The sequence below is a fragment of the Rana temporaria genome, chromosome 6 (assembly GCF_905171775.1).
Source record: "Rana temporaria chromosome 6, aRanTem1.1, whole genome shotgun sequence".
In the NCBI taxonomy this organism is placed as follows: domain Eukaryota; kingdom Metazoa; phylum Chordata; class Amphibia; order Anura; family Ranidae; genus Rana; species Rana temporaria.
Window position 1 is genome coordinate 5,867,264 of NC_053494.1, and position 142,983 is coordinate 6,010,246.

Consider the following 142,983-nt stretch of genomic DNA (forward strand, 5'->3'; position numbering starts at 1 on the left):
ACGCCGGCCTCAATGGCCTCGCCACCTAGCGGCCGGCCTAGAATTGCATCCTTAAGATCCGACAGTGTAATTCAATTACACATGTCGGATCTTCGTCCTAACTATGGGAAACTGAGTCTGTGGATCAGTTCCATAGTTAGGACCAGGGATACGACGGCGTAACAGCAGTTACGCCGCCGTATCTCTTTTGAGGATCTGGCCCAATGTTCCTTACATTAGTGGTCAGTGGGATAAACATTGTGTACATTGGTGGTCAGTGGGATAAATATCCTGTACATTGGTGGGCAGTGGGATAAACATCCTGTACATTGGTGGGCAGTGGGATAAACATCCTGTACATTGGTGGGCAGTGGGATAAACATCCTGTACATTGGTGGGCAGTGGGATAAACATCCTGTACATTGGTGGGCAGTGGGAAGAATTACCCTTGCATTGGTGGTCAGGTTGTCACCCTAACAGACAGCTAAATAGATAATTGGTGCCACACTCCTGGATCTTACAAGTGGCATTGACTCCAGAACTATGCAGACACTTTCAAATGGTGGATAAAAAAGACACAGCTCAAGGAACGCCTAGCAAGCTCTGGAGGAACCCAAGTGTTCCACAGAACCCTGGTTAAGATTGGCTGCTGTAGAGAAGAGAAATAATAAACATCCAGGACTGAAAATTCTGTGCTACTTATTTTTCTATGGAGAACAGTTTGCTTTTAACCACCGGTGCACAAGATGGCCAAGAAATGGAGCCTGATTGTTGAAGGACTCTTTTGAGAAAATGTTACCACAGGAGAGGAAAATGTCTCACCATAACAGATCCTCCATTTCTACAGCTTCCCTATGGAAGGAAACCTGTCTACCTATAAATGCTTAAAGCGGAGGACCCCCAATTTTTTTTCTTTTTAAAAGCCAGCTGCTGTGAATACTGCAGCTGCTGACTGTTAAATAATGAACACTTACCTGTCCAGCGCGCCCACAAAGTCGGCAGACGAGGCTTGCAGACGCTCGGTCCTTGGATACTGCCGCCGCCATGCTCCGTTCCCTACTGTGCATGCGCAAGTAGCGCGGTGTGCCATCACTGGTGCCCGCTCTCTCCTGGGAACATTGTGTTTCCCAGAACACAGCGGGGGTGACGTGAAGGGGCGTGACTCCCGCAGGAGTCAATACCCGGAAGTGGTGCAAATACATGTTTTATACAGGAATCTGCACCTCCCTCCCCCTGAAAGGTGCCAAATGTGACACCGGAGGGGAGGGGGGTTCCGAAAAGAGGAAGTTCCAGTTTTCAGTTAAGCGCTTTTCAAAAATGAGACTGGTGTCTGCAGATTATGGAGGGTTCTACTACATGAGACACAATTGTGGTGTGAGCCATGAATTCGGATCGTGTATACTCACCTCACACTGCATTCTTGTTGTAGATCTGCACAGAGCCAGGACTGTATTAATAGCATCATGGGCCCCTGGGCAAAGTAATGCTCTGGGGCCCCTACAATGATGACAGTGCAGGTAAACAGACATCAAGTAGGTAAGAGGCAGACTGCCTCCCCTGTGTATCTATCACTCTCAGTGCCATCATGGGGCCCCCAATTTCGGGGCAGCGTGGGCTCAAGGACCAGCTGCTTTGGAGAAAGTGCAGGGGCCCTCCATGCATCTGGGGCCCCTGGGCAGTGCTTATGTGTGCCCTCTCATTAAGACAGCCCTGCACAGAGCATGGACACTGAACCAAGAAGCCTTTATTAAAATGAATGTATCTAACAGCCATCAGTGTGTGGTCCTCTGTGTGCAATCTCAGATGGAGTTATTTGTAATCATGTTATATGTACAGAATGTTAGAAGCCATGAGAAATAAGAAGTATGAACACAATAATACAAATTTCTATCATCCTCATATTTCTCTGGGTTACATTACCTTACGGTACTTTTTCATATTGAAAGTCCATTCCCAGGTCAATTCCCATGAGGATAATTGTATCCTAAAATGATATTGGTCTGGGTGTCAGGTGTCCATAAAGCTTTACAACCAGCTGATGTCTCAGCATTATCAGAGTTCTTCTGACATTACAGTCATTAATGCTTTGCCTTCCACTTCCAGTTCATTATTTTTATTTGCTCCATTCTGTAAAGCTGTTTCTTTTTTATCATTTGAGTTGTTCTCTCCTTTAGATTTTTTTGCGTCATTATCTCCATCAGGATTCTCTTTATCATCCACTCTGACTGACTTCTTTGCGTTATTCTCTCCTATTAAATTCTTTCCATCCTCCTCTTTGACTGATGTTGTTGCGTCCTTCTCTACGACTGATGTTGTTGCATCCCTTTCTTCGACCAATGTCATTGCGTCCTTCTCTCTGACTGATGTCATTGCGTCCTTCTCTACGACTGATGTTGTTGCGTCCTTCTCTACAACTGATGTTTTTGCGTCCTTCTCTCTGGCTGATGTCGGTGTGTCCTTCTCTACGATGGATGTTGTTGTGTCCTTCTCTACGACTGATGTTTTTGCGTCCTTCTCTACGACTGATGTCGTTGAGTCCTTCTCTACGACTGATGTTTTTGCGTCCTTCTCTCTGGCTGATGTCGGTGTGTCCTTCTCTACGATGGATGTTTTTGCGTCCTTCTCTACGACTGATGTTTTTGTGTCCTTCTCTATGACTGATGTTTTTGCGTCCTTCTCTACGACTGATGTGGTTGCATCCTTCTCTACGACTGATGTGGTTGCGTCCTTCTCTACGACTGATGTTTTTGTGTCCTTCTCTACGACTGATGTTTTTGCGTCCTTCTCTACGACTGATGTGGTTGCGTCCTTCTCTACGACTGATGTGGTTGCGTCCTTCTCTACGACTGATGTTTTTGTGTCCTCTACGACTGATGTTTTTGCGTCCTTCTCTATGACTGATGTCGTTGCATCCTTTTCTATGACTGATGTTGTTGCGTCCTTCTGTACAACTGATGTTGTTGCGTCCTTCTCTACAACTGATGTGGTTGCGTCCTTCTCTACGACTGATGTTTTTGCGTCCTTCTCTACAACTGATGTTTTTGCGTCCTTCTCTACAACTGATGTCGTTGCGTCTTTCTCTACGACTGATGTTTTTGCGTCCTTCTCTATGACTGATGTCGTTGCGGCCTTCTCTACGACTGATGTTGTGTCTCCCTGCTCTCCAACTAATGCTTCTTTGTATGCTCCTTTTAGTATTTCTGTATCGGATAGGAAAAAACATAATTTATTGTCTATATTGATAAAAACACACATTAATATATACAGTATAAAACAATATGAAGAGTATATTATAGAATGTTCCTTCCCTCTTTATTCAAAATAAGACCCCTTACTTTTTTTACAGTTATTCCTTCTCAGATAACACGTTGGTTACGTTGGTCAATTATATTCCTAAATCTACTTACTGCATATATTCGAGTATAAGCCGACCATTTTACCATAAAAAAATGGGAAAACTTATTGACTCAAGTATAAGCCTAGGGTGTCCATCTGCATGCCTCACTGTGCCTCACTGTGCCTCACTTTGCCTCACTGTGTCCATGTGCATGCCTCATGGTGTGCATGCCTCACTGTGTCCATACCTCACTGTGTCCATGCCTCACTGTGTCCATGTGCATGCCTCACTGTGTCCATGCTTCACTGTGTCCATGACTCACTGTGTCCATGACTCACTGTGCCCATGACTCACTGTGCCCATAACTCACTGTGTCCATGCCTCACTGTGCTCACTGTGCTCATGCCTCACTGTGCCCATGACTCACTGTGCCCATGACTCACTGTGCTCACTGTGCTCATGCCTTACTGTGTCCATGCCTCACTGTGCTCACTGTGCCCATGACTCACTGTGCCCATGACTCACTGTGCCCATGACTCACTGTGCTCATGCCTCACTGTGTCCATGCCTCACTGTGCCCATGCCTCACTGTGCCCATGCTTCACTATGCCTCACTATGCCCATGCCTCACTGTGTCCATGACTAGACTGACGTTTAACATGGGAGTCTATGGAATGAGTCTGGAATGGGGCTACATGTCTGCCAATTTCCGGGTCCAGGGGACCTACGACCGGCCGGTATCGGGTCCCCAAATCACCAGAGAGATCACTGTTTAACATGGGAGTCTATGGAAGGGGTGCCCGGGTTTGAAAAATTGGTGCTCTCCGGCCGTAGGTCCCCCGGACAACAAACTTGGCACACTTTTATCGAAAGTTAGGGGCTACATGTGTGCCAAGTTGGGGTCCAAGGAACCTACAGACGGCCGGTACCGGGTCCCCAAAGTCCGGGAGATCAGGCACAAAAAGGTGACAGGGGGGGCATTTTCAGCACAAAAAAAGTGCTGAAAAACTCGGCTTATACTCGAGTATATACGGCAATCTACTTAAAATAAAAAGTACCTGGTTCCTCCATCGCGGGGGACATAAATACTTCCATCAACTTGGACAGGAGCTTTGCTTCATCCTTCTTCTCCTCCGGGGTGACAAGTAGCAGATTGCGGGAGTATTTGTGGATGCTGGGCTGAGTGTACAGAATCCTCTCCTTTTCCTTTAATCCGCTGTCCTTGAGGTCATCTATCACCACTAAAACGTTACACCGTCCTGTGCCAGACAGAAAGACAGCAATGTTCTATTACTGATATTATTATTATTATTATTATTATTATTATTATTATTATTATTAGTATGCTCTATCAATGACAACATTTTATTTAAACCTGTTTTTTGTCTATGCAGCTCAAAGTAACAGTTTCCCCCTAATGTCTCCCTTCCCAGTTGTACTTCTCAGTTCTCGGGAATAGCGAAAATACTCTTCACTTTTCTAGTATGGAGCAGCATGCGACTCGTTCCATGTGACAGAGCTAATGTTCTTGGTGATTGGTCCGGCTCTTTGACAAGGGGGTTGGGTAGGAGGAATTCTATAGATTTCTGTTCGCTCTAACTGGAGCAATATGGAGCTTACAGAAGGCTGTCTTTTTACCTTAATGCATAGGACGCATGGAGCTTCCTGATGACGCATTGCGTACATGCGAAACGCGTAGAGGCTTATGAGTAAAATTTCTTCATAGACGAAACTACGTCACACGGCACTTCCGTGCACTTTCCGCGTGCTGAACCGCATTGCAACCGAAGCGTGGAACGCACGCCAAGGAGAGATCGAGCAGTAACGCTGGACAAACTAGTGCCGTTTGGGCACGTTTACATGTGAGTGCACATTTTAATGTTTATAAATAAACTGCCTTTTTATACATACTACACCATATGAGGTTTTTTCTTTTGGGAGCAAAGAGAGCAACTGGAAGCTGGTGTGGATGAGAAAGGTCCTTTTCCTGCATGTTGGGTCTGATATATATATATTGGAGATCAACCGGGACCATCCTTAAAAGTCTGGGGAGATACATACCTGGATATGATTATATGCTATAATCTTACCCTGATCTGGTGAGCGCATAATATACAAGAGGTGGTGGTGACACTAAATAAGGGTGAAAAGTCACAAAATTTTGGCAAGAACACACGGCACTATTTCTTGGAAGTTTGAGATATTTCTTGGAAGTCTGAGATATTGGACTTTATTTTTGCATGTGCACATTGCACTTATATTTATTGAGACTGCATACTAAGGGTCACTTAATATATATTTTTTAGAAGATCGGTGTTATTTTTATGAACATTATTTTATTATATGCACGTGATTTAAGCAATATATTCATATAGGTAGATTCACAAAGAGTTAGGTCGGCTTATCAGTAGATAAGCCGACCTAACTCTGAATCTACGACGGCGTTTGTTTAAGTGTATTCTCAAACAGAGATACACTTAAACAAAGCTAAGATTGGCCGGCTTGCGCCGTTCTATCTTAGCTTGCAATGTTCCTGATGGCCGCTAGATGGCGCTTCCATTGCGGCCGGCGTAGATTATGTAAATGAGGGGATACGCCGATTCACGAACGTACGCCAGGCCTGCACCGTCGCATTACGTTGTTTCCGTAAGGCCTTAGGCGGCCTAAAGTTATTCCACCTATGAGGTGGAATAACAATGTTAAAGTATGGCCGCCGTTCCCGCCGCGAGGTTCGAAATTTTTGCGTCGTTTGCGTAAGTCGTCCGCGAATCGGGAGTTACGTTGTTTACGTCCGCGTCGAAATCAATAGGCCCGTACGGCCTACTTAGCCGCAATGCGCACTGGGAAATGTAGTCGCCCGGCGCATGCGCAGTGTCAAAAAACTTAAAAAAACGTGAGGTCAAGCCTCATTTCCATACAACACGCCTCCCTCCAAGTCATTTGAATTAGGCGCCCTTACGCCCGCTCGTTTTAGGCTACAGATTGTGAATCACTACTAGCCTAACTAATTTACGGCGGTGTAGCCTAAAAAGGCTAGCCTAGGCCGCCCTAAAGTTAGGCCATTGTGTGTGAATCTACCTAACAGTGTCAATTTTTGTATGGGGTCAGCGCAGTAGTATATGTTCCACATATACGAACGCCCACATTTTTATAGGACGCATTAAGGTGAAAAAACACGACAGTTTACAACCCCTTCAAAGACTTAACCATTGGTTACATGTGACTATTTACCAAGTGCAGATGACATATATTCTATTTCCATGTCATACAAGGAGTCGGTGACGTCGGTGATATTGACTCTCCCTCTGTTCTTGGTGTGATACAGGATCCCAAAGGTGCAATTAGCGACCTCTTTATAAAAATCTTCATATCCTTTGTTAGATATATAAAACGCTCTGACATCATTCACAAAATCCTGGCATTTTGGTGATTTCAGCAATTTCTCCAACCATTCATAGTCATATTTTGCAGATCTGGAGAAGATCACGAAAGTCCTAGGTCTCTACAGAGATACATTTTGGGTTAAACGTCAGATATGGACCTTCAGAACTTGAGAACAATCATAAATTACACTATGGTCTATTGTTGAGTTGAGAGGTATCTTAATATAGCGCGGTCTGACCCCGAAGGGTCCCGACGCGCATGGCGTGGTTGATAGAAGGTATATTGATTTTGGAAAAGTATAAGACGAATAATAATGAATTGGGATGAGCGAAATTTAAAGTCTTTTGTTAACTAAAATTTTGGGGAAAATCTTGACATTTGGACACCATTTTGAAAACAGGTATTGGAGTCAATATGGGAGGTAAAATTTTCTTTTTTTTTCTTTTAATTAAATATATTTTTTTATCAATAATTTAAATCCACAAACAGAACAGGAGGAGACATGCAATGAAGCTACAGTTATATCAGTGGTCATCAACCCTGTCCTCAGGGCCCACTAACAGGCCAGGTTTTATCTATTACCTTGGGGAGATGCAAACTACCAAAAAACCTTTCTGTGTTAAAAAAAAATTCTACTCTGTGGTCAGACCATCCTAAGTGCATAGTTACCCCTTGCTGACCTAATACATCCCCTTTCCTTTGATGACTGGTCGTAATTACCTGTTGTAATCTTTTTGATATGTTGTGTTGTATCTCTTTACCGTTCCCATCACCCTTCCCCCCTCCATATCACTTTCCCCGCTCACCCCTTTCCCTCCCAATTCCTCTTTCTTCCCCTTCCCACTAACTCTTCATTTATATCATTGGAGCAAGTCTCCTCAGGACCGATCCTAGGCAGGGTGCACAGGGTGCTTTGCACCCAGGTGCCTGCAGAGGTGGGGGCGCCGAAGTGCCAGAGTTCTCCCCTCCCTCCTTCTCTCCTTGTTTGTGTCCGTCCAGAACTAGTGTTATGAGCATAGGTGTGTCTCTGACCATCTCCTGTACTATGTCGGCAGTCACTGACCATCTCCTGTACTATGTCGGCAGTCACTGACCATCTCCTGTACTATGTCTGCGGTCTCTGACCGTCTCCTGTATCATGTCTGCAGTCTCTGACCATCTCCTGTACTATGTCTGCACAGGGCCATCTTAATAGCATTATTGGCCCCTGGGCAAAGTAATCCTCTGGGGCCCCTACAATGGAGACAGTGCAGGTAAACAGAAATCGAGTAGGTAGGAGGCAGGGGATATCTGTGGTGTAGAGGGGTCAGAGTGTCGGGGGGATATCTGGGGTGTAGAGGGGTCAGAGTGCTGGGGGGATATCTGAAGTGTAAAGGGGTCAGAGTGCTGGGGGGATATCTGGGGTATAGAGGGGTCAGAGTGCTGGGGGGATATCTGAAGTGTAAAGGGGTCAGAGTGCTGGGGGGATATCTGGGGTATAGAGGGGTCAGAGTGCTGGGGGGGGGGATATCTGGGGTGTATAGGGGTCAGAGTGCTGGGGGATATCTGGGATGTAGAGGGCTCAGAGTTTTGGGGGGATATCTGGGATGTAGAGGGGTCAGAGTGCTGGGGGGATATCTGGGGTGTAAAGGGGTCAGAGTGCTGGGGTTGATATCTGGGGTGTAAAAGGGTCAGAGTGCTGGGGGGGATATCTGGGGTATAGAGGGGTCAAAGTGCTGGGGGGGATATCTGGGGTGTAGAAGGGTCAGAGTGCTGGGGGGATATCTGGGGTGTATAGGGGTCAGAGTGTTGGGGGGATATCTGGTATGTAGAGGGGTCAGAGTGCTGGGGGGATATCTGGGGTGTATAGGGGTCAGAGTGCTGGGGGGATATCTGGGATGTAGAGGGGTCAGAGTGCTGGGGGGATATCTGGGGTGTAGAGGGGTCAGGGTGCTGGGGGGATATCTGGGGTGTAGAGGGGTCAGAGTGCTGGGGGGATATCTGTGGTGTAGAGGGGTCAGAGTGCTGGGGGGATATCTGGGGTGTAGAGGGGTCAGAGTGTTGGGGGGATATCTGGGGTGTAGAGGGGTCAGAGTGCTGGGGGGATAACTGGGATGTAGAGGGGTAGCCCGGGCTCAAGGACCAGCTGCTTTGGGGAAAGGGCAGGGGCCCCCCATGCTGCTGGGGCCCCTGGGCAGTGCCCAGGTGTGCCCTCTCATTAAGAAAGCCCTGTGTCTGCAGTCTCTGACCGTCTCCTGTATTATGTCTGCAGTCTCTGACCGTCTCCTGTATTATGTCTGCAGTCTCTGACCGTCTCCTGTACTATGTCTGCAGTCTCTGACCATCTCCTGTATCATGTCTGTAGTATGTCTGGGGACTCTTCCTAACAGACTCTCTAACAGAAGCCCTCTCTGTGTCCATCAGAGAGGCCCCCCTCCAGGTCCCAATAAAGTTCTCTGCTTCTCTTCCTGTATTTTGTTTATTGTTAAGAGATCATGTAAGGATCCCAGATTAATGAAGACTTCGTGGGGGAGCATCTCTGTGGTTGAGTCATTGCCATAGAAACATGTGTAAAGGGGAGGGGTTAGTAAAATGACCACGCCCATGTGGGGGCCCCAGAAATATTTCTGCACCCAGGCGCCTGTGACCCTAGGATCGGCCCTGAGTCTCCTATGTACTGCTGCAATGTCTTTTGTCTTATAAGGGTTATGTCCAGGCTACTATCATACCCTGTTGACTTCTAGACTATGCTCTACTGTAATTCAGTATTCATCAACCCTTTCCTCAAGGCCCCCTAATGCCGCGTACACACAATGGGATTTTCCATCAAATACCGCCAAAAGAAATCTCTATTTGTGGGAAAAGAAAAGAACGTCAATTTTGTTTGGGAACCACGTCGCACGAAGGCGCAATTGTCAGTTAAAACGACACAGTGGCGAATCGCAAAAAGTGGCCCGGTCATTTGGCAGGCAAATGCCCCGGGCTGAAGTGGTTAAAGGGATACACATAAATGCATTCATGAGCCCTTAAAGCGGAACAGTAATTTTGCCTAGCAGAGTCTTAAACTCATTTCTAAAGTTATAAAAAGGTGAATGGAAAGCAAAGACCCAGCAAACAAAATCCTTACACTGTATCTAAAACAAATAATATTTTAAGACCTTACCGGTGGTGGTGGATCAGTTCCCACTGTGAGATTAAAACAGAATGGAAATACAATTAATAAACCTTATAGTTTAAAGTGGTGTTTATCAATTCTTCTAAAGTCTTTCTGGATTTGTACCACCATCTATTTCTTTAATAAAAGTTTGTAAACAACAAAAAAAAGTTTTTCTAATACAAAACACAAAGCATTCCACCATCAATCATTTCTTCATACCAGTAATACATGAGAAAAATAAGGTAAAAGATCAGCAATAACAGAGGCACACATAACGGATAAAGATTTCAGTATACAGTACTATATACCATAGTTTTGACAAACTATAACTATCACAAAACCCAATCAATATGCACTTATTGGAATTTGTTTAAGACCAAAAGCATGTAGCAGAATACATTTTGGACAAAATGTATGAAAACATTTGATTCTCTTAATTTTTTTATTGGATATGTTTTATAGCGGATATGTTTTATTCTTATTTAGTTTTTTCAAATCTTTTGATCTTTTTTTGTTTATATTGTAAAAAAAAAAAAAAAAACAGCAGTGATTAACCACTTAAGGACCGCCTCCTGCACATATACGTCAGCAGAATGCACGTACCTGTACGTCCTCTTTAAGTGCACAGCCGTGGGTCGCGGGCGTGCGCCCGCGACCCGGTCCGAAGCTTCGTGACCGCGGGACCTGCGGACCCGATCGCCGCTGGAGTCCCGCGATCGGTCCCCGGAGCTGAAGAACGAGGAGAGCCGTGTGTAAACACACCTTCCCCGTTCTTCACTGTGGCGCCGTTATTGATCATGTGTTTCCTGGTATAGGGAAACACGATCAATGATGTCCCACGTCCAGCCCCGCCCAACTTCAGTTAGAAACACATATGAGGTCACACTTAACCCCTTCAGCGCCCCCTAGTGGTTAACTCCCAAACTGCAATTGTCATTTTCACAGTAAACAATGCATTTTTATAGCATTTTTTGCTGTGAAAATTACAATTGTCAAAAAAGTGTGTCAAAATTGTCCGAAGTGTCCGCCATAATGTTGCGGTCACGAAAAAAATCTCTGATTGCCGCCATTAGTAGTAAAAAAAATATTAGTAATAAAAATGCAATAAAACTATCCCCTATTTTGTAAACGCTATAAATTTTGCGCAAACCAACCAATAAATGCTTATTGCAATTTTTTTTACCAAAAATAGGTAGAAGAATACGTATCGGCCTAAACTGAGGGGAAAAAAAACGTTTTTTGATATCTTTTTGGGGGATATTTATTATAGCAAAAAGGAAAAAAATATTGCATTTTTTTCAAAATTGTCGCTCTATTTTTGTTTATAGCGCAAAAAATAAAAACCGCAGAGGTGATCAAATACCACCAAAAGAAAGCTCTATTTGTGGGGAAAAAAAGGACACCAATTTTGTTTGGGAGCCACGTCGCAGGACCGCACAATTGTCAGTTAAAGCGACGCAGTGCCGAATCGCAAAAACTGTCCGGGTCCTTTACCTGCATTTTGGTCCGGGTCTTAAGTAGTTAAGACCAAAAGCATGTGGCAGAATACATTTTGAACAAAATGTATGAAAACATTTGATTCTCTTAATTTTTTTATTGGATATGTTTTATTTTTATTAATTTTTTTTTCAAATCTTTTGATCTTTTTTTGTTTATATTGTAAAAAAAAAAAAAAAAAACAGTAGTGATTAAATAGCACCAAAAGAAAGCTTTATTTGTTTTCAAAAACAAATATGATATAAATTTAGTTTGGGTACGGCGTTGCATGACTGTGCAACCGCCAATTAAAGTAGCTCGGTTGCCCAATAGCAAAAAATGCCTTGGTCAGAAAGGGGGTAACATTTTCAGGAGCTGAAATGGTTAATGTGTGCAATATCCAGCCTACTTCTTTCATTCATTTAAAAATAATTCAACGACTTCTAGACAGAGAAAGACGGCGATGATTCGGAAGCTCTTACGTCTCTGATTTATCAGATTTTGGAACTTTGTCATTTTTTGTGCAGCCTCTTGGGTGACCTGCTGCTTCTTGGTGAGATGTGTCAGATAATCCGTCTCCATCTCCCTCGTCCCGAAAAGAAAGAGGTGTTTGGAAAGGCTGCTGATTGGTAATTCAGCGTAGCGTTTTGTAACTTCTTTCTCTGTGTATTTATTATCCAGATTATCTATCACCACCATTATTTTCTTCTTTTCTGCAAAAATAAAAAGTTACAGCGAGATTATTACATGGAATATTTTCAAAACCATTTATGGACTTATGGGCCCGGATTCAGATACATTTTCGGATCTATCGGCGGGCGTAACGTATCTCAGATACATTACGCCGCCGTAACTTAAGACGCAAGTTCCGTATTCAGAAAGAACTTGCGCCCTAAGTTAAGGCGGCGTAGCGCATGTGGTCCGGCGTAAGCACGCGGAATTCAAATTCTCCATGCAGTGGGCGTGTTGTATGGTAATGAAGGCTGACCCCACGTAAATGACGTTTTTGACTAACGGCGCATGCGCCGTCCGTGAACGTATCCCAGTGCGCATGCTCCAAATTACGCCGCAAATAGGCAATGCTTTCGACGTGAACGTAACTTACGTACAGCCCTATTCGCGAACGACTTACGCAAACGACGTAATCGACGGAAAATTCGACGCTGGCCCGACGTCCATACTTAACATAGGATACGCCTCATATAGCAGGGGTAACTTTGCGCCGGAAAAAGCCTAACGTAAACGACGTAAAAAAATGCGCCGGGCGGACGTACGTTTCTGAATCGGCGTATCTACCTAATTTGCATATTCCTTGCGTAAATCTACGGAAGCGCCACCTAGCGGCCAGCGTAAATATGCAGCCTAAGATACGACGGTGTAAGGCCCCATACACACGAGAGAATTTATCCGCGGATACGGTCCAGCGGACCGTTTCCGCGGATAAATCCTCTTAAAGATTTCTGCAGATTTCTATGTGATGGAGCGTACTCACCATCGCATTGAAATCCGCGCGGAAATCCTCTGGCGATGACGTGTCGCGCCGTCGCCGCGATTATGACGCGGCGACGGGCGCGACGCTGTCATATAAGGAATTCCACGCATGCGTCAAATCATTACGACGCGTGCGGGGAATCCCTTTGGACGGATGGATCCGGTGAGTCTGTACAGACGAGCGGATCCATCCGTTGGGATGGACTTCAGCAGATGGATTTGTTGAGCATGTCAGCAAATATTCATCTGCTGGAAATCCATCCCAGGGGAGATTTATCTGCGGAAAAAGATCCGCTGGAGTGTACACACCATAGGATCTATCCGCTGAAACCCATTTGCTGGGATTTATCTGCGGATGGATTCTATGGTGTGTATGGGGCCTAAGAGACTTACGCCGGTCGGATCTTAGGGAAATCTATGCGTAACTGATTCTAAGAATCAGGCGCATAGATACGACCCCGCACACTCAGAGTTTCGACGGCGTATCCGGAGATACGCCGTCGTAACTCGTATCTGAATCCGGGCCAAAATCTTCTGTTCTTTGTTCCTATTCAATCGTTATGCTGATACACAACAAAGAACAAAAGCTCCATTGATATCCAGATGATGAGGCTGCCGCCATGCACATCAACACAGCCGGCAATGTGATAAAGGGGAAACACATACACCGCACTGTCTAGAAAGCAAAATAGCAGCACAGCAATGGATCAGTTGCAATATGTGACAAAAAGGTAGAAAAGTGCAGCGCTAACAAATAAGTGAATGGTCTTAGAACAACCTAAGATTAAATATTGCATCTATAAAATAAGTTAACTAATAACATAAACTCAATATACAAGCCCAAAGCAAATAAGTGTCCTTGAAAGTGAAAAAATTGAAAATGTTCCAATATAAAAAAGTATCCAAAATATTTAGTGACAACCAATTGGATCATAGGTGTAAATCAAATGTTACAAAAATGTGACAAGATGGCGCACGATTATTAGGGTGTACACAATAATGGTCAGTGAAATAATGGTATATGGTCCATAAAAGCCAGCCAATGGGATGACACGTTTCACAGCCTCCGCTGTTTCTTCAGCTCCATAATGTCCATAGAGAAAGGACGTACTTACTGTCCTACATCCATGATTTAAAACGTATCTATTGCTTCTGTCCTACTTCCTTAGAGACTGTAGGTCATGACACAGGAAGGAGATGACCAGCTGATCTCATTGGCACACACCCTGCCTCATCCCCTACGTCAGTAAGTACGTCCTTTCTCTATGGACATTATGGATCTGAAGAAACAGCGGAGGTTGTGAAACGCGTCATCCCATTGGCTGGCTCCGTGTTCTACGTCACTTCCGGTGCAAGGACGGAGCGGTGCGCCCCACGCTGACACGCACGCCGTCTTGATCAGCGCTTCCTGTTTCCTGCTTCCCCGTGGCTCTTGGTGACACTGGATCTCCTTCAAACCCCGCTCTCCTGCCTGCCGAGGATTTCTGTTCAGGACCAGGGACCGTGGAGCACCTTCAGTGACACCGGACCTGCTTTTACCATTACCATGCCTTGTACCTCTCCAGTTTTGTGAGTAGCCATTTGGCTGTATGTGATACATATTCCTATTACATTTTCTATTTTTACTGCACTTAGATTGGCGCATCTTCTTCTTCTTTACATGTAAATCAAATGTTGTGTCAAACAAATTGATAGAAGATCCACCACCAGAAACACCAAAAGCTTACCGGAGGGATTGAACTCAAATAGGTGTACACCTAGTGAGTCAATCAGACTTTGTGATGTAATGTACCCAAGTAGAAATCAGGCTCACTATATGAACACAGGTCCAGATTCAGGTAGAATCGCCTATCTTTAGGCGGGCGTAGCGTAGCTCAGATACACTACGCCGCCGTAAGTTTGAGCAGCAAGTTGTGTATTCACATAGAACTTGCGCTTAAACTTACGGCGGCGCAGTGTAACTGGGCCGGCGTAAGCCCCGCCTAATTCAAAATAGGCTGGTTGGGGGCGTGTACTATGTAAAATAGTAGTGACCCTACGTTTTTGACGTTTTTAACGCACGGCGCATGCGCCATCCGTGGACATATGACATTGTGCATGCTCCAAATGACGTCGGCAAATCGTCATGCTTTGGACGTGAACGTAAATTATTTCCAGCCCTATTCGCGAACGACTTACACAAACGACGTAAAAAATTCAAATTTCATTGCGGGAACGACGGCCATACTTAACATTGGCTGCGCCTCATAGACCCAGGGGTAACTCTACGCCGGAAAAAGCCGAATGTAAACGACGTAAAAAATGCGCCGGGTGGACGTAAGTTTGTGAATCGGCGTATCTTCCTAATTTGCATATTCCTTGCTGAAATCGACGGAAGCGCCACCTAGCGGCCAGCGTAAATATGCAGCCTAAGATACGACGGTGTAATAGACTTACGCCGGTCGGATCTTAGGGAAATCTATGCGTAACTGATTCTATGAATCAGGCGCATAGATACGACGGCGCACAATCGGACTTACAACGGTGTATCTGGAGATACGCCATCGTAAGTCTCTGTGAATCTGGCCCACAGCCTCCAGATAGATGGTCAGACTGGTGGATGTCAGTTGGTTTAATTGAAACAGGCATACAGCCCAAACATTCAAATGAATGTGGAGAGCTTTTGCGAGGAGGAGCCGAGACAGCCGCCGAGGGACCCCAGAAGACAGGATTTGAGGCCACTCTGTGCAAAACAAGCTGCACAGCGGAGGTAAGTATAACATGTTTGTTATTTAAAAAAAAAAAACATTGTTTGCCTTTAGTGTTCCTTTAAGTGGTTATCCGTGTCTGAGCAACATGCGGATTAAGGTGGTTATGCTGCTGTAGTGGCAGCCACTCATTTTGGTGAGTTTGCATTTCGTACATGGGTAATGGGAGATCTATGAAGCACTCTTGAGAAGAATGTGTGTTATTCATTTTGGTGAGTTTGTATTTCGTACATGGGTGATGGGAGATCACTGAAGCACTCTTGAGACGATCTGTGTCACTAATTTTGGTGTCATAAGGCTCCATTCACACCTAGGCGTTTTTACGCCCGACGCTATTGCTGCCTGAAATACGCTGGAGGGGTGATTTAACATTGTCGGCTATGGAGATGGTTCACATCTCCACGCCGAACGCCGTACGCCTGAAGCTCAAAACATGTCCCGGACCCTTTTTTTCAGGCGGCTTCGGCGTATTTTAGGCTACAAAACGACGCGTTTTGTCACGTCAAATCACGGGACAAAACGCCCCAATTTGTCGCGGCAAATCGCAGTACAATACGCCGCGTTCAGGTGTGAATGCAGCCTAATTATGCACTTTATTTTCCCTTTTGACTTTTTTTCCTCTCTCTTTTTTTTGCAATAACATTTTGGACTTCAATGTAATATACTGTATATGTGTTTCTGTATATGCTTTTGAGGCGCTGGACATTTTACACATTTTTACTAAAGCACTGATATACTGCTCTTCAGTGCCAGCAGCCAGAGGCGGCTCTTTAATTAGGCAAATTAGGCGGTCGCCTAAGGCATCGCACTCACAGGGGCCTGGCGGCCGCCTATCTTGCCCAATGCATTACCCCAGTTTTTAGGGACAGGGGACCTTAACGCTGCTGTGCTCCGGCAGCGTTATGAGCCAAAGCGTCCCTAAAAAACAGTGAATATCGGTGACACCACCCCTTGTGACGTCAATGACCCAGCATGCCCTCAGTCAATGTCGTCACAAGGGGCGGGATCACCAGGTGAAATCATCGGGTGGCCCCCGCCCCTTAGTTATTAAAGAGCAGGATCTGGGGGCCGCCTTGTTAAAGGGGGCTTCCAGATTCCGAAAAGCCCATTGCCCACAAACCCCCACAACCACCGGCCAGGGTTGTGGGGAAGAGGCTCTTGTCCTTGGATTATTTTTCCCCATCAATGGCGTTAGTGGGGCCCCCATGTCAAGTTTTGCCTAAGGCCTCACAAAGCCTAGAGCCGCCAGCCGCCAGCAGCCCACATAGGTATCATTTTTTCACGGTGTGGATGTCACTGTTGGACTTACCAAAAGTAGACAGAAGCTTCACACTGTTGTGTAGCTGAGAACCAAACAATTCCAGGCTTTCCTTGCTAAAATATAAAATGTAAGTGGTGACAGATGAGGTCTGTTCTGTCATCTTCTCAAGTTCACCTCCGATCACATTGACGGTCTCCACATCCTTCACTGCGTCCCTGAAATACGGAGACCGGAGAAGGGCCACCAGCCAACGACTGTCGGTCTTTGACCAGGACACAATGCGGACGGCCTGCCTCATTTCTTCCCTTTTCTTTTCGTGCCTTTCTAGTTGTGTTTTAATCTTTGATGGAGTTTCTTTCTGTGTTTTTGGCATTTTCGCCTTGTTGTCCTTGTTCTGCTTATTTGTTTCTTGTTTTTTCATCTTAACTTGTTTGGCCGGTTGAATTTTCTCGGTTATTTGTGGCACTTGCTTCACTTCCTAAAGTAAAAGTACAGAAATAAATAATACTTAAAGAGGAACTGCAGTCTGCTGACATAGGGGCAGATCCACGTACATCGGCGCATATTTGCGTCGGGCGTAGCGTATCTCTGATACACTACGCCGCCGTAACTTACATATTTTTTTTTCGAATCCTCAAAGAATTTGCGCCGTAAGTTACGGCGACGTAGTGTAAATTTGGCGGCGTAAGGGCGCGCAATTCAAATGGATTTGATGGGGGCGTCTGTGGGGGTATTCCAGTGCGCATGCTCGAAAATAAACCGAAACAAGCCAATCCTTACGACGGTGATGTCATTCTACGCAAAGCCCTATTCGCGAACGACTTACGCAAACGACGTAAAAAATTCAAAATTCGACGCGGGAACGACGACCATACTTAACATAGGATACGCCTCATATACGCCAAAAAAAGCCTTACGGAAACGACGTAAAAAAATGCGCCGGCCGGACGTACGTTCGTGGATCGCCCTATCTAGCTAATTTGCATACTCGCCGCGGAATTCGACGCCTAGCGACACCTAGCGGCCGGCGGAAAAGTGCACCTACGATCCGACGGCGTACTAAGACGAACACCAGTCGGATCGAGCCCAGATGCAGTCGTATCTTGTTTTGTAGATACAAAACAAAGATACGACGCGGGAACTTTGAAATTACGCGCCGTATCAATAGATACGCCGGCGTAATTCTTCTGTGGATCTGGCCCATAATTTGTAAAAAAAAATAAAAATTCTTGCCATTTTGAAGCTTTCCTCCAACCACTTTGCATATTATTTTATATATACTGTGATTCTGTATTTGCCAAATATGCTGCAGAAATCTCCCTCCACTGAGTCTGGCTGCGGCCATTTTAACTGTGGGCAGCTGAAGGTCACTTCCTGGATTTACACAGACACACAGAGGCACGCCTCCAGCTCGGCAGCTCTCATTGGCCCTCTTATGACTCCTTCACCCCCTCCCTTCCTTTGCAAACTCTCACGAGAGTGAGAGAGAGAGCTGTGCATGATGTCATAAGCCTAGGCCAGTGAGGGAGAACCTTGGCACCCCAAATGTATTGGAACTACATTTCCCATGATGCTCATGCACTCTGCAGTGTAGTTGAGCATCATGGGAAATGTAGTTCCAAAAGTTCTGGGGTGCCGAGGTTCTCCATCACTGGCCTAGGCTAATGACCAGACAAGAAACAGGAAGTGGGCTGTATAAGGGATTTACTGGTAAGTTAAAGTTAAAACAACAACAAGGAAAGAAGATTTAAAAAATTACTGAATTTCCACTTTAATAATAATTATTTGCATATCTCTCTTCAGTGAAGAACTTACTGCTATGGAGGAATCTCTTACCTCATTTCCACTTGGTTTCTCTTGAAGACCTGTCAGTAAGAGAAGATCAGTGTAAGAGAAAGTTCCTGCATCTGCCAATGCCTTGGTGACTTGACCAGGCCCTCCGAAAATCACATCCCTTTCCTCATACACCCTTGGAAACATGCTTGTAATCCAAAGCACTTGTATATCAAAGCGAATTTCCCCATAAGAAATAATGGAAACTCAAGTGATTCGTTCCACAACCATTTATTCATAGGTCCTTCAGTTTATAGTCCATATAAAAAGATTATAGCGATGTGATTGGTTGTGTGACCATAAAATGTCCCTCCACAAATGGAAGACTCCACAAGGGGATCAGAAGCAAAATCTAGCAGGAGAGTATAAGGCCCCTTTCACACTGGGGCGTTTTTCGAGCGTTATTCGAGCGAAGCCTCATCTGCAATCCCAATGTGCTGGTAAAGTACCGCTAAGACCCTAAGGCCCCTTTCACACTGGGGCGGGAGGCGCAGTGGCGGTATAGCGGCGCTAAAAATAGCGGCGCTATACCGTCGGAATTGCCGCGGGATTCGGCCACTAGCGGTGCGGTATTAACCCCCGCTAGCGGCTTCTTATTGTTTTAAATGGGAAGGAGCGGTATACACCCCGCTCTTCTCACCGCCCCAAAGATGCTGCTTGCAGGAGATTTTTTTTCTCTCCCGCCAGCGCATCGCAGTGCAGGGATGGACTGGCCATTGGGACTACAGGGAGTTTCCCGGTGGGCCGATGGCTCAGTGGGCCAGCTTCAGTGACAGCGGACTGCCGCCCCCCTCCGCTCCTCTGTCTCTCCCTTCCCGCAGCACTCACCTCCTCTCCCTCACCGCAGAGCTCACCTGGGGGGAGCAAAGAAGCCAGGGGGGAGGACCAGAGGAGCAGGGGGGAGGGGACAGACAGCTGACTCAACAGCTATAGCCTGGGGGTTTCTCACTTCTGCCTAATCTTGTCCCATAAGGGGGGCACCAAACTGATTCTTTGCCCCGGGTGAAATAATGTCTAGCTTCCCCACTGGTACCGCCTATAAGAGTACGAGTACCAGCCATTCAACTCTAATAAAGTAGAACGGCTAGTGGCTAGTGAAGGGGGAGAGGGGGCTTGGGTGGCCGGGGGGGTGTGCGGGTTGTCAGGCGGCCGTGGGAGAGACCTGTCAAAGTGGGCCCCAGTCTGGATGAAGTCCAGGGCAAAATTCTTGTCCCAGTCCAGCCCTGCCTCAGTGTGAAAGCCCTCGGGCTTTCACATTGAGATTGCTGGGCAGGAGTTTTTCTTTAGGCGCTATTTTTAGCGTTGTACTGCCTGAAAAACTCCTCAGTGTGAAAGGGGCCTAACGTTTTAGTGCCTTTTTGCAGTGCCTCAGTGTGAAAGGGTAAGGCGCTTTTACAGCGCTTTCAAATCATTTCAATGGAGAGGGGCTATTTTGGAGCGTTTTTTTCAGCGCCCAAAAGCTGCTCCAAAGAGGCTGCTTGCAGGACTCAGTGTGAAAGGGTCCATTGAGATGCATGGAGAGCGTTTTATGAGCGTTTTATGAGCGCTATTTTTAACGCTAAAACGCAGTAAAAATGCTTCAGTGTGAAAGGGGTCTAAAAGAGAAGAGAGGAGCCTCTGATGCCGCATATACACGATCGTTTTTTTCTGTTGGAAAAAGTCTGATGAGAGCTTTTGGTCGGGAATCCCGACCGTGTGTATGCGCTCCATCAGACTTTTTCCAATGGAAAAACTGCTGGAAAAAGATAGAGAGCAGGATCTCTTTTTTCCCTTCAGGAAAAAAATTACTGATCGGAATTTCCTATCGTGTGTGCAAATCCCAATGCGCAAAATTCCTACGCGTGCTCGGAAACAATTCGACGCATGCTCGGGAGCATTGAACTTCATTTTCTCAGGTCGTCATAGTTTTTTACGTCACCGCTTTTTTGGCAGTCAAAAGTCCACCGAACTTTTGTGCGATCGTGTGTATGCAAGGCAGGCTTGAGATGAATTCCGTCGGAAAAACCATCCAACTTTTTTCCAACCAAAAAACCGATCGTGTTTACGGGGCGTGAGTGTAGCAATTGGGGGAGGATATTTTCGGGGATCTCTCCCTTTTCTTTTCTTTTTTTGGAAGGAAAGGGGGAATACTAGATTTCAATGTGAAGTTAATGTGTAATGTGATGTTATGATTATGTATTTAACTTTAACCACTTTTTGCGATTCGGCACTGCGACGCTTTAACTGACAATTGCGCGGTCGTGCGACGTGGCTCCCAAACAAAATTGGCGTCCTTTTTTTCCCACAAATAGAGCTTTCGTTTGGTGGTATTTGATCACCTTTGCGATTTTTATTTTTTGCGCTATAAACAAAAATAGAGCGACAATTTTGAAAAAAAATCAATATTTTTTACTTGTTGCTATAATAAATATCCCCCAAAAAGATATAAAAAAAAATTTTTTCCTCAGTTTAGGCCGATACGTATTCTTCTACCTTTTTTTGGTAAAAAAAATCGCAATAAGCGTTTATCGATTGGTTTGCGCAAAATTTATAGTGTTTACAAAATAGGGGATAGTTTTATTGCATTTTTATTAATATTTTTTTTTTTACTACTAATGGCGGCGATCAGCGATTTTTCTTCATGACCACGACATTACGGCGGACACATCGGACAATTTTGACACATTTTTGGGACCATTGTCATTTTCACAGCAAAAAATGCTATAAAAATGCACTGTTTGCAGTTTGGGAGTTAACCACTAGGGGGCGCTGAAGGGGTTAAGTGTGACCTCATATGTGTTTCTAACTGTAGGGGGGCGGGGCTGGACGTGTGACATCATTGATTCTGTTTCCCTATATCAGGGAACACACGATCAATGACGGCGCCACATTGAAGAACGGGGAAGGTGTGTTTACACAGCTCTCCTCGTTCTTCAGCTCCGGGGACCGATCGCGGGACTCCAGCGGCGATCGGGGCCGCGGGTCCCGCGGCCGCGGTCACGGAGCTTCGGACCGGGTCGCGTGCACGCGGCCCCCATGGCTGGGCTTAAAGGGCCACGTACAGGTACGTGGATGTGCCCAGCCGTGCCATTCTGCCTTTAGTGTACTAGCTATTTACAACTTGACCAACAAATCCTCCTAAAGCAGACACTTACCTGTTGTTGGACTGATCAGGGATTTTCTCAGCTTCTCTATTTTTTCCAGCATCTCTTGTAAAATATCTTCCCTGGTGATCCAGTCCAGCTCTGCCCGAGAAAATCTGAACTGATCAAGAGTTTTGGAAAATTGGTTTTCTTTCCACTTCTCATTCACATCATCATCTTCTTCTTCTCCAATCACCACAATCACTTTTCCTGGCCCTAATCGATGTGACGCAAAAAAAACTAAAATGTCACTTAAAGCCATGATCTTCATCTAGCCATTTTTTTTATGTTTTTTTCAAAGGACACTGAACATTGCTATACAAATACTGATCCTTTCTACAGTGATCTCGTGGTAATGGTGGGTGCCAAATGACATGGTGTTAGCGCTCTGACAAGCATAGATGTGGCTTATCTAGATAAAGGAAGGCCGTAGACGTGGTGTATCTGGATAAAGGAAGGCCCGTAGACGTGGTGTATCTGGATAAAGGAAGGCCCGTAGACGTGGTGTATCTAGATAAAGGAAGGCCCGTAGACGTGGTGTATCTGGATAAAGGAAGGATCGTAGATGTGGTGTATATGGATAAAGGAAGGCCCGTAGACGTGGTGTATCTGGATAAAGGAAGGCCCGTAGACGTGGTGTATCTGGATAAAGGAAGGCCCGTAGACGTGGTGTATCTGGATAAGGAAAGGCCCGTAGACGTGGTGTATCTGGATAAAGGAAGGCCCGTAGACGTGGTGTATCTCGATAAAGGAAGGATCGTAGATGTGGTGTATCTGGATAAAGGAAGGCCCGTAGATGTGGTATATCTAGATAAAGGAAGGCCCGTAGACGTGGTGTATCTAGATAAAGGAAGGCCCGTAGACGTGGTGTATCTAGATAAAGGAAGGCCCGTAGATGTGGTGTATCTAGATAAAGGAAGGCCCGTAGATGTGGTGTATCTGGATAGAGGAAGGCACGTAGACGTGGTGTATCTAGATAAAGGAAGGCCCGTAGACGTGGTGTATCTGGATAAAGGAAGGCCGTAGACGTGGTGTATCTCGATAAAGGAAGACCCGTAGACGTGGTGTATCTGGATAAAGGAAGGCCCGTAGACGTGGTGTATCTGGATAAAGGAAGGCCGGTAGACGTGGTGTATCTGGATTAAGGAAGACCCGTAGACGTGGTGTATCTAGATAAAGGAAGGCCCGTAGATGTGGTGTATCTGGATAAAGGAAGACCCGTAGACGTGGTATATCTGGATAAAGGAAGGCCCGTAGACGTGGTGTATCTAGATAAAGGAAGGCCCGTAGACGTGGTGTATCTAGATAAAGGAAGGTCTGTAGACGTGGTGTATCTGGATAAAGGAAGGCCCGTAGACGTGGTGTATCTAGATAAAGGAAGGCCCGTAGACGTGGTGTATCTAGATAAAGGAAGGCCCATAGATGTGGTGTATCTAGATAAAGAAAGGCCCGTAGACGTGGTGTATCTAGATAAAGGAAGGCTTGTTGATGTGGTGTATCTGGATAAAGGAAGGATCGTAGATGTGGTGTATCTAGATAAAGGAAGGCCCGTAGATGTGGTGTATCTAGATAAAGGAAGGATCGTAGACGTGGTGTATCTGGATAAAGGAAGGCCCATAGATGTGGTGTATCTGGATAAAGGAAGGCCCGTAGACGTGGTGTATATAGATAAAGGAAGGCCCGTAGATGTGGTGTATCTAGATAAAGGAAGGCCCGAAGAAGTGGTGTATCTAGATAAAGGAAGGCCCGTTGATGTGGTGTATCTGGATAAAGGAAGGCCCGTAGATGTAGTGTATCTGGATAAAGTAAAGCCGGTAGACGTGGTGTATCTAGATAAAGGAAAGATCGTAGACGTGGTGTATCTAGATAAAGGAAGGATCATAGACGTGGCGTATCTAGATAAAGGAAGGCCTGTAGACGTGGTGTATCTAGATAAAGGAAGGTCCATAGACGTGGTGTATCTAGATAAAGGAAGGCCCGTAGACGTGGTGTATCTAGATAAAGGAAGGCCCGTAGATGTGGTGTATCTAGATAAAGGAAGTGCCCTAGATGTGGTGTATCTAGATAAAGGAAGGCCTGTAGACGTGGTGTATCTAGATAAAGGAAGGTCCATAGACGTGGTGTATCTGGATAAAGGAAGGCCCGTAGACGTGGTGTATCTGGATAAAGGAAGGCCCGTAGACGTGGTGTATCTGGATAAAGGAAGGCCCGTAGACGTGGTGTATCTGGATAAGGAAAGGCCCGTAGACGTGGTGTATCTGGATAAAGGAAGGCCCGTAGACGTGGTGTATCTGGATTAAGGAAGACCCGTAGACGTGGTGTATCTAGATAAAGGAAGGCCCATAGATGTGGTGTATCTAGATAAAGGAAGGCCCGTAGATGTGGTGTATCTGGATAAATGAAGGCCCGTAGACGTGGTGTATCTGGATAAAGGAAGGCCTGTAGACGTGGTGTATCTAGATAAAGGAAGGCCTGTAGACGTGGTGTATCTAGATAAAGGAAGGCCCGTAGACGTGGTCAATGCATGAATCTACGTTATTTCAGTGGCGGTGCGAGAGCCAGAGGGGATGGCGCTTCAGCGCCCTCTATAGACCCGGCACATTGATCTCCCTGCTGACACAGTGAAAGAGATGAGCATAGGCACTTCTCTTATGGCCGAGCCGGTAAGAGGGAGATCTTTCACATGTTCCTGCTGCTACACAGAGCGATAATACTAATGTGCATGGGGTGATTAGGGTTTGCCTGGGCACCTCCGGCACACCCTGTGTGCATGCCTATGGTTATCAACCTTGGTACTTTCCACCTACAACCAGCTAAAGTTTGCCAGGCCTTCCCAATTTCAGCTTCACCTTTTTTTTCAATTTTAATTCCTCTGTAGGTTCTTTTACATATCACTTATCAGCATAGACAGCATTACCTTTTTTCCTGCTGCAGTAATCCAGGTAGCGTTCCATCTGGTATAGCGGTCTCTCTGATTTGGGGGAAGAGTAGAAGATGACAAGCGAGGATTGGTCCACTGGAGGTGTCCATTCCGAGTCTTTCGTTGGAGGTGAAAGTGCCACATAAGAGAAATCACTGAGCTTATTACCGTTTGTCAAGCGGGCTGCTATACCAAGGAGGTTCCAGTTTACCTCCCAGGACAGAAGCAGTGCCATGTGACTGAAAGACAAACAGAAACAATGGATGTTATTGAAGGCTGAACGTTAGCTATATTTTATAGGTGACCTGAATGGAAAAAGACACAGGAGATGCCAATACTGATCCTATTCTGAAGACATCTGGCAATGTGAAATGGAAATGTGGAACTTACAGATGCCCCCCGCCCCTTAGTTATTAAAGCGCAAGATCTGGGGGCCGCCTTGTTAAAGGGGGCTTCCAGATTCCGATAAGCCCCTTGCCCGCAGACCCCCAAAATCACCAGGCCAGGGTGGTGGAGAAGAGGCTCTTGTCCTTGAATTATTTTTCCCATCACGGGTGTGAGTGGGGCCCCATGTCAAGTTTTGCCTAAGGCCTCACAAAGCCTAGAGCCATCTCTGCAGATGCTACAATATGCAACATTACGTTACAATGAACTTATACTTTTTTCTATTCATGGCAGTGCAGCAGGTTCATTTAATAGTCCTGCCCACCCCTTTCCCACTATCTTGTACACCCACAGGAGGCAAATAAATGCTAAGTAATGTATTGTAAAAAAAGTTCAACGCAATACAACCAGACCCGATAGGAAGGTACACCCATCTGGAGCCACTTATGAACTGTAACAGCGATCTGTGGACTTGAAAGATGCGGACAGTGACTGCAACGAGGAGCGTAATGCAGCTTGGCCGGTCTACACCCAAAGAGAAGGTTTCCTGCAAGTAGATGGCGTAGTCCCTGCATTTTCCCTACTCCTCTGGAACCTCTTCCTGATGCTAAACACTGTCCCTAAAGCCCTGTACACACGCTCGGTTTTCTCGGCGGTAAAAAGTCAGCCGAGAAAACTGCCATGGAGCTTTGGCCCGGAATCCCAGCCGTGTGTATGCTCCATCGGCACTGCCTTGCAGTCTTTCCCATAGGTAAGTAGTAGATCTGGCGGGAAAAAAAACGCTGGGAATCCCGACGGGAAAATAGAGAGAGGTTCTCTATTTTCCCAACGGGATTCCTGGCTGTTTTCCTGATAGGAAAACTGAGGGGAAGCATACACACGTCGGTTTTCCCGACCAAAGGCTCTCCTGGCAGTTTTCCTGCTGGGAAATGACGTGGCTCTTTACCCATGTGATCGGCTGTGTCCAATTACAGCTGATCACATGTAAACATGGAAGTGCCGGTAATCGGCTCTCCTCGCCTTACACTGACAGAGTGTGAGTAGAGGAAAGGCGATTGGTGGCATTTCCTTACAGGGGAGACCTGTACACATAACCAGGGCACTGATTATCAGTGCAGCTCCAAAATTGCCCAGCAGTGATGCCAGTCTGTGCCCATCAGTGATGTCAATTTGTGCCCATCAGTGAGGCCATTCTGTGCCCATCAGTGACACCAATCAGTGCCCATCAGTGATGTCAATTTGTGCCTGTAATGGAATGACCCGTGACACCCAGAGACTTTTGAAGGATGGGGGGTACTCCTGTGCCAGCGTCACTAATGACTCTTGGGTCTAGGGTGACCCTGTGCCCCTTTTGGGCATAGGGTGACTAATAACTGATAATTCATGTTTTGCAGGAGATCTGGACATATTACAGTTTGGTTAATGCTGACCCACAACCGGTCAATAAGAGTGTCTACTTCAATGTTTAACCTAGGCTGTTGAGATGCTAATTAAGTCTGCTACTGTAGTGATGAAAGCTGTGATTGCATTCTGTTGTGCTAATTAGATCTGCTCCTAAGACCTCTCATTATGTATGCTAATACTGTTTTATGTGTGGAATGTACTTGTCAACTGTAGTAATTATGTCAGATCGGTGCCAAAACGTCTGACATAGAAATGTGTATTATGCAGGTGAATCACTTATTGTTGCGGAGACAGGCTGTCTGGGTAATGACTAATAATTAACTCAACTGAATGTCATTGTCTAAGAGAAGGTGTATTGAAGCCCCCCATTGTGTGATGTGTGGGTGGAGAGTTTCATTGTCCCTGTAACATGCCTGTAACTGCATAAAAAGCTGAGAGTGTACCATTAAAGATTCATTCATTTGACTCGGAACACAGATCTTGTCGGTCTCGTTATTTTTGAGGAAATGGAATGGATCGTGTCTGTTGGATGGTTGGAGTGTCAGATAAGCTGTCATGATTGATGGAATGGAAGATCATAAACGGTGGTGACCATTACAGTGCCCATCAGTAAAGCTATTCTGTGCCCATCAGTGCCTGCTCATCAGTTCCATCCATCAGTGTCCATCAGTGCTGCTCATTAGTTCCCATTAGTGCCACCCATTGGTGCTGCTCATCAGTGCCGCCTATCCTTTACTTATTTACATTTTCTGTCAGAAACTAAAAAATAATATGTATATATTTTTTAAATCCCAGTTTATTTATTTTGCAAAAAATAAAAAGCCTAGAAGTGATTAACCACTTGACTATTGGGCACATATACCCCCTTCCTGCCCAGGTGAAATTTCAGTTTTCGGCACTGTCACGCTTTGAATGAAAATTGCGCGGTCGTGCGACGTGGCTCCCATACAAAATTGGCGTCCTTTTCCCCCCACAAATAGAGATTTCTTTTGGTGGTATTTGATCATCTCTGCGGTTTTAATTCTTTGTGCTATAAACAAAAATAGAGCGACAATTTTGAAAAAAACACACTGGGCTAGATTCAAAAAGCAATTGCGTTTGTGTAACCATAGTTACGCAGCGCAATTGCTTACTTGTGCCGGAGTAACGAATGCTCCTGATTCAGGAACCTCGATACGCCGACTGCAGCATAGGATATGACTGGCATAAGCCTCCTTACGCAGGCCGCTAGGTGGCGTTCCGGTAGTGGTCAGCGTAGAGTATGCAAATTGCATACTAACGCCGATTCACAACCGTACGCGCGCCCTGCGTACGCAGTTTGCGCCATTTGTGTACGCCAGGTTTTGCGTAAGGCTGCCCATGCTATTAGCAGGGGCAGCCAATGCTACGTATACCCGTCGTTCCCGCGTCGCGTTTTTGAAAAATTACGTTGTTTGCATAAGTGAATCGTGCATGGCGCTGGACGCCATTCACGTTCACTTTGAAGCAAATGACGTCCTTGCGAAGTCATTTACCGCAATGCACGTCGGGAAAGTTTCCCGACGGAGCATGCGCACTACGCTCGGCACGGGAACGCGCCTAATTTAAATGATCCACGCCCCCTATGGGATCATTTAAATTGCGCGCGCTTACGACGGGCAGTTTTCCGGTGCGCACACGCAATTTACGGAGCTACTGCTCCGTGAATTGAGCGTAGCGCAGGTAATTTACGGAGGCGCAGCGGCAAAACGGTGCGCTGCGCCTCCGTAAAAAATGTGCAAATGTACCTGAATCTACCCCAATATTTTTTACTATAATAAATAGGAAGGGGGTGAAAGTGCCGAGTAGGCAAGAGGTTAAATGTTCTCCTCTTCCTGAATTATTTGCTTTTTATTAAAACAACCTTCAAAGAAAGAAATTCATGTCATTCTGAATTCAGAACAGAGACCTGGGAATTCACCGGTGTTATCGGCGCTCTTTTATGGCCAATAAGACAAATTATTACTTTGGGCGGCATTTGTACTTTACTCCTTGTAAATACCAATCAATTTACCTGTATAAGTTCCTCATACAGAATCCAGCACAGATAAGGACAATTATGGAACAGGAAGAGAAAAAATTGTGCACAGCAATCTAAACGGAATGTGTTTTCCTTATAGAGCAGCGGTCTCCAAATTGTGGCCCTTTGCTTGCCTTTATCTGATCTTTGAGGCACTAGTCCTTCCAATGCTATGACAGTAAAGCCTGGTACACACATTCCATTTTTTTCTTCATTCAACCCAGCGAGCCGGAAAAAAAAACACCTGAAAGATTGCTGTACTAACTAAGAGATGTTAGTCCCTTGATCTGAGATTTAATGGCATCCCAGTCTTAGTCGGGTTCAATATTGAGTTGGCCCACCTTTTGCATCTTTTGCAGCTATAACAGCTTCAGCTCTTCTGGGAAGGCTGTCCACAAGGTTTAGGAGTGTGTCTATGGGAATGTTTGACCATTCTTCCAGAAGTGCATTTTTGAGGTCAGGCACTGATGTTGAATGAGAAGGCCTGGCTCCAGAGCCCGCCCTACCATGGGTCCCGATGGGCCCATGGGAGAGTTCCTTTGTTGACAGATGACAGATCTCCCTTGGAGGTAATGCTGATTGCCAGTCCGTGATGCTGCTGCAGGGAGGCCAGGCGACCATGGATGAGTGCCTTGCAGCCTGGTCATGGGGAGTGAGATGACCTCATATCCCCCACACACATCATCCAATAAGCCACTCAATCCCTTGGGGGCAGGGACCCCTTCTCACCTGGAGACAGGGACCCCATCTCACTTGGGGACAGGGCCCCCTTCTCCCCTGGGGGCAGGGCCCCTTCTCCCCTGAGGACAGGGCCCCATCTCCCCTAGGGACAGGACCCCCTTCTCACCTGAGGACAGGGCCCCATCTCCCCTAGGGACAGGACTCTCTTCTCCCCTAGGGACAGGACCCCCATCTCCCCTGGGGGCAGGGCCCCTTCTCCCCTGAGGACAGGGCCCCTTCTCCCCTAAAGACAGGGCCCCATCTCCCCTAGGAACAGGACTCCCTTCTCACCTGGGGACAGGGCCCCTTCTCCCCTGAGGACAGGGCCCCATCTCCCCTAGGGTCAGGTTCCCCATCTCCCCTTGGGGCAGGGCCCCTTCTCCCCTGAGGACAGTATATACTGTATGTAGTATAGGCTTGTGTGTATAAATGTTATTACAACTTGTATAGGATAGATGTCATTACCTAGACAGAGCTGTACCTGCAGGTGCATTCAAACAACCAATATGGAAAACAAAGAATAAAGAAAGGATATCAGATCACTCACACCTCCTCTGGTCATAAAACATCTTATATTCTTCTCACAGAATACAAGGAGTTCTGTGAATGAATGTGGGGAGGGAGGAATAAACATTACAATCCCCCCTCATAAAATGTATGAAAACACAATGTAAAAAAAAAATATCATCCGTAACAAAAAAAGTTGTAAAATAATTGGTGGCCATAAACTAACAGACCACATCCTACCGTTCTCGTTTTTCCTTTCCTGGTTGATTCTCTTTTACATCCAAGTCTCTGGGTGTCACCATATCTCTCGGGGACACCAGTGTCTTGCTTGCATCTTTGTTTTTTGGTTTTGCTTCTCCTTTTTGTTTTTCCGTTGGCTTTGATTGTGGTTTAAACTGGATCTTAGAGGATTTTGTTTTTTTCTCAACAGTTTCTCGTGACTTCCTATCTCCAGGGCCCGATACACTTTTGACGCTCTGTGGTGTCTTTTTGTCTTCTGTTGGTGGTTCTGGAGTGACCTTGTCATTTTTATTTTCAGCTTCTTTTTCTTGTTTCTCTGAAGCTTTGTCGGAATTCTGAGCGTTGTCCATCGTTTTTAGCCGTCTTGACACATAAGGTCCTAAGATTTCTGATGCTTTATCCGGTTGTGTTGGGCTCCAGCCTGGTTGACAAGGTAGGACGCAATCCGTTGTTTCTTGCTGAGGTTTTTAGTTATCTGCCACACTGCTGGGACTTTCTATGTCCTTCTTCTCCTCCTGATCTTTGTAGGGTTCGTTCATTGGGTGATTGGTTAATAAAGTTTTAGAGGAAGCTTAAATCCTTCATCACCAAATTTGATTTCTCTTTATTTTTGCACCTTTTCTGTGTTGACCGTTAAGTCTGCATTACCATTTTGGTTTTTACTTGGTCAGTAGTCTTTTAGGTGGGTCACTCTTCCCTAGTCCTGGTAAATCCCATGCATTCTATGGCGGATCCTTGGGTCCAGCCACTGTCTCTGTTATTAATTCTGGCCCAACGTTATTACGTAAAGTTCCCTTCCAATGGATGATCGAAAAATGTTGGATTCTTGTCTCTTCCAGTATCACACACAATACACGGCTCCCTCTGAATGCTTCTAGACACAGAGGCATAAACTTTAGAACCTGGTCAAGGTTTACAAGGAAAGGAGGAGCCTAGATACAAAGGTGACGGAGTATAATACAACTGATATCCTTATTGCCCTCATGTAGTGTTATTGTATCCAACACTTCCTGGATTCCAATGTAAGGCAACAGATTTTTGCTTTTAATGTAACAAAATACTTTGTGATTATCAGCATAAAAGAGAAATCAATTGGTATTAATCTAGATCTAAACCTTGGCTAGATGACATTTAGTTTGCTGCAGTGCTGTGTACAGTAATCCTTTTTATTTTATTTTTTTGTTTAGTTTTTTTTTTTTTTTGTTCATGAAATCCAGTTTACACCTGTTTTTGACTCTTGTTACCCGCAGATTTCCTCCATCTTCTTTCAGCCACTTCGTGGCTACATGTACCACAGCATTGGCTGCCCATCGTTATCCAGTCCTGACCATAACTGTGCATAACTCCGCCTTTAGACACTCAAGTATCAGGGCTCAAGTCCTGCGGGCACGCGTGGGAACGGAGTCCCTGCACTTTTTTCACAGCAGGAACGCAGTTCATTTTGCAGGACGAGAGCAGCCGAGCCGCCCGAGCCAATCCTAAATCCCACGAGTTATCGCGGAATTTAGAAAGAACTTGCTTAAAGTTCTTTCTAAATATACGATAACTTGCGGCAGACCTCCGCAATGTCTCCTGGGAACAATGACAAAAGCTCCCAGGAGACATTGCGGCAACGAGGAAGTGACGGAATACCCGCATACTACCTGATTAAACCAATCCACTCCATTTAAAACTCTAATTTATTGACTTGGGAAATGGGTCCATTAGAAACCTTACCTACTAAACATGATGCAAATGTTAGCAATATATCTACCCCGTTTCTCCGATAATAATCCCTCCCCCGAATATAAGATCTAGTGTGAGTTTCTGGGATGGCGGCAATATAAGTCCTACTCCGAAAATAAGACCTCATATACACGTGCAAGAATCTCGTCAGGAAAAAAAAAAATTGTTTTTCCAGACTAGATTCCTGGCTGCCCGAGTGTGCACACAGACCTTTCAAAAGAACCGCGGTTCTCTTGAAAGGCAAGAACGCGGTGACGCCATTGCGAATGACGAGCATGCGCTCGTCACATTCGATGCCATCGCCGCCATCTTGCTGCACCCTTCCTATGCCTAGGAAGCTACCGTGCATGCGTCAAAGTCATTTCGAGCATGCACGGGTTTACACGGCGATCAGGTAAGTATACACACTCTCGGGTTTCTCGGCAGGAAAACTGCCGAAAATTTCACAACGAGAAAATAGAAAACATGTTCTCTATTTTTCTCGTCTAGATTCTGGGCAGTTTTCTTGTCGAGAATCCTGAAAGCCTTGTATACACGCTCGGTTTACTCAGCAAGAAAGGTCTGCCAGCAGTTTTCTTGCGGTTCTTGCCGAGTAAATTGAGCGTGTGTACGAGGCTTGAGCCCTAGTCAAAGTCCTTGTAAAATCGTGTAATGTTAGTGCAGGTCGCTAGGTAAATATAGCTTAGCTCCTCTGTAATCAGTGGAGCAGGGATTGATTGTTCTACGCTAATCAGTGTTTCAAAGGTTGCTGGTCTGATTGTTTCCCCCTGCATTCTGGAGGATTCTAGAATTACAGCAGGAGGAAGAGTGGGAGAGCAGCTTAAATAGTTATGGGAATCCAGCCAATCCCTGGGGAGGTGTGCCCTGTAGGTAGTGGGGGAGTGCATAAATAGTTGGAGGCCTCAGGCAGGGGCAGAGTGTTCCTGGGATCAGTCCTGCTAAAGAAAACCCCTCTACGGTGGCTCTGCCCCTGGGCAGGGGTACTAGAGAAGCCTTTGTGAGGACACCAAGGTCCCATCTAGGCTTAACTGGGGTGAGGGGGGGGGCTATTTGTAAGCTTTGTCCTGGAATCAATCTAGGCCAGGTGGGAGCTCACTGGAGAGAGCCAGGAGGAAGCTGGGGGAAAGAGTGTCCAGCTGTCCTTTGGTGGCGTGAGTCTGTATCTCCCTCACCTGGTGGGTATTGGAAGGAGGCAACCAAAGATCCTGTGGCTGCGTGAGAAGATGGTCCATGTGCTGATCCAGTGACTGTGTGTAGCTTTTGGTCTCTTGGAAAATCCATAGTCACAGTCAGCATTAGAGATATTGTGCAGCAAGATAGTGAAGGAGTCCTCCAAGTGTTTAGTTATTTAGTTCTGGGGTATCCCATGCTCCCTCACTCCATCCAAGTTCTATGTTCCAATAAAAAGGTAAAAAGACACCCCTAGACTGTTTCTTTGAGCCAGTGGAAGAGTGAAGAAAATGCTATGTGCCTGGCTGTGTGTGCTCTAACTGGGGGGAAAAGCTAAGCTCACCAGTGGCCCTCTAGGGGGTGTTCCACATACATTATGTGTGCAATAGGGACATTAGGCAGCCAGCTTGCTACTTAGACCCATTTCTTGTTCTCAGCAAGACACTAGTTTGCTTAATTAGTTTTGCCCCCTAATACACAATCTTCTCTTATTGTTCCCTCCACCCAGGGCTCAAGTCCTGCGGGAACGCGTGGGAACAGAGTTCCTGCACTTTTTTCACAGCAGGAACGCAGTTCCCTTTGCAGGACTAGAGCAGCCGAGCCAGTCCTTCACTAAGTGGCGATGGCCAGCTCGAGTCACTGTCAGGGGCAGGCGAACCTTAGTAATCCTTTGTGTTACTGGCAGCTTCCTGTATATGGATTCATCGCGTAGTGTGCGAGTAGTCCGTCACTTCCTCAATACCGTAATGTCTCCTGGGAGCTTTTGTCATTGTTCCCAGGAGGCATTGCGGAAGTCTGCTGCCAGTTATCGTGTGATTTAGAAAGAACTTGCTTACAGGAACAATGACAAAAGCTCCCAGGAGACATTGCGGCATCAAGGAAGACACTACCCGATGAATCCATATACAGGAAGCGGCCAGTAACAAAAGGATTACTAAGGTACAGTGGATCGGAAAAAAAAACATGCGGTTTAGTAATTATGAATCTGAGCGTATCATTTTTTCTTTTGGTGGGGGAGTGGATCTTGGGTGGGAGTTCCCACACTTTTTCCCCCAGGACTTGACCCCTGCCTCCACCCTTGCCTAAGTATCCAGGTCTATTTCTCTTTAGGTGAACTTCACTTGAGTATTGACTGCTTGAATATTGACCTCACACCTTGACCCCCCCCCCCCCCCTCACACACAAAAAAGTTATTTTATGGCTGAGAGATAGAGAATTAAAGGACACACACAACAAGATGGTCATTTTTAGCATTTTCACTTTAATGAGGGAAATGTGTGAAACGCAACTGCTTCTTAATGGAGATGTTTCAGGTTCAACAGGGCTAGCTTAGTCACGGTACATACTCATCAAATCTGTTAGTTTTATCCTCTACTTTGCATCATGGATTTACAATGATGTCCTTCGATTCACCAAGGGGGGCACCCAACAGTAGATTATTGCACCCTCCCTTGGCTCCTCACAGTGGAGGAACTTTACATTTTTGCTTCAGGTGGCCTTCACAGGAACAGAAGTGGGGGGACCATGCTGCTCATCTCACCTCGTGGCATTGAGAGGTCCATGTCACATCTGTCACCTCAGGTGTCCCTGCCTTTTAAATGAACTCCTGGGATTGGCTGAGAGCAGTGATTTGCTGGCCTTATCCTCCCTTCACATACCATTTACAGGATGGAGATCACAGGATCTTTCGAGAACCGTTGGGCAGACCCCGCCCTTTACAGAAATGTAACCCCCTTCATTTTGTCCCTTATGCCGCGTACACACGCTCGGAATTTCCGACAACAAATGTTCGATGGGAGCTTTTGGTCCGAAATTCCGACCGTGTGTAGGCCCCATCGGACATTTTCTGTAGGAATTTCTGACAACAAAAATTTGAGAGCTGGTTCTCCTATTTTCCGACAGCAAAATCCGTTCTCGTAAATTCTGATCGCGTGTGGACAATTCCGACGCACAAAATTCCATGCATGCTCTGAATCATGTACGAGACGAATGCGCTCGGTCTGGTAAAACTAGCGTTCGTAATGGAGATAGCACATTCGTCATGCTGTAACGCACGAGGCTGAAAAGCACAAGGCTGAACAGCGTAAATCGTCTCTCACTAAACTTCTACTAACAAAACTGGTATTGAACTTCCCTTTTATAGTGCCGTCGTACGTCACCACGTTCTTGGCGATCGGAATTTCCGACAACATTTGTGCGACCGTGTGTGTGCAAGACAAGTTTGAGCCAACATCCGTCGGAAAAAAAAAATCCACGGTTTTGTTGTCAGAATGTCCGACCGTCTGTACGCGGCATAAGTGTTATATGGTGGCAGAGGCGTAGCTTGAAGCTTGTGGGCCCCGGTGCAAAAGTTGAGCTGGGCCCCTGGGCTGTTCTCACCCTGTGCACCTCTCCATTCAGGAAATGGCTTTACAGCTTGTCCCCAGCCATTGACAACAGAGGGGTGTGGATCATGGAAGGCGAAGTGGAAGCCCAGTACTGGAGAATGGCTGTGGGGCCCTTGGCCAGATCAGAACTCGACTTTGTAGAGGATATGATAATATGACAGGAAGGCTGCGGGGGGCCCCCTGGAGCTAGGGGTGGGGTTGTGATTGTGACCCCTGCAACCCCTTATGCTACGCCCATGTATGGGGGGAATCTTTGCAATCTAAGTTGATTCCAAATTCACTCTAATCAATTTGCTTAGCTCCAGTTATGTTATCCTCATTACTGAATTTCCATGGTCCAATCATCTCTCCTTATTCCCATGGATGGGTTTTTTCACAAGAAAGTCAGTCTGTATCTCACAATTTTTTTAGACCATTTTGTGCCTGAAAAGTCCCAAGATTTTCACTGCAATACGGTTTTAGGATTGTCTTCAAACTTTGGTGTTCTTAGATTATTTCTGCTGGTTGATTAACCTCTCCATTGGTCCTTGACCCGGAATTACGTCTGAAGGTCGGTGCCCTAAGATTATTTTCTTTAGTTGGCATTTCAGGATTGTTTCCAGCGAGGATCAAAGCTACCAATCAGTGTGTCAGGATTATACCCTCCAAATGGTGTGCCAGGATCAGATTCACCAGTCGGTGTGTAAGGATAATATTCACTCACGGGTTGGAGGGTCAGGATACATTCTGTCAGTCATTAAATCCTCCAATTTCTGTGTCAGATGTTTTAGGACCATTTCTATTGCTTATTTCTTCAGGATGATTTTTATTGGTCAGTGTTTCTGGATGATTCGTTTCGGGATTATGTCCATCAGTCTCCCAAGGACCTGTGTTGAACCAAACAGATAAACCTTTACTCTTTGTCCTGTTACTTACATTCAGGTTGTTATATATGCAATTAGAAAATGTATACTGTACAACGTTCATATTCCGGCACTTTGATCAGCATTTAACACCTTTTTATTACAGGAAATATTCCTTTATTTTCTCTACAGAAGTCAAAGTACATTGAGAGCTGGCTGCGTTCAACTGGAATAGAATGAAGAATGTGGCGTGTAATGTAGATGAAAATCTATTCGCTTTCCATTATAAATAGGGTGAAATAAATCGCTCATGTACTCTATGGGGGTTGATTTACTAAAACTGGAGGGCCAGATTCACAGAGAATTGCGTTACGCTGCGGCGGCGTAGCGTATCCCATTTACATTACACCGCCGCAAGTTTACAGCGTAAGTGCTTGATTCACAAAGCACTTACCTGTAAACTTGCGGTGGCATATCGTAAATCCGCCCGGCGCAAGCCCGCCTAATTCAAATGGGGCGGGGACCATTTAAATTAGGCGCGTTCCCGCGCCGAACGTACTGCGTATGCGCCGTCCCTAAAATTTCCCGACGTGCATTGCGCTAAATGACGTCGCAAGGACGTCATTGGTTTCGACGTTAACGTAAATGGCGTCCAGCGCCATTCACGCACGACTTACGCAAACGACGTGAAATTTAAAAATTCGATGCGGGAACGACGGCCATACTTAACACCTAGAGGGCATGCTTAGTTTTACGCGACGCATCTCTACGGAAACGACGTCAATTTAGATCGACGGGCAAAGCGGACATTCGTGAATCGCCGTAACTAGTCATTTGCATATTCTACGCCGACCGCAATGGAAACGCCACCTAGCGGCCGGCCTAGAATTGCAGCCTAAGATCCAACGGTGTAACACAAGTTACACCTGTTGGATCTTAGGGCTATCTATGCGTAACTGATTTTATGAATCGGGCGCATAGATACGACAATCGTATCTCAGAGATACGACGGCGTATCAGGAGATATCTCTTTTGTGAATCTGGCCCGGAGAGTGCAAAATTTGGTGCAACTGTGCATGGAAGCCAACAAAATAAATAAATAAAATAGCAAACATGTTCTACATGGCTGCTCTGTGTAGTGTTTTTGCACAAAGCAGCCCTGATCCTCCTTTTCTCGGGGCCCCCCGCCAGGGCACTTGGCCCCTCCCTCCTGCCAAGTGCCCCCAGAGCAAGCAACTTGCAATGTGGCACCCGAGGAGGTTTGCTCTTGAGCAGCAGCTCTGTGTGTGTCCATTCAGACACAGAGCTACAGCCAGGGGGCGGACTGACCATTGGCACTCTCGGGCGCTGCCCGAGGGCACCATGCCACTAGGGGGCCCCATCAGGGTTGCCAGGCTCAATAAAACCAGGGACAGTATGTACAAATCTGTGTTGTTTTTTTTACATCTGTCCCTGATATGTCCAAAACCAACATGCTTTTGATGTGAAAATCCTGAGATTTTAGCTGCCCCGCCTCCTGGTGTGGTGGCCATCTGTAAGCCCGGGGGCCCCATAATATTCTATCGCCCAGGGTCCCCATGAGTTGTCAGTCCACCCCTGGCTACAGCCCTGCCCCGCCCCCTCTCTCTCCACATTGGTTCACTGGCTGTGATTGACAGTAGTGGGAGCCAATGGCTGCCGCTGCTGTCTTAGCCACTAAGGAGGGAGAGTCCTCAGAGAGCCGAGGCTCTCATACACATTGTGTATTTGGGGGGCTGTTAAGCGCTGACATTTGCACGAAATGCATCTACCTCTTTGTCCCCTGCTCTATCTGTCAACCACCAGTCATATGAAGCTTCAATAAAAGGATTTTTGGAAGTGCAGCCGTCCAGAATTATTTCTTCGAGAAGTCTACATTGGTGGCCATTATATAGATCATTTCAAGTTTTGCTTCAAAGACAAGTACCTTCTTCATCCACCGCAGGGGACACAATGATCTCTATCAACTTAGTCAGGAGCTTTCCTTCATTTTCTCCCTTTTTCTTCTCTTCCTCCGAGACAAGAAGCATATTCCGGGCGTACTTTGGGATGCTGTACTGAAACTTCAGAATTCGATTCTTTGTCCTCCAGCTGCTGTCCTGAAGATCATCTATGACCACCAAAACCTTGTACCGTCCTGTACATGACAGAAGGACGACATCCTATAAATATTTATTACACATGCCCTCTATGTGTGCCGTTCTATATGACCTTCTAATAAGTTATGGGCCAGATTCATAGAGAGTTACGCCGGCGTATCAGTAGATACGCCGTCTTAACTCTGAATCTACGCCGTCGTAAATTTAAACGTATTCTGGAAACCAGATACGCTTAAATTAGGCTAAGAAACGAGCGGCGTAAGTCTCCTATGCCGTCGTATCTTAGGGTGCATATTTACGCTGGCCGCTAGGTGGCGCTGCTGTTGATTTCAGCGTAGAATAGGCAAATGAGCTGGATACGCCGATTCAGAAACGTACGTCGTTTGCGTAAGGCTTTTTCCGGCGTAACGTTACTCCTGCTATATGAGGCATAGCCAATGTTAAGTATGGACGTCGGAACAGCGTCGAATTTTGCGTAGTTTATGTCGTTTGCGTAAATCGTTCGCGAGTAGGGCTTTGCGTAAATTACGTTCACCTCGAAAGCATTGACTATTTGCGACGTGATTAGGAGCATGCACACTCGGATGCGTTCACGGCCGGCGCATGCGCCGTTCGTGAGAAACGTCATTTACGTGGGGTCATGTTTTATTTACATAAAACACGCCCACATCTTCCACATTTGAATTAGGCGGGCTTACGCCGGCCTATTTACGCTACGCTGCCGCAACTTATGGAGCAAGTGCTTTGTGAATACTGCACATGCCTCTCTAAATTGTGGCGGCATAGCGTAAATAACATACGCTACGCCCGCACAAATTTACGTCACCGTACCTGAATCTAGCCCTCTATCTGTATAAACAATTGATGCTTTTGCCTAAGGCTAGCCATAGATGAGTCACTTTTGTTTTCTCATTTAACCAGTGGGTTGGACCCACAGTGCTGGCAAGGAGCCATCAGTGCATGTTATACGCCAAAAAAATACGGTACATCCAAATAACACACAGAGCTCATCTCTTTACTCACACACAGCCACAAAGGCAAGAGAATTCTTGTTGGGCCGTGTATTAGACCAAATTGTTATGGTTCAAAGAATGTCAGGCAAAATGGTCGGCCCTCGCGCATGTTCACTTCATCAAATCTGGCCCTCTTTCAAAAAGTTTGGACGCCCCTGATTTAATGTATCAAAATGTATTACCGTATTTATCGGCGTATACCGCACACTTTTTTCCCCTTAAAATAAGGGGAAAATCGTGGGTGCGCGATATACGCCGATCCCCGCTTCCCGCGCTGTGTTTGAACGCCGCCGCCGACATATACCGATCGCAGTACACTCAGGTACACTCGGCCAGGCTCGGCTCCCCTCGCGGTCACGCCCTGTGCCGCCTCCTAGCCTTTATGCGAGAGGAGCTGAGCATGCCCGAGTGTACTGCGCTCGGTATATGTCGGCGGTGGCGTTCAAACACAGCGCGGAAGGCGGGGATCGAATCAGAAACAGCACGGGAGAAGCGGGTAGGACACCACCAGGACCGCAGACGGACGCCGGACGGGACAAGGCCGCCGATAGACACCGACGAAGGGAATTCAAACTGTAAGTATTTTCTTTTTTCAGGAAATTTCCCTTCCAGGTTGGGGGTGCACGCTATACGCCAGGGTGCGCTATACGAAGATAAATACGGTAATCAAGTTTGTCCTGTATCCCATTTCTTTGAAGTCTTCATTGTTCTCACAACACATTGAGGGAGGGTCAATGTAGTAAGAAGGACTGTAGTAAGACATTACACAAGACTACTTACCAAGAGCGGTAGACAGTTCCTCTATTTCCGTGTCATACAGAGAGTCATTGACATTAGTGATATTGACTCTCCCTCTGTTCTTAGTGTGATATAGGATCGCAAAATCACAGAGTGTGAGCTCTTCATAAAACTCTGCATATCCTTTGTTTGATATGTAAACCGGTCTGACTTCCTCCACACCAAGGTCTGCTGATTTTAGCAAGGGCTCCAGCCATTCGTAATCCGTTTTTGAAGATCTGGAGAAGATTCCAACCTTCCCAAGTTTCTGTAACAAATTAAAATATTAGGATGTTAGAGGGAGGAGCTACCAGTGACACGACACTGATCACTGTTCCCAATCACAGGGAACAATAGATCACTGACGTGTCACTAGGCATATCAGAGTAGGGTTGCCACCTGTCCAGGATTCACCCGGACAGTCCGGGTTTGGAATCTTGTGTCCGGGTTTCAGTCTGCCTGAAACCCGGGCACATTATTCATACTGGGCTGTGTCCCCCTAAGTAACTGAGATAGTTACACAAAAATCTGTTGTTGTCTGGGAGAGGTGGAGAGAGAGGAGGGGAGAGAAAGAGGGAAAGAGTGAGGGAGAGAGAGACAGAGGAAGGGAGGGAGATAGGGGGAGAGGGAGGGAGGGGAATGAAGAGAGGGGGGAGGGAGGGAAAGAGAGAGGGGGAGAGGGAGGGAGGGGAAGATAGAGAGAGGGGGAGGGAGAGAGGGGGTAGGTAGAGGGGGGAGAGAGAGGGAGGGAGGGGAGTGAAGAGAGGGGGAAGAGAGAGGGTGAGAGGGAGGGATGGGGAGATAGAGGGAGGGGGAGGGAGAGAGGGAGGGAGGGGGATGATGTCAGCAAGAGCAGTTTTACCACAACCACTGTTCACCGTGGCACGCTGCATTACCACTTTCGGTATCTCAGGTCTTTTATAATCCTATAGTGTGTACTACGGAAAAAAAATGTGCCCTGTGCCACTAAAGTGTTCGGGTTTGGCTTAAAGAAAAGGTGGCAACCCTATATCAGAGGAATGTCTTGTTTACAAAGGCATCCCCTTGTTCTACCTTTGCTGACCGCAATCGCGGGCCGCCCGGGGAAATCAAGTTCCCGGGACCCGCGGGTGCACTCACGAGGCATGCGCGTGCCCGCTGGGAGGCAAATTTAAAGGGACGTACAGGTACGCCCATTTGCCTGCCCATGCCATTGTGTCGTGCGCTGGTTGGCAAGCGGTTAAAGCTGAACTCCAGCAATGATATATGTCGTACTTTTTAAGCGTTCTTTGGGCCAGCTTGGCGCAAGGTGAGTATGCATGAGTAAATAAGTATGCATGAGTATGTGATACCCAATCACCTGTAAATGACTGTAATATCTGAGCTATGATAGTTGCAATCTTCCAGATGCTGTGCTGAGTGGCTGCCCTTCTGTATAGAAAAAATATATATATGCAGGGAAGGGGGAGGGGGTGTGGTTGTGTGATGGTGAAACCCTACATGGATACATCCCAGTTTTCTTTTTTTTATAGACGTAGATTTACCATTAAATAACACATTACTCTTAATTTCCATGAAGGATTCATACTACTTTTTAATGATGTACAATATCTTACCGGTCTTGGAGGATCTGGAAATGTCACTGTAAAATACAAACAGAGAGGAAGCAGAATGAATCCAATTATAATGTATTCCGTATCAATGAATTTTTTGTGATTCTAACACAGAATTCAGAGCAATAATTATTATCATTATTTTTCCTATTTAGTTTTAGGGGAATTTGTTGTGTCCTCTCAATAGGAATTCATTTGAGTTATAGATTAGGATAAAAATAATAATAAGGGTAGCCCTACATTGATGTCAGTGGATGCAATAATAACCCCCAAAATTGGTGTCGGTGATTGCAATAATAATCTCCATCACTGGTGTCAGAAGATGCAATAATAACCTCCAGCATTGGTGTCAGTGGATACAATAATAACCCCCAACATTTATGACAGTGGATGCAATAATAAACCCCCAGCCCTGGTGTCCGTGGATGCAATAATAACCAACAGAAATGGTGTCAGTGCAAGCTACAATAACCCCCAGCATTTGTTGTCAGTGGATACAATAATAACTCACAACATTGAAATCAGTGGATGCAACAATAACCCCCAGCATTGGTGTCAGTGGATGCAACAAGAACCCCCAGCATTGGTGTCAGTGGATGCAATAATAATGCCGCGTACACACGATCAGTCCATCCAATGAGAACGGACCGATGGACCATTTTCATTGGTTAACCGATGAAGCTGACTGATAGTCCGTCGCACCCACACACCATCAGTTGAACGAACGATCGTGTCAGAACGCGGTGACGTAAAACACAACGATGTGCTGAAAAAAAAAATGAAGTTCAATACTTCCAAGCATGCGTCGACTTTATTTCCGAGCATGCGTGGATTTTTAACCGATGGTTGTGCCTACTAACGATCGTTTTTGTTCTACCGGTTAGGAATCCATCGGTTAAATTTAAAACAAGTTGGCTTTTTTTTAACCGATGGTTAAATAACCGATGGGGCCCACACACGATCGGTTTTAACCGATGAAAACGGTCCATCAGACCATTCTCATTGGTTTAACCGATTGTGTGTACGCGGCATAACCCCCAACATTTATGACAGTGGATGCAATAATAAACCCCCAGCCCTGGTATCCGTGGATGGAATAATAACCCCCAGCATTGGTGTCAGTGGATACAATAATAACTGCCAACATTGAAATCAGTGGATGCAACAAGAACCCCCAGCATTGGTGTCAGTGGAAGCAACAATAACCTCCGGCATTAGTGTCAGTGGATACAATTATAACCCCCAACATTTATGTCAGTGGATGCAATAATAAATCCCCAGCCCTGGTGTAAGTGGAAGCAATAATAACCAACAGCATTAGCGTCAGTAGATGCAATAACCCCCAACATTGGTGTCAGTGGAAACAATAATAAAACCCCTATCATTGTTGTCAGTGGGCCGGATTCAGATAGGAAATACGACGGCGTATCTCCTGATACGCCATCGCATCTCTGCGTGCCGGCCGTCGTATCTATGCGGCTGATTCAGAGAATCAGTTACGCATAGATATCCCTAAGATCCGACTGGTGTAAGTGTCTTACACCGTCGTATCTTAGGCTGCATAATCACACTGGCCGCTAGGTGGCGCTTCCGTATAGTTCCGCGTGGAATATGCTAAATAGGTATTTACGCCGATTCAGAAACGTACGTCCCGCTGGCGCATTTTTTTACGTTGTTTGTGTTAGGCTTTTTCTGGCGTAAAGTTACCCCTAACTATGGACGTCGTTCCTGCGCCGAGTTTTTCGAAAATTTTACGTCGTTTGCGTAAGTCGTTCGCGAATAGGGCTTTGCGAAAGTTACGTTCACGTCGAAACCAAAGAGGCTTTGCGGCGTAATTTCGAGCATGCGCACTGGGATTTTTTCACGAACGGCGCATGCGCCGTTCACAAAAAACATCTAATACGCGGGGTCAAGTGAAATTTAAATAAAACACGCCCCCAACATCCCCATTTGAATTAGGCGGGCTTACGCCGCCACACATACGTTACGCCGCCGTAACTAAGGGCGCAAGTTCTTTCTGCATACGGAACTTTCGCCCAAAGTTACGGCGGCGTAACGTATCTGAGATACGTTACGTCAGCAGAAAGATCCGCTGATCTATCTGAATCCAGCCCAGTGGATGCAATAATTATTCCCAGCATTGGTGTCAGCAGTTGCAATAATAATCCCCATCACTGCTGTCAAACGATGCAATAATAACACCCAGCACTGGTGATCAGTAGCAGTGCAATTTAACCCCCCCCCCCCCCCGCCATTGGTGGTCAGTGGCAGTGTATTTTAACCTCCCCATTAGTATTCAGTACAATGTAATTTCACCCGCCTCCATTGGTAGTCAGTGCAGTGGCAGTTAAAGGCAAAATTCACCAATTTTATTCTAAATTCCAGCTCTGTCAAGGGGAAGTCACTCCATCTGACAGTGTTTTCTATAGTAAAGCCCTTTGTCAAAAACACAGCACCCGACCCCCCCAATGCCCCACTACAAAGTGCACAGCTACCCAAAAGGTGAAAGACCTTTCTTAGGATATGGTGGGCCACACACGGAGGGCCATTGGGTCATGTCTTGGGAACCAGGACCTTAGATGTACATTTATCCCACAGGTGATTTATCATTATGTAGAAGTATATTTATAATAATAGATATTTTATATATGAAAAGATAGTACTCCTGTTTTTAGAACATTTATCTCATTACTGCTGAAACACGATTTATGAGAACTGAAATACAGTCAGGACCCGTACACATGACCGAGTTTCTCGGCAGAATTCAGCCAGAAACTCGATGGCAGACGTATTCTGCTGAGAAAACCGGTCGTGTGTACACTTTTCGTCGAGGAAACCGAAGAGGATCTCGTCAGGCCAAAAAGAGAACATGTTCTCTATTTCCTCGTTAGTCAATGGGGAAAGTTGGCTCGCCGAGATCCTCGGCGGCTTCACAAGGAACTCGACGAGCAAAACGATGTGTTTTGCCCGTCGAGTTTCTCGGACGTGTGTACGGGGCCTGATGGATAAATACAGAACTGAGATTTCTTACCACTTCTATTGATGGCATCTCGGAAAAGGTTCAGTTTTGCCCCGGCCTCCTTATTGTCCGGTTCCTCCCCGGTGAGATGGGTCGGGTAGTTCATCTCTTTCTCCTCCTTCCCAAACATGAACAAATCTGAGGACATTCTCTCCATATTAGATTTTTTATAGAGTTCTTTCAATGCCAACTCTGAATTTTTCCCATCCAAGTCATCAATCACCACAATGGTCTTCTCCTTCTTCTCTGCACAAAACATAATTAGACTTCTGTTAAAAATTCATTGGATTAAATCTGAAGTTTACTCAGATTTTGCTTTCCCTGATTCCTCCCTTTCCTCCCCCGTCAATAAAAATATTAAATAAAAACTTTCCATTTTCATTGCATATTTTATTTTAGAACACAACACATGATGCCATCACTGGGGTTTATTTACTAAAGCGTGCAAAATCAGGCTCACTTCTGCATAGAAACCAATCAGCTTCCAGGTTTTATTGCCAAAGCTCATACCCGGTTCTCCACCCTAAAGTGGAACTCGCGCTGATTGGAACCCTCCCCCCCTCCGGTGTCACATTTGACACCTTTCAGGGGGGAGGGGGTGCAGATACCTGTCTAAAGACATGTATTTGCACCCACTTCTGGCCCAGCATTCACGGGCAAAAGACGGGCATTGCATAACATCCCGTCGCCCCCCCCCCCCCCCCCGTTGTGTGCTGGGAACACACAGCTCCCAGCACACAGCGGGAGCCAATCGGCGGGCGCGGCGCGGCGCGACTCGCGCATGTGCCGTAGGGAACCGGGCAGTGAAGCCGGAGCGCTTCACTTCCTGGTTCCCTCACCGTGGATGGCGGGGGGGGGGGGCAGCAGAGTGACGAGCGATCGCTCATCCTCTGCTGCGGACATCGCTGGACTCCAGGACAGGTAAGGGTCCTAATATTAAAAGTCAGCAGCTGCAGTATTTGTAGCTGCTGGCTTTTAATATTTTTTTTTGGCCGAACATCCGCTTTAATTGAACAAGCTGAAGATAAAAGCTGATTGGCTCCCATGCAGAGCTGCACCAGATTCTGAGTGCTCCAGCTTTAGTAAATCTAGTCTAGACATGTTAAATTCGTTTAGTTCCGAATTCGTTTTTTAACGATTTTGAAAAATTCGTTAATTCTGAAATTTCTGAATTTCAAAATTTCCTAAATTTTGAATCTCCGAATTTTCGATTTTTTTAAATTTCCAAAATTTCAGAAATTCGAAAATTCCGAATTTCTAAATTTTCTAATTTACGAATTCCGAATTTTCAAATTTCAGAATTTCAGAATTTTCAAATTCCGAATTTTCCGAATTTCCGAAAAAAGCAAAAAAAAACGAATGAAACGAAAACAAAACAAAAATTTTTCGGCAGTGCACATGTCTAAAATCTACCCCTCTGAGTCTCGTTTTTTTCTATTCAAAGCAGGTAGATCACAGGTGATGGGAGGGGCAGATCACGACTGATGGGAGGGGCAGATCACAGGTGATGGGAGGGGCAGATCACGACTGATGGGAGGGGCAGATCACAGGCTGATGGGAGGGGCAGATCACGACTGATGGGAGGGGCAGATCACAGGCTGATGGGAGGGGCAGATCACGGATGATGGGAGAGGCAGATCACGGCTGATGGGAGGGGCCGGTAGGATGTTGTACATTGCTTCCAGAACACCCCACAGCACCCTGCTTCAGCCATGACCCAAAGAGAAGGCTGGTTCTTGGGAAGGGTTTAAGCAAATATCATAAAAAGAAAATGTCTTGATGAGTAGGTGTCTCGTATGTGTTGGAGACCACTCTGGACTGACTAAATCTGTCACTGGTCCTGGGTTGATGGTTATGTGGGTGGAAGGATTCCTTCCAGCAAGAATGTGGTCGTAAACCCTTTGGGCAGCTGCCTTTTTGGTAAGGCTTGCTGCCGCATATAGGACTGGGACAAAATAAGGAAAGGGGGGAGCACCCAGTATCCAAAAGAATTTTGAGTTTGGAAGTCGATTTAAAAATTTAAGAAATGAAAAGTTGCCCCTGCTATGACAGCTGTCTCTCCTCCAGCCTGCCTTCAAAAATCCTTGTGAACACACATTTGGCCCGGGATTTACTCCTAAGTCACCTAGCATGACGCAACAGCCCTGAAGAAGGGAGAATACTTTTTCCGAAATGCGTTGGTTTGATGTACATGTTGCTACTCTCAATAAAAATTCTTGAATCGACTTCCAAACTTAAAATTATTTTGGATACCGGGCGCTTCCTCCTTTCCTCATTTCTTCCAAGTCCTTGATAGGTTGGTGTTAGACTTGATCAGCGTGTTGTCCTAAGCAGACTGCATTTGTAGTTGCTTTGACCTCAATACTTCAATGCCCCCTTCATTCAGGTTCATAGAGCCTCAACAGCTACTCCTCCAGCCAACCAGTACAGCAACAAACCTTCTTCTCTAACCCTCAGTGCAACACCTTAACTCCCAATACTCTTCAGTATTGCCATACCCCTCACGGGCCTCAAGACCATCCTCTCCAGCCCTTAAAGCGGGGGTTCACCCTAAAAAGAATTTCTAACATTACAGTCAGCTCACTACCGACATTGACAGTATGCAGATCTTCCTTTTTTTTTTAGTACATACCTTGTATAGACATTTTCTTAGCCGGCTTCCGGGTAGTGAATCCCACGAGAGTGGGCGTTCCTATGCAGCAGTTAGTGATTGACGCGATGACAAACTCTACCCACCCCGTCGCATAAGGAGCGTCACGAGTTGCCAAAAGAAGCCGAATGTCGAGTCGGCGCTATACGGCGCCTGCACACCGACATTCAGCTTCTTTCGGCAACTCGTACGACGAGCCGAGATCAATGAAGTTCAATAGGCAGTGTGGCTCTTCTGCTTGAATCTGAGCATGGGTGTTTTTTTCGTGTTGGAATTGCATACAGACGAGCGGATTTTCCGATAGGATTTTTTTCCGGCGGAAAAATAGAGAACCTGCTCTCAATCTTTTGTTGGCGGAAATTCCGACAGCAAAAGTCTGATGGAGCCTACACACGGTCAACATTTCCGACCAAAAGCTCACATCAGACTTTTCTTGTTGGAATGTCCTCTGGAGGAGGATCAGAGGGGGGCTGGAGCTCTCCTGCAGCTGCAGGAGAGGTGTGAGGGCCACATAAAATGGCCTGGAGGGCCGGACTCGGCCCACAGGTCTTGTGTTTGACACCAGTGCCCTAGACAAACATAGCTTTCTTACCACAATAAAGCCGGAGTCTGTCACTGGAATCGGGCTGAGAGGAAAAAGTGCAGAAACTTTCCTGGGTAAAGTGCAGAATTAATGATGGGACATTGAAGATCTGCTCCATGATTTTCTCATCCTCGTTCTTGTCTACATCAACGTATATAATTTCCTCAACCGTGTCCCGAAAGTAGGGAGGCCGTAGGAGTTGTAGAAGCCATTGACTGTCATCCTTTGGTGACCAGGAGAGAAAGCCAATGGTCTGTTTTGGTGTTTGAGGTGTCCCCATTTCATAGGATGATTTGGTTTCTTTATTGTTTAATCCACTCACCATTTGAATTGTTGGTTGTGACATTTGCTGCTATTTGTAAAGAAAAAGTAGATGATGGTGATAATGACACTGAAAAAAGAAATGGGTGGTAAAAAAACATTTTGGTCTTACCTTCCTTCCAGTTGGAGGACCTGTAAGATAGAAAGAAGATCTGGGTGTCATCAGATGTTACTAAATATTCACGAAATATGAAAAGTTCATCATGACATCTCACTGCCCCCTTAGAACAATAAGCAGATGCTCAAGAAAATGTTTCTGTTTTATTAGAACTAGGGATGAGCCAAACACCCCCCAGTTCGATTAGCAGCAGAACATGCGAACAGGCAAAAAATGTATTCGAACACGCGAACACCATTAAAGTCTATGGGACACGAACGTGAAAAATCAAAAGTCCTTGTTTTGAAGGTTAATATGCAAGTTATTGTCATAAAAAGTCTTTGGGGACCCGGGTCCTGCGCTAGGAGACATGTATCAATGCAAAAGAAAGTTTTAAAAATGGCCATTTTTTTTGGGAGCAGTGATTTTAATAATGCTTAAAGTGAAACAATAAAAGTGAAATATTCCTTTAAATTTCGTACCTAGGGGGTGTGTATAGTATGCCTGCAAAGTGGCGCATGTTTCCCATTTTTAGAACAGTCCCTGCACAAAATGGCATTTCTAAAGGAAAAAAAGTAATTTAAAACTACTCGTGGCTATAATGAATTGTCGGGTCTCGGCAATACAGATAGAAGTCATTGAAAAAAACAGCATGGGTTCCCCCCCAGTCCATTACCAGGCCCCTTGGGTCTGGTATAAATATTAAGGGAAACCTCAAACCAAACTTAATTCCATACCAGACCCGTTTTAAATTTGGCGCAGGGTTCCCTTTAATATCCATACCAGACCTGAAGGGCCTGGTATGGAATTTGGGGGGACCCCCACACAATTTTTTTTAAAGTTTGGTTGAGGGTTCCCCTTAATATTCATACCAGACCCAAAGTGCCTGGTAATGGACTTTTATCTGTAATTCCGGCACCCAACAATTCATGAATAGCCGCGAGTAGTTTTAAATTACTTTTTTTTCTTTTAGAAATGTCATTTTGTGCAGGGACAATTCTAAACACGGGAATAATGCGCCACTTTACAGGAATACTATAGACACCCCCCCAGGCACGAAATTTAAAGGAATATTTCACTTTCATTGTTTCACTTTAACTACTTGCCCACCTGCCGCAATCGTTTAACGGCGGCAGGTCGGCTCCCCTGCGCGAGAGCCCATAGCTCTACGTCGGCTCTTGCGCAGGCCACTAGGGGCTGCCCCTGACTCCCGTGCGTGTGCCCGGCGGGCACGATCGCCGCCGGGCACACGTGATCGCTCGTTACAGAGCGGGGACTGGGAGCTGTGTGTGTAAACACACAGTTACCGGTCCTGTCAAGGGGGGAAATGCTGATCTTCTGTTCATACAATGTATGAACAGAAGATCAGTGTTTCCCCTAGTGAGGCCACCCCACCTACAGTTAGAACACATCCAGGGACATACTTAACCCCTTCCCCGCCCCCTAGTGTTAACCCCTTCACTACCAGTGGCATTTTTATAGTAATCCAATGCATTTTTTTAGCACTGATCGCTATAAAAATGCCAATGGTCCCAAAAATGTGTCAAAAGTGCCTGAAGTGTCTGCCATAATGTCGCAGTACCGAAAAAAAATCGCTGATCGCCGCAATTACTAGTAAAAAAAAAATGCCATAAAAATACCCCCTATTTTGTAGATGCTATAACTTTTGCGCAAACCAATCAATAAACGCTTATTGTGATTTTTTTAACGAAAAATATGTAGAAAAATACATATCGGCCTAAACTGAGGAAAAAAAATGTTTTTTTTTATATATTTTTGGGGGATATTTATTATAGCAAAAAGTAAAAAATAGTATTTTTTTCAAAATTGTCGCTCTATTTTTGTTTATAGCGCAAAAACGAAAAAAACGCAGAGGTGATCAAATACCACCAAAAGAAAGCTCTATTTGTGGGAAAAAACAGATGCCAATTTTGTTTGGGAGCCACGTCACACGACCGCGCAATTGTCAGTTAAATCGATGCAGTGCCGAATCGCAAAAAGGGGCAAGTTCCTTTAGCTGCATTTTGGTCCGGGTCTTAAGTGGTTAAAATCACTGCTCCCGAAAAAAAACTTCAGTTTTTAAAACTTTTATTTGCATTGATACATGTCCCCTGGGGCAGGACCCGGTCCCCAAACGCTTTTTATGACAATAACTTGCATATAAGCCTTTAAAATTAGCACTTTTGATTTCTCCCATAGACTTTAACAGGGTGCTCTGCGGCTTTCGAATTTTCAGTGAATTCCCCAAATTGTTCGCTGTTCGGCGAACAGGAGAACACCCAATGTTCGAGTTGAACTTACGCTTGACTTGAACATCGGGCTCATCCCTAATTAGAACCAGTTAGAATACCAGTATAGGGTTACTCTGGCCACACAACACTTTATATATACCAGATTGTCCATACCTGTGTGAAACATCAGGGAGTTTCTAATCTCTTCTATCTTTCTGTGGATCCCTTTTCTGTTGATCCAGTCCAGCTCTGTTTTTGATATTTGGAACTGTTGAAGAATTTTGGAAAATTGGCTTTCTTTCCACTTAGTTTTCCATTCCTCCTCCAGATTATTAGCGTCCCCGATCACCGCAATCACCTTCTCTGCACCTAATACATATAAGTCATGCATAACACAAATATCATTAAAATCCCTGATAACCACCTGGAGAAATCTATAAACTCCTGAGGGGTACATTGGTGGTGTTCAGAACACAACTGTATGATGCTACAACCTGACATTGTTCTCCATCTTATGTTCTTGTGCATGTCATCTGCTCAATTGGTAAAGTACCCTGTCCTAATATCAAATACGTCAAACTACAGAAATTACTGTAAAAGGAGCTTTAATTTTAGATATCTTCTGAGGTGTCCTGGGCCATTAAGACTTGGAGATGTCAATTCTACAATACCTAATCCAGGGAGAAGTGACCAGAAATTTGCTCTACCTCCCTCTCCCTCTAAACAACCATGTCTGTGGGCAACACAGTGACTAAGTGGTTAGCATTACTCCCTAGCAGCACTAGGGTCAAATCCAAGCCACATCACTATGTGCATGGAGTTTGCTTGCTCTTCTTGTGTGAGCATGGAAGTAGCATAAGGGGTTGCATTGGTCACAATCGCAACCCCGCCCCTAGCTCTAGGGGCCCCTGTAGCCTCCCTGTCATAGTATCATAACCTCCACCAAGTCCAGCTTCGAACTGCCCTACGGCCCCACAGTCACGCTCCAGTACTGAGCTTACACTTTGCCTTCCACAGTCCACACCCCTCTGTTCTCATTGGCTGGGGAGTAGCTGTGAGACATTTCCTGAATGGAGAGGAGCACGGGGTGAGGACAGCCCAGGATGGGGAAGTGTCTCTGCTGTGTGCTTGAAACATGGAATGGTAGCCAAGCTCAGTGAGTTAAGAGGAGAGTTGTCCTGTAGCCATGATGGGACCGATGTCACTGGTGAGGTAAGACACCACTCAGTGTCTCCTAGTCACCAGCTGGGATTCTCTGTAACCCCCCCCCCCCCACCGGGGGATGTCCACTTACCCCACTTCCCTGACAACTGGGGAAAAGACACACCCCTCCGGGAGGTAACTTTCCCCCAAAACCTGACAAAACTCACAGAGAAACCTTGAGAATTTGCTAAAACAAATCCCTTAACGCCTCCTGGAACAAATCCCTGGACCTCAAAACTCCTAAGCCACTTTGAGTATCTCCTCCACACCTCTCGGACGAAAGGGCATCCGTGATAGGCGGAACACTAAACACAGTGTCTCCTGGGAAGCTGAGTGTTCCGCCTATCACGGAACAGCAGAAAGAGGAGGCGTGGCTTTTGAAAAATAGACGGCCGCGGTCCGCATGTCACGGATAAGGTAAGCATATTAGGTTATCGGCGTATAAGACGACCCCCGACCTTTAAGAAGAATTTTAGGGGTTAAAAAGTAATCTTATACGCCGGAAAATACAGTATGTATGTTTGTTTTCTTTAAATCTTGTATATTTTGCCTTCCCTGATTCTTCCCAACTCATTCAATTTTAAGACATTGATAGTCATACTGTTCTTGGGTCAAGGACAGCGTCACTGGAAGACGTTCCCTTGAGTTGGAGTTCATCTTTAGATTTGCATAATAGGGGGCTCTGGGACCAGTCTAAAGGAATATACTGGTGTCTACAAATATCTGCTTTACAGTCATATGTACGATTCAATATATTGACATTAACACAGGTTTACTTTCAATTGTGTTCCAAAAAACACACGCGGTGGATCCTTTTTTATTCATGCTATGTACTTATTTATTTGTTTTAGGATTTTATATAAATAGTAAAAGAAAAGATATAAAATAATTAAATATTGGATGTCCCCAAACCATTATGTGTTGTGTTAAAAGTGAAGAAAAAAAAATGACTAAGACTATAGAGATTGAGGTTCTCACCTTTTTTGCGAATGCAGTACTCTAGGTGGCGTCCCATCCTGTGTAACGGTTTCTGAGTTTTGGGTGTGGAGTAGAAAATGACGATCGAAGATTGGTCCACTAGAGATGTCCACTCCGAGTCTTTTTTGACAGGTGAAAGGGAAACACATGGGCAATCATGATTTTGATCACCCATCAAGTAGGAACTTACTTTAGTGGCCTCGTGGCCCAAATCCCAGGACAAAAGCAGAACCCTGAAATGGTGGGACAAAACAGAAAAATAAATATCAAATCAAAAACAAAATAAATATCCAACATCTCTACAGTGTGAGATCACCAAATACACTGCTGCCTCTAATCGCAAATCTCAGCAGATTTTAATTGAGATTTGGTGATGTCACTACTGTGCTGCTCACTGCTTTCCTTACTGGGGGGGAAAGCTGCACCTGAAGACCCACAGTGCAAGGATCTTCCTGCTTCTGCTTTATCCATTCTGTGGATCTGAGCTTCCTCCACTTCTTATCATTACCCCAACAGTCTTCATATTACCACTCATCAGAGGGCAGCAAAGGACTTCCTCTACCAAAATGGCTGCCTCTGTACAGAGACACAGTGCAAAAGAAGACTTGAAAAGTTAGTAATAGAAAAAGATCAGATGCATGGAGGAAGTCCTCCTTCACTTACCTCATCCTTCCATTTTGCTTTTAAATGTCCTTATTTCTTCTGAGAAATCCTCACTTCCTGTTCTTCTGTCTGTAACTCCACACAGTAATGCGAGGCTTTCTCCCTGGTGTGGAGAAAGCCTCTTGAGGGGGGGGGGGCGAGCAGGAGTGTCAGGACACTCTCTACTTTGCAGATAGAGAAAGGAGCTGTGTGTTAGTGAGCGTCCTGACACTACCGTTTGCCCCCTCCCCCCTCAAGAGGCTTTCTCCAAACCAGGGAGAAAGCCTTGCATTACTGTGTGGAGTTACAGACAGAAGAACAGGAAGTGAGGATTTCTCAGAAGAAATACGGACATTTAAAAGCAAAATGGAAGGATGAGGTAAGTGAAGGAGGACTGCACTAAGGTAAAGAAAGATATTTAGGGAAAAATGTTTTCCTTTACAACCCCTTTAATAAAACCAAAGTGCAGGCTTTACATAGAAGTTCATGGTTCACACAAGGAAACAATAAACATGTATTATGTTCTCTTCTTGAGTCTAATGGAGCAACAAGCTTATCTAGCCAAACCTGAGTGGCAAGATTAACACTGGCCAAGAGGGTAAAAATGGCCATAGACAGCCTTGATTAGATGGGTTTTGATATCTTTGCCTGCCAGTCACTACTGTGTCCCCCAAAGCAAGCCAATAGACGATGCCATCTGCACATGCCCCACCCCGCACCCCCCCTACACACACACACACACATCCAAAACCACATCCTTTGGTGCTGGGTCACTTATTTGTATTTTATTTTTATAGATTTTTTTGTCCTAACCCTTTTTAGAATATTCGTAGATAAGCTTTTATAAGACAGCATTTTATCTAGTATAGCGATGGTATAAAATGCATGGCTGATGACTGTAGAGCAGGGGTGTCAAACTCAATTTCATTGTGGGCCACATCAGCATTATGATTGCCCTCAAAAGGGCCAGTTGTATCTGTAGATTAGATGTCCAGAGCATCCCCTTCTCTTACATTAGATGTCAAGAGCCCCCCCACCATCAAGTTGAGTCCCACATTCTCCCTTACATCACAGTGCACCCCCCTTTCCTTATGCTGCTGCTGGGAAGAAGCTGGATGCATTGCTTGAAAGCAGAAAGTAGGGGGCTGGAGTAGGACCAGAGGAGGGCTGGAGCTCTCCTGCATCTGCGGGAGAGGTGCGAGGGCAACATGAAATGGCCTGGAGGGCCGCATTCGGCCCGCGGGCCTTGTGTTTGGCACCTGTGTTGTAGAGGAAAAAAGTGATCCTAAATATACATTTTTTTAGTAGCCTCCCCATGGAAAAAATAGGTAAGACACTCCCTTTAGAACATGGCTTCCTTTGCCTAAGCACCAGTAACAGCCTCGCCATGGGATCCTGGGAAAGGTGAAGACCCCAAATCTGCACTGCACTGCTTTTTGCCATAGGCCTAGTACACAACGAGAGGATCGATCCGCGGAAACGGTCCGGAGGTCCGTTCCTGCGGATAAATCCTCTGGCGGATTTTGATCTCATGGTTGTACTAACCATGAGATCAAAATCCCAGCGGAATTCCCTCCGCGGTGACGTGTCGCACCGTCGCCGCGTCATGATGACGCGGCGACGTGCGCGACGCTGTAATATAAGGACTTCCACGCATGTGTCGAATCATTACGATGCATGCGAGGGATGGATTCGGACGGATTGATCCGGTGAGTCTGTACAGACCATCGGATCAATCCACTGGACTGGATTCCAGCGGATCGATTTCTTAGCATGTTAAGAAATTTTGATCCGCTGGAAATCCATCGCCGGGAAAAATATCCGCGGAAAAATATCCGCTGGATCGTACACACTAGGGGATCTATCCGCTGAAACCGGTCCGCGGATAAATTCCAGCGGATAGATCCTCTCGTGTGTACGGGGCCTTAGTGTTTTTTTTATGGGAGGGCTAATAATAGCAAGACCTGGAAAATCCATGTAAAATCCATTTTCACCTTATATAATACACTAAACTTTGAATATTTAGTAATCATTATGCAAAAGTTGACAAATGGAAATAACTGAAAACTGAATGCTGGGATATCTTACTGTGATGCATCAAACGAAGAAGGCTGTCGGGTGTGTTTAGGGTGACTGTCTTCTGTCCCTCGCCATGTTCCGCCTATGACCATCTGTGTGGCATTCACAGGTTTTCCTGTTGATGTCGTCCCTTTTACTGGGGGTGGTCGTGATGGTCTTGGTGGTTTTGTCTTTCCAAGGTGTTGGGGACTTACTGAAGAAGATTGTAGGGTGGGTTTAGGTCCATGTGAAGAAGATTGTAGGGTGGGTGTAGGTGGACTATCCTCTGTCCTGGAAGTATCACCTTTGCCCATTGGTATGGTGTTCATAGGTTGGTCTTTTGATGCCCCCCTCGCTGGTGGGGGTGGGGGTTGAGCTCTTGGTGGTACCTTAGGTTTTTCCTTCTGGGAGCTTTCCTTAGGTTCATTTGAGTGTGCACCTCCAGTGGTAGATGCATTGTTCACATCCCTTGACTGATGTACTTCCGCCAAAGGAAATTTTATTTTTTTACTATTTTCTAGTTCCTCTGCACAAGACTGCAGGCTCTGTTTAGGCGCAATGTCCTCCATCCCTGTGGATTTGTCATCAATGACAACCTGTGTGGCATTCGTAGATTTATCTCTTGGTGCCACATTCTCCGGTGGGTGTAGGGGTGGAGGTGGCGGTGGGTTTCTCAGTGCTGTCCTAGGTTCTGCCATTTCGGGGAGCTGCTGAGAGCTGTCTTTAGGCTCGTGTGAGTGTGAAGCTTCACTTTTAGTTGCATTATTTGCATCCCTTGACTCCTGGTGTGCCTCTGCCGAAGGAAATTTCCTGGTTGTACTATTTTTCATTTCCTCTAGAAGCGAAGACTGTAGGCTCTGTTTAGGTGTAAAGTCCTCTGTCCCTTTGGATGTGTCACCTACGTCCATCAGTGGGACATTTATAGATTCATCTCTTGATGTCCCCCTCATTGGTGGAGGGGGTGGCGGTGGTCTTGGTGCTACCTTAGGTTTTTCCTTTTCTGGGAGCTGCTCAGGGCTTTCTTTAGGTTCCTGTGAGTGTGAAACTCCACTTGTAGTTGCATTATTTGCATCCCTTGACTCCTGGTGTGCCTCTGCCAAAGGAAATTTTCTGCTCATACTCTTTTTCATTTCCTCTAGAAGCGAAGACTGTAGGCTCTGTTTAGGTGTAATGTCCTCTGTACCTATGAATGGGTCAACTGTTGCCATTTGTGTGGGATTCATATGATTGTCTGGTAATGTCACCCTATCTGAGAGGAGTGGAGGGGGGGGTGCACGTCGTTGTGGTTTTATCTGTACTTGGAGTTGCTGGGAGCTTTCTTTAGGTTCATGTGAGCGTGCAGCTGCAGTTGTAATTGCATTGTTTACATCCATTGGCTTTTGGTATTCCTCCACCAACGGAAATTCTCCGGTTGTACCATTTTCATTTTCTCCCGGAGTTATCCTTTGCCTATTCCTCGGTAAAAATTGGATGTTTTCCGTGTTCTCACAGCTCTCCGGGCTTGCCTGTGTAATATTTGCTATGGGTCTTTGTTCTTTTCTACCTTGTAGTTCAGAACTCGTATCTGGTTGGTGGTCTTTGTTGAGATACCTGATTTTCCCCACAGGCATTGTATTTACAGTTGGATCTTCACTTCCTCCTTTCTTCTTTTTTCCTAATGGATCAAATGAATGCAAATGATTATTGGTCATTAACTTTTGTGTTTTCTTGACAAGTCCTTTAAATCCCTTTGCATTAAATGGTTTTGAAGTAGATGATCCATTGGCTCCATCACTAGAAGACATTCCAGTTGTGGTCTTTGGTGGTTGTGTATCCCTGACATTGACTTGTGACATGGTTTATGATCCTTCCTGAGTTCTAGAAAATCTTTTATAATTCTCTAAAGGATCCTCTGCTCCATTCAGTGTCTCTTTAAATAAATCTGCTGCAGGACCAGTACATAGTATTTATCCAGAGAATTTGGTGAATTTGGGGTCTCTGAGCCTCCTGGGAGATCTGTCCTCGCTCCGAGTGTGCACAGAACTCTGAGCGTTGTCATAAAAATCGGAGAACCTGTACAAAGTTTATCAGGGGGGGTGGAGTTCGGATACAAAGGTTGTGTGAGATTATATCCTTATTGGACTAATACTGAACTACACAAACACTCCGGATTCCTGTACTATTTATGGGCGGTTACAAGGTTTCCTGAGTACTGGACAGTTTTAGATGAGGATGTAGAATAATAATAATAGTAAAGAGGGACACCTTTAAGTACAAAATATGTAGGCTAAGGACACATACACACTATTATTATTATACATTTATATAGCTCTGACATATACCGCAGTTGTCATGGATATGCAGTAGTCTGGCAGCTTACCTGTTTCCATCTGTCCATTAAGAGGCCTGACTCAGTTCTGGTTACCTTCTTATCTCCTCTCCTTCCTGTATGGCCCCACCCAGGCCATCCCAAGAAGTCTGTATTAACTGTTGCACTACAGGCCTGCAGTGCTGTTCAACCGTGTTGTTTGCTTAAGTTCCTGTCTGCAGTGTGCTACGATTACCTTCCTGTGTACCGTTTTTGGCTCGTCCCTGACTTCTCCTGTTTGCCTGTGCCCTTGACCTTTTGCCTGTCCCTCGGTTACCCCTGTCTGCCTGTTGCCCCGACCTCGGCTTACCCATCACTTTCATTTGTCCTGCTTGCTGCTTCCCCTCTCTCTCTGCGGAGCGTGACCTAGGGGATCCCAGGGGTCGCGACCTGGATCCAGCTGTGGCGAAGGCCATCCTCACCACTAGAGGCTCTGGTGAACACAAAGCTGGGTCTTAGACTCCGCGCCCTGGGCGATCTTGGGTTCACGCTTCCTCTCTGATAGCAGCAGTCGGCTATAGGGTTCACTACCCTGAGGTGCTTTCCTGACCCCAACGGGGTGCACTTGTCACCTGGCCACAGGTGACTTAACAGCAGTGCTGTACAGAAAACACTGATCCAGAGGAGCTTACACTCTAATGTCCCCACACAGTCACACACTATTATTATTATTCATTTATATATCTTATATTTATACATTTATATATCTCTGACATATTCTGACATAAAATATCATTATTATTTTTATTATGTAGTGGCCCATGCAGCTACAGTTGTTAAAATTTAGTTTTTGGCCTCCCTGTAGATAGGTACTGTAGGGCGTTAATTGTTTTGTTAGATCTGCACTGGGTTCTGTTGGTATGGGCTCAATTACTTCCCCCTGTCTCCCAGGGGACCCTGGGACATAGTGGGTAGGGAAAATCACGACCAAACAAACAACACCAAAAGGATAAAGCACCTCAAAGGCTACTAATCAATTTATTCTGGACAAACCCAGTGGAGAGGAGGACTGGAGAGGAGGGGTTAAGGGGACAGATTTTGCTCTGGGAGGCTGTAGTGGGGACAGGCCTTGGGGGTGGGGGCGGTTACTGGATGAGATGGCGGTTGACGGCGAGAGGGTTGGTAGGGTTCATGTGACCCCCCTTGAGGAGGATAGCGGGCACACACACTCAATTGTAATTTTATGTCCAGAACCTTTTAGGTGCTTTATCCTTTTGGTGTTGTTTGTTCTGACTTGAATTTTCTGGATGCACTTCGCCAAATTGGGTTTGACATTCTGCAGAATCACCACTCCCACCCAGGATTCCATCTTTTTTTTTTTAGAATAGGGAAAATCATGACCCCAGCCTGCATGTTAATATCTCCACCAGCCAATCCCTGGTCAGTATGGCAGGTGACCAGCAGGGTGCTGAGGGGGGTATAAATAGTCTGGAGCCCAGAGCAGAGGTCTCTTGTTCCTGGAGGAGTAGGACCTAGCCCGAGGGCTGTGGCATCCCTGTGAAATCTTTTTATTGCAATGTCATTTTTGGTAGTGTCATATTTGTTCATGGTTTATTCATATATTCAGGTATGATATATTAATTTTAAAGCCATACATTTATTTTATTTATAAACATTCCATATTAGTTGTATCTGTGTATAATTTGTATGCTCCCACTAGATGGCGCTCTTACAGTTGTGATGTTTTAACATCATCCATTTATCTGTACTACATTGTTTTGTCAATACAATATTTATATAGTTAGGCTGATATTATGCTGATCTATTTCAATGGTATTTAAGATCTACATACAGATACTGTTTATACAATGTACAAAACGTCTGTGTTTATAATGAGATTCGGATGAAATGCTTTATATATTTTTTTAACTTTGTCTCTTTTCGTGTTTATTCTTTTTATTTTTTGCTCTGTCATTTGTGCGCAGTTTTTTCATATCACATTAATTTCATGAGTATTTGTTTATTGCACAGTATTACCTTATACAAATGTAGCGCTGCACTATTATTTTATTTACATATTTCTAACACATAGCATGTACATACTAACAGGCCCGGATTTACTCCCTTTGCCACCCCAAGGCTGGGTTCTTCAATGCTGCCCCCCCCCAAAAAAAAAAAACCTGAAAGTCCCCCAACCCGTGCCCATCATTGCCGCCTTTTTTTTAAGTTAAAGGGACACTAAAGGTTCCAGTTTAAAAAGAAAAAAAATAACAAATATGTTATACTTGCCTCCACTGTGCAGCTCAGAAGACCAATCCTGGTATTCTGAGGTCCCTCGGCGGCTGTCTCGGCTCCTCCCAGCAAGAACCAACCCCCTTCATGGAAAGTTCTCTCCCATGGGGGTTAGTTCTTGCGGGCACGCTGCCGTGATTCAACCAGCGGCTATAGCCATAGACTGTATCACTTGGCCCCGCCCCCGGCGCGCTGCATCATTGGATGTGATTGACAGAAGCGCGAGCCAATGGCTGTGCTGCTCTTAACCACTTAAGACCCGGACCAAAATGCAGCTAAAGGACCTTGCCCCTTTTTGCGATTCAGCACTGCGTCGCTTTAACTGACAATTGCGCGGTCGTGCGACGTGGCTCCCAAACAAAATTGGCGTCCTTCCTTTTTTTCCCACAAATAGAGCTTTCTTTTGGTGGTATTTGATCACCTCTCCGGTTTTTATTTTTTGCGCTATAAACAAAAATAGAGCGACAATTTTGAAAAAAATGCAATATTTTTTACTTTTTGCTATAATATATATCCCCCAAAAATATATAAAAAACATTTTTTTTTATTCAGTTTAGGCCGATACGTATTCTTCTACCTATTTTTGGTAAAAAAAAACGTTTATCGGTTGGTTTGCACAAAAATGATAGCGTTTACAAAATAGAGGATAGTTTTATTGCATTTTTTTAAAAAAAAATATTTTTTTACTACTAATGGCGGCGATCAGCGATTTTTTTCGTGACTGCGACATTATGGCAGACACTTCGGACAATTTTGACACATTTTTGGGACCACTGTCATTTTCAAAGCAAAAAATGCATTTAATATGCATTGTTTATTGTGAAAATGACAGTTGCAGTTTGGGAGTTAACCACAAGGGGGCGCTGATGGGGTTATGTGTTCCCTGAAGTGTGTTTACAACTGTAGGGGGGTGTGGCTGTAGGTGTGACGTCATCGATTGTGTCCCCCTATAAAAGGGATCACACGATCGATGCAGCCGCCACAGTGAAAAACGGGGAAGCCGTGTTTACACACGGCTCTCCCCGTTCTTCAGCTCCGGGGACCGATCGCAGGACTCCAGCGGCGATCGGGTCCTCTGGTCCCGGTCACAGAGCTTTGGACCAGAGCGCGCGGCGCGCCCGCGACCCATGGCTGGGTACTAGTACAGGACGTACCTGTACGTACATGTGCCCAGCCGTGCCATTCTGCCGACGTATATGTGCAGGAGGCGGTCCTTAAGTGGTTAATCCATCCAATCTAGCCAATCAACGGCCAGACTGAGTGGAGAAGAGGACGTCGGGGGCGAGCGCAGCAGGTGAACGGACTCAGGTAAGTAAAACGGGGGGGGGGGGGGGGGGCTGTGGGGGCCGTCATTGCCAGGTGTTTTTTCACCTTAATGCATAGGATGCAAACAAACCTTTACAACCCCTTTTGAGGTTTGGGGTTTGCAGTCGTGTTTGTTGCCATTAAAATATAATTATTTCTGTTAGCTTGGCAGAAATCTTCTTTCTTTACCTGCTGATGTAAGCAAGATTTTTTTTATTTTTTAGTTATTATCAGCTTTTAGTTATTATTTATTTCTTATGTATTTATTAATGAGCTCTATGTTTGCATGATTTTTTTAATAAACAAAATTGACACTCTAATGCCCCCCCCCCACAGTCACACACTATTATTATTATTATACATTTATATAGCTCTGACATATACCGCAGTGTTGTACAGAGGACACTGAGCCAGTCACATCAGTCTCTGTACCAGAGGAGCTCACACTCTAATTTTTAAAGTGATAAAACATTCTTTCACATCACAAATTATTATAATCCAATCTTTAAAGTAATATTTGTGCAGCAATCTTTTTATATACCGGTATATATTGTTTTTAGAGTGTTTTATGACTCTGCTATCCTGTAGATCAGGGATGGTGAGGCTCAGTGCTGATGAAGGGTTAATGGTGGAGGGGAGGGGATGAGAGTCTGGCAGCCTCCACCCTCCTCTGTTGTGTAATGATCCCTCCATTGTAGGACACCGAGTGTCACAGAGAGACCCTCAGAGGGACGGAGTGACACCCCAGGACAGCGCTGGAGATCCGGGGTCACCCCCTGTACAGGTGAGGAGAGTTCACCTTGAATGATGTAACACTGACAGGTAGTGACCTGAAGGGATTAGTTACCAGGTGACGGGCAGGCTGAGCCCCTCTCCGGTCACTGACCGGTCACCGTGTTCTCTGAATGTGATATGGAACCGGAACATCCCAACAGGTGCCCCACACTTGTCCGGAGAAGTCACAAATCCGCAGACCTTAGCTGGGTATAGTGAGTAGAATTATGCTAGAAATGTTACATTTTTACAACATTTGTTTGATTTTCTAATCATTAGTGGGGTAAAATCAATGTGTGTGTGTGTTTTTTTTTTTTTTTTTATTTATTTTTTTCAATAGTTTACAATAGTGAATTTTTTCTTAAACAGATGAATTTCTAACCTTTCGTTACAGTATCCAATCTAAGAAAGTTTTGTCATTGGATACATTGTAAATATTTGTGTCATTATATATTTCGTTATATAAAATGTTAGATACATTGTAAATATTTGTATCATTATACACAATAATATATACATTGTAAATATGTGTTTTTATTATATAGAATATTAGATACATTGGCCCAGATTCTCATAGGACTCACGACGGCGCAGCGCCATGTACGCCGTTGTAAGTCCTAATCTGAGCCGTCGTATCTATGCGACTGATTCTTAGAATCAGTTACGCATAGATATCCATTAGATCCGACAGGCGTAAGTCTCTTACACCGTCGGATCTAAACTGCAATTTTTTTTTGCCCGCTAGGTGGCGCTTCCGTCGAATTCCGCGTCGAGTATGCAAATTAGCTAGATACGCGAATTCCTGAGCGTAGGCGCGGCCGACGCAGTAAAGTTACGACGTTTACGTTAGGCTTTTCCCGGCGTAAAGTTGCCCCTGCTATATGAGGCGCAGCCAATGTTAAGTATGGCTGTCGTTCCCACGTCGAAATTTTAAAAGGTTACGTCGTTTGCGTAAGTCGATCCGTGAATGGGGCTGGACGTTATTTACGTTCACGTCGAAACCAATGATGTCCTTACGACGTCATTTGGAGCAATGCACACTGGGATATTTTACGGACGGCGCATGCGCAGTTCGTTCGGCACGGGGACGCGCTTCATTTAAATGATACACGCCCCCTACCCAGCGAATTTGAATTCCGCCGGGTGATTTACGCTACGCCGCCGCAACTTTACAGGCAAGTGCTTTGTCAATAAAGCACTTGCCTGAAAAACTTGCGGCGGCGTAACGTAAATCGGATACGTTACGCCGTTGCCTTTTCGCAGCCACCCAGCAGGGCTGTTCCTGAAGCCCGCAGTTCACGGCATGGCTGGGGGGCAGAGACCACAGGTCAGCTGACCGGTGAGGAATGTGAAGTGGCAAAGGCTGGAGGAGACCCCATCTCCTGATTTCGGCATAGGTGTCACTGCTACGAGACACCACAAAGCCCGAGACACAGTGAGTAACACTACCTGTGATTATAGTTGCCATTATAAGTCCCCACTACAGTTCTCAGATCAGCAGATGACCTTATACAAGAAAACCTAAGTTGGCTGATCAGAACTCCCCCCCCAGCATTGCCACTCATCCCAACTCTCCCCAGCATTGCCACTCATCCCAACTCTCCCCAGCATTGCCACTCATCCCAACTCTCCCCAGCATTGCCACTCATCCCAACTCTCCCCAGCATTGCCACTCATCCCAACTCTCCCCAGCATTGCCACTCATCCCAACTCTCCCCAGCATTGCCACTCATCCCAACTCTCCCCAGCATTGCCACTCATCCCAACTCTCCCCAGCATTGCCACTTATTCTAACTCCCCACCAGCACTGCCACTCATCCCACCCCCCACCAGCACTGCCACTCATCCCACCCCCCACCAGCACTGCCACTCATCCCACCCCCCACCAGCACTGCCACTCATCCCAACTCTCCCCAGCACTGCCACTCATCCCAACTCTCCCCAGCACTGCCACTCATCCCAACTCTCCCCAGCATTGCCACTCATCCCACCCCCCACCAGCATTGCCACTCATCCCAACTCTCCCCAGAATTGCCACTCATCCCAACTCTCCCCAGCACTGCCACTCATCCCAACTCTCCCCAGCACTGCCACTCATCCCAACTCTCCCCAGCATTGCCACTCATCCCAACTCTCCCCAGCATTGCCACTCATCCCAACTCTCCCCAGCATTGCCACTCATCCCAACTCTCCCCAGCATTGCCACTCATCCCAACTCTCCCCAGCATTGCCACTCATCCCAACTCTCCCCAGCATTGCCACGTATTCCAACTCCCCAACAGAACTGCCACTCATCCCACCCCCCACCAGCACTGCCACTCATCCCACCCCCCACCAGCACTGCCACTCATCCCAACTCTGAGGGTTGTACTTACTTTTGTGAGATTCTATCTATCATTAGTATCTCACAAAAGTGAGTACACTCCTTCACATTTCTGTAAATAATTTATTATATCTTTTCATGTGACAACACTGAAGAAATGACACTTTGCTACAATGTTGTGTAGTGAGTGTACAGCTTGTATAACAGTGTAAATTTGCTGTCCCCTCAAAATAACTCTGGCTGGCAACAAAAGTGAGTACACCTCTAAGTGAAAATGTCCAAATTGGGCCCAAAGTGTCAATATTTTGTGTCGCCACCATCATATATATCCCTTAGGCTACTTTCACACTGAGGTGGTTTTCAGGTGCTTTAGCGCTAGAAATAGCCTCTGAACAGCATCTGAAAACCGCCTCCCATTCATTGCAGGGTGTCTTTTCACACTGGGGCAGTGAGCTTGTGGGACATTATGAAAAGTCCTGCAAGTAGCATCTTTGGGGCAGTTTGGGAGCGCTGTAAATGACGTGCGCAAAATGCCCTGCCCATTGCTAAAAATGGGCAGCACTTCCAAAGTGCCTGAAAAGTGCTTTAAAAGCGCTGCAAAATGGGACTTTTACATTTTTTATTTTTTTTAAAGAGTCCCGCTAGGAGCGTCGCACAAATTAATGTCACTTTAGTGCTAACGGCAAGGCGCTGCCGGTGTGAAAGGGGATCTAAATCTCCCCCATGGTCTTGCTTTTTGGAAGTGAAGGGAAAATTTCCCTAGTTGGGATGCCAAAAGCAAAAAAAAACCCTCACCATGTCATCCAAAATATAAATACATTAGCAATTGTGTCTTTTAGATGTACTTCATACGGTTTTTTTTTATATCGGACTCGTATGGCTCCTTCTCTTGCTCTCCTCCATTGACCCCTCTCATAGGCACTTGCTGTTCTCGCCTACTTGAAGCTGGAGATATTTTTAAGAGCAAAGTCCCATCTGATAATCTTTGTAAATGGACTTTGAGATTATTATGTATATATACTACAAGTCATATAACATACATGGGGGGTCAGCAGTCCACTAGTGTATCAGGATTTTGTGCACTGACCCGGGTAGTGATACATCCATCTTAGCCAATTGGTTTCACTGTTGCTGGTAGACAGGGTTCAAGTCCTGCGGGAACGCGTGGGAACGGAGTTCCTGCACTTTTTTCACAGCAGGAACGCAGTTTCCTTTGCAGGACTAGAGCAGCCGAGAGCAGCCGAGCCAATCCTTCACTAAGCGGCGATGCCCAGCTCGAGTCACTGTCAGGGGCAGGCGAACCTTAGTAATCCTTTATGTTACTGGCCGCTTCCTGTATATGGATTCATCGGGTAGTGTGCGGGTATTCCATCACTTCCTCCATGCCGCAATGTCTCCTGGGAGCTTTTGTCATTGTTCCCAGGAGACATTGAGGAGGTCTGCCGCGAGTTATCGCGGGATTTAGAAAGAACTTGAGGTTTATTTATTATGCATATGAGCGTAACATTTTTTTTTTTTTTGGTGGTGTGGATCCTGGGTGGGAGTTTCCACACTTTTTTCCCCAGAAATTGACCACTGCTGGTAGATCTCTGCAGGCTGGACATGTTGTTTTGCTTTTTTTTCTGTAGAAATTGTAACAGATATAGGGCTAGATTCAGTAACACTTACGACGGGCGTATCAGTAGATACGCCGTCATAAGTCCGAATCCGCGCCGTCGTATCTTTAAGCGTATGCTCAAATTGAGATACGCTTAAATGTTGCTAAGATACGACCGGCGTAAGTCTCCTACGCCGTCGTATCTTAGGGTGCATATTTACGCTGGCCGCTAGGTGGCGCTTTCTGCGTAGAATATGCAAATGAGCTAGATACACCGATTCAGAAACGTACGTGCGCCCGGCGTTTACGTAAGGCTTTTTCCGGCATAAAGTTCCCCCTGCTATATGAGGCATAGCCAATGTTAAGTATGGACGTCGGGACAGCGTCGAATTTTACGTCGTTTGCGTAAGTCGTTCGCGAATAGGGCTTTGCGTAAATTACGTTCACGTCGAAAGCATTGACTATTTGCGACGTGATTAGGAGCATGCGCACTGGGATACGTTCACGGACGGTGCATGCGCCGTTCGTTAGAAACGTCATTGACGTGGGGTCATGTTTTATTTACATAAAACACGCTCACCTCTTCACAATTTGAATTAGGCACGCTTACGCCGGCAGATTTACGCTACGCCGCCGTAACTTAGGGCGCAGGTTCTTTCTGAATACAGAACCTGCCTCAGTAAGTTACGGTGGCGTAGCGTATCTGAGATACGCTACGCCCGCACAAAGTTACGGCGGGCTTTCTGAATCTAGCCCATAATCGCTATTAGTAAAATATCGGTACAGGCCTATGAACCAATGGAAAGTAAAGAAAATTGTTGGCTCCAGCCAAAACTTTTATTTTAGATTTGGATGGCATGGAGAAGGGTCGGGTCTTTCTTCTGGCTTTTTCTGCTCTCCATGGTTCTTTTGAAGAGATTTCTCCTTACTTCCTGTCACTTGGTCACCAGTAGAGGAAATGAGTGAGGCACAAATGACAATAACATTCTGAAGTCAATAAAACCTCTTAGTCCATCCAAAAATAAAACAAAAATTGTCCTCCGATCCACCATGAAGACTCAGTCTTGTATTGTTTGCCATTTGCAGGTCTCGGTATGGCATCTACCTGGGAGGCCGTGAAGGACTTCTATGTGTGGGCTCTGGAGAATGGAGGTAAGATACATATGACCCTGTGGGTTGGCACAAAGGGAAACTGCCTCTCCTACTGTGGGGTGACATTGAGGCCAGCTACCTCTCCTACTGTGGGGTGACACTGGGGACAGCTGTCCTTCCACCACTGTGGGGTGACATTGTGGCCAGCTACCTCTCCTACTGTGGGGTGACACTGGGGACAGCTGTCCTTCCCCCACTGTGGGGTGACATTGAGGCCAGCTACCTCTCCTACTGTGGGGTGACACTGGGGACAGCTGTCCTTCCCCCACTGTGGGGTGACATTGAGGCCAGCTACCTCTCCTACTGTGGGGTGACACTAGGGACAGATGTCCTTCCCCCACTGTAGGATGACACTGGGGACAGCAGACCCTCTTACTTTGGAGTGACACTAGGGACAAATGGCACCCCCCAACTGTGGAGTGACATTAGGGACAGCTGCCCCGGCTGCAGGATGACATCAAGGCCATAGACCCTACTAACCGATCGAGAAGTATTATTTTTCAATAAGCTGTAAGAGGGGGTGAACATGGCCAGTCGGGAAGTACGGTCTGTGGCTATGATAAGAAAAATCAGAGGTGATATCAGGGACATTCTCCCCCCCCCCCCCCTAGGGGATTACACCAGGGACAGTTTTCTTTTTGCTGAGGCATGGTGACGCCAAAGATGGCTGCTCTAACCCCCACTGTGGGGCGACACCGGGTACAGCTGTATCCGACCCCCACCCGTGGGGTGACACTAGTGATAGCTGCCCCCTTTTACTGTGGGTGACAATGGGGACCATGGCCTCTCCCGCTATACAACATTGTAACAATAACTAGGACACCTAAAAAAAAATTTAACCCGCAGGCAGAAAATCCAGTTCAAAACGACTTTATCTATCCAGCAGTAACTGAGCACACCCCCCCATGACTTCCCCTCTAATGTGTCTGAGTGGTGATAATCATAGAATATCGTGCACCAGCAGAGGGTGAACTGCACCAAGGAAGGTCCTGGTGGAGTGCACAGTACTCGGTTGCTGCTGGACGAATAAAGTTTTTTGAAATTAATGGATTTGCAATGTGCTGTTTCATGCAGTGGCGGAACTACCAGGGTCGCAAAGGTCACACTTGTGCCCAGGCCCTGGCATTCCACCACAGTGGAGGGGCCCAGGATGGCAGAAAGGAGGACCGGTGCAGAGCATGTGAGGGTCCTGCTGAGGGACCATAATAAGTGGCCCCGTGCCGGGAGTAAAGGGTATCTGAATCAGTGGAAAGGGCACTGGCCTGGGGTCAGGGGGGCCCTTCATAGTTTCTTGCACCGGGGGCCCCTGAAGGTTCGTGTTAAGCCTCTAGTTTTTACATATTTTCCGGTTTTATGGAAGTGAGGAGGTTACAGACCATGAAGGTTGGGGTGAACAGCACATGGAACCTGTGAGTGGTATTCTAGACTTGAGAATTACAACTAACATAGTTAGTCTGGTTGAAAAAAGACACAAGTCCATCCAGTTCAACCGATAGAAGGAGAAAAAACGAAGATACCTTGTTCAAAACTCTGCTGCTGATTGGTTGTTGGTGGTGATGGCACATTGACTCCTCCCCTGGTTGAGTGATGCAACCCTCTCTTTGTGTTTTGCAGACAGTCGGACGGACCCCTGGCTCCTGGTTTACTCCCCTGTCCCCGTCATCCTCATATTTGCCGTCTACCTCCTGATTGTGGCCCTGGGACCCCGACTGATGGAAGGGCGTGAGCCCTTCACCCTGCGCTTGGTTCTGCTAGTCTATAACCTTTGTCTAGTGGGCCTGTCTGTCTATATGTTCTATGAGGTAAGGTCGCCCATACACACCAGACATGTGCTATCCAAACCTCATCGGTATGCAGGCAGATAATTGTGATGGACAAAGTTAATTTGGTGTCCTGTATTGTTTGGTATTTTTGGTTGGCCCCTTGTACAAGTGACTATTTATCGCATTTAATTAGGAAGCACAAGGTGCACAGTGCAGACAATCGGCCAATCAGATACCAGTTTACAGAAGTCAGCATAGTGAATGATAGATCAATTCTGGTCGGTTCATTGGGCAGTTTGCACCTTGTTCTTTGCCTAATTAACTCTATGTGATGACTTTACCTTTAAAAGTAGGTTGGCGTTGATATTTATTGGTAGGGTTACCGGAATGAAGTCAACTGCGTGTTTGCGAAAATATCTTCCCCTGAGTATGTAAATCTTGCATAACTTTAGTGATGTGTTCTCTTTGTCTTGTTCTCAGTTTCTGGTGACTTCGGCGTTGGCCGGGTACAGCTACTTCTGTCAACCAGTGGACTACAGTAACAGTGAGCTGGGCCTGCGGGTGAGTTCTGGATATATTGGCCATGGTGTCAATATGGTGATATGATTGGCTAGCATACTTACATACAATCCAAACCAACACAACAAGGAGAGAGGCGCCTCTAAAGCCGCGTACACACGATCATTTTTCAGCGTGAAAAAAAAAACATGGTTTTTCAGCATGTCCAAAAAACGAAGTTTTCCCAACTTCATCATTTAAACAACGTTGCCCACACACCATCGTTTTTTAAAAATGATGAAAAAAGCGCGGTGACGTACACCACGAACGACGGCACTCTAAAGGGGAAGTTCTATTCGCCTTGGGGCTGCTTTAGCTGATTCCTTGATAGTAAAAGACGATTTGCGCTTTTCTATCTGTTACAGCGTGATGAATGTGCTTACTTCATTATGAATGGTAGTTTTACCAGATCGAGCACTCCCGTCTCATAACTTGCTTCATGCGCGGGTTTAAAACGTCGTTTTAGCCCACACACGATCATTTTTTACAACCCGAAAAACGTTGTTAAAAAATGCAGCATGTTCGAATTTTTTTTTTTTATGTTTTTCAGAAGCCGAAAAACGATGTGAAGCCCACACACGATCATTTTAAATGGCGTTTTTAAAAACGTCGTTTTTTTTTCATGATGAAAAATGATCGTGTGTACGAGGCATAAGGACTATATACACACAAATGGTGCTGGTATTCTGATGACAAAGGGATCTCCTAAAAAAAAAAAAAAAAAAAAAAAAAAGGTTAGGATGACCTCCTGTCCCCTCTGACGTCTTCTCCTTCTTTCCACTATAGATGGCCAGAGTGTGCTGGTGGTTCTTCTTCTCCAAGGTCATTGAGCTCCTAGACACCGTGAGTAGAACAAGAGGACAATCTACTCCTGAATGTTTTACATACAGCTGTAAATGAAAAATAAGATTAATATTAACCGCTTGCTGTCCGCCCACCGTAGTTTTACGAGCTCGGCTGCGCAAAATAACGTAATATAACATGATTTCGCATTTCAGTCACTAGGGCGCGCCCCCTGCTCGCCCATGGTGCCGACACGCGTGCCCGGCGGGCGCGATCACCATCCGGGCGCACACGATCGCTCCTTACAGAGCGAGAACCGGTAGCTGTGCTCCCGGTCCTGTCAGGGGGGAGAAATGCTGATCTTCTCTTCATACAATGTATGAACAGCGATCTGTCATTTCCCCTAGTCAGTCCCACCCCCCCCCCTTCAGTTATAACACACCCAGGGAACATACTTGACCCCTTCCCCCGCCCCCTAGTGTTAACCCCTTCCCTGCCAGTGACATTTTTACAGTAATTAATGCATTTACGTCGGCTCTCTCGCAGGCCTCCCCCCCCCCCCCCGCTGGCTCCCGTGCGTGTGCCCGGCGGCGATGTAAACACACAGCTCCCGGTCCTGTCAGGGACGGAAATGCTGATCTTCTGTTCATACAATGTATGAACAGCGATCAGTCATTTCCCCTAGTCAGGCCACCCCCCCCTACAGTTAGAACACACCCAGGGAACATACTTAACCCCTTCCCCGCCCCCTAGTGTTAACCCCTTCCCTGCCAGTGGCATTTTTATAGTAAACCAATGCATTTTTATAGCACTGATCGCTATAAAAATGCCAATGGTCCTAAAAATGTGTCAAAAGTGTCCAAAGTGTCAGCCATAATGTCGCAGTACCGAAAAAAAAACGCTGATCGCCGCCATTACTAGTAAAAAAAATGTTTATAAAAAAATACCCCCTATTTTGTAAACGCTATAACTTTTGCGCAAACCAATCAATAAACGCTTATTGCGATTTTTTTTTTACGAAAAATATGTAGAAGAAAACGTATCGGCCTAAACTGAGGAAAAAAAATGTTTTTTTATATATTTTTGGGGGATATTTATTATATCAAAAAGTAAAAAATATTCATTTTTTTCAAAATTGTCGCTCTATTTTTGTTTATAGCGCAAAAACTAAAAACCACAGAGGTGATCAAATACCACCAAAAGAAAGCTCTATTTGTGGGGAAAAAAAGACGCCAATTTTGTTTGGGAGCCACGTCGCACGACCGTGCAATTGTCAGTTAAAGCGACGCAGTGCCGAATCGCAAAAAGTGCTCTGGTCTTTGGGCAGCAATATGGTCCGGGGGTTAATTGGTTAAAGCTGTATTGTATATGTATATAGTGCACACTGGGGCCTCTGACACTCTATACAAGCTGTCACCTGGGATGAGAGACAAGCTACTGGAAAGACTGGTTTTTCTTCCCCCCCCCTTTTTTTTTTTTTATTCTTGGTGGTGTTTAAAAACAAAAACCTGGAAGTGAACAAAAAAGTGCACGTGAAACACGCAAAAGAGTGCACTTAAGAGTGTGCCTTGCCTTTTGTCTTCCCCCTGAAGGAGTAGGACCTTACTCTGACCCCCTGGGGCACAAGGCTCTCTTATAATTATAATTTTTTTGGGGGGGGGGGCCTCACTCGCACATAAAGCGAGTGAGGCCCCCCATGATGTCATTTTTTTCACCGAAATATCGCTTTATTTTTGGTGGTATTTGATCACCACTGGGTTTTTATTATATAAATAAAAAAGACCTACAATTTAAAAAGAAATATATATTTTCTGTTATAAAATATATCAAATAAGGTCCAATTATTTTTTTTTTTTCTATTGAAAAGCCTGTGGCGTGCATAACACAACCCAAAAACTTCACCCGGTGCAGGAAAAAATGCGCACACGTAGAGTGATGCATAAAAAACTGTGACGGGTGCATCGTCAAATGGTCCTCCGAAAAGGGCCCAACCCTGATCCCCCGGGGCGTTAGGCTCCTGGCAGGGACTGAGGTAATCTGTGGTCCGTGCAGCCGAAGCCGACACGGACCCAACTTTCTTGGAGGGTCTGCCGAAACAGAACCCTCCTCGGTGAGGCTCCCCCCCAAAGGGAGACCCCATGAGAGCAGGCGAACTAAGCCAGAAGGCCATGTCCACCTACTCCCAAGACTTTCAGGGCTGGCCCGAGGACCAGCACCCTACTAATCACACACAAGGTGTACAAAAGTGTACCAACAAAAAGACATAAAAGTGACAAACAAGGGGGTAAAAAAAAAAAGTAAAATTTCTTCAGAAATTTAGGAAAAAATGTATTCTGCTACATGACTTCACTAAAACAAAAAATCCCAGTAAGTGTATATTGATTGGTTTGTGTGAGAGTTATGGCGTCTACAAACTGTAAAAATATCTGAAAATATATAAATTCTGAAGTACTGACGACCTATCTCATTTCTTGAGACCCTAAAATGCCAGGACAATGCAAATATCCCCCCAAATGACCCCTTTTTTGGAAAGTAGACAGTCTGAGACACAAATGTGTGCCAAACCTGGGAGCCAGGGCCTTAAATAGACGCTGTCTGACCCAAGATGTTTGCCAGTCACAGAGTGCTTCCTCAGTGGCCCAGGAAACCTATGTTCCTCTTGACTTCCTCTCTGATTGCAATGCCAATACAGAAGATCGCCACCTACAGTAGAGAAAGTAGACTGAGCCTGCCTACACACCGGGCACTTCTTCTCATCGGAAATATTTGGTCAATGACATCATCCAAATAAAACCATATTAGGTCAATGATGTCACCAGTCTCCTTTTATGTGTGGCTACATTTCAGCCCAACAGGAGCTTATTCATGAATAGGCACCTGTTGGCCCAACCTTTCCCTGTCGCTAGTTCTGTTCATACAAGGTGGGCTACCTGTCTCTACTCCACCAACTCGCAAATGTGTGCCAAACCTGGGAGCCAGGGCCTTAAATAGGCGCTACCTGACCCAAGATGGTTGCCAGAGTCACATTAGGGTGCTTCCTCAGTGGCCCAGGAAACCATGGAGGCACTATGTTCCTCTTGACTTCCTCTCTGATTGCAGTGCCAATCCAGAAGAGCGCCACCTACAGTAGAGAAAGTAGACTGCGCCCATCTACACACCAGGCACTCCTTACTTCTCATCCAAAATATTTGGTCAATGAGATTATCCAAATATGACCATATTAGGTTAATGATGTCACCAGTCTACCATCTCCTTCATGTGTGGCTGCATTTCAGTCAAACAGGTGCTTAGTCATACCATAAATAAGGGCCTGTTGGCCTAAGCTTTCCCTCCTCATCAGGCATCTTTCCCTCCCACTAGTTCTGTTTCTACCAGGCAGGGTACCTGTCCCTACTCCACCAACTCGCAAATGTGTGCCAAACCTGAGAGCCAGGGACTTAAATAGACCCGCCTGACCCAAGATGGTTGCCAGAGTGACATTAGGGTGCTTCTCCGGTGGCCCAGGAAACCACGGAGGAACGATGTTCCTCTTGACTTCCTCTCTGACTGCAGTTGCATTTCAGTCCATCAGGAGCTTATTCATAACATGACTTTCCCTCCTCATCAGGAACCCTTCCTTGCCACTTGTTCTGTTCTTACCAGGTGGGGTACCTGTCCCTAGATCACCAACTTGCAAATGTATGCCAAACCTGGGAGCCAGGGGCTTAAATAGACACTGCCTGACCCAAGATGGTTGCCAGAATCACAGGGTGCTTTCCCAGGAAACCACGGAGGAACCATGTTCCTTTTGACTTCCTCTCTGACTGCAGTGCCACTGCAGAAGAGCGCCACCTACAGTAGAGAAAGTAGACTGAGCCTGCCTACACACCAGGCTCTTCTTTCTTCTCATCCAAAATATCTGGTCAATGACATCATCCAAATACGACCATATTAGGTCAATGATGTCACCAGCCTACCCTCTCCTCCTATGTGTGGCTACACACCTGTGGTGCAGGGAATTCAATGGCAGCAGCCTACTGTCATGTAAGAGTTTCCCAAGTGTTTGGATCGACCTTAGAGCATCCTTCCTGATAATCGATTGTTTATCTGTAGCCAGCATGAGGCCTGAGGTCTACAGTGTGTGCTTTCCTATCTTCCATCTTGTTGCCTGACTTGCATAAGACAGAAAACATCTGACCAGTTGTGTAACGTTATACAAAGAGTTCCAAAGTACGAGAGTCATTAACACTTCTCTCGCACACTGTGCCTGATAGGAAGATTCTGAAGCATCATGGGAGTTTAAGAACAATGAGCTTTGTGAATGAGCCCTCTGTCTCCGACATGAATGACGTTCTTCTGTCTTTTCTGCCTCCTTAAATCTGGTTTTGGAAAATTGATTTGTTACATTTTATTATGTTGGAGATGTTTGATACATTTGTATCTTCTTCCCTCTGCAGATCTTTTTCATCATGAGGAAGAAGTTCACTCAGATCTCCTTCCTCCACGTCTATCACCACGCCACCATGATCTTCAACTGGTGGGCCGGGGTCAAGTACGTGGCCGGAGGACAGGGTGAGTATTGTCTGGTCGGCACCTCCATGCTGGGCTCCTTGCTCTTCCAGCTTGGTGAGGGAACAAGGACGTGGTTGTGAGAGTCGGCTGAGGGGTGTTTGTTGTTATCCAATTAGTAATGAGACCCCGAAACTGCGCCGGGCATGTGTCCGGATTTGTCAGCAGATAATACAATTTCTAGAAGTGAGGATTTTTTTTTTTTTTTTATTTGATGTTGTTTTAATCACTTCATCTCCCATTCCTGTACAGGGCCGCCATCAGTGGGGTACAGGCAGTACACCTGTAAGGGGCCCGGATGGCAACCCCCTTTCTTTTTTTTTTTTTAGGGGTTCGGAGGTTCTCAGGGGCCCGGAAGCCACAGAGGGCCCCAGATGGTAACCCCCCTTTTTTTCTTTTCTTTTGTATATATATATATATATATATATATATATATATATATATATATATACAAATTTTTTTTTTTTTTTTAAAGGGCTCAGAGGGCCCCATGTGGCAAACCCCCCCCTTTTTTTATAAATGTTTTTTTTTATATATATATATATATATATATATATATATATATATTATTTTTTATGTGTAAAAGGCCCCACCGCTTCTCAATTCGCAGCAGCCCCCCCCCCCCCCCCCCGCGCTTCTCAATTTCAGGCGGCAGCACCCCCCCCCCCCGGTTCTCTGCTCCAGGAGGGCCCATGCCTGAAGCTGTGTAAGGGGTCCCATAATTCCTGATGGCGGCCCTGCCTGTACACTCCTTATGGACCCATCAAGTTCTGTTTTTAGGACAAACAAGACTTTCTTTCTGTGATGTAGTCTTGCAAAAAATAAATATTTTATGCAATCCAATAGACAAAAAAAGTTGTAACCCCCCCCCCCCCCCCCAAAAAAAAATAATTTCAAATTCTTGCTGTTGTCAACATTGCAAAATTATTTTAATTCCTGATTGATTTGATCAGCAGATGAATGAAACAGAAAAGATACAAAAGAAACAATGTAACTTTCTATCTCTCTATCTCCTTCTACCTGATAAATGTTTATAAACAATGTTACGTTGTATCTCTCTATCTCCTGTCTGAACAATGTTTATAAACAATGTTAATTTATAGTCAGGTAGGAGAGAGAGAGATACAAAGTAACATTGTTAACCACTTCATTACTGGGCACTTAAACCCCCTTCGTGCCCAGACCAATTTTCACCGCTGACGCATTTTGAATGACAATCGCGCGGTCATACAACACTGTACCCAAATTATATTTTTATCGTTTTTTTTCCCCACAAATAGAGCTTTCTTTTGGTGGTATTTGATCACCTCTGCGGTTTTTATTTTTTGCTCTATATACAAAAAAAGACAGAAAATTTTGAATTTTTTTTTTTTTACTTTTTGTTATAATAATATCCCATTTTTTTTTTTTTTAATTTATTCCTCGGTTTAGGCCGATACGTATTCTTCTACATATTTTTGTTAAAAAAAAAATCACAATAAGCGTATATTGATTGGTTTTCGCAAAAGTTATAGCGCCTACAAAATAGGGGATAGATTTATGATTTTTTTTACTAGTAATGGTGGCGATCTGCGATTTTTTTTATTATTTTTGTCAGGACTGCGATATTGCGGCGGACGTATCGGACACTTTTGACACAATTTTGGGACCATTCACATTTATACAGCGATCAGTGCTATAAAAATATACTAATTACTGTATAAATGTGACTGGCAGGGAAGGGGTTAACACTAGGGGGTGAGGAAGGGGTTAAATGTATATCCTGGGTGTGTTCTTACTGTGTGGGGGGAGGGGGGTGACTGGGGGAGGTGACCGATGCTGTGTCCCTATGTACAAGGGACGCAGATCGGTCTCCTCTCTCCCTGACAGGACGTGGAGCTCTGTGTTTACACCCCACCATTACACACAGAGCTCCACGTCCCTGCTGTCACCGCCGATCGCGTGTACCCGGCGGACATCACGGCCGCCAGGCACACACATCGGCTTCCCAGCGGCGCGCACAGGGAATGTAAACAACAGGACGTCCAGGGACGTCCACCCGGCACTTGAGAGCCACGCTGTGGACATCTTTCGTCTACAGCGCGGGTCCCAAGTGGTTAAATGTCTAAAATCAGGTAGGGGAGAGAGAGAGATACAAAGTAATATTGTTAAATCTCTCTATCTACTGTCTGATCGATGTTTATAAACAATGGTTCTTTGTATCTCTCTGTTTCTGGTCTTAGCAATGTTTGTAAACAATGTTACTTTGTATCTCTCTCTATCTCCTACCTGATAAATGTTAATAAACAATGTTACCTTGTATCTCTCCTTCTCATGTCTCAACAATGTTTATAAACAAGGTTACTTTGTATCTCTCCTTCTCATGTCTCAACAATGTTTATAAACAAGGTTACTTTGTATCTCTCTATGAGAGATACAAAGTAATTTAGTTAAATGTGTGTATCTCTCTATCTCCTACCTGATTATAAACATTTAACAATGTTACTTTGTATCTCCATCTCCTGTTTGATTGATGTTTATAAACAATGTTACTTTGTATCTCCATCTCCTGTTTGATTGATGTTTATAAACAATGTTACTTTGTATGTCTCTCCTACCTGATTATAAAATAACATTGTTTATAAACATTGATCAGACAGGGGATAGAGATACCAAGTATAATTGTTAAATGTTTATAATCCGGTAGGAGATGGAGAGAATTTAGTTAAATGTTTGTATCTCTCTCAGATCTTTTTCATCATGAGGAAGAAGTTCATTCAGATCTCCTTCCTCCACGTCTATCACCACGCCACCATGATCTTCAACTGGTGGGCCGGGGTCAAGTACGTGGCCGGAGGACATCTCCTACCTGATTATAAACATTTAACAATGTTACTTTGTATCTCTCTATCTCCTCTCTGAGCAATGTTTATAAACACTGTGTCAATCCGTTTTTGACAGCAGCATCTATTACAGCTCTATTTACACAGCAACCCCCAGCTGTCATGCTAAAAGCTTGAAAATCCCTGACAAGGGGGAGACACAGCGGGGGAAGTAGGTCGGGGAGTATTACACCCCCCCCCATCCTGTATATTTCAATGAAGTGTTTTGAGTGCATGTAGGACACCCGATGTCCATAACTTGTTAAAGTGGTTCTAGCATTGGATATGGTTTAATGTTCTCTGCATTCTAAATAATGTGTTGATGGAACTTTTACAGACATGTATTGCCACAGGACTCTGCTGGCAATGCCACCATCTGTTTTTCTCTCCAGCATCACCTGCTGTATTAAAAATTTAATTTTCCCCCTTTTACTTGTGTTTTTTTTTTTTTTTTTTTACAGCATTTTTCATTGGCATGCTGAACTCCTTTGTCCACATCTTCATGTACCTGTACTACGGTCTGGCGGTCCTGGGGCCCTCTGTGCAGAAGTACTTGTGGTGGAAGAGATACCTGACCATGATGCAGCTGGTGAGAGTCCGAGGGATGGAAGAGATTTCTAGAAGGCTAAAGAGCAATTCCAGAGAAAGGACTCGGCGCCCGAACATTGTCACCCAGCAAATACTGCAGCTGTGCTACAGTCACATTATATACAGAGGCCCAGATTCTGAAAGGGCTTACGACAGCGCAACGCCATGTACGCCGTCGTAAGTCCTAATCTGGGCCGTCGTATCTATGAGACTGATTCTTAGAATCAGTTACGCATAGATATCCATTAGATCCGACAGGCGTAAGGCTCTTACACTGTCGGATCCTAAATGCATTTTTTTTTTTCGCCGCTAGGTGTCGCCTCCGTCGTTTTCCCCGTCGAGTATGCAAATTAGCTAGTTACGCGAATTCCCGAACGTATGCGCGGTCGACGCAGTGAAGTTACGACGTTTCCGTAAGTTTTGCGCGGCGTAAAGTTGCCCCTGCTTTATGAGGGGCAACCAATGTTAAGTATGGCCGTCGTTCCGGCGTCGAAATTTCAAAATTTACGTCGCTTGCGTAAGTCGTCCGTGAATGGGGCTGGACGCCATTTACGTTCACGTCGAAACCAATGACGTCCTTGCGACGTCATTTGGAGCAATGCACCCTGGGATATTTTTCGGACGGCGCATGCGCAGTACGTCCGGCGCGGGAACGCGCTTAATTTAAATGCTCCACGCCCCCTACCCGGCTAATTTGAATTAGGCGGGCTTGCGCCGGGGGATTTACGCTACGCCGCCGCAACTTTACAGGCAAGTTCTTTGTGAATAAAGCACTTGCCTGTAAAACTTGCGGCGGCGTAACGTAAATGAGATACGTTACGCCCGCGGAGTTTTACGTACATGTACGAGAATCTGGGCCAGAGTTTACCTAGGGGCTTGTGTAGGGAAATGTTAGGTACTATTAGGTGCAGTGAAACCTCGGATATCAAGTAACGCGGTTAACGAGCGTTTCACGATGAAGCCTTTTTTTTTTTAATCCTGACTTTGGCTTGCGAGTGTATCGCAAATCTAGCGGGATTCAAGCCACTGCAGTGTGCAGTACCGCGTTTGGCCAGAGGTTGGGGGGCGCCGGAGCTGTTTGGAAATACTCCATTCCCGAAGCTTTCCAAGGTTTTCCGGGTTCAGCCGAGCTGTCTCTGAGCCTTTCCGAGGCTCTCCAGCACCCCCCCCCCACCTCTGGCCACATGCGGTATTGCATGCCATAGAAGTCAATACGGAACAAATTATTTTCGTTTTTATTGACTTCTATGGGGAAATTCGCTTTGATATGCGAGTGCTTTGGATTACGAGCGTTCTCCTGGGACGGATTATCCTCGTCATCCGTGGTTCCACTGTAGAATTTTATGAAATTATTGTAAGAAAATGGGAAGAATGGCAAGAATATGTTCGTGCAAAAGTCAATGTATTTCTGTACATGGATGACGGCACTAATTATTTCATAAGAAAAAAAAATCTCAGTACCTTTTTCCTAATCGATAAAACGTTGTCACATGACCCAGCTCTCTCCCAGCCTGTCTGCAGGAAAACACAAGCAGGAGGAGCTTAGTATGTTTTTATGTTGTAATTTTATTTGATTATTTTATGTGTTTTTTTTTTCTGCAGACCCAGTTTGTGGCAATTGCTTTCCACTCCGGCTACAACCTCTTCACAGACTGCCCGTTTCCCGATGGGTTCAACGGAGCCGTCTTTGGTTATATCATTTCCCTCATCATCCTTTTCCTCAACTTCTACTACCAGACCTACATCCGCCGATCCCCCAAGAAGAAGACGTTGTGAGAATGCCCCGCCTCTGAGAAGAGGATGCTCCTCCCACGCAGAGCAGAACACAAAACGGCAGCATCAGCCTGAAAGAGTCTATGACAAAAGCAGAGGGTGAGATGAGAAGTCAAGAAATGCAGACAAAGTTACCATAGAGAGCCAGGACACTGCTCGGGGACCTACCCAAGGGTCGCATACAGCACCTAGGGGCCACTAAACTACAGGAAGAATATTAAAGCACGGTTCAGGGGGGGCCACACAGGGGGGGCCCTGAGAACAGAGAGGGCATTGTAAAGGCACTCCTATGGTCAGCGGCGAGTGCTGTACAGTTATTGCCCCTTCAACTGTTATTTGCTGGTTGTTCCTTGGAAGTGATGAACCCGGAAGATTTACAACTTTTCATCAACATTTTATACATTTTTATTTATTAAGAACACTTTTTATTCATTGAAGACTGACAGTTGCTTTTCTGTTGATTGTCTGACCCCCTGCACTGTCTCCCAGATTCTGAGTGTGCATAACAGTATAAGAAGATAACTGAGACCTGTTCACCTACCTCCAAAAATTCAAGGTTCACTTATTTACAAAAAGCCCCCCGCTGTGCCAAAATGTTGCATTACAATAAAAAAAAACAGTTAAAGAAGTTGGTTAAAAAACAGTTGAGTAATATATTCATTTTTATCCTCATTTTTGCTTGTAGTTTTTTTTTTTACAGACTGAAGGGAATAAAAAATAAATTATTACCACAGATACTTTAACAGCGTTTCTAAAAATTATTTGCAAACAAATTTCCATATGACACTCTTTTGTTGTCACGTTTTTCTTTTGAAATGCAGCCACAAGAGGGCGCACCAACACCTATTTCAGTATCCTGGAATGATGGGATGCAGCCACAAGAGGGCGCACCAACACCTATTTCAGAATCCTGGAATGACAGGATGCAGCCACAAGGGGGCGCACCAACACCTATTTCAGTATCCTGGAATGACAGGATGCAGCCACAAGGGGGCGCACCAACACCTATTTCAGTATCCTGGAATGACGGGATGCAGCCACAAGAGGGCGCACCAACACCTATTTCAGTATCCTGGAATGACAGGATGCAGCCACAAGGGGGCGCACCAACACCTATTTCAGTATCCTGGAATGACGGGATGCAGCCACAAGAGGGCGCACCAACACCTATTTCAGTATCCTGGAATGACAGGATGCAGCCACAAGGGGGCGCACCAACACCTATTTCAGTATCCTGGAATGACAGGATGCAGCCACAAGGGGGCGCACCAACACCTATTTCAGTATCCTGGAATGACGGAATGCAGCCACAAGAGGGTGCACCAACACCTATTTCAGTATCCCGGAATGATGGGATGCAGCCACAAGGGGGTGCACCAACACCTATTTCAGTATCCTGGAATGACAGGATGCAGCCACAAGAGGGTGCACCAACACCTATTTCAGTATCCCGGAATGATGGGATGCAGCCACAAGGGGGTGCACCAACACCTATTTCAGTATCCCGGAATGATGGGATGCAGCCACAAGGGGGTGCACCAACACCTATTTCAGTATCCCGGAATGACGGGATGCAGCCACAAGAGGGTGCACCAACACCTATTTCAGTATCCCGGAATGATGGGATGCAGCCACAAGGGGGTGCACCAACACCTATTTCAGTATCCCGGAATGATGGGATGCAGCCACAAGGGGGTGCACCAACCCCTATTTCAGTATGACGGGATGCAGCCACAAGAGGGCGCACCAACTCCTGTTTACTAAACGGTTAAAGAAGTTGGTTGAAAAAAAAAAAAATGAAGTTGGATAATATATTCATATATATTCCAGTGAAGCCAACACATCCAACACAGTCCGCAAAAAACAACACATCCAACACACTCAACATAGTCAGCACAGTCAACACAGACAACATAGACTATATAGAAGATAGCCAAGCTACACCTGCCCCACAGGTCTTCCTAATCACATGGGCAACAGTTCTTTTCTGCACGTTTTATGTTTATGCTTTTAATTAAAGGACCAGCTGTATCTGTCTTCATTAATTATCTCTTCTGAACTCCAAACCATGGGCTCTGGAAGTTATACATGCAGAGTATAAAAAATCTAGAAGAATATTTTAGACCTTTATATAATCAATTACACACATTAAAAAACAACCGTCCTCATAGAAACCCCCCAAACATCGAACCGTACCTCAAATGCTTGCTTTTCTCATCTTTCTCTCTCCCTTCTTTTCCTCTTGCTTTTATCCTTCTCTTCGCTTTGTTTCTTCTTTTCTCCCGTCTTTTCCCTTCTCTCTTCCCCTCCCCCTTCATCTCTCCCTCCAGCCTGTTACATTCCAGATGGGTTGAGGGATATTTGGTTCTAACGCCGCATACACACGGTTGGAAATTCCGCCAGCAAAAGTCCGATGTGAGCTTTTGATTGGAAATTCCGACTGTCTGTATGTTCCATCGAACTTTTGCTGTCGGAAATTCCGATTGTCTGAGGCAATTCCAACGCGCAAAATTCAGACGCATGCTCGGAAACAATTTGACGCATGCTCGGAAGCATTGAACTTAAAGCGGGGGTTCACCTGAAAACATTTTTTTTAAAAGCCAGCAGCTACAAATACAGCGGACTTAAAATTAACACTTACCTGTCCAAGTCGCCCGCCGAAGCCGAGCGGTAGCTCGGCCCTCAGCTTCCCCCGCCGCCATCCTCGGTAAGGGAATCGGGAAGTGAAGCACTGCGGCTTCACTGCGAGTCGCGCTGTGCGGTTCCCACTGGTCCCCGTTGTGTTCTGGGAGCCGAGTGTTTCCCAGAACACAACAAGGGGGGGGGGACGCGGAGGGGCCGGACTCCTGCGGGAGTCTATACCCAGAAGTGGTGCAAATACCTGTTTTATACAGGTATCTGCACCCCCTTCCCCCTGAAAGGTGTCAAATGTGACACGGGAGGGGGGGAGGGTTCCGAAAAGCTTTCACTTTTGGGTGAACCTCCGCTTTAATTTTCTCGGCTCGTCGTCGTGTTATATTTCACGCGTTCCTGACAGTCGAAAGTTCAGAGAACTTTTGTGTGACCGTGTGTATGCAAGCCAAGGTTGAGCGGAATTCCGTCGGAAAAACCATCCAAGGTTATTCCAATGGAAAATCCGATCGTGTGTACGGGGCATAAGTTCCATTGTATCCTCCCTTTTTCTCCTCGCACTTCTTTGCTCTTTCCTCCTCCCCTCTTGCCACACAGTTCACTTCTACTCTCTTATCTTCCCTACTCTACTCCCAGGGCCGCCATCAGGGGGGTACAGGCAGTACACCTGTAAGGGGCCCGGATGGCAATCCCCAGGGGCCCGGAGGCCCACAGGGCCCCAGATGGCAACCCCTCTTTGTTTTATTTATTTTGTTATAAAAAAAAAAAAAAATTTTAATATATTTTTATTTTATTTTTTATTAAAGGGCCAATTTTTTATTTTTTTTTAGAGGTCCAGTGGTCCCCAGGGCCCCGGATGACAACCCCCCCTTGTTTTGTTTTTTTAATATATATATATATAATTTTTTTTTTTTTTTTTTAGGGGCCCAGGATGGAAACTCCTCTTTTTTTATTTTTTTTTTATTTTTTATAAATGTTTATCTTTTATTTGTTTTATATATTTGTTTTTATTAATTTTTTATTAAAGGGCCCAGAGGTTTCTTCTTCTTTTTTTTTATTAAAGGGCCCAGAGGTCACGGATGGCAACCCCACTTTATTTGTAATTCCTTTTTATAAAAAATAATAACAATTTGTATATATATATATATATATATATATATATATATATATATAATATATATATAGGGCCCAGAGGTCCCCAGGGCCCCAGATAGCAACCCCCCTTTTTAAAAAATATATATATATTTTTTATATATATTTTTTCTTTCTTTTTTTTTCTTTTTATTAAAGGGCCCAGAGGTCCCCAAGGCCCCAGATGGCTACCCCCCTTTTTTTATATATATTTTTCTTCATTTCTTTATTTTTTTGTAAAGGGCCCCACCGCTTCTCAATTCTCGGCTGCCCCCCCGCTTCTCAATTCGCGGCTACCCCCCTGTGCTCCTTAATTTCAGGTGGAACCCCCCCCCCCCCCGGTTCTCTGCTTCAGGGGGCCCATGCCTGAAGCTGTGTAAGGGGCCCCATAATTCCTGATGGCAGCCCTGTCTACTCCTCTAACCCACCCCCCACCCCCTCTAATCTTCCCTTGTGTTTCTTCTTCTTTTTCCCCTCTTGCTTTATTTCTCCTTCCCCCTTTTTCTGACTCCTTCCCGTTGCCTTCTTCCCTTTTTTCTTTCTTGTCTCTTCCCTTCTTTCTCCCCCCTCCCCTACTTTTTTTCTCCCCTCTCTACTCCTTACCTTTATACCCTCCAGTCTTCTCTCCTGTTCTCTTACCCAGTCCAACCCATAACCAATGGCCTGGATTCACAGACATCGGCGCATATTTATGGCGCCGTAGCGGATCTTATTTACGCTACGCCGGCGTAGCGCAGAGAGGCAAGCACTGGATTCACAAAGCCAGTGCTGCCAAATCTGCGCTGGGTTTGTCAGGCGTAAGCCGGCGTAGGTGGAAGTGGGCGTGAGCCATGCAAATGAGGCGTGACCCCATGCAAATGATGGGCTGAGTCTCTGATGGATACGTATAATGAACGGCGCATGTGCCGTCCCGTGGACGCACCCCAGTGCGCATGCTCAGAATCACGTCGGATCTACTCCCTAAGATACGACGGATCAATGCCTACGGCGTGAACGTAACCTACGATCAGCCCTATTCACGTCCTACGTAAAATACGTCGGCTTGTGTTCCCTGGTGCAGACCTTTGCATGGATGCTGCTGAGTTGCACCTCCTTTATGGGGCATAACTTTACGCCGGACGTATGACTTTACGCGCACTGCGTCGGACGGACCTACGATCGTGAATCGGCGTATCTCCCTCATTTGCATATGTGAATAGAAAATCAATGGGAGCGCCAAATACGTCCAGCGTAAATATGCGCCCACTCTACGCCGGCGTAGGCAAGTTACGTCGGTCGGATGAAACCTATTTTCAGGCGTATCCAGCACAGCGCACAGATACGACGGCGCATATTTGCACTTACGCGGCGTATCTCGAGATACGTCGGCGTAAGTGCTTTGTGAATCCGGGCCAATGACTACTATTCCCAAGAATGTGGAGCCTAATAAACAACGTTATCTATGTCTCTATCTTTCTAAACAGGTTGGGGGGTCGGATATGGAACGAAAAGCCTATGGTGCATGTGCCCCTGGAGTGGCAGTCCAGGGGTATCTGAAGATCACTGTGTGTGAGGGACACATTGATTTAAGATACCACGGTCACTGCACCAGATACACGCTTTTTTTAGCACCTGCCTCCTGGGCCGGGCCTTTTGGCTAGGACCGGAGGAATTTTTTATTCCTGGCCGGAGGGCCTGGTCATTGATAATCGCAATGACCACTTCTTTCACTCTCCTCTTCACTATCCCTTTCCCCCACTTTATTTACTTTAAGCCTGTGTTTGTCACGTTTTTGTCTTATTTTTGTTGTGCACGTTTTGTCACTGTGTGATTAGTAGGGTGCGGGTCCTCGGGCCAGCCCTGAACGTCTTGGGAGTGGGTGGACATGGCCTTCTGGCTTAGTTCGCCTGCTCTCATGGGGTCTCCCTTCGGGGGAGCCCCACCTAGTACTGGGAGGGTTCTGTTTCGGCAGTCCCTCCGAGGAAGTTGGGTCCGTGTCGGCTTCGGTTGCTCGGACCTCAGTACCTCAGTCCCCGTCTGGAGCCTAACGCCCCGGGGGATCAGGGTTTGGGTCCCTCTTCACAGGAGGACCACTTGACGATGCACCCGTCTGCACGTTTTTGTGAACACTCTTTATGTGTGTGCACATTTTTTCTGCACCGGGTGGAGTTTTTTGGTTCACACGCCACAGGCTTTAAAAAAAAAAAAAAAGGAAGACTCTGAACACGAATGTTCTCCATGGGGGAACTTCCATTGAACTTTGAATGTTCCTTCACTTTTGTGTACACCGATGGAAGTGGTAAGCACGTGGAAGGACTGGTCATTCAGTTGACAAATCATTAATAAAAGAAGATGTCAGAGAGACAAAAAGAGGCCATTAACACTCAATAATCTGTTTTTACTTTCAGAGTCACAACCCTAGGACAATGCTAGGAAGGAACCCTTTGACATGCGCATAAAGGCCAATCTCTCATTTTATCAGCTGAACAGAGGAGGAAATCTGTTGGTGAGCCTGCTGAGATGCGGCTGATAATATCCAGTAAAGTTGGTTTTTCTTCTTTGAATCTTGTTGAACAAAATCATCAACATTTGCGTCTAATTAGAGCCGATCTATAGGGAGGGTTTTAGGTTCTGTGATAATGGCAGGATTACTCAAATATGCATAACAAACCATGGATAAGAGCGCAGGCACCGAAAACTGTCTGCTGACCATTCCAGAAATACAGGGGACTGTTATCAAGCGGTCTCCATCTGTTCAGCGTCACGGCGAGTAACAGCCTAAGGCAGGGCTGGACTGGGACAAAAATTTGGCCCTGGACTTCATCCAGACTGGCCCACTTTGACAGGTCTCTCCCATGGCGGCCGGACAACTCCCGCACCCCCCCCCCCGGTCACCCAAACCCCCAATCCCCCTTCACTAGCCACTAGCAGTTCTACTTTATTAGATACTGGTACTCTTATAGGCAGTACCAGTGGGGAAGCTAGACATTATTTCACCCGGGGCAAAGAATCAGTTCAGTGCCCCCCCCTTATGGGACAAGATTGGGCAGAAGTGAGAAACTCCCAGGCCATAGCTGTTGAGTCAGCTGACTTTCCCCTCCCCCCCTGCTCCTCTGGTCCTCCCCCTGCTTCTTTGTTCCCCCCAGGTGAGCGCTGTGGGCAGGGAGAGGAGGTGAGCGCTGCGGGAAGGGAGAGACAGAGGAGCGGAGGGGGCGGCGCACCACTGTCACTGAAGCCGGCCCACTGAGCCATCGGCCCACCGGGAAACTCCCTGTAGTCCCAACGGCCAGTCCATTTCTGGCCTAAGGATAATATGACGTGAGAAGGTCCGTCTTTATTTGAGGATTTTTACACAATTTACTTTTTGACAGACATCTTCTATTATCTATATCCGGGGCTTTTTTTTAGGTGGAACTCCGACCCTTTGGTGCCTGCTCACCACAATCACTTGCAAACAGCTCTGCACTCTGTGTGTAACCCTCCTGAACGCTGCACTCTGTATGTAATGCAATCCTGGTATTTAATGCCCCTTTAAGACCGTCCTACTGTTTGTGAGGTGTGTGTGTGGGAAGGCGTTTTTTTTTGGGGGGGGGGGGGACGTGGTTGAGTTTCAGCACCTGTTGTTTGAGAAAAAAAAGCCCTATATATATATCACACAGTCAGGCCTCGTACACACAACAGAGTTTCTCGGCAGAATTCAGCGAGAAACTCGGTCAGAGCCGGATTCTGCCGAGAAACTCTGTCGTCTGTACACTTTTGGCCCGATGGAGCCGCCGAGGAATTCGTCGAGAAAATATTTTCTCGTTGTTCTATGGGAGAAGGCGGCCCGCCGAGCTCCTCGGCGACTTCATCCCTGAACTCGCCGAGGAACTCGATGTGTTTGGCACGTCGAGTTCCTCGGCCGTGTGTACGAGGCCTCAGTGTAAATTGCTAAAGATTTAAAGTCTCATTCCTCTCCCCCCCCCCCCATGTCAAGCTACATCAACCTGCCACTGGCTTAAAGCGGAGTTCCACCCTGAAAAAAATCTTTCCACCAAAAAAAAAAAAAAAAAATTAAAAAAATTTTTTTTTACTTACCCTAAATGGCTGTTACTATGCGGAAGTCCGGAATCTGCCTCTTCATCTTCCACGGTGGATTCTCTTCCTCCTCCTACACTCGGTTTATTCTTGTGAATGGGGCGCGCTGCATTCTGGGAACTGTGTGTGTTCCAGGAAGCAGCCGGACCATTCACAAAGCGCCGCGCTGCTCGCATATGCGCAGTAGGAAACGGGCAGTGAAGCCGCACAGCTTCACTGCCTGTTTCCCTTACTGTGGATGGCAGTGCCTGTAGCTGCCAGGATCGAGGATCAGCCTCGACGGGAGGCGAAATCGGCGGCGACTAGGACAGGTACGTGTCCTTATTAAAAGTCAGCAGCTACAGTGTTAGCAGCTGCTGACTTTAAATTTTTTTTTTTTTTTTTTTTTTACCGGACCTCCGCTTTAAAGAATAATGGCTAGATTCACAAAGAGCTACACCGGCGTATCAGTAGATACGTCGTCGTAACTCGGAATCTAAGCTGTTGTATGTTTAAGTGTATGCTCAAACTGAGATACACTGAGATACACTTAAACCTAGCTAAGATACGACGGCCTGCGCAGGGAAGCCAGCCATGCTGTGGGAAGGGAAACACTGGGCAGCAGGGGGAATCTGCACTGCAGGGAGTGATTAGGGTGTGCCTGGGCACAGCTGGCACACCCTGTGCACACGCCTATGCCTTCCTTTCGTTCTCCCTTGCTCCCTTAAAGCGGGAGTTCAACCATTTATTACAATTTTTTTTTCTTCCCCTAGATTCCTGCTCGTTCGGTCTAGGGGAATCGGCTATTTGTTTTAAAATATGAGCAGTACTTACCGTTTTCGAGCTGCATCTTCTCCGTCGCTTCCGGGTATGGGTCTTCGGGAGCGGGCGTTCCTTCTTGATTGACAGTCTTCCGAGAGGCTTCCGACGGTCGCATCCATCGCGTCACTCGTAGCCGAAAGAAGCCGAACGTCGGTGCGGCTCTATACTGCGCCTGCGCACCGATGTTCGGCTTCTTTCGGAAAATCGTGACGCGATGGATGCGACCATCGGAAGCCTCTCGGAAGACTGTCAATCAAGAAGGAACGCCCGCTCCCGAAGACCCATACCCGGAAGCGACGGAGAGGATGCATCTCGTAAACGGGTAAGTACAGCTCATATTTTAAAACAAATAGCCGATTCCCCTAGACAAAACGAGCAGGAAGCTAAGGGGAAAATGTGCCCTCTAAGGGTGAACCTCCGCTTTAAATTCTTCCTTCCTTCATCCCCCTCCTCCCTTAAATCCTTATACCGTTATCCCTGTCTCCCTTAAATCCTTCATTCATGCTTCCTTCCCTTAAATCCTTCCTTGTTTCATTTCTCCCATCCCTTAAATCCATTCTTTATTCCTCAATTGCTCCCTTAAATCCTTCCTTCCTTCCCCCAACCTAGAAGGGAAATTTCAGGGAAAAAAAGAAAATACTTACAGTTTGAATGCCCCCTCGTCGGTGTCTTGCCCGGCGTCCATCGGCGGCCTTGTCCGGTCCGGCGTCCGTCTGCGGCCTCGGTGGTGTCCTCCCCGCTGTTTTTGAGTCGATCCTGCTTCCCGCACTGTGTTTGGCCGCCGCCAACATATACCGAGTGCAGTACACTCGGGCACGCTCGGCCACGCTCGTCTCCTCTCGCATAAAGGCTAGGAGGCGGCACAGGGCGTGACCGCGAGCGGAGCCGAGCCTGGCCGAGTGTACCCGAGTGTACTGCTCTCGGTATATGTTGGCGGCGGCGTTTAAACACAGCGCGGGAATCGGGTATCGGCGTATATCGCGCACCCACGATTTTCCCCTTATTTTAAGGGGAAAAAAGTGCGCGGTATACGCCGATCAATACGGTAATTTTGCAAAAGGATAAGGACCCAACCGCTAAGGAGGGCAGAACCAACGGGCAACGATAAATCCACCCTTCTGTCGGGATCCTTGGTTTCCGACCACCACTTCTCACTGCCCCAAGCTGGCTGCTCTTCCTCCTTTGTGATGATGTTACTCTCTTTCACTTATATCTCTATCCTGTTATATTACACGTCATGCCTCATTATTATTCACTGTAGAAAAACACTCAATACCTCCATAAAGTGACCAGACATTGTTGAATAATAGAACACTTTATTGAAGATAGCGTTATTATACTTCGGTAAAACATTGCTCACAAATCAATCGTGCCGGACGTTTCCGGTGTACAACGGCTGATAACAAGACTTCCTCTTCCATAAATGAAGAGGGGGGGGAGAGGGGGAGGTGAGAAAGAGAGAGAGGTGATAGAGAGATCCGATGACATTAGTATTGATCACAGGCAAATTAGGCGGCTGTGAGGCCCCTGTGAGTGAGAGGCCTTAGGCGACTGCCTAATTAGAAAGCCGCCTTTGCCCAAAAGAATGGCTAATAGTCTCTCTCTCCCTCTTTTCCCATGCTTGGGTCCAATAAGCTTGGGTGAATCCTCAGTTCAACAGAAACAACATTATTGTATAGGTAGCCTTGCTCTAATCTCCCATGGAAAGAGCCTTTAAGGGACAGCTCCCTCCCCTCTATATACTCCGCAATGGGAAGTGATACAACCCTCAAGCCGATGCACCACTGTCCACAGGATCCCTGAGAGAGAGGGAGAGTTACTATCTCTCTCCTCTCTTTCTGCACTTGACTCTTTCAGATTGGCATTCGGGATTAAAACATTCTGGCCCAGATTCACAGAAGAGATACGACGGCGTTTCTCCTGATACACTGTCGTATCTCTTGTCCTATCTATGCGGCTGATTCATAGAATCGGGTTATGCATAGATAGCCCTAAGATCCGACAGGTGTAATTGGCTTACACCGTCGGATCTTAGGATGCAATACTTTGGCCGCCGCTGGGTGGAGATCGCGTCGTTTTGCAGCAACGGGTATGCAAATGAGGTTTTACGGCGATCCACAACGGTTTTCGCGTTCGTTACGTCGTCGCTAGTAATTTTTTCCCGTCGCAAAGTTAAGCCTTCTTTAACATGGCTCAACTTTAGACGAGCCATGTTAAAGTATGGCCGTCGTTCCCGGGTCGAATTTCACATTTTTTTTTTTGCGTAAGACGTCCGGGAATATGAAAGTACATTACGCATGTCGCCGTTCAAAAAAATTACGTCACTTCGCGCAAAGCACGGCGGGAATTTCAAAATGGAGCATGAGCAGTACGTCCGGCGCGGGAGCGCGCCTAATTTAAATGGTACACGCCCCATTTGAATTAGGCGGGCTTGCGCCGGACGCCTTTACGTTACACCACCGTAAGTTTACACGCAAGTGCTTGGTGAATCAGACACTTGCGATGAAAACTTGCAGCGGTGTAACGTATAGACGATACGTTACGCCGCCGCAATTGTTTATGAATCTGGCCCTCTATTTTCCTCCTGTGACCCACATGAATGAATGGAGAAGCCTGGATTTTCCAGTTTTGAATGTTGCATGGGATCTTGCAGATTACCTTTAACCATTTCCACACTGGTCGTAACCAGCTACCGTGCATAACCTGCTTTGACATCAAAGCTCCTGAAGAAGCTCATCCGATCGAAACTTGTTGAGCGATTTTACTGCAGTCGTATATGCGTATGGCTCAATTGTCATGTATTCAATATGAATGGTTTTCTATTTATGCCTGTTTTTTTACTTTTATAAATAAAACTTGAACATTTTTAATACTGTTACTGTATTTCTATATCTCCTATTGGACACCGTTAAAAGTCCCAGGGTTTGTTACCCTTTATTTTCCTCTTCTTTTTGTCTTTATTGCTTTGTCCAGTTCTTCACTTGACATTTAAATGAGAATCTGTTACAAGATGTGGTTTCTGCATCTGGGTTTAAAAATGCCGTTAGAGAATTTTTACCAAGTTCCTCCACCCCAAACTCACTCACCCATGTCTTTATGGACTTTGCACTGGTCCAAATCGTTTGGGGGAGGGGGGATTTTGCTGTGGGGTTGTTTTTCAGGGGTTGGGCTTGGCTCCTCAGGGGTTGGGCTTGGCCCCTTAATTCCAGTGAAGGGAACTCTTAAGGCGTTAGCATACCAAGACATTTGGGGCAATTTCATGCTCCCAACTTTGTGAGAGGAGTTTGGGGACGGGGAGTTTGGGGACGGCCCCTTCCTGTTCCAACATGACTGCCCACCAGTGCACAAAGCAAGGTCCATAAAGACATGGGTGAGCGAGTTTGGGGTGCAGGAACTTGACTGGCCTGACTTCAACCTGATAGAACACCCTGATAGACCGCCTCCTGCACATATACGTCGGCAGAATTGCACGGCTGGGCACAAGCATGTACAGGTACGTCCTCTTTAAGTGCCCAGCCATGGGCACTTCGCCGCTGGAGTCCCACGATCGGTCCCTGGAGCTGAAGAACGGGGAGAGCTGTGTGTAAACACGGCTTCCCCGTTCTTCACTGTGGCGGCGTCATCGATCGTGTGATCCCTTTTATAGGGAAACACAATCAATGACGTCACACCTACAGCCACACCCCCTACAGTTAGAAACACAAAAGAGGTCACGCTTAACCCCTTCAGCGCCCCCTTGTGGTTAACTCCCAAACTGCAATTGTCATTTTCACAGTAATCCGTGCATCTTTAATGCATTTTTTGCTGTGAAAATTACAATTGTCCCAAAAATGTGTCAAAATTGTCCAAAGTGTCCGCCATAATGTCGCAGTCACGAAAAAAAAAACGCTGATCGCCGCCATTAGTAGTAAAAAAAAAATTAACAAAAATGCAATAAAACTACCCCCTATTTTGTAAACGCTATAAATTTTGCGCAAACCAATCAATAAGCGCTTATTGCGTTTTTTTTTACCAAAAATATGTAGAAGAATACGTATCGGCCTAAACTGAGGAAAAAAATGTTTTTTTATATATTTTTGGGGATATTTATTATAGCAAAAAGTAAAAAATATTGAATTTTTTTCAAAATTGACGCTCTATTTTTGTTTATAGCGCAAAAAATAAAAACCGCAGAGGTGATCAAATACCACCAAAAGAAAGCTCTATTTGTGGGGAAAAAAGGACGCCAATTTTGTTTGGGAGCCACGTCGCACGACCGCGCAATTGTCAGTTGAAGCAACGCAGTGCCGATTTGCAAAAAGGGGCCAGGTCCTTTAGCTGAATTTTGGTCCGGGGCTTAAGTGGTTAAGCTGGTTGAGGATGGCTTATAGTTCTCAATGAACTGTGAGGGCGCCAGTAAGCACTCTCATAGTTTATTGACCTGCAATTTACCGAGTGTCTGCAGGAGCCTGACATTGCACCCCCCCCTTTAACTGGTACAATGCTTTATAGGTTGCAGTGATAACTGTTCTCATTGTTTTAAATAGCAATAATGGGGGTTAGAACCTTCTTCAGGTTTTTTTTTTTTGATGTCTCCATTGAGGTGGAATTCCTGGTTTTCCGGTGCTAGAATTGTTGAAGAGCTTTTATGCCGGGATCATCAAAGTGAGAAGGATCAGGATGACGCCGATCATGGAGAACACATGGGAGGAAGTAGCATCTGAAGCCAACGCATTCATTTTTATTCCAGTAGCATTGAAAGTTGAGTTGTTTTCCGTCTTTCCATCACTGAGTCCTTGCAGAGTTAAGTTCCTTGTTGGAGAATGTTGGCTTGGATCCGGATTCGTTGCGTTGAATTGAGGTGACGGTTTCCTTCCTTCTTTGTAGCAGACGGTAGGCACATATTGCAAAAGCCACGGCTGGTAATATTGGACCCTGGTGTAGACTCCGGGAAAACTGGGCCTGGCACAACCAAAACCCCAACTGATGATACCGAGCTGCAACCAAGCCCCTTCCACATTACACACGAGGGGACCACCCGAGTCACCCTGGAAGGAGAAAACACAACAAGTAAAATCTACCATCAACTACCAATGATATCACACCAAAAGACACATTGGAATTGGCCTCTACAGATGTCACATTTAGCAACAGTTTACCGCTTGCCGACCGCCTCACCTGGATACTGTATTTATCGGCGTATATCGCACACTTTTTTGCCCTGAAAATCAGGGCAAAATCGTGGGTGCGCGATATACGCCGATACCCGCTTTCCCGCGCCGAGTTTGAATACTGCGCCGGCATATACCGAGGGCAGTACACTCGTGTATAGTCGGGCAATCTCGGCTCCTCTCGCAGTCACGTCCTGGACGTACAGGACATCAGCGCGAGAGTAGCCGAGCCTGCCCGAATATACACAAGTGTACTGCGCTCTGTATATGCCGGCGCAGTATTCAAACTCGGCGCGGGAAAGCGGAAAATGAGCGGGGAGGACGCTGCAGAAGGACGCCGGGCCCGACGAAGAGGACACCCGAAGCCGCAGACGGATGCCGGACCCGACGAGGCCGCCGATGGACGCCGCGCAAGACACCAAAACTGTAAGTACAAAAATCTTTTTTCCACAGGAATTTCGGGGCAACTTTAGGGGTGCGCGCAGGGCAGGACTTAGGGTGGTGGGGGCCCCTGGGCTTGAGTGTTGAAGGGGCCCCCTGGAGCCGAGAATTGGGGGGGATCGAAGTTGTTGAGCGGGGGGGAGCGCATTAAAGTTGTTGAGCGGGGGGGGATTTTGCAGTTGTTGAGCGGGGGAGTGCCTCTCGCCTGTGCCAACAGCCGGGGCCACAGACTGTCATTAGCCCGGCTTTCTGGCTTTCTTCCCTTCAGCAGCCACAGTCCTCCACACACCACTCCGGTTCCTCCTGCTTCCGTGCTGCCTCCTCTTGCAGTGCGGGAAAATTAACCCTTTTGCGGGACTGCGGGAAGAAGCTGTCTGTGCGGGAAAGTCCCACAGAATCCGTGCGTGTTGGGAGGTATGCGCAGGGCCGCCATCAGGAATTTTGGGGCCCCTTGCACAGCTTAAGGCATGGGCCCCCTGAAGCAGAGAACCTAGGGGGGGTGGGGGTGCTGCCGCCTCAAATTGAGAAGCGTGGGGGCTGCCGCAAATTGAGAAGCGGGGGGGCCTTTACAAAAAAAAGAAGAAATAAAGAAGAAAACAAATATATATAAATATATGTAGCCATCCGGGGCCCTGGGGACCTCTGGTCCTTTTAATAAAAAGAAAAAATAAACCTCTGGGCCCTTTAATAATAAAAAAAAAAAACATTTATAAAAAATACATAAAAAAAGGGAGGTTGCCAAACCCGGGGGCCCTGGGGACCTCTGGGCCCCTGGGAACCTCTGGGCCTTTTAATAAAAAATAAAAAAATAAACAAAAATAAAAAAATAAACATTTATAAAAAAAATAAAAAAAGGGGGGGGGGGTTGCCACATGGGGCCCTGGGGACCTCTGAGCCCTTTAATAAAAATATATATATATATATATATATATATATATATAAAAAAAAATTAATTTTTTTATAAAAAAATAAAAAAGGTGGGTTGCCATCCGGGGGCCCTGGAGACCCCTGGGCCCTTTAATAATAATAATAATAAAATATATATATATATATATATATATTATTATTATTATTATTATTATTAAAGGGCCCAGGGGTCTCCAGGGCCCCGGACGGCAACCCCCCTTTTTTTTATTTATTTTTTGTAAAAAAATGTTTTTTTTATATATTTTTTATTTTTATATATATATATATATATATATATATATATATATATATATATATATATATATATATATATATATATATATATATATATATATATATAAATATATATATAAAAATAAAAAATATATAAAAAAAACATTTTTTTACAAAAAATAAATAAAAAAAAAGGGGGGTTGCCGTCTGGGGGCCTCCGGGCCCCTGGGGAACTCCGGACCCCTAAAAAAAAAAAAAAAAAAAAAAAAAAAAAAATTTTTTTTTTTTTTTTTTTTTTTTAAAGGGGGCCCCCTATTGGGTGGGGCCCCTGGGCTTGAGCCCAGTCAAGGCCAATGGTAAGTCCGGCCCTGGGTGCGCGCTATACGCGGGAGCGCACTATACCCCAATAAATACAGTATACGTTGGCAGAATGGCACAGGCAGGCAAAGCAACATGTATATATACGTTGCTTTGAACCTGCTCCCTAGCAGGCGCACTCGTACCCACCACAGCCTCCGTGGCCATGCCCGCTAGGGTGACCACATTGCCAAACTACCATTCAAGGACACCCTCCCTTCCCAAAAATCAGCTTGTGCTGTAACGAATCACTGCACAGTGATTGGACACAAGAGGCAGGATGTATGATTTCTCCAATCACAAGCAGGGGGCGGGGATTGTGCTCCCCAGGCATTCCCGGCCAGGGCAAGTATTATCAGTGAGTAAAGCAGTGATGTGGCATCCTTTTTTGGAGGCTTCAGATTGGCTCAGGGGGGGTGGCTGTGTCAGTTTCATTCCAGGACACTGTATTGTCCTGGAATGAATGTGCCCGGGACAGACCTCCAAAATGCGGGACTGTCCCGGACAATCCAGGACACGTGGTCACCCTAAATTTCCCGCGGGACCCTTGGACTTGATGTCCACCGGTGTCCCGCAATCGGGTCACGGAACGGCAGAACAGGGGGGGGGGGATGCCTTTGTAAACAAGGCATCTCCCTGTTCTGCCTGGTGACACCACTGATCGTCTGCTTCCTCTCATCGGAAGCAGCGATCAGTGACGTGTCACAGTAAGCCACGCCCCCTTACAGTTAGAATCACTCCCTAAGACACACATAACACCTTCCCTGCACCCTACTAGTTAACCCTTTCACTGCCAGTCACAGTAATCAGTAAATTTTTATAGCACTGATCGCTGTATAAATGTGAATGGTCCCAAAATGGCGTCAAACGTGTCTGATGTGTTCACCAGAATGTTGCAGTCGAAAAAAAAAAGCAGATCGCCGCCATAACAAGTAAAAACAGGTCACAGGGGGGGGGCGTGGCCTGACACCGCATGGAGTAGGACGCTGATCAGAGAAGCTCCGTCCATTACTCCTGATTTCTATCCTCCTTTGCCTCACTTGAGACCCCTTTTGCCTCCGAACTGACTCCATTGCTGCCGGGGACGATCGTGACCATGTCGCCATCAAAAGCAGCGAAATCTGCCGCCTTGGCGAAGCTTGATCAGTACCGGCGCCAGGACAACGTGGAGGCCGAGGAAGATGGCGACGCAGCAGACGCGAGCGGGAGTAGAGCGGCGGGAGACACTGCTCGTCTCCTAGAGGCTATTACCCTCTGCAGAACCGCGCTCACTACGCAAATAGAGGAGGTCAGGACGGATATATCGTTGATCCGACAGGACTTCCATAAACTCCGCGACCGCGTGAAGACGGCAGAGACCCGAGTCGGGGCAGTGGAGGACGCCATTCCTCCCCTACAGGAAGTCACAGATCGCATGCAGCGACAGATCCACCAACTCTTCACCAAACAAGATGATATGGAGAACAGATTGAGGCGCTGTAACCTAAGGCTTATTGGCCTGCCCGAGGGAGCTGAGGGGAGAGACCCCACTGCCTTCCTAGAGGACTTACTCGTCACTACATATGGCAGGGAAGCCTTTTCCCCCATGTTCGCGGTGGAAAGAGCCCACCGCATGCCTGCACGACCGCCGCCGCAGGGGGCCCCCCCCCCGCACCTTTATTGCTAAGCTGCTCAATTACAAGGACCGAGATGCGGCGATGAGACTGGCCCGGGAGAAGGGCAACATCCCCCTAGGTAATGTCCGGGTCGCGGTCTTCCCAGACTTCTCCGCGGAAGTCCAGCGCCGCCGTCGGGGTTTCATGGAAGCTAAACGCCAACTACGCGTAAAGCATATCAAATATGCCATGCTTTTCCCGGCCCGCCTCAGGATTGAACACGATGGCCGGGCACTTTTCTTTGAAGATCCGGAGGAGGTAATTGCCTGGCTGGAGAGAAGAGAGGGTGCTGCAGATGAGGGCTGATCCCTATTAAGTGAGTAACACCATTATCCCCTCTTCGATTGTTTTACCCCTTTTTTTTGTGTACCCGGGCATACCTCATGTACTATCTCAAGTATGACTTCCCCCTTTTTTGAACTGTGTTTATCCCCCCTGGGGGGGGGGGGGGGGTTTTACATGCACACCTCGCCAATGCTTTTCATGGTAACACATGAGCAAATCCCTGTGCTGGGATGGATTCCGGGACATGATGTGGCACCTTTTCTATCCTCCTGGCCTTTAATCTTTTATGTACTGTCCTCCGCAGTCTGAATTTACCATCCTTGGGAAAATTTGTAAATCGGCCGCCATGTGAGCTGTCTTTCCCCCCCTCCACACGCATCATGGCGATGCTTGAGCGCGCCTCTCCCTGTACTCTCTACTCCACTACATGACTCTTTCTTCCCGGCTGATCCGTTAGCCACTTGCTATAATACGGAGTCAGTTCACCCATTTGTACATTTATCCCCCTTTTTTTCTTTTTTGTTTTATGTTTTACTTTTATTACTGTTTCATTTTCTACGGCAAACTTCTATTTGGGGTCCAGTGGGGCCCGGACTGTTACCCACGGGTCCGGAGCCTCAGATGGTTAGTAGTTCTACCCACCGCATGCAAGGTGCAGCGAGACTTTTTCCCCCCTGTTGGAAGGAAATCTAACCAGTATGATTGGAGCTGCAGCATTACTGTGCTTGGGGCTTCCCTTTTTTTATTTTTGAGCCTCGGAAACTGTTTTCTTAACACCTTGCAGCTCCAACATCATATTAGTACCTCTTTGCATCAAGAGCAGTTTGTAACTCCACTGTTAGGATTTTTTCCTAGGTTTTGGGACGATGCCTACACCAAGTTCCTGGGGTGTAAGGCGGGGTGGGGGGTGGGGGGTTGGGGAAAGTTTGGATTGAGTAAATTGTTACTTATGAAGATGTGGGTCACACTACACGTTCGTTTTCCATTCCTGATATTGTATGTGCAATGTGTATTTATGTATATGGGTCGCTTCGCGACACCTACCCTATTATCTTTGACCGCTACTCCTTACGTGAGGTTAATTAATACAGCTGAGCCCAGATATTTTTTGGGACGTGGACCATGACAGCCTTAAAATTTCTCACCTGGAATGTCAGGGGTATGCGAGATAAGGTCAAGCGGTCAGCGATACTAGCGTTCCTTAAAAAACAAAGGGCTGATATAATGGTCCTAGTTGAAACGCATGTAGAAGGCAGACTTCAGATGGCACTCCGCAGGCCATGGGTGGGGTGGGCATTCCATTCGACCCACACACCCCATGCCCGGGGAGTCTCCATTCTAGTGGCAAAATCGGTGCATTTTGAACTGTGTACTATCTCTACGGACCCACAGGGCCGATATGTTTTCCTGTCTGTGAAATTGTATGGGGAGCCGTTCCTTCTTTTAGCATTCTATGTCCCTCCCCCCTTTGCCATGACGGTGATACTCGAAGGGATTACGTTTATGGCAAATCACCCCTCGATTCAAGCAGTATGGTTGGGGGACTTTAACACTACTCTCAACCCCAGCCTAGATAGGTTGGCCGGAACGCCCCCCCATAATTTAGGTGAGGTGACCACCACTAAATTCTCGAAACTCATTGCTTCCCTCCATTTAATTGACTCTTGGAGGTTTAAATTCCCACAAAAACGGTTGTATTCCTGCTTCTCTGCCACACATAGTTCCATGTCGCGCATTGATTTCATTCTAGTCTCCCAAGTCCTCACGTCCAGACTCTCAGAGGCCAAATTCGGCCCACGCCTACTATCTGATCACAGCCCGTACTGGATCTCATTGAACGTCCCGATTGACAAACCTAGACGGGCATGGCGTTTGAACCCCTTCTGGCTCTCGCTCCTCCCGGAAGATGACGACCTCTCGGATGAGTGGAAGTCATATTTCGAGACGAATACCGGGTCCGCATCAGCGGAGACGGTGTGGGAATCATTTAAGCTCCACGCTCGCATGTCTCTGATCTCCCGCATTAATAAGATTAAATCAGATTCGGCGGAAGTCTCTGACAAAGCGATGCTAGACCTCTCCCTCGCAGACCGAAGATATGCGACGGACCCAACACCAGAAGCGGCAGCGGCGCTTAAATTACAGACAAGGGTAGTGAATCAACTACAATTTGAACAAGCCAGACGCAAGTTATTTTTCGCCAAACAAAAATTTTTCGAACACGGGGAAAAGGCGGGGAAACTTTTGGCCTACATGGTACATAGTGAAGATAGACCGCCGGTGGTCATATCCCTGCATGGTCCCGAGGGGCAATGCATCACTGATCCGTCGGCAGTGTCGTCCGAATTTAAAGAATTTTTCGCCAAACTCTACACGTCTCTGAGCCCGGCGGACGACGGCCCGATGCAATCGTTCTTTGAGACTATCACCCTCCCCTCCTTGACGGTTGAACAGACTACCCTCCTCGAGGCCCCACTGACCTCGAAGGAAATAACTGAGGCTATTGCTTCATTTGCTCGATCCAAAACCCCAGGCTCAGATGGACTCCCAATCGAATTTTACTCACAGTATAGTCAAATTCTCTCACCCAAGCTGTTACAACTCTATAACTCCATGTTTGAGACACACGTCCTTCCCCCGACCATGAGAGAGGCAACCATCGTCCTCATTCCGAAGCCGGGAAAGGACCCTGGATACCCGGAATCCTATCGCCCTATCTCCCTCTTGCAGGTAGATATTAAAATACTTGCAAAGGTGTTGGCAAATAGGCTCAACAAAGTTATACTCTCATTGATACACACTGATCAGGCGGGATTCATGCCAGGCCGCAATACCTCTTTTAACCTTCGACGGTTGTATATCAATCTACAGGCCACACACGACAATGTAGGTTCTAGAGTTCTAGTAACACTTGATACAGCTAAGGCCTTTGACTCTGTGGAGTGGAGGTATCTGTGGCGTTGCCTCGAGACTTACGGCTTTGGCCCAAAGTTTTGCAAATGGGTTAGCCTACTGTACCACAACCCCACAGCCAGAGTAGTAGCGAACGGTTGGACCTCCCCATTGTTTGCCTTGAGCAGAGGCACGAGGCAGGGGTGCCCCCTCTCCCCACTTTTGTATGCCTTGGCGGCGGAACCCCTCGCAATATCTATTCGCACTAACCCAGAGATAGATGGTTGCAGAGTGGGTTCATTAGTAGAAAAAATCAGCATGTATGCGGATGACACCTTATTGTATTTGGCAGATTCAGGTCCTTCCCTTCATGCGGCGCTTCAGACGATTGAACAATTCGGTATTTTCTCGGGCCTAAAGATCAATTGGGGGAAATCACAGATTCTACCGATCGATTGCTTCCCACCCCCTGAATCCCAATCCAGTATGCCACTACAGAGAGTAGACATTATCAAATATTTAGGGGTACACATCTCCAGACGCCCAGCTGACTATATTGCCCTTAATGTGGAGCCCCTTTTTGAACTTGTTAGGTCTAAAATCAGGGTATGGGCCCAACTACCCTTAGGGGTCTGGGGACGCATCAATCTTATTAAAATGGTCCTTCTCCCCAAACTATTATATATCCTTTGGCACACCCCAACCTACCTTCACTTGAAATACTTCAAATCATTGGAAGCCCTTCTGAAACCATTCATATGGGGATCAGGCAGACACAAGCTCGCGTGGCAGGCAGTTAAGAACCCGACTGATATGGGAGGCATGGCTCTGCCAGATCTAAACCTCTACTACATAGCCGCACAGCTCTCGCAATTATACCACATAGATAAAACTGACAGTCAACGCTTCCTAACACTATTATGCCCGCGAGTGGCTCAGCTCACCGGGGATGCAATTTACGCGGTGTCGACGGGATCTGGGAGTATCGGTCCAGGGAGGGAGATGACGTCTACCCTGGGTCACTACAGACGCATTTGGGAACTTGCTTCCGCCAAACTTGGAATACCCGAGTATACTGATTATACACCATTATGGCAAAACAAGGTTCTACGGGAACTCTCTAATGATCAGGGAGCTGAGCTCTGGGCCGCGCGGGGTATCTATTACCTTCATCACTTGCTATCCGAGGGTAACCTTAAAACCTACCAAACACTCAAGGAAGAATTTACACTCCATGATAATATGCGGTTCAGGTTTTTTCAAATTAGACATGCGATCCAGACACAGTTTTCACGCACCTACCCACAACCAACGCCGCACCCGATCGTGGCCATAGTAAAGGGAAAAGACCCCAACAAACTGATCTCTGCATTCTACGCTATGCTCTCTACCCCTGTAGCCACTAAAATAGCATATGCCATAAAACCTCGGTGGGAAAGGGAGGTGGGAATTCTTGAGGACGAGGAATGGGAAGAGGCTCTGGAGACTTGCAAAGCGGTGTCCCCTAGGCTATCGGATAGACTGACTCAGATATACATCACTCACAGGACGTACCTGACTCCTATCCGCGTAGCCAGGTATAAACGCACACAGTCCACTCTATGTGCGATGTGCGCCCAAGAAACAGGAACATTTTTCCACCTTATCTGGGCCTGCCCAAAAATCCAGGACCTCTGGAAACAGATCATAACATTCCTGCACGATACAATGGGCACACCGGTTACCCTTGACCCCAAACAGTGTCTGCTGGGAATTTTCCCCAAAGACACAGACAAATTCACCAAAATATTCCTCCATGAGTCCCTATTCTCGGCCAGAAAGATAATAGCCCGCAAATGGATGAGACAGACCCCCCCTACTTTCCCTGAATGGAAAGCTGAAATAAATATGACCCTACCCTATAAAAAATGCGTTTACATAAATAGGGCGTGCCCTGAAAAATATTATAAAATTTGGGATCGCTGGCTGAACGACTCTGAAACCTGTAACTAGTTCTCTCCTCAGCACAGGATATGGTCTCCATCCCTCTTGACTTGGTCTACTACTTCCTATTTCTAATATCTAATATGTTCTCTTAACCTCTGGCTGAGCTGGTTCAAAAGGAAGTAAATGGAGTATAAATTACACATGCAAACCTGTACTGATTGTGTGACATCTTTACTAATAAGAGACCTTGTAATGTTCTATACCCACGAATTACTGATTTATTTATGTATGTAACTTTTACTCAATAAACAGTTTTTGTTTGATTAAAAAAAAAAAAAAAAAACAGGTCACAGGTCCACGTGATGGAAACCCAGACGGCGTCCATCATGTACATTTACGTGATTGTGCCTGCCACCCACTTGCAGTATATTTACTGTGAGCAGGCGGCAGATAGTTAACCTCTTGGCGCCGGCTGCACGCAAGTATACAGCCTCTCAGGGGGTGGGGCTTTGCACCGAGCGGACGCATGTTTGCTTGCATTAGTGCAAATACAGCTGTGCCGAGGGCTCGCTCCTGGCACACATTTACCGATGACAAACAGAAAGCTAGCAATCGCTGCTGGCGATCAGAAGCTTTCCGATCATGCAACCGCTGTGACAGCCAATCACAGCGGTCACATGGTCATAAACCCCGCCCCACCACCCAGCATCCTAAACTCCTTAAAGGGCCAGGAGGTGGCAACTCTAAGGCCTCGTTCCCACGACTCAGATCCGTCAGGGGCGTCCGCCAGCTCAACGGGAGATCTCTCCATTGATCTCCGCTGAGCCAGCAGATGACAGGTCCCTCTCTGCTCATTGAGCGGGGAGGGGATTGTGGAGCGCCGCTGCCTTTCTATGGAGAGATCAGACGAAAGCGAGCTGCATGTCCCTTTTCATCAGATCTCACACGATCCAATCCACCAGGACGGATGGCCACGTATCTCTATTAGGTAGATTCACAAAGAGTTAGGCCGGCTTATCAGTAGATAAGCCAACCTAACTCCGAATCTACGCCGCTGTATGTTTAAGCGTATGCTCAAACAGAGATACGCTTAAACAAAGCTAAGATAGGACGGCTTGCGCCGTTCTAGCTTAGCTTGCAATTTTTCGGATGGCCGCTAGGTGGCGCTTCCATTGCGGCCGGCGTAGATTATGTAAATGAGCTTGTACGCCGATTCCCGAACGTACGCCAGACCGCCGCAGTCGAATTACGTCGTTTCCGTAAGGCCTTAGGCGGCCTAAAGTTATTCCACCTATGAGGTGGAATAACAATGTTAAAGTATGGCCGCCGTTCCCGCCGCAAGGTTCGAATTTTTTACATCATTTGCGTAAGTCGTCCGCGAATCGGGAGTTACGTCGTTTACGTCCACTTCAAAATCAATAGGCCCGTACGGCGTACTTAGCCGCAATGCGCCCTGGGAAATGTAGGCGCCCGGCGCATGCCCAGTGTAAAAAAATGTAAAAAAACGTGAGGTCAAGCCTCATTACCATGATACACGCCCTCCTCCAAGTCATTTGAATTAGGCGCCCTTACGCCCGCTCGTTTGAGGCTACGCCGCCGTAGATTAGCAGGTAAGTAGATTGAAAATCACTACTAGCCTAGCTAATTTACGGCGGTGTAGCCTAAACAGGCTAGGCTACGCCGCCCTAAATTTATTCCAATGTACCTGAATTTACCTATATACGTCTGATTTTAGCGGATCGGATGTCAGTGGACACGATCACCGCTGACATCCGACGATCCATAGATTTGTATGGAGCGCCTGTTCAGGTCCGCCGAAAAAACTTACAGGCTAACCTGAATGGTCCTGGTCCGTCCGTGTGAAAGGGGCCTAAGGGTTTAAGACGAAGGGTGGATTTTTGGACCTACCTGGCAGGTGTCTTTGCCTCCCTGTTTGTAGCCAGCACAGATCATATCTTCCTGAATCAATTTGTATTTCTGTTCATAGCCTAAACGGGCTCGATACATCGCTTCACAGTTGTTGTTGGTAAGCAAGGCCACCTCCACCATCTGAAGGGTTTCAGGGGTTGGAAGTCTTACTGTATGGAAGCCAAGAACAGGCGTAACAATAAACACAAAGGAAAAAAAACAAGCAATTTGCAAAACAGCCTAAAATTTAAGTTTCTAATTTATTTTTAATAAAAGAAGTCTTTACCTCCTTCGCTGAGGTCCCCCCAGCCTGTAGCCCAACAGAGGGTTCCCTCTAGAAGATGGACATTCTGAGGCAGAAGGCAGACGGGAAGGATAGAGGTGGTGAAAGAGACCGGTTTGTCAAGTTCTATCAGGGCGATGTCCCCACCGGCTCCTTCTTCTACAAAGTCAGGGTGGATGATGACCTTCTTTACGCCTCTTTCTACTATATTGGGGCTGCTCAGGTTGGACAGCTGAAGCACCCCAAGGTACACTTTGTATTGTGACACATTCAGGGGACTAGAAGGAAAGAAAAAAAAAAACGAGTGATCAGTTGTCACCAGAAATAATAATATAAAATAAACTACAATCTTCACAGAAACAAATCAACCACAGCTACGTGCACCCCAAAGCTCAAACACATATTCATGTATACAGTATATACTGCTGGTGTCAGTAGAACAGTGGACAATGTCAGTAGGGCAGAGTTTGGTGTCAGTGGGGCAGTGGATAGTAGTGGAGTTAGTAGTTTTTATTTTTACTATTTAATTTTTTATTATTTTTTTAATTATTTAAAAAAATATATATTAATATTTACAATTTCTTTATTAGTTTTTTTCCAGATTTTTTTTAGAAACCCCATTAGGGGGCTTTGGTGAAGTATCATGGGTCCAAACAGGGGGCATTTGCAGCAGACAAGGTGATTAGGGTGTGCCCAGGCACACCTGGCACACCCTGTGCGCACATCTATGGCTGCTGGTAATTTGTGTGCCCATTCCCAATCCCTCAGCTGCTGGTAATCTGAACGACAGCCATACTTAACATTGGCTAGGCCACCTAGGGGGCAGCTTTATCTTTACGCCGGCGTACCTCTTACGGAAACGGCGTATCTTTACTGCGACGGGCAAGCGTACGTTCGTGAATCGGCGTATCTAGTCATTTGCATATTCTACGCCGAACTCAACGGAATCGCCACCTAGTGGTCAGCGGAAATATTGCACCCTAAGATACGACGGCGCAGGCCGTCGTATCTTAGCTCGGTTTAAGTGTATCTCAGTTTGAGAATACACTTAGGCCTCGTACACACGACCGAACATGTCCGCTGAAACTGGTCCGCGGACCAGTTTCAGCGGACATGTTCGGTCGTGTGTACGGCCTATCAGACCGTTTTCCAGCGGACATTTGTCCAGCCTGACTGTTTTCCAGAGGACAAAAATTTCTTAGCATGCTAAGAAACATGTCCGCTGGAAACCTGTCCGTCGGACATGTTTGGTCGTCTGTACGAATCACCGGACATGTCTGCTCGGCTGAAAGCCCTTGCATGCGTCAAAGTGATTCGACGCATGCGTGGAAGCATTGACCTTCCAGGGTCGCGCACGTCGCCGCGTCATCGTCGCGGCGACGGCGCGGCCACGTCACCGCGTATCCTGTCCGCGCGGATTTCTGTTTGATGGTGTGTACAACCGTCAGACAGAAATCTCCGTGCGGTCATGTCCGATGAAAACGGTCCGGCGGACCGTTTTCATCGGACTGTCTGCTTGTCTGTACGGGGCCTTAAACATACGACGGCTTAGATTCCGAGTTACGACGGCGTATCTACTGATACGCTGGCGTAACTCTTTGTGAATCCAGCTATTAGTGTTCCTTTAAAGTATTGCTCTAAAGGCATGTTTTTTTGAGGGGTGTGAGTCTTATGCTTCTCTACACCCAAAAGTCCCGGTTACCTTCTGCAATTCTGAAAAGCTGTTGCTTCATTAGGGGAGAAACGCTCCGGGTCGAAGCATTGGTTTGCTGTACAGTTTTAGAAGTTTGTCCCAATTTGTCTTTCTAAATGCCAATAAGTATTCATTTTAGTTTTTTTTTTTTAATACTGCATTCCAGATCTGGAGTTCTGAGGACTTCAGAAGAGCATAGATTGGTTTTCAAGTCCATGGGTTCTACGAAAACCTGGTAAACCAGCCCCGATGTATTACATGTACAATATAGAAGAAGTGACAAGGTGTGATCTGTTAAACAGAAGTGTGTCGGGAGAATATATTGATCAGTCTGGTCAGTAGTATCAGTGGAACGTAGAAATACTTACTCCTCAAAGCAGTGAGCAACCAGCAGCACCCAGGACTCGGTGAGTAAGGACCCGCCGCAGTGGTGAACCCCGTTGTTCTGCAGGCTGACTTGCCATGGCCATTCTGCCCCCTTGGCGTCCTCTCCGTTGACAATGCGGTCTTCTATGATGAGCCCTCCATGGCCTATTAAAGAAAAGCAACATATTTTCACCACTAAATGTATAAACTTTAAAATAGATTTCGAGACAGACAAGGACACGTATATCCCTTGGAAAACCCATACCGATAATGGACTAAAGGTTCTAGCACACAAAGCAAAGAAATATAAGATGACCTCTACTACTGCATGACGTGTGAGATAAAGTCACAGCAAGTTGGTAGCCAGGTACTTACCTCCCGGCAAGAACAACAACACAAATAAAAAGCCTCTCTGCATTGTGGGGATGTAGATGTTCCAGGTGAGGAGATGTTCTTGTTTGAAGCTTTGCTGACCAGACATTTGACTGATAAAAGTCTAGTTTTTGGACAACTTTTGTAGGAGCCGAAGCTGTCAAACTGGTTCTCTTCTTCTCATTGACATCCCCCCACTTTGTCTCAAGTCACAAATCCTCTATTTCATGGGTGGGGGGCAATTGTTCTGTCTGGGAAATACCGTATTTTCCGGCGTATAAGACGACCCCCTAATTTTTCAGGAAAAATTTTGGTTTTGGGATATACTCACTGTATAAGACTACCCCCTTCTTACTAGTCTTTCTGGAAGCTGAGGGGTAGCCGGAACCGCTGACAGAAACAGGCTTTTTCAAATCTCACTGTGCCATTACATCACTTGCCCCTCACTGTGCCATCACTTGCCCCTCACTGTGCCATCACTTGCCCCCTCTCTGTGCCATCACTTGCCCCCTCTCTGTGCCATCACTTGCCCCCTCTCTGTGCCATCACTTGCTCACTGTGCCATCACTTGCCCCCTCTCTGTGCCATCACTTGCCCCCTCTCTGTGCCATTACTTTCCCCCTCTCTGTGCCATCACTTGCCCTCTCTCTGTGCCATCACTTGCTCACTGTGCCATCACTTGCCTCCTCTCTGTGCCATCACTTGCCCCCTCTCTGTGCCATCACTTGCCCTCTCTCTGTGCCATCACTTGCCCCCTCTCTGTGCCATCACTTGCCCCCTCTCTGTGCCATCACTTGCCCCCTCTCTGTGCCATCACTTGCCCCCTCTCTGTGCCATCACTTTCCCCCTCTCTGTGCCATCACTTTCCCCCTCTCTGTGCCATCACTTGCCCTCTCTCTGTGCCATCACTTGCTCACTGTGCCATCACTTGCCCCCTCTCTGTGCCATCACTTGCCCCCTCTCTGTGCCATCACTTGCCCTCTCTCTGTGCCATCACTTGCCCCCTCTCTGTGCCATCACTTGCCCCCTCTCTGTGCCATCACTGCAAACGGTGCATTTACTCACTTTTTTTCTGAATAGCAGGCGGTGCGGTGCGATGACAGTCTCCGTGCTGCGAGCGTCAATGATTTAAAAGACGCGCCTTCTCCTCAGACTGTCCTGTGATTGGCGGAACACAAATCTTCCCAGCAGCGCCTCTGTTCTGTGTTCCGCCTATCACGGACGTCTTCTCATCTCGTCCGAGGATGAGAAGGCATCTGTGATAGGAGGAACACAGAACACACTGAGGAGAAGGAGCGTCTTTTAAATCATTGACGCTCGCAGCACGGAGACCGTACCCGGCGTATAAGACGACCCCCGACTTTGGATGTATTTTTTTGCATCCAGAAAGTCGTTTTATACGCCAGAAAATACGGTAGATAGAGATCTGCTATTCCTAGTAATTAGGAACGGTGATCTCTCTCTCTACTTCCAGTCAGCCCCCCCAAGTTTAGAAACACCTCCCTACAGTTAAAGTGATTTGTTAAGCTTAATTTTTTTTTCAAATAATAACCAGACATACTAACCTCCACTGTGCAGCTCGTTTTGCACAGAGTGGCCCAGATCCACGTCTTCTGGGGTCCCTCGGAGGCTGTCTCGGCTCCTCCCCGCTTCTGGTAGCCCCCCCTGGGAAGCGCTCTCCCAAGGGGGTTACCTCGCTCCCGAGTCCTGTATCGGGTGTCCATAGCCATCGACTACAGGTCTCGCCCCCACCCCCCAGCACTCGTATCATTGTAGTTGATTGACAGCAGCGCGAGCCAATGGCCGCGCTGCTATCTATCTATCCAATGAAGAGCCGAGAAGACCGAGCGCGTTCTCATAAGATGCATTAAAGCGGATGTGCCACTAAAAAAACATATTAAAAGCCAGCAGCTACAAATACTGCAGCTGCTGACTTTTAATATAAGGACACTTACCTGTCCTGGAGTCCAGCGGTGATCGCAGCAGATGACGAGCCGATCGCTCGTCACCCTGCTGCTCCCCCCTCCATCCACGGTGAGGGAACCAGGAAGTGAAGCGCTCCGGCTTCACTGCCCGGTTCCCTACGGCGCATGCGCGAGTCGCGCTGCGCCCGCCGATTGGCTCCCGCTGTGTGCTGGGAGCTGTGTGTTGCCAGCATACAACGGGGGACGGACGGGAAACGAGGAAAAAACCCGTCTTTTGCCCGTATCGTAGGGCCGGAAGTGGGTGCAGATACCTGTCAGTAGACAGGTATCTGCACCCCCCTCCCCCCTGAAAGGTGTCAAATGTGACACCGGAGGGGGGGAGGGTTCCGATCAGCGGGACTTCACTTTAGAGTGGAGATCCGCTTTAAGGTGAAAAAACATGAACCTTTACAACCCCATAAGCCCCTTGATCGCCCCCTAGTGTTAACCCGTTTCCTGACAGTGACATTTACACAGTAATCAGTGGCTATCTTTAGCTCTGATCGCTGTATAAATGTCAAAGGTCTCAAAAGTATGTCAAAAGTGTCCGATCTGTCCGCCGCAATGTACAGGACAGGGAGACATTCAAGACGCTCTGCCTCGCCCACAAATGTATACAGGGGAACGCTCCCCAATACTTAAAGCGGGGGTTCACCCTATAAAAAAATTCTAACACTACATCCAGCCCAGTCGTGACGCGTACATCGCGTCACGACTTCCCGAAAGAAGCTCGGGTCGGCTCGGCTCTATTCGGCGCCTGCGCACCGGCGCCAAATAGAGCCGAGCCGACCCGAGCTTCTTTTGGGAAGTCGTGATGCGCTGTACGCGCTGTTGTTTAGCATGTCAATCAATTGGCATGTCAATAGGAACGCCCACTCCCGCGGGATACCCTACCCGGAAGCCGCGGTAAATTCTAAGGATAAACGCTATCTACGGCGAAAAAAAAAAAAAAAAAGGTCAGTGTAATTTTATTTGCAGAACTGGGCTGGATGTAGTGTTAGACATTTTTTATAGGGTGAACCCCTGCTTTAAGCGAGAAAATAAAACCCTACGTCACCAAGCGCGTTCTCCGGTCAACCAACCAAAACCTTCTCCAAATTCCTAAATCCTGCTACAAATCGAAGGGAGAACGTAGATTTTCGGTCCAAGGACCACGGCTCTGGAATGCTCCGCCCACTACCATCCATCCGCTTGGAGGAAAGCCATTGGGGATTTAGGAAAAAACAAAAGACACACCTCTTCTGAAAGACCGGTACGACGCTGGATGCCAAACTCGTTGAGGCGATTAAGTTCGCATTTGCTGCGCTATACAAGTTACTCACTCACTCAATGTCGCAATTCCGCAGTACCAGTGCTGATCAGTGCACATCATTGTCACCCATTAGTGCCCATCACTGCCAGCTATCAGTGCCACCTATTAGTGCCAGTTCTCAGTGCCCACCAGTGCCACCTATCAATGCCCTTCAGTGCCACCTCTCAGTGCCACCTCTCAGTGCCCACCCTTGCCGCCTTATCGGTGCCCATCAGTGCCCAACACTGCCACCTATCAGTGCCCATCACTGCCAGCTATCAGTGCCACCTATTAGTGCCACTTCGGTGACGGTGCCTATCAGTGCAGGCTAATCAGTGCACATCACAGAAGGAGAAAAATTACCTGTTTGCAAAATTTTATAACAAAATATAATTTTTTTTTTTTTAATTCGGTCTTTTTAAAAAAAATGTAACAAAAAATTAAAAAGGCAGAGGTGATCAAATGCCACCAAAATAAAGCTCTATTTGTGGGGGGAAAATGATAATGATTTCATTTGGGTACAGCGTTGTATGACCGCGCAATTGTCATTCAAAGTGCGTCAGCGCTGAACGCTGAAAATTGGTCTGGGTAGAAGGGGGGTTTAAGTGGCCAGTAAGGAGGTGGTTAAAAAATTAAAAATATAGCTGTTTTTAAAGCAAACCCTCCCAGAAAAACCAGTTTGTTGGTCTGTCAGTGGTCCTCACCCATTCATTACATAAAAAAAAAACTCCTCCGACCTGTACAACATCACTGCAGGCTGTAGACCAAAGCAATGACCCGGGGGGCAATAGGAAGCCTCCGTTTGGGCCAAGGCATTCCTGCCCATTGTGTGTGTGTGTGGGGGGGGGGGGGGGCTGCAAGAGGAATTAGAAAGGTTCCGATCATCCATTAATCGTAATGATTACCAAATCAAGTTTACCAGTACTTGGCACCAAATAGGTATACAGTTTCTGGACCTCGAAATCTTTAACCGTTTGGCTGGCCAAAGACCAGAGCACTTTTTGCGATTCAGCTCTGCGTCGCTTTAACTGACAATTGCGCGGTCGTGCGACGTGGCTCCCAAACAAAATAGAGCTTTCATTCGGCGGCATTTGATCACCTCTGCAGTTTTTATTTTTTGCGCTATAAACAAAAAAAATGCGACAATTTTGAAAAAAAAAAAAAAAGCAATATTTTTTACTTTTTGCTACAATAAATGTCCCATTTTTTTTTTTAAAAAAAGCAGATTTTTCCTCAGTTTAGGCCGATACGTATTCTTCTACATATTTTTGGTGAAAAAAATTGCAATAAGCGTTTATTGATTGTTTTGCGCAAAAGTTATAGGGGCAGATCCTCGTACAGCGGCTCATTTATGCGCCGGGCGTAGCGTATCTAAGATACACTACGCCGCCGTTACTTAATTTTTTTTTTTCAAATCCTGAAAGAATCCGCGCCGTAAGTTACGGCGGCGTAGTGTATCTTTTGCCGGCGTAATGGCGCCTAATTCAAATGGATGTAATGGGGGAGTGTTTTATGTAAATACGTTGTGACCCGACGTAAACAACGTTTTTTTTTTTAATTGCGCATGCACCGTCCGTGGGGGTATCCCAAGTGCGCATGCTCGAAATTAAACCGGAACCAGCCAATGCTTACGACGGTGACGTCATTCTACGCAAATCCCTATTCGCGAACGACTTACTCAAACAACGTAAAAAATTCAAAATTGGATGCGGGAACGACGGCCATACTTAACATTGAGTACGCCACCATATAGCAGCTTTAACTATACGCCGGAAAAAGCCGAACGAGAACGACGTAAAAAAATTGCGCCGGCTGGACGTACGTTCGTGGATCGCCGTAAATAGCAAATTTGCATACTTCGACGGTAACGCCACCTAGCGGCCGCCAAAATATTGCAGCTTAAGATCCGACGGCGTACTAAGACGTACGCCTGTCGGATCCCTCCGAGATGCCATCGTATCTTGTTTTGTAAATACAAAACAAAGATATGACGCGGGAATTTTAAAATTACGCCGGCGTATCAATAGATACGCCGGCGTAATCCTTTTGTGGATCTGCCCCAACCACTTTAAGTGGTTAACCTTCAATATAAGGACATTCAGAGAATTACCACGACACATTGGCCGTTGCTATGTAATGATCCCACCTTAAAAAAGATTCTTCCTAGGAAACCAAAGTTCATATATAGGGGGGGGGGGGGGGGGTCCCTGGTTGTGTAACATGTTAGCCAAAAATGTCATCCAACCCCCTAAGAGACCTCCCACTTTTCTGGATCGCACAGGATTCTATAAGTGTAGGAGATAGAAAGCATGTAGATTAACTAGGGATAAAACCAGTTTTTGCCATCGGTAGTCACCGGGGGGTGAATATGATATTTGTCTGTTGATGATCACTTGTGTGACGCAAGATATGTCACCTACCATTTGATGTGCCCCTGCAATTTTCAATATGTTGGCAGAACCCCCAGGACCATGGCTATATAGGGGGGAGGGGGGAGTATATAGAAAATATTAAAAAAGGGTTCAAGCACCACAGTGTGTCCAAACACTTTAGGTTGGTACACAATAAAGACCCCTCCCATCTCAGGTTTTGGGGTATCGGGGTATCGATAGGGTTCGCCAGCATTGGAGGGGCACAGATATGGCAAAGAAGGTGCCCCAGATGGAGACGTAATTTAAACTCCAATCTTTTCAGTCTAGGGGGTTGAATATAGACATTGACAGCACGCACACGCCGGAAAATTCAAAGTGACGGAAATATACGTCCATTTGCCTGTCTGTACGTGAGTCGGTCCTTAAGTGGTTAAATGTAACCATATTGCTACACTTTTCTTTTATACTCTGTTGTGACACGACGCTGCTTGTAGATCAAAGTCAAACTTTATTAAAAAAATCTTTGCTGTTCTTGAAAAATGCTCTCAAACCAAGTTACTCTCAAACCAAGGTTTTATTGTGCTTATATTGTTTCAGGCCTTTTTGTAATTGACCACTAGATGGTGCTGTTCTGTGATGTTTTTACTATAAGCTTTGTGACGTTTTCATTATAGGCGTTTTCGCACGCATCCAGTTTCTTTATCATGTTTGGCCACTAGATGGTGCTATTTCATACAGCTTCCTGATATTAGTTTAGTATGATTTTATTATGTGATCCTGTTTTTTTCTAAGAGTCAGGCCTGGTACACACAATAGGATTGTATCCGCGGATAAATCCTCTGGCGGATTTGGATCCGTTGGCATGTACTCACCATCGGATCCAAATCTGCGCGGAATTCAACCGCGGTAACGTGTCGCTCCGTGCGCGACGCTGTCATATAAGGAAATCCACGCATGCGTCGAATCATTACGACGCATGCGAGGGACGGGTTCAGACGGATCGATCCGGTGAGTCTGTACAGACCACCGGATCGATCCGCTGGAGCCAATTCCAGCGGATAGATTGTTAGCATGCTAAGAAATTTTTATCTGCTGGAAATTGGAAATATCCGCGGGTTAAATATCCGCTGGAACGTACACACCAGGGGATCTATCCTCTGAAACCGATCCGCTGAGATCTTTCAGCGGATGGATCCTCTCATGTGTACGGGGCCTCAGGCATCATGCCTACACTGCTGTTGGTAAACAGACGCATACTGTACCTCCCTGCGCATGCGCCGTCCGTAAGATTTTCCAGCGTGCATTTCTCTAAGTGACTTAACCTGTCGGATCTAAGGGAGATCTATGCGTAACTGATTCTGTGAATCAGGCACATAGATACGACGGCCGGACTCAGAGATACGACGGCGTATCAGGAGATACGCCGTCGTATCTTCTTTATGAATCCGGGCCTACAGGTTCTCTTTGGAGAAGGTGTTATGTTGCCTGGAGTCATTGTTGTCCCATGTGTAAAGACGCCAAATGATACAACATTTCCATACCAACTGCATCCTATAGTGATTGGCCCGGATTCAGAAAGAATTGCGCTCTATTTGCGGAGGTGCAGGGCAACGATTTTGCCCTGCGCCCCCGCAAATATTTTGCGCTGCCCTCGATTCACGGAGCAGTAGCTCCGTAAATTGCGTGGGCGCGCCGGCAAAATTGCGTGGGCGCGCCGGCAAAATTGCCCGGCGTAGGCGTGCGCAATGTAAATGATCCCGCCGGGGGCGGAATCATTTAAATTAGGCGCGCTCCCGCGCCGAGCGTAGAGCGCATGCTCCGTCGGGAAACTTTCCCGACGTGCATTGCGGCAAATGACGTTGCAAGGACGTCATTTGCTTCAAAGAGAACGTGAATGGCGTCCAGCGCCATTCACGATTCACTTACGCAAACGACGTAAAATTCGAACGTCGCGAAGCGGGAACGCCGGGTATAGTTTAGCATTGGCTGCCCCTGCTATTAGAAGGGGCAGCCTTACGCTAAACACGCCGTACGGAAACGACGTAACTTGCGTTCGCAGGGGGCGCGCAACATTGTGAATCGGCGCAAGTATGCAATTTGCATACTATACGCTGACCACAATGGGAACGCCCCCTAGCGGTCATCGCAAGAATGCAGCCTACAATCTGCGTGGCATAAGAGCCTTATGCCACGCAGATTTTAGTCTGCAGTCGGCGTAACGAGTTCTCTGAATCAGGAGAACTCGTTACGCCGGCGCAAGTCACCAATTGCGCTGCGTAACTATGGTTACGCAGGCGCAATTGCTTACTGAATCTGGGCCAGTGTTTACAGGTTACAGGACAATTTTCCCACCTGTGAGAGGTCCTCTACTCAAATCATGGATTTCCCTGGGGCAAGTTGAATGCTTTCCATTTACAACTAAAAACAGGTCTGTCCTAAATACTCCTCCACAAGTGACCTTTGACATGTAAATCGCTGTGTATGGGCAGAAAGTCACGTATCACCTTATACTGGATCAGGGGAAATTCCCCATTCTTCAATGCCTGACATTTTTTTTTTTGATAGACCATAAAGCCCTCCAAGATTTATTATATGCATTTGCATTTTAAGGGGAGAATATAAGTAGAAAATAAAATTATAATAAAACAAATATATATATATATGCCGAGGCCCAGATTCTCAAAGGGCTTACGACGGGCGCAACGCAATGTACGCCGTCGTAAGTCCTAATCTGGGCCGTCGTATCTATGCGACTGATTCTTAGAATCAGTTGCGCATAGATAACCGTTAGATCCGACAGGCGTAAGGCTCTTACGCTGTCGGATCTTAAATGCAATTTTTTTTTTCGCCGCTAGGTGTCGCCTCCGTCGTTTTCCCCTGTCGAGTACGCAAATTAGCAAAATACGCGAATTCCCAAACGTACGTGCGGTCGACGCAGTGAAGTTACGACATTTACGTTAGATTTGCGACGCGTAAAGTTGCCCCTGCTATATGAGGGGCAAGCAATGTTAAGTATGGCCGTCATTCCCGCGTCAAAATTTAATAATTTACGCTGTTTGCGTAAGTCGTCCGTGAATGGGGCTGGACGCCATTTACGTTCACGTCAAAACCAATGACGTCCTTGCGAAGTCATTTAGCGCAATGCACGTCGGGAAATTTTAGGGACGGCGCATGCGCAGTACGTTCGGTGCGGGAAGGCGCCTAATTTAAATGCTCCACGCCCCCTACCCGGCTCATTTGAATTATGCAGGCTTGGGATTTACGCTTTCGGGAAGCGTGACGCGCCATAGCCGGCCGTCAATCATGTTCCCCTCTGCATAGGAACGCCTACTCCCCGCGGGGAGTCTGAAACTTAACTAATGGATTAAACTGTGAGTATGGCGCAAAAAAATAAAATAAAGGCATACTGTAGCTCGCGCTAGTATGCTGGATGGCATGGTAGAAATGTTTTTTTTTTGTTTTTAGGGTGAACCTCCGCTTTAACAGTTCAGGAATGACAGGAGCCCAAATTAAGAAAATTGTAAATGGGAGCAAAATAACTCTCCCATTCCCCACTAACTTTAGCGTAGTGCCCATACTGAAAGTAAGGGGGCGCTACATATACATATACACTTCAGTTGTATTTTACGTATTAATACAAGATTGATTATGAAAAATACAATAAAAGAAAATTACCGTATTTATTCGAGTATAACGCGCAAAATTTTATACCCAAAAAAAAGATCAAAGTTTGGGTGCGCGTTATACTCGAGGACTTTGTCCCCCCCCCGCCGCTACCGCCGCCGCACACGCCGCTGCTACCGCCGCCGCCACCGAAGCCACCAACGCCGCTACAACGTTAATCACGCGGCGCGGGGGAACATTAGACAGCTTTCGTTTGAATAGCTGTTTTCCCTGCCGCGCGTAGACACTCCCCCTTGGGCGGATCTGTCCAATCGCGAGCAAGGGGGAGTGGCAGGGAAAACAGCTGTTCAAACGAACGCTGTCTGTAATGTTCCCGCGCGCCGCGTGATTAAAGGTAAGGGGACATGGCTGGACATACGGAGACATGGCTGGTTATACAGGGGACATGGCTGGACATACAGGGGGCATGGCTGGACATACAGGGGGCATGGCTGGACATACAGGGGACATGGCTGGACATACGGAGACATGGCTGGTTATACAGGGGGCATGGCTGGACATACAGGGGGCATGGCTGGACATACAGGGGGACATGGCTGGTTATACAGGGGACATGGCTGGACATACAGGGGGCATGGCTGGACATACAAGGGGCATGGCTGGACAAACAGGGGGCATGGCTGGACAAACAGGGGGCATGGCTGGACATACAGGGGGCATGGCTGGACATACAGGGGGCATGGCTGGACATACAGGGGACATGGCTGGACATACGGAGACATGGCTGGTTATACAGGGGGCATGGCTGGACATACAGGGGGCATGGCTGGACATACAGGGGGACATGGCTGGTTATACAGGGGACATGGCTGGACATACAGGGGGCATGGCTGGACATACAAGGGGCATGGCTGGACAAACAGGGGGCATGGCTGGACAAACAGGGGGCATGGCTGGACATACAGGGGGCATGGCTGGACAAACAGGGGGCATGGCTGGACAAACAGGGGGCATGGCTGGACATACAGGGGGCATGGCTGGACATACGGAGACATGGCTGGTTATACAGGGGGCATGGCTGGACATACAGGGGGCATGGCTGGTTATACAGGGGGCATGGCTGGACATACAGGGGGCATGGCTGGACAAACAGGGGGCATGGCTGGACATACAGGGGGCATGGCTGGACATACAGGGGGCATGGCTGGACATAAATGATTTTTGGCAATTACAATGATTTTATACCGATTTTTTATTGAAAATTAGGGGTGCGCGTTATACACGGGTGCGCGTTATACTCGAATAAATACGGTAATTATTTCTACTTATTTTCTCCTAAAATGCAATTGCATATAATAAATCTTGGAGGGCTTTATGGTCTATCAAAAAAATAATTATTGTAAAAAAAAAAAACATGGAGCATGTCAGGCATCGAGCAATGGGGAATTTCCCCTGATCCAGTATAAGGTGATACGTGACTTTCTGCCCATACACAGCGATTTACATGTCAAAGGTCACTTGTGGAGGAGTATTTTGGATAGACCTGTTTTTAGTGTCTTTACACATGGGACAACAATGACTCCAGGCAACATAAAACCTTCTGCATAGAGAACCCCAGAGGGTCCATACAAGTAGGAGGGAGGTCAATAATTAGAAGCTTTGTGAACAATAATGACCATTAGCTGATAGACAATGTAACTTTTGATGGACAGCATCCTAATGATCGTGGCACGCTCTCGTGTTCCTCAGCATGGCTGGTCATCCATTATGGTTTCCTATACTGTAAGTGTTTATATATTAACCACTTAAGACCCGGACCGTTACGCAGGTTAAGGACCAGGCCCCCTTTTTGCGATTCGGCACTGCGTCGCTTTAACTGACAATTGCGCGGTCGTGCGACGTGGCTCCCAAACAAAATTGGCGTCCTTTTTTCCCCACAAATAGAGCTTTTTTTTGGTGGTATATGATCACCTCTGCGGTTTTTATTTTTTGCGCTATAAACAAAAAAATAGAGCGACAATTTTGAAAAAAATTCAATATTTTTTACTTTTTGCTCTAATAAATATCGCCCAAAAAAGATATACAATTTAATTTATTTTTTCCTCAGTTTAGGCCGATACGTATTCTTCTACCTATTTTTGGTAAAAAAAAAAAATCGCAATAAGCGTTTATCGATTGGTTTGTGCAAAATTGATAGCGTTTTACAAAATAGGGGATAGTTTTATGGCATTTTTATTAATATTTTTTTTTTTTACTACTAATGGCGGCGGTCAGCAATCAGCACACGCGATCGCTCGGTACAGAGCGGGGACCGGGAGCTGTGTGTGTAAACATATAGCTCCCGGTCCTGTCAGGGGGAGAAATGCCTGACCGTCTGTTCATACAATGTATGAACAGCGATCTGTCATTTCCCCTAGTGAGGCCACCCCCCCCTACAGTTAGAACACACCCAGGGAACATACTTAACCCCTTCCCCCGCCCCCTAGTGTTAACCCCTTCACTGACAGTGGCATTTTTATAGTAATCCAATGCATTTTTATAGCTATAAAAATGCCAATGGTCCCAAAAATGTGTCAAAAGTGGCCGAAGTGTCCGCCATAATGTCGCCGAACCGAAAAAAAAATCGCTGATCGCCGCCATTCCTAGTAAACAAAAATATTAATAAAAATGCCATAAAAATACCCCCTATTTTGTAAACGCTATGGGCCAGATCCACAGACGAAGTACGCCGGCGTATCTACTGATACGCCGGCGTACTTTCAAATTTCGTATTTGCATTTGCATACTATACGCTGAGCACAACGGGAACGCCACCTAGCGGCCATCGCAAGAATGCAGCCTAAGATATGCGGGCATAAGAGCCTTATGCCGCGCAAATCTTAGGCTGCAGTCGGCATAACAAGGTTCCTGAATCAGGAGCATTCATTACGCCGGGGCAAGTAAGCAATTGCGCCTGTGTAACTATGGTTACACAGGCGCAATTGCTTCTTGAATCCAGGCCAATGATCATTAGCTGATAGACAATGTAACTTTTGATGGACATTTTCCTAATGATCATGGCATGCTCTCTTGTTCCTTAACCACTTCAGCCTCGGACCATTTGGCTGCCCAAAGACCAGGCTGCTTTTTGCGATTTCGGCACGGCGTCGCTTTAACTGACAATTGCGCGGTCGTGCGACGTGGCTCCTAAACAAATTGACTTCCTTTTTTCCCACAAACAGAGATTTCTTTTGGTGGTATTTGATCACCTCTGCGATTTTTTTTTTTTGCGCAATAAACAAAAATAGAGCGACAATTTTGAAAAAAAAAATCAATATTTTTTACTTTTTGCCTTTAATAAATATCCCCCAAAAATATATACCGTATTTATCGGCGTATACCGCGCACTTTTTTGCCCTGAAAATCAGGGCAAAATCGCGGGTGCGCGGTATACGCCAATACCCGCTTTCCCGCGCCGAGTTTTGAATACTGCGCCGACATATACCGAGCGCAGTACACTCGGGTATAGTCGGGCAGTCTCGGCTCCTTCCGCGCTCACGTCCTGGACGTACAGGACGTCAGCGCGAGAGTTGCCGAGCATTGCCGACAATACACGAGTGTACTGCGCTCTGTATATGTCGGCGCAGTATTCAAAACTCGGCGCGGGAAACGAGCGGGGAGGACGCGAGGACGCCGCAGAAGGACGCCGGACCCGACGAAGAGGACACCCGAAGCCGCAGACGAACGCCGGACCCGACGAGGCCGCCGCGCAAGACACCAAAACTGTAAGTACAAAAAAAACTTTTTTTCCACAGGATTCGGGGCAACTTTAGGGGTGCGCGGTATACGCGGGAGCGCGTTATACCGTGATAAATACGGTATATAAAAAAAAAATGTTTCCTCAGTTTAGGCCGATACGTATTCTTCTACATATTTTTGTTAAAAAAAAATCTCAATACGTGTATATTGATTGGTTTGCGCAAAAGTTATAGCGCCTACAAAACAGGGGATATTTTTATGGCATTTTTACTATTCTTTTTTTTTTTTACTAGTTATGGCGGCGATTAGCGATTTTTATTAGAACTGCGACATTATGGCGGACAGTACTTTTGACACATTTTTGGGACCATGGGGAATTTATACAGCGATCAGTGCTAAAAAAAAATGCACTGATTACTGTGGAAATGTCACTGGCAGGGCAGGGGTTAACACTAGGTGGCGATCAAGGGGTTACCTTTGTTCCCTAATGTGTGTTCTAACTGTGGGGGAGGGGACTGACTAGAGGAGTGATTAACTTGTTTAGCGATGCAAATGCGAACTAAATCGCCTCAAGGCGCTTATTTCCATCCGGTGTCGTTTTTCCTGAAGGCCCGATGGTTTTCCTCCATGCGGATGTTTGTGGGAAGAGCGTTCCAGAGCGTTGTGAAATTCTATGTTTTTTATTTTAATTCTGCACTGACTGCCTTTGAAATTGCCCCTGCCCCCTATTAAATCCAATCTGGGGACGAAACCGGGGACAGACTTGGTCCGGGGACAGTGTCCTCAATCAGGGGACTGTCCCCTGAATTCGCGGATGTCTGGTCACCCTATCTTATTGGCGCTCCTCAGACGGACACCCCACCGAACAGCTATACCGCTTGGGATCCTCAGTCGATCACTGGGTCCCCGTCGCTGCTCAAATGTTCTGGGGCACTCCCCTGGGGCAGGACCCGGGTCCCCAAACACTCCCCTAGGGCAGGATCGGGGTCCCCAAACACTCCCCTGGGGCAGGACCCGGGTCCCCAAACACTCCCCTGGGGCAGGATCCGGGTCCCCAAACTCCCCTGGGGCAGGATCCAGGTCCCCAAACACTCCCCTGGGGCAAGATCCAGGTCCCCAAACACTCCCCTGGGGCAGGATCCAAGTCCCCAAACACTCCCCTGGGGCACGACCCGGGTCCCCAAACACTCCCCTGGGGCAGGACCCGGGTCCCCAAACACTCCCCTGGGGCAGGACCCGGGTCCCCAAACACTCCCCTGGGGCAGGATCCGGGTCCCCAAACACTCCCCTGGGGCAGGATCCGGGTCCCCAAACTCCCCTGGGGCAGGACCCGGGTCCCCAAACACTCCCCTGGGGCAGGACCCGGGTACCCAAACACTCCCCTGGGGCAGGACCCGGGTCCCCAAACACTCCCCTGGGGCAGGATCCGGGTCCCCAAACACTCCCCTGGGGCAGGACCCGGGTCACCAAACACTTCCCTGGGGCAGGACCCGGGTCCCCAAACACTCCCTGGGGCAGGACCCGGGTCCCCAAACACTCCCCTGGGGCAGGACCCTGGTCCCCAAACACTCCCCTGGGGCAGGATCCAGGTCCCCAAACACTCCCCTGGGGCAAGATCCAGGTCCCCAAACACTCCCCTGGGGCAGGACCCGGGTCCCCAAACACTCCCCTGGGGCAGGACCCGGGTCCCAAAACACTCCCCTGGGGCAGGATCCAGGTCCCCAAACACTCCCCTGGGGCAAGATCCGGGTCCCCAAACACTCCCCTGGGGCAGGACCCGGGTCCCCAAACACTCCCCTGGGCAGGACCCGGGTCCCCAAACACTCCCCTGGGGCAGGATCCGGGTCCCCAAACACTCCCCTGGGGCAGGATCCGGGTCCCCAAACACTCCCCTGGGGCAGGACCCGGGTCCCCAAACACTCCCCTGGGGCAGGACCCTGGTCCCCAAACACTCTCTTGGGGCAGGATACGGGTCCCCAAACACTCCCCTGGGACAGGATCCGGGTCCCCAAACACTCCCCTGGGACAGGATCCGGGTCCCCAAACACTCCCCTGGGGCAGGATACGGGTCCCCAAACACTCCCCTGGGGCAGGATGCGGGTCCCCAAACACTCCCCTGGGGCAGGATCCAGGTCCCCAAACACTCTCTTGGGGCAGGACCCGGGTCCCCAAACACTCCCCTGGGGCAGGACCCGGGTCCCCAAACACTCCCCTGGGGCAGGACCCGGGTCCCCAAACACTCCCCTGGGGCAGGATCCGGGTCCCCAAACACTCCCCTGGGGCAGGACCCGGGTCCCCAAACACTCCCCTACGGCAGGACCCGGGTCCCCAAACACTCCCCTGGGGCAAGATCCAGGTCCCCAAACACTCCCCTGGGGCAAGATCCAGGTCCCAAACACTCCCCTGGGGCAGGATGCGGGTCCCCAAACACTCCCCTGGGGCAGGATCCAGGTCCCCAAACACTCTCTTGGGGCAGGACCCGGGTCCCCAAACACTCCCCTGGGGCAGGACCCGGGTCCCCAAACACTCCCCTGGGGCAGGACCCGGGTCCCCAAACACTCCCCTGGGGCAGGATCCGGGTCCCCAAACACTCCCCTGGGGCAGGACCCGGGTCCCCAAACACTCCCCTGGGGCAGGATCTGGGTTCCCTAAACACTCCCCTGGGACAGGATCTGGGTCCCCAAACACTCCCCTGGGGCAGGACCCGGGTCCCCAAACACTCCCCTGGGGCAGGACCCAGGTCCCCAAACACTCCCCTGGGGCAGGACCCGGGTCCCCAAACACTCCCCTACGGCAGGACCCGGGTCCCCAAACACTCCCCTGGGGCAAGATCCAGGTCCCCAAACACTCCCCTGGGGCAAGATCCAGGTCCCCAAACACTCCCCTGGGGCAGGAACCGGGTCCCCAAACACTCCCCTACGGAAGGACCCGGGTCCCCAAACACTCCCCTGGGGCAGGACCCGGGTCCCCAAACACTCCCCTGGGCAGGACCCGGGTCCCCAAACACTCCCCTGGGGCAGGATCCGGGTCCCCAAACACTCCCCTGGGGCAGGATCCGGGTCCCCAAACACTCCCCTGGTGCAGGACCCAGGTCCCCAAACACTCCCCTGGTGCAGGACCCAGGTCCCCAAACACTCCCCTGGGCAGGACCCGGGTCCCCAAACACTCCCCTGGTGCAGGACCCAGGTCCCCAAACACTCCCCTGGGCAGGACCCGGGTCCCCAAACACTCCCCTGGGGCAGGATCTGGGTTCCCTAAACACTCCCCTGGGACAGGATCTGGGTCCCCAAACACTCCCCTGGGGCAGGACCCGGGTCCCCAAACACTCCCCTGGGGCAGGATGCGGGTCCCCAAACACTTCCCTGGTGCAGGACCCAGGTCCCCAAACACTCCCCTGGGGCAGGACCCGGGTCCCCAAACACTCCCCTACGGCAGGACCCGGGTCCCCAAACACTCCCCTGGGGCAAGATCCAGGTCCCCAAACACTCCCCTGGGGCAAGATCCAGGTCCCAAACACTCCCCTGGGGCAGGATCCGGGTCCCCAAACACTCCCCTGGGCAGGACCCGGGTCCCCAAACACTCCCCTGGGGCAGGACCCGGGTCCCCAAACACTCTCTTGGGGCAGGATGCGGGTCCCCAAACACTCCCCTGGGGCAGGATGCGGGTCCCCAAACACTCCCCTGGGGCAGGACCCGGGTCCCCAAACACTCCCCTGGGGCAGGACCCGGGTCCCCAAACACTCCCCTGGGGCAGGACCCGGGTCCCCAAACACTCCCCTGGGCAGGACCCGGGTCCCCAAACACTCCCCTGGTGCAGGACCCAGGTCCCCAAACACTCCCCTGGGCAGGACCCGGGTCCCCAAACACTCCCCTGGGGCAGGATCTGGGTTCCCTAAACACTCCCCTGGGACAGGATCTGGGTCCCCAAACACTCCCCTGGGGCAGGACCCGGGTCCCCAAACACTCCCCTGGGGCAGGATGCGGGTCCCCAAACACTTCCCTGGTGCAGGACCCAGGTCCCCAAACACTCCCCTGGGGCAGGACCCGGGTCCCCAAACACTCCCCTACGGCAGGACCCGGGTCCCCAAACACTCCCCTGGGGCAAGATCCAGGTCCCCAAACACTCCCCTGGGGCAAGATCCAGGTCCCAAACACTCCCCTGGGGCAGGATCCGGGTCCCCAAACACTCCCCTGGGCAGGACCCGGGTCCCCAAACACTCCCCTGGGGCAGGACCCGGGTCCCCAAACACTCTCTTGGGGCAGGATGCGGGTCCCCAAACACTCCCCTGGGGCAGGATGCGGGTCCCCAAACACTCCCCTGGGGCAGGACCCGGGTCCCCAAACACTCCCCTGGGGCAGGACCCGGGTCCCCAAACACTCCCCTGGGGCAGGACCCGGGTCCCCAAACACTTTTTATGACAATAACTTGCATATTAACCTTTAAAATGAGCATTTTTGATTTCTCCCATAGACTTTAACAGGGTGTTCTGCGGCTTTCGAACTTGCCGCGAACACCGCTAATTGTTCGCTACTCGGCGAAAAAGATGAACACCCGATGTTCGAGTCAAACTTATGTTCGACTCGAACATCGGGCTCATCCCTACTGGTCACTAAGGATGAGCTCTGGCGTGTTCGCATAGAACATGTGCAGAGCCCGCCAGGAAGTGTGCACGGCGCTGCGCTAATAACAGCCAGGGAGACATTTCACGATCCCTGCAGCCGAGCATCGGGACAATGTCTCCCTGGCTGTGATTAGCACAGCGCCGCGCTCACTTCCTGGCGGGCTCTGCACGTGTTCTATGAGAACACGCCGGAGCTCATCCTTACTGGTCACCAATAAGGATGAGCTCCGGCGTGTTCGCATTGAACACGTGCAGGGCCCGCCAGGAAGTCGGCACCCGCGCTGCGCTAATCACAGCCAGGCAGACATTTCCCGATGCTCGGCTGCAGAGATCGGGAAATGTCTCCCTGGCTGTGATTAGCACAGCGCCGTGCACACTTCCTGGCGGGCTCTGCACGTGTTCTATGCGAACACGCCGGAGCTCATCCTTAGTCACCAATTACAAGAAACGTCTTTTCCTGGCCTACCTGACGTCAGTACACAACAGGTTAACACCTCCTCACATGACCACCTAGCTGACTATAAAGACAGCCCCTCCCCCACTTAGGATGTTCTTCTTTTTTTTGGTCTGCTCCAGGCCACCTGTTGGTAAGTCATTTGTGTGCTGCATCCCCCCTACTGAACCTGCCCCTCCATGTTTAGCCAACTGCCAGTAAATTTACTGTCAGTTTGTAAAAATCAGTGATTTTTTTTTACAACTGCCAGTAAATATTAGGGGCTGATAATTTCATGCTTTTCTTTTTTTAGGTGTAAATCAAGCAAATGACTTTGTTATAGGTGTTGTCAGTGTTTCCATATCATGTTTATACTGTTCAAATATTCACTGTGTTTAGTTTCCAATAGGAGTTCTGTAATTTCTCAGGTTGCCAGTAAAAAAATGTGCTCCGTCAGTAAATTTTCCATGTGTTGTCAGTAAAAAAACGCTGCGGGAGGTTGGCAACCCTGGTTTTGCCTCTCATGGAGTTGGAAGACCCAGAAGGATGAAAGTTAGCCTTTCTAAAAACTGGGTGCCTTGTGCCAAGGCCGCGGGCAAAATGATGCCTAAACAGCATTGATATATTGTACAGGTGTTCTATGAGCTCTGCAATGTCGTCATTGCCTCTCCCTTTTTTTTTTTTTTTTGTAAAGGGGCCCCCCCCGTTCTCAGTTTGCGGCAGCCCCCCCAGCTTCTCAATTTCTCTGCTCCAGGGGGCCCATGCCTGAAGCTGTGTAAGGGGCCCCATAATTCCTGGAGGCGATGAAGGGTGTCACAGGGGGCAGGGACATGGGCAGCACAGGATGGGAACCTCCAGACACCATGCAATGGGGTAAATGATATTGGAGGTCTGCAGTTGGGAGGGCTTCTCCCCCCCCCCCCCTCTCTGCAGTCCTGCCAGGTAAAGGGCTTTCCTCAGATTCTGACAGAGTCTCCTGTCTGTCCTGGCTCCCCTGCTATGCTGTGTAAATCTGTGGGTTTGACAGTCTGACTGTTTCTTTGTCTCAGACTCTGACTGTGTCTGCCTTTGCAAGTGCTGATTAAACTCACCTGCTGATGCTTTTAAAGGGGTTGTAAAGGATTTTTTTTTTCCCTAAATATCTTCCTTTACCTTAGTGCAGTCCTCCTTCACTTACCTCATCCTTCCATTTTGCTTTTAATTGTCCTTATTTCTTCTGAGAAATCCTCACTTCCTGTTCTTCTGTCTGTAACTCCACACAGTAATGGAAGGCTTTCTCCCTGGGGTGGAGAAAGCTTCTTGAGGGGGCGAGCAGGAGAGTCAGGACGCCCACTAACACACAGCTCCGTTCTCTATCTGCAAAGTGGAGAGTGTCCTGACACTCCTGCTCGCCCCCTCCCCCCCCCCCCCCTCAAGAGGCTGTCAGGACACTCTCCACTTTGCAGATAGAGAACGGAGCTGTGTGTTAGTGGGTGTCCTGACTCTCCTGCTCGCCCCCTCCAGAAGCTTTCTCCACACCAGGGAGAAAGCCTCGCATTACTGTGTGGAGTTACAGACAGAAGAACAGGAAGTGAGGATTTCTCAGAAGAAATAAGGACATTTAAAAGTAAAATGGAAGGATGAGGTAAGTGAAGGAGGACGGCACTAAGGTAAAGGAAGATATTTAGGGGAAAAGAATGTCCTTTATAACCCCTTTTTAAAGTGAGTGGCAGATGGGTCTTAAAGAGACAGGGTTCCATGCTTTTTTGGTGAGATGCTTTTCTCGATATATTTTTGTGCAGATATGAGCTTCCCACACCTGTTAATGGCAAAGGTAGGAGAGGGCGACGTGGGACATGGTTCTTAACCACTTAAGCCCCGGACCATTATGCAGCTAAAGGACCAGGCCACTTTTTTGCGATGCATGTTTATGCGCTGCACTTCCAGGGGTGGATGCTGCCCTCTAGTGTCTGGAACAGCAAAGTGTCTTTGCCTTTTTATAACTCGGTTGTCTTCAGAGATCCTATGGATGAGAAAGTGGACTTGTTCACACCAGATGCAGTCTAGTGCGTTTTTTTTTATTCTGCATCTAGAACGCATGGACGGCATCTAACTTGGATTCCAATTCCTTAGTTCACACCAGTACAGCGCATTCCAGTGCAGTCAGCAAAGTAGCATTGTTTCTGTATGGAACGCGTCTGGAAAGTGGCAAAACGCATCGAGAATGCATCAAAAACACTCATGCAGAAACACATCTGGAACATAATTGTGGCCATCAGACTTGCACAGAGTCTATCAAAAAGTGTTTTCCAACACTAAACCTTTTATTCAATTTCTAAAAACCAATATAAAGGAATAGCAGTGATGTGTGTGCTGTAAAAACGTATTTGCCCCTTTCCCCATATCTATCTATCTATCTATCTATCTATCTATCTATCTATCTATCTATCTATCTATCTATCTATCTATCTATCTATCTATCTCCGCCCTTTGCCTCTATAACAGCTTCAACTCTTCTGGGAAGGCCGTCCACAAGGTTTAGGAGTCTATGGGAATGTTTGACCATTCTTCCAGAAGAGCATTTGCGAGGTCAGACACTAATGTTGGACGAGAAGGCCAGGCTCGCAGTCTCCACTCTAATTCATCCCATATGTGTTCTATCGAGTTGAGGTCAGGGCTCTGTGCAGGCCAGCCAAGTTCCTGCACCCCAAACTCACTAATCCAAGTCTTTATGGACCTTGCTTTGTGCCCTGGTGCTCAGTCATGTTGGAACAGGAAGGGGCCGTCCCCCAAACTGTTCCCACAAAGTTGGAAGCATGAAATTGTCCAAAATGTCTTGGTATGCCGACGCCTTAAAGTGGTTGTAAAGCCACTATTTTGACTTTTGCCTACAGGTAAGCCTATAATAAGGGCCTATAATAAGGCTTACCTGTAGGTATAAAGAATATCTCCTAAACCTGTACGGTTTAGGAGATATTCCCCTCGCAATGCGCCGCTAATTGCAGCGGCGCATGCGCAGGGGGGATCCTCGGCTGAAGGGCCGGCCCCGCCGACCCATGCCGGATTGAAATCTCCCACGCGCATGCGCGAGAGTGACGTCATCGCCGCTCCAGCCAATCACAGCGCTGGAGCGGCGATACCCAGAAGACACGCTCGGCTCGGCGTGGACCAGGTAAGTTCCCTACCTCGTTCCGAGGTAAGTATTTCATAATGAGCTAATATGCGGTGCATACTAGCTCATTATAGCTTTTGCCTTGCAGGGTTAAAAAAAAAATGTATATGCGGGTTTACAACCGCTTTAAGAGTCCCCTTCACTGGAACTAAGGGGCCATCCCAACCCCTGAAAAACAAATGATATACAGTGTGTATATACAGTATATGAGCTATATTGAAAATTGGAAGCCTTCTCACAGTTCCCATAGCTGTTGGAAATGCTTGGGACAAACCTACTGTAAATCTAAATTAAGACATTAAGGATAAAAAAAATAAGGAAACCTTAATTTACTGATTTGGTTCTTTTCCATTCATCACTTTTCTATGTTTATATACATTATTACCATGTATGTTTCTGGTAATTACAGTGTCTCATCGCCTTTGGGAATTTTGGAACAAGATTTGTTTTTTTTTGACGAGGAACCAGAAATTCGGCTTTGTGGTCCTCCATAAAAGAGCCATCACAGGACGCCTTCCACAGCAAAGAGCTGTTGGCTTTACATTGAACTATCATGTGGAGACTTCTGTCCCTTCTTCTGCTGCCCTTGCCGGGAGGTAAGTGACTTTCAGCCAGCTGTGGTGGTTGTCCTCAACACAACCGCCATAGTCCAGGAACTCCATCTTCTCATAGGATTTGCTTTTAACTGCTTTTATATACTTTTATATGCTTTTTTTTACTGCTTTATATATCGATCTACAGTGTATTGACATCACTTTATAATGTCTACAGCAACTTTTCTAATCCGGGGTTCCTCTAGGGGTTTAATGAGCAATATCTGCCTCCTAGACACATGATCAGTGGCACCAATGAGCTTTTATCTATATGTTGGGGGCATTCTCCCTACTGACCACAAAGAGGAGTGTCTTGCTTCCTACTAATCTTCTTCTTCTGTACGATTAGCCGTAGATATGGTGATTGTCAGCAGGGGTTTTCTTAAACCGAAAGTTATTTCAAGGCTTCTCTCCCCCCATATTGAAAGGCTTGAGGAACTGCTAGTAATTACTATACTGTATTTACAGCTTATGGTGTGATTTGTCAATGATAAGAATGTCCCTTACATTGGTGATCAGTGAGAAGAATGTCCCTTACATTGGTGATCAGTGAGAAGAATGTTCCTTACATTGGTGATCAGTGAGAAGAATGTTCCTTACATTGGTGATCAGTGAGAAGAATGTTCCTTACATTGGTGATCAGTGAGAAGAATGTTCCTTACATTGGTGATCAGTGAGAAGAATGTTCCTTACATTGGTGATCAGTGAGAAGAATGTCCCTTACATTGGTGAACAGTGAGAAGAATGTCCCTTACATTGGTGATCAGTGAGAAGAATGTCCCTTACATTGGTGATCAGTGAGAAGAATGTTCCTTACATTGGTGATCAGTGAGAAGAATGTTCCTTACATTGGTGATCAGTGAGAAGAATGTCTCTTACATTGGTGTCAGTGGGAAGAATGTCCCTTACATTGGTGATCAGTGGGAAGAATGTCCCTTACATTGGTGATTACATTGGTGATCAGTGGGAAGAATGTTCCTTACTTCGGTGATCAGTGGGAAGAATGTTCCTTACATTGGTGATCAGTGGGAAGAATGTTCCTTACATTGGTGATCAGTGGGAAGAATGTTCCTTACATTGGTGATCAGTGGGAAGAATGTTCCTTACATTGGTGATCAGTGAGAAGAATGTTCCTTACATTGGTGATCAGTGGGAAGAATGTTCCTTACATTGGTGATCAGTGGGAAGAATGTTCCTTACATTGGTGATCAGTGAGAAGAATGCTCCTTACATTGGTGATCAGTGGGAAGAATGTTCCTTACATTGGTGATCAGTGGGAAGAATGTTCCTTACATTGGTGATCAGTGAGAAGAATGTCCCTTACATTGGTGATCAGTGAGAAGAATGCTCCTTACATTGGTGATCAGTGAGAAGAATGTCCCTTACATTGGTGATCAGTGGGAAGAATGTTCCTTACATTGGTGATCAGTGGGAAGAATGTTCCTTACATTGGTGATCAGTGGGAAGAATGTTCCTTACATTGGTGATCAGTGGGAAGAATGTTCCTTACATTGGTGATCAGTGGGAAGAATGTTCCTTACATTGGTGATCAGTGAGAAGAATGTTCCTTACATTGGTGATCAGTGGGAAGAATGTCCCTTACATTGGTGATCAGTGGGAAGAATGTTCCTTACATTGGTGATCAGTGGGAAGAATGTTCCTTACATTGGTGATCAGTGAGAAGAATGTCCCTTACATTGGTGATCAGTGGGAAGAATGTTCCTTACATTGGTGATCAGTGGGAAGAATGTTCCTTACATTGGTGATCAGTGAGAAGAATGTTCCTTACATTGGTGATCAGTGAGAAGAATGTGATTTGCCAGGTTGCCGTAAGGCCGTGCATTGGCGTGCACCCTGAGCTGAGAGAGTGCAGCCGCACAGGCCTAACACTACGGAAGGCCCCAGATTTCTGCAAGAGCCCTGCATGGGCGTGCCCCAGGCTTCCGTTAGGACTGCTCATGCGGCACCTATTATCAATCCCACCACCCTGCCGAGGCAGTGCATGCGGAATGCAGGGCCCATCAGGGGAGATCTCTCCCTGTTGACCCATTGCTTTCCATGAGTCTGTTCTTTTTGGGTGGCTGGGCCTAAATTAAGGTAGGGGTCTGGAGCTGCAGCACCAATAACCCCTACGTTAATCCAGCCCCGGCTTTAGAGGAGACTTCCACTCACTTTGCAGAGATCTGGGTTTTAGTCTGGTTGTTTATATGATGATAGGACGGGTATGGAAATGTAACAAGCATCTCATATTCTCCTCAGATTTTTTGGCCTTCGGGAGACCAGTAGTGGAAAATCGCATTGTCGGTGGGGCAGACGCAGTAAAAGGAGCTTGGCCATGGCAGGTTGACCTACAAATAAATGGGAAATCGATATGTGGCGGGTCCCTCCTCAACGAGTCTGTGGTTCTGACTGCTGCACATTGCTTTACAAAGTAAGGAAACAGACCATCTGTGGCTGTAACTGGTGCTGTATATCCATGAAGGAAGGAGGAGGACAAGGGAAGGAAGCATTAGGGCATCTGCCTGGGGCACAGAGAAGACCAAATTGAACAGAAATAGAAAATGTACTTGCAATGCAAGATGTACAAATGTTTAACCACTTTCCGCCCGGCCTATAGCAAAATGAAGGGGCGGGCGGTAGTTGCGTTATCCTGACTGGACGTCATATGATGTCCAGCAGGAAAACAGCCACCGTGCCCTTGCGGCGACCGGTAGTGTGGCGTGTCAGTCTGACACACCACTACACTGATCTCGGTAAAGAGCCTCCGACGTGATCAGCCGTGTCCAATCACAGCTGATCACAATGTAAACTGGAAGTGCCGTTGATCGGCTTTTCTGACAGAGTAGAGGAGAGCTGATCGGCAGCTCTCCTGACGGGGGGGGGGGGGTCTGCGCTGATTGTTTATCAGCGCACCCCCCCCCATGGATGCCCACACTGGACCACCAGGGAAGCCGCCAGGACCACCAGGTAAGCCCCAAGCATACATTCCCAATGGCCACCCACATATGCAAATACATGCCAAATATGTGCCCACAAATGGCCAGCGATTGGCACCATTATGAAACAAATTAAATTTGTAATGCCCAGCCTCCCATCAGTGCCACCTAACAGTGCCCATCCATGCCACTTATCAGTGCCGCCTATTGGTGTCCATCAGTGCCGCCTCATCGGTGCACCTGTTGGTGGCACTGTCGGTTCTGTGGGTCGCAGTACTGGTGTCCACCAGCAGGTGTCTTCTGATAGTCTGGAATTGTCAAAGGTTTCACCTGTTGGTGGCACTGTTAGACCTTGGGGCCGCAGTACCGATGTCCACCAGCGAGCGTCTCGTGGCAGTATGGAGCCAACATCACCCCCTGTGATCAGGCGTCACCTGAGGTTGATCACAGGTGTGTTTATATACCCGGCTGTTGATTACGATCACTGCCTTGATATCTTCCATGCGCCCTGATCTGTACCTGCTAACCTGTGAACCTGATCCTGTTACCTGGTGTACCTATGAATCTGATCCTGATCCCATCCCTCCTGTTACCTGCATCCCTGCCCTGCAGCCTGATTCTGTCCACCTTCTCCCTGTCTTGTTCTGTCCTTGCCCCTATCTGCTGATCTCCTGTGTATGGGCCTGGCTACGTTTGATTCCTGTATTCCCCATCTACTGTATATAACTATTTGTTATTTGTCGGTGACTGGTTTGTTGTCCCTGTTTGGTATTGGAGGTGTTTGTGTTTTATATATCACTAATCTTTAAATGTAAATATTCACTTCCGTTGATTTCGGCGTAGAATATGTAAATGACTAGATACGCCGATTCACGAACGTACGCTTGCCCGTCGTAGTAAAGATACGCCGTTTCCGTAAGAGATGCACCGCGTAAAGATAAATCTGCCCCCTAGGTGGCGTAGCCAATGATAAGTATGGCCGTCATTCCCGGGTCGAAATTTGAAAATTTTGCGTAAGTCGTCCGTGAATAGGGCTGGATGTAATTTACGTTCACGTCGAAACCAATACGTCCTTGCGGCGTAATTTGGAGCAATGCACACTGGGATATGTACACGGACGGCGCATGCGCCGTTCGTAAAAAAAAAAAACGGCAATCACGTCGGGTCACCAATAATTAACATAAAACACGCCCCCTCATTTGAATTAGGCGCGCTTACGCCGGCCCCATTTACGCTACGCCGCCATAACTTAGGAGGCAAGTGCTTTGTGAATACAGCACTTGCCTCGTTGACTTGCGGCGTAGCGTAAATACGATAAGCTGCGCCGCCGTAAAAATGTGCGGAACTACCTGAATCCAGCCCAATGTGGTCATCCTTCCTTGTGCCTTTTTGATTTTTTTTTTGGCTACAATGTATTCAGTCACTGAACAAAAGATATTTACTTTTTATGTCCTACCTCTTCTGCTCTGCTGTTTTTTTGCAGTAGCACTTGCTGTGATTTTTTTTTTTTATATATTTTTTTGTGGTTAAACTGTAACCAATATGTGTGGTGGGGTAACGTGGGGGGGGGGGGGGGGGGTTTAACGCTCACATGCTGCACATGGGCGGCACATGTCTCTGTACTGAAAGTGTTCTCAGTGCACATTCCCAGCACAGACACCGAGCTGTCAAAGACATGTATGTACTAATGATCAGGGGCGGGACTGTCACATGACAGTGGTCATGTGACCACTGTGATAGCCAGTCACAGTAGTCACATGATTAGGTAGACTTTCCCATTCCCCGGACTTAATAGACCAGGTAACAGGGCGCCAGGGTGGGCAGGAATGAGTTAAAAATGTTAAACAATTTTACATCTTGTCCATAAATGTTTTAGAACTTTGGAATGTCACATCCAATCTATTTTAACCCCGGTTATGTACGAACTTTTCTCTTTCACAGGATGGATTTCTCAGTTTTCACGGTCTACCTCGGGGCGTACCAGCTCACCAACCTGGAGGACAGCAGTGTCGTGGCCAGAGCTGTCCAAAATGTCGTCATACACCCCAATTTCACAGGAGATAGTGGGGACATCGCCCTGGTGATACTAGATAGACCGGTGGAATTTACACCAAACATCCTTCCCGTCTTCCTCCCATCGCCGACGCTTGAAATTCCAGAAGGGGCACTATGCTGGGCAACTGGATGGGGGAACACTTTACAAAACGGTAAACTTACAGTAGTAACAAAGTTTTAAGTCGGGTAGAGTTTGCCACACAGAGGTGTAGCTTGAAGCTTGTGGGCCCCAATGCAAAAGTTGACTTGGGGGCACCCGCCATTTCCACCTCGCACCAAGATACTACCTATTCTTGCCCAAATAATTCTCAACAGATCACGTATGTTAAAAGGTAGAAGGAAAAGTGTTCCCAGTTATAAACAAAAACTTAAAAAGAAGCAATTATGAAAATTTAAAAAAATATATAGTTTTCATTACGTTTCTCAAAAGGTGATCCTTTATCGTATCTCGTCATGTCTCATCCTCAGCTTGGCTTATTTCTTGTCTTCACTTAACATATTTCATCTCTTCTTCTTTTATCATATATTATCTTATCTCATATTATCGTATCTCTTATCTCATCGTGGCTTATCTTATCTCATCTTGTTTTACCTTACTTTACCTTGTCTTAGCTTATCTCACCTTATAGTGTCTCGTCTCGTCTTGGCTCATCTTACCGGGTCTGCCTGGTCTTGCCTTTTCTTTGCTTATCTTATCTTATCTCATCTTATCTTATCTTGGTTTATCTTATCACATATCTTTCTTCTCATCTCATCGCGCATTATCTTATCTCGCCTTATAGTATCTCGTCATGTCTCATCTTGGCTTGGCTTATCTCGGCTTGGCTTGGCTTATCTCGGCTTGGCTTGGCTTATCTCGGCTTGGCTTATCTGGGCTTGGCTTATCTGGGCTTGGCTTATCTGGGCTTGGCTTATCTGGGCTTGGCTTATCTGGGCTTGGCTTATCTGGGCTTGGCTTATCTGGGCTTGGCTTATCTGGGCTTGTCTTGTCTTGTCTTGTCTTGTCTTGTCTTGTCTTGTCTTGTCTTGTCTTGTCTTGTCTTGTCTTGTCTTGTCTTGTCTTGTCTTGTCTTGTCTTGTCTTGTCTTGTCTTGTCTTGTCTTCGCTTGTCTTATTTCATCTCTTCTCATTTTATCATATGTTTTCTTGTCTTGGATTATCTTATCTCATATTATGATATGTCTCGTCTCGTCGCATCGTGCCGTATCTTATCTTATCTCATTTTACCTTACTTTTACCTTGTCTTGGCTTATCTCACCTTATAGTGTCTCGTCTTGTCTTGTCTCGTCTTATGTTGTCTTATCTTGGTTTATCTTATCACATATTATCGTATCTCATCTAGTCTTGTCATGTCTCTCATCTTATCTTGACCTGTCTTGTCTTGGGTTATATTATCTCATATTATCGTATCTCTTCTTGTCTCGTTGTCTTATCTTATCTTATTTTACGTTACCTCGTCTTCTCTCATCTTATCTCATCTTATCTCATAGTATCTCTCGTCTTGTCTTGAATCGTCGTGCCGTGTCGTAATTTTGTACTTGTATTTAGCAGGTAATCTGTTGCATGAGTTTGAGATGTTGTTGTTACATATGTTTCCCAAAAAAATTCAGGCTTATGGCCAGTAGGTGGTGCAGCTCTCCATCGTGTGCTATGGAGAGATTAAAAGTTGTACTTCACTCCCCCAATCGGCATTGATTATTTTTAACCTTTGTGCTGCTAGCATTATTAAATAGGATAGTATGCCTGCTTGTTTTAAACCCTTTTTTTTATTTTTATTTTTTATTTTTACTGTCTACGGCCTAGGCAAATGATGTCATCCTTCTTCAGGAGGGTCAACAACTGGGGGCCAGATTCACAGTGAGAGTACGCATCTACTGATACGCCGGCGTACTTTCAAATTTGCCGCGTCGTATCTCTATTTTGAATTCTCAAACAAAGATACGACGGCATTTGGCTAAGATCTGACAGGCGTACGCGTAGGATGCAATACTTCGGCGCCCGCCGGGTGGAGTTTGTGTCGTTTTCCGCGCCGGGTATGCTAATTAGCCGTTTACGGCGATCCACGAAGCTACGCGCGGTCGTCGCATTCTCTTACGTCGGCTTTTCCCCTCGTAAAGTTACGCATGCTATTTCAATGGCTTAAATTTAGACTAGCCATGTTAAAGTATGGCCGTCGTTCCCGCGTCGAATTTAGATTTTTTTTTTTTTTAAGTCGTACGGGAATAGGAAAGGACGTAACGCACGTCGCCGTTCAAAAAAATAACGTCTGTGCAACGTCATTTCGTGCAAAGCACGGCGGGAAATTACAAAACGGAGCATGCGCAGTACGTTCGGCGCGGGAACGCGCCTAATTTAAATGATACACGCCCCATTTGAATTAGGCGGGCTTGCGCCGGACGGATTTACGTTACGCCGCCGCAAGTTTACAGGCAAGTGCTTTGTGAATCAAGCACTTGCGGTGTAACGTAAATGGGATACGTTACGCCGCCGGAATTCTACGTGAATCTGGCCCATGGTTTCTTTTTAGGCAACTCAGGTGTTTCCAGGAGGGAATGAGAGTAGGATGTGTTTTCTCAGCGAAGCACACTGTCCTGCATGCGTGCTTGAGCTAAGGGCAGACAGGAGACTCCAGGAAGTAAATGGTACATGAGTCATTTGCCCTTACTCAAGATGGCCACGGACATAAATGCTAAGGGGTGTTTTTTTAAAGGGGGGGGGGACATGGATAGGGGAGTTTTCTTTGAAAATAAAAAAATGAATTAAATAGTGTTTTTGGTCTGTAGTGCTTTTAATAGTAATATCTGTTCTTTTGTTTTTCACAGCTCAGCTTCCGTCCCCTGGGACCCTACAGGAGGTGCAGTTGGCTTTGATCAGCAACAATAACTGCGAGGCTATGTATCAGTCCTTGTTCAAAGTCAAGCCCAAGGATCCTATGATCAAAGCCGACATGATGTGTGCTGGCTACAAGAAAGGCAAAAAAGACGCTTGCAAGGTATGTAAAGATACTGGAAATGGTATGATGCTGAAATGGTAACCCGCTAACAGACAGCAGTACATACCTACAGCACCGACCCTCCCACCAGCCATGACCCTCCCAACAGCCATGATCTGCTGGCATTTGCATACAGAAACGCAGGGACCCGGCAAAAAAAAAAATGGAAAGGTTCTATCGGAAAAAGTGGTTGTAAACCTCAGACATGAACCTCCAGAAATAAAACCAATTTTTATTTGCTGCTTCTTTCCTCAGCTGCCAGCATGAGTGTCTCCTAACACCAAGAGGAAAAAAAGTGGCAGAGGAGGGATCTCCAGCACACGGCCTGTGATTGACAGCCTTGGCTCTGTTCCTGTGTGCTGTGTCAAGGGGGGGGTGTCCCTTTTCCCTTTTCCCTTTCCCCTTTTCCCTTTTCCCTTTTCCCTTTTCCCTTTCGTGGCTTTTGAATAATGGATGGCCGCCGTCTGACAGACAGGTACCCGGAGTATAAGACGACCCCCGACTTTTGGAGCATGATCATTTTAAATCGTCGTTTTTTCATGCTGAAAAATGATCGTGCGTACGCGGCATTATGATTGGACTTGTGTCTTTTTCAACCTGACTATGTAACTAAAAAGTGTGTGTGTGTGTGTGTGTGTGTGTGTGGGGGGGGGGGGGAGAATTTAATTTTTTTACCGGCAATACAGTTTTCTATTTGGTTGCATCTCAAGAATACGTCTACAGTCCACAATGTATTGAATATATTTAATAAAAATTCCTCTTTCTTATTGCAGGGCGACTCCGGCGGCCCTCTGGTTTACAAAGTGGATGGCACTTGGGTTCAAGTTGGGATTATCAATTGGGGAATTGGCTGCGCCCAGCCAAACCTACCCGGTGTCTACACAAATATCCAGTATTACCTGCCCTGGCTCATGACGTACGTACCGTCTCTCGGCAGAGCGCAGATCGTTTCACACTCGTTCATGGCCATCTCAGAGTCGGGAAATGAAACTTCTTTTGACGGTTATGCCAACATGGCGACACTGTCATCCGGCGCTCCATCTCGCATGTATGTCCTGCTCATGGTTAACCTCTTCTGGCTGATGTTCCTTTCATGGTAAATCCCATCCCGTGTTTAGTTCCATGTCTTCTTGTACATAAAACCCTTTTGAAAGGTGGAAGTGGCTTCACTTCAAAGCAATAAATGTGGCACTACGGGGGTTATTTACTAAAATCGGAGAGTGCAAAATCTGGTGGAACTCGGCATAGACACCGATCGGCTTCCAGGTTTTATTGCTTAATTGAGCAAGCTGAAGAATTTTTCTTTTTACTTCTTTTGAGTGACATTGAGTTTCGTGTTTCTCCCCGAGAGACAATTTATTTTATTATTTATATTATTCAGAACCATGCAAAAAAGTACCGGGGGAAAGAAGGATTATGTGTTGGCACCATCAATGCCTACAGAAACGTTGCAACAATTAAAAACGTAAACCGTTTTATTCAATAGAAAATAATAAAAGTTGTACACATTTGGCCCAGATTCTCAAAAGAGATACGCCGTCGTATCTCTGCCTAGCGCCGTCGTATCTATGCGACTGATTCTTAGAATCAGTTACGCATTGATCGCCCTTAGATCCGACAGGCGTAAGTCTCTTACGCCGTCGGATCTTAACTGCAATTTTTTTTTTTTGCCCGCTAGGTGGCGCTTCCGTCGATTTCCCCGTCGAGTATGCAAATTAGCTCGATACGCGAATTCCCGAACGTACGCGCGGCCGACTCAGTAAAGTTACGACGTTTACGTTAGGCTTTCCCCGGCGTATAGTTGCCCCTGCTATGAGGGGCAGCCAATCTTAAGTATGGCTGTCGTTCCCGCGTCAAATTTAAAAAGTTACGTCGTTTGCGTAAGTCGTCCATGAATGGGGCTGGACGTCATTTACGTTCAAGTCGAAACCAATGGCATCCTTGCGACGTCATTTAGAGCAATGCACACTGGGAGATTTGACGGACGGCGCATTCGCGGTTCGTTCGGCGCGGGGACGCGCTTCATTTAAATGAAACACGCCCCCTACCCGCTGAATTTGAATTCCGCCGGGTGTTTTACGCTACGCCGCCGCAAATTTACAGGCAAGCGCTTTGTGAATAAAGCACTTGCCTGAAAAACTTGCGGCGGCGTAACGTAAAACAGATACGTTACGCCCGCCCAAATTTACGCCCATCTACGTGAATCTGCCCCATTATCTATAGTATAGGCTCCCAACAGCTGCCATGAAATTACAAATGGAGTTACTAATCTCTGTATCAGTGATGGTAACTTTGGTTTTAATGGCGGATGTTGGGAGTCTATATACTGTATATGTTTGTGTACAACTTTTACATTTTTTTTTTTTTTTAATTAAACAGCTTATGTTTTATTTATTGTAACATTTCTGTAGTCATTGATGATACCAATAAAATCCCCAACTTCTTTCCCCCGTACTTTTTTTTTGCTTGGTTCTGAATTCATATCAGATGTACTGTAGGTAGCATTATCCTTGGGTGCACTCTTATTTGTATATATATTTTTATTATTATTATTATTATACACAATTTATATAGTGCCAATAGTTTACACTTATTATTAATGTTCAAAACGCTGTAATAAAATGTTTTCTAGACTCTGAAATGTATTTTAGCAACAATTTTTCTTATTATATTTGTTGTTTTTATATTTGTTGTGTTTATTATTTTTATATTTGTTGTTTTTATATTAATATTCAAGATACTTGTAATAAAAACATAAAAAAAATTCTAATTATTATATTTATTATTATTTGCTATTAATGTTCAAAACGCTATAAAAAAAAAATCTAGACTCTCAAATGTATTTCAGCAACAATTTTTCTTATTTGTTGTTTTTATATTAATATTCAAGACCCGTGTAATAAAAACATAAAAAAAAAAACTATTTTGATAGGTTTAAAAGGTTAAAATAGCCTCTTTTTGTAGGCGTTCCAATTCTGAAAAAAAGACTTGAAACTCACAAGCGGGAGATGTGATAGAGCTTTGTTACCCTATGGGGGAGGGTGTGAAGTGATAAGTGGCTCCTTCATGCTAAATTATTTTGAGGAGAAATGCCGATTTTGAAAAATACTTTTTAAATGGACATTTTAAAGACTATTTAAAAAGTTTCCTTTTTTGGTTTAACACTTAACACACTTGAAGCAAATTATATCAATAATGGAAGTATTTCTTGTAAAAAAAAAAATATTTGGCCTAATTTTCTATAATTCATCATTGGGCACTGGAGGGAGGTGTGTATATATGTGTGTGTGTGTATATATATATATATATATATATATATATATATATATATATATATATATATATATATATATATATATATATATATATATATATATATATATATATATATATATATATATATATATATATATATATATATATATATATATATATATAATTATATTTTTTTTTTTACCAGAAGTATTGGACACCTGCCTTTACATGAACTTTAATGGAGTCTTAGTCTGTAGGGTTCAATATCGGTGGCGGCCCGTCCATAGGGACGCATGGGCGCCGCCCCCCCCCCCCCGCAGTCACGCAAAAAAAATAAAATAAAAAAATAATAAATAAAAACGGGCCTTTAAGAACTTTTATTCGGCTAAAATGTCATTTTGACATTTTACCTGCAGTTCTGGCGGCCGTCTATAGAGGGCGCTGCAGCGCCACCCCCTCTCGCAAATAACACATAAATGCACGAATGTATGTTATTGTTGGTTGCCAGCTGCCTGGTCTATTCATACAACCGGACGTGGGTCGTCGGTTACCCGAATAGCGGCAGCTGGTTGGCTGAGGGGGAACTGCCTATCAAAGCCAGCGGCTCTGATAGGCTTTTCCAGTACCGCCCTCCGGCTCTCGGATGTCTATACTCGGAGCGCAGGCAACCTGCGGTCCTTGCATAAGACTGACGGCCGTTTCAGCCAATCAGGTTCCCGGATTCTGGTGATCAGGAACCTGATTGGCTGAAGCTTCACCACGGCGGCAGAAGACATCGAGGGAGGAAATGGAAGCTTCAGGAAAGTGCTTTTTACAGGGAAAGGGGCGGCAATGGGCACAGAGGTGGCAATGGGCACAGAGGTGGCAATTGAGGGGCACAGAGGCTGTGTTTGATGGCATGGCACAGTGACTGCGTTGCATGGCACAGTGGTGACAATTGATGGCACAGTTGCTGTGTTGCATGGCACAGTGGTGACAATTGATGGCACAGTTGCTGCGTTGCATGGCACAGTGGTGACAATTGATGGCACAGTTGCCGCGTTGCATGGCACAGTGGTGACAATTGATGGCACAGTTGCTGTGTTGCATGGCACAGTGGTGACAATTGATGGCACAGTTGCTGTGTTGCATGGCACAGTGGTGACAATTGATGGCACAGTTGCTGCGTTGCATGGCACAGTGGTGACAAGTGATGGCACAGTTGTTGCATGGCACAGTTGCTGTGTTGCATGGCACAGTGGTGACAATTGATGGCACAGTTGTTGCATGGCACAGTGGTGACAATTGATGGCACAGTTGTTGCATGGCACAGTGGTGACAATTGATGGTACAGTGGCTGCATTTGGGGGGGCCAAGCAGCATCTAATGTTTTTTCACCTTAATGCATAGATTGAAAAAACATTTTCCTTTACAACCCCTTTAGTGTTCCCTAGGAAGTGATTCTTACTGTAGGGGGGCATGACAAGTCACTGTGTCTGTCCTGCTGACAGGGAACAGACGATCCGTGCCACTGCCACTAGGATGAACAGGTAAAGTTTGTTTACACACACCTCTCCCCGTTCTTCCGCTCTGTGACCCGATCGCGGGACACCGGTGGCTATCGTGTTCCGTGGGTCCCGCAGGCACCGTCACAGAGCTCAGGACCGGGTCGCGGGCGCGCCGCCGACACCTGGGCATCTTAAAGGAGACGTACAGGTATGTGAATATGCCCAGCCGTGCCGCTCTGCCGACCTATATCGGCGTTAGGCGGTCCTGAAGTGGTTAAAGGAGCCGCCGTACATATACAGCGTTTTGCGCAGGAGAGCCAACCTGCCGATGTATATGTATGGTAGCAGGTCGGGAAGTGGTTAACAAAGTTGTTGCTGGGACAGGTTTTCCCATTGGAAGACTTCCTCTATTCCTGTTCTTCTTGGTCAGTAGTTTGGGTAATAATTTTTTTTTGTTAGCACCACATCCCCATATCAAGCGTTTTGGATCACAGAGAAAAAAGGCGGGACTTTTCTTGTTCAATATTTTTATTGAAGTTTTCAGGAAGAACAGAAGAAAAAAGAGGGGGGGGGAGGGGAACAACCAATAAAAAAATGTGTGGACAATGCAATCCATTCCAATGGTTGAATTTAAGGTTAGGAGGATCGTCTGACAACCGCCGACACCCCGTTTGGGAACAAGCTGTGTCGTGAGGGGAAGATAATTCAGAAAAGGTAGGACTTTTAAGATGCTGATAAACCAACAAACAAATTGGAACATGAAGTACAAAGTTTATTCTGTTTCAAATAATAATAATACTAAAAAACATTATAAAAACATGTTCTCATTATCCTTGTATATTACATCTGTACTGAGATGGGTAGACCAACACGTTTCGCCCCTTGGGCTTCATCAGGGGGAACAGCCGCTGATACTTTAGAACCATGGGCTAGATTCAGCAAGAATTTACGCCGGCGTATCTATAGATACGCCGCGTAAATTCAAAGCTGCGCCGGCGTATCTTCTGTCTGTATTCAGAAAGCAAGATACGCCGAAATTAGGCGAAGATCCGACTGGCGTAAGTCTCTTACGCCGTCGTATCTTAGGCTGCATATTTACGCTGGCCGCTAGGTGACGCTTCCGTCGTAGAATATGCAAATGACCTAGATACGCCGATTCACAAACGTACGTGCGCCCGGCGGAATTTTTTACGTAGTTTGCATAAGGCTTGCTCCTGCTTCTATGAGGTGTACGCAATGTTAAGTATTGACGTCGTTCCCGCGTCGAATTTTGAATTTTTTACGCCGTTTGCGTAAGTCGTTCGCGAATAGGGCTTGACATAATTTACGTTCACGTCGAAAGCAATGACGATTTGCGGCGGAATTTCGAGCATGCGCACTGGGATTCTTTCGTAAA

General features: G+C 46.6%; 7 protein-coding genes across 10 annotated transcripts; 3 read left to right on the forward strand and 4 right to left on the reverse strand.

Annotated features, from left to right (window-relative positions):
• Positions 1-1,703: 1,703 nt before the first annotated feature.
• Positions 1,704-10,147, reverse strand: LOC120942860 (biorientation of chromosomes in cell division protein 1-like 1). The gene is made up of 6 exons (XM_040355785.1): positions 10,138-10,147; positions 9,843-9,865; positions 6,548-6,818; positions 4,375-4,575; positions 2,882-3,179; positions 1,704-2,830 (listed from the first exon to the last, which is right to left on the reverse strand). Exons 1-6 carry the CDS (start codon positions 10,145-10,147, stop codon positions 2,032-2,034), a joined length of 1,602 nt encoding a protein of 533 aa, XP_040211719.1. The 3' UTR covers positions 1,704-2,031.
• Positions 10,148-11,685: 1,538 nt separating this feature from the next.
• On the reverse strand, positions 11,686-30,878 carry LOC120942955. The gene is made up of 6 exons (XM_040355947.1): positions 29,980-30,878; positions 24,684-24,925; positions 21,779-21,982; positions 18,648-18,676; positions 16,860-17,289; positions 11,686-12,025 (listed from the first exon to the last, which is right to left on the reverse strand). The coding sequence occupies exons 1-6, from the start codon at positions 30,327-30,329 to the stop codon at positions 11,727-11,729; spliced, it is 1,554 nt and encodes a 517-aa protein (XP_040211881.1). The 5' UTR covers positions 30,330-30,878; the 3' UTR covers positions 11,686-11,726.
• A 4,866-nt stretch (positions 30,879-35,744) lies between these two features.
• LOC120942956 lies at positions 35,745-56,721 on the reverse strand. Of its 2 annotated transcripts, none has more exons than XM_040355949.1 (10): positions 55,415-56,721; positions 52,685-52,917; positions 50,678-50,872; positions 48,288-48,307; positions 47,864-48,203; positions 44,634-44,867; positions 41,606-41,631; positions 40,014-40,278; positions 38,049-38,258; positions 35,745-36,127 (listed from the first exon to the last, which is right to left on the reverse strand). In XM_040355949.1, exons 1-10 carry the CDS (start codon positions 56,605-56,607, stop codon positions 35,991-35,993), a joined length of 2,853 nt encoding a protein of 950 aa, XP_040211883.1. In that variant the 5' UTR covers positions 56,608-56,721; the 3' UTR covers positions 35,745-35,990. The 2 variants fall into 2 exon arrangements, with proteins under 2 accessions (XP_040211883.1, XP_040211882.1); XM_040355948.1 differs by having other exon boundaries at positions 47,864-48,206.
• A 5,209-nt stretch (positions 56,722-61,930) lies between these two features.
• On the forward strand, positions 61,931-80,499 carry LOC120942957 (elongation of very long chain fatty acids protein 4-like). 3 transcript variants are annotated; one of them, XM_040355950.1, is made up of 8 exons: positions 61,931-62,052; positions 67,049-67,114; positions 68,729-68,916; positions 69,358-69,438; positions 70,222-70,278; positions 74,655-74,769; positions 78,089-78,216; positions 79,818-80,499. In XM_040355950.1, the coding sequence occupies exons 2-8, from the start codon at positions 67,057-67,059 to the stop codon at positions 79,989-79,991; spliced, it is 801 nt and encodes a 266-aa protein (XP_040211884.1). In that variant the 5' UTR covers positions 61,931-62,052; positions 67,049-67,056; the 3' UTR covers positions 79,992-80,499. The 3 variants fall into 3 exon arrangements, with proteins under 3 accessions (XP_040211884.1, XP_040211885.1, XP_040211886.1); XM_040355951.1 differs by lacking the exon at positions 61,931-62,052 and adding an exon at positions 62,091-62,257; XM_040355952.1 differs by lacking the exon at positions 61,931-62,052 and adding an exon at positions 62,091-62,252.
• A 304-nt stretch (positions 80,500-80,803) lies between these two features.
• LOC120942861 (skin secretory protein xP2-like) lies at positions 80,804-81,709 on the forward strand. The gene has a single exon (XM_040355786.1). The coding sequence runs from the start codon at positions 80,804-80,806 to the stop codon at positions 81,707-81,709; it is 906 nt and encodes a 301-aa protein (XP_040211720.1).
• Positions 81,710-93,147: 11,438 nt separating this feature from the next.
• LOC120942862 (serine protease 33-like) lies at positions 93,148-107,184 on the reverse strand. The gene is made up of 5 exons (XM_040355787.1): positions 107,079-107,184; positions 106,706-106,868; positions 104,648-104,922; positions 104,362-104,531; positions 93,148-93,634 (listed from the first exon to the last, which is right to left on the reverse strand). The coding sequence occupies exons 1-5, from the start codon at positions 107,182-107,184 to the stop codon at positions 93,233-93,235; spliced, it is 1,116 nt and encodes a 371-aa protein (XP_040211721.1). The 3' UTR covers positions 93,148-93,232.
• Positions 107,185-125,238: 18,054 nt separating this feature from the next.
• Positions 125,239-138,401, forward strand: LOC120942959 (serine protease 27-like). Its single transcript, XM_040355954.1, has 6 exons — positions 125,239-125,272; positions 128,679-128,865; positions 131,122-131,293; positions 133,740-134,005; positions 136,676-136,845; positions 137,619-138,401. The coding sequence occupies exons 2-6, from the start codon at positions 128,823-128,825 to the stop codon at positions 137,943-137,945; spliced, it is 978 nt and encodes a 325-aa protein (XP_040211888.1). The 5' UTR covers positions 125,239-125,272; positions 128,679-128,822; the 3' UTR covers positions 137,946-138,401.
• Positions 138,402-142,983: the final 4,582 nt, after the last annotated feature.

Excerpts from the sequence above, each read along its gene's own strand:
- LOC120942860 (XM_040355785.1), bottom strand. Across the intron at positions 4,576-6,547 it reads ATATATGTCATCTGCACTTG|GACGGTGTAACGTTTTAGTG; the intron begins GTAAATAGTCAC and ends TGTCTGGCACAG. Across the intron at positions 3,180-4,374 it reads CCCCGCGATGGAGGAACCAG|AAATACTAAAAGGAGCATAC; the intron begins GTACTTTTTATT and ends TATCCGATACAG.
- LOC120942955 (XM_040355947.1), bottom strand. The coding sequence starts at position 30,329 with ATGGACAACGCTCAGAATTCCGACAAAGCTTCAGAGAAACAAGAAAAA. Across the intron at positions 17,290-18,647 it reads AGAAACCAAGTGGAAATGAG|GAAGTGAAGCAAGTGCCACA; the intron begins GTAAGAGATTCC and ends CTTTTACTTTAG. Across the intron at positions 12,026-16,859 it reads GAAGCTTCTGTCTACTTTTG|AAAAGAAGAAAATAATGGTG; the intron begins GTAAGTCCAACA and ends TTATTTTTGCAG.
- LOC120942956 (XM_040355948.1), bottom strand. The coding sequence starts at position 56,607 with ATGAATCCCACACAAATGGCAACAGTTGACCCATTCATAGGTACAGAG. Across the intron at positions 50,873-52,684 it reads GTACTGCATTCGCAAAAAAG|GTGCAGAGAAGGTGATTGCG; the intron begins GTGAGAACCTCA and ends TATATGTATTAG. Across the intron at positions 36,128-38,048 it reads CCCTGCGGTGGATGAAGAAG|GTCCTTGGGAGACTGATGGA; the intron begins GTACTTGTCTTT and ends GGTTCAACACAG.
- LOC120942957 (XM_040355950.1), top strand. The coding sequence starts at position 67,057 with ATGGCATCTACCTGGGAGGCCGTGAAGGACTTCTATGTGTGGGCTCTG. Across the intron at positions 67,115-68,728 it reads GTGGGCTCTGGAGAATGGAG|ACAGTCGGACGGACCCCTGG; the intron begins GTAAGATACATA and ends TGTGTTTTGCAG. Across the intron at positions 68,917-69,357 it reads CTGTCTATATGTTCTATGAG|TTTCTGGTGACTTCGGCGTT; the intron begins GTAAGGTCGCCC and ends TCTTGTTCTCAG.
- LOC120942861 (XM_040355786.1), top strand. The coding sequence starts at position 80,804 with ATGCAGCCACAAGAGGGCGCACCAACACCTATTTCAGTATCCTGGAAT.
- LOC120942862 (XM_040355787.1), bottom strand. The coding sequence starts at position 107,184 with ATGTCTGGTCAGCAAAGCTTCAAACAAGAACATCTCCTCACCTGGAAC. Across the intron at positions 106,869-107,078 it reads GTTGTTGTTCTTGCCGGGAG|GCCATGGAGGGCTCATCATA; the intron begins GTAAGTACCTGG and ends TTTCTTTAATAG. Across the intron at positions 104,532-104,647 it reads GGGGGACCTCAGCGAAGGAG|TAAGACTTCCAACCCCTGAA; the intron begins GTAAAGACTTCT and ends GCTTCCATACAG.
- LOC120942959 (XM_040355954.1), top strand. The coding sequence starts at position 128,823 with ATGTGGAGACTTCTGTCCCTTCTTCTGCTGCCCTTGCCGGGAG. Across the intron at positions 128,866-131,121 it reads TCTGCTGCCCTTGCCGGGAG|ATTTTTTGGCCTTCGGGAGA; the intron begins GTAAGTGACTTT and ends TATTCTCCTCAG. Across the intron at positions 136,846-137,618 it reads GCAAAAAAGACGCTTGCAAG|GGCGACTCCGGCGGCCCTCT; the intron begins GTATGTAAAGAT and ends TTCTTATTGCAG.